Source organism: Amphibalanus amphitrite, unplaced genomic scaffold (assembly GCF_019059575.1).
Source record: "Amphibalanus amphitrite isolate SeventyFive unplaced genomic scaffold, NRLGWU_Aamphi_draft 001270F_arrow, whole genome shotgun sequence".
Taxonomy (NCBI): Eukaryota; Metazoa; Arthropoda; class Thecostraca; order Balanomorpha; family Balanidae; genus Amphibalanus; species Amphibalanus amphitrite.
Window position 1 is genome coordinate 1 of NW_024882763.1, and position 140460 is coordinate 140460.

Genomic DNA, 140460 nt, shown 5'->3' on the forward strand with positions numbered 1-140460 from the left:
TCCGGAGACCTGCACACTCGAATCACTCAAAATACTTAACTATGACAGACTACAACAAACCTGGCATGGCAAACAGCCAATCACAGCAAAAAACACACAATGCGCAGCGCAGACCGACGCCATGTGCGAGCAATCATGTCTTTAGCTTTGTTTCCAGGAAACGCTACATAACGACATTACCTATGCATGCCAAGTATAGAAAAAAGATAAATATCAGACTAAAACGACTTGAGCGACATAAAAATGAGAACGTGTGAATGCATACACGATGGCTAAAATATTATATAAACACAGCCAAAGGTAAACAAAATTGATTATGGCGTGCAGGAAAAGTCAATCACGAGTACACCTCTGCAATGCGACAGAGCTGTGATCAAATGGGTTACATTCACCACAAACAGCATAATCTCAACGTTCGCTTTACAAGAGCATGTCGGAAATATGGAGCGTCCCGCGCGTACTCGTGTATCTATTCTTGCGGCGACGCAGACAGATGCATCTATCTATCATGCATATCTCTCGCAAATTAATTCATATCAGATGCAAATATACGAATACCTGACATTTGATCGAAGATTTTGCCACCAGTGCCCCTTCCAAATAACGTTCAGTAGCTCGGCGCACACTGTCTCCCAGTGATGCGTCACACCGGACCCTAAAGCGGAGCACTTACCGCCCGGTCCCGTCACCGTGGACCATTTCCCGTCCACCGCCGAACGGCCACCGTCCCGGCACTAAGACGGAAATAGCGCACAAACGAGGCGGCTGGCCGGCCACGGGCGCTCAGACCTCAGACCAGAGAAGGTGGAGCCATGACGGCGTCTCGGACAGACCTTGAGCACAGCGGGACACGAGGCTGGCCGCGGTGAGCGGGGTAGACGGAGTGTATCATCGGACACCGCCGGGTAAGCATTGGTTCGGACAAGAGATTCAGTAGCACGGGCACAACACGGTACATTAACGAGCCTGGGTAACGAACATAGAGATTCATATACTTAAAACATCCAGTTAATTGAAGGAATAAATCAACATCGAGTGGACATAGCTTTCACCGCTACCCTCAAATCGACACTAAGGCCAGCGAAGCACATCAAAAACCATCCGGTCGCACACGAAGGGCAACTTCGTAGTATCACAGTAGACAAAGTAACTTCGCGAATCACCAAGGCAGTCAGCACACCCCTATCCACACAATAAAAGGCTCAGCGTCAGTCAAAAGACTGGCTGCGTTAGTGTTCACAAGAGCGCCGCCAGCCACTACTAATGCACAACTAACTAGGCCGCGTTCACAACACCATGGTCTTACGATGCCAGCAGCATCATGGTAAACTTGGGTACCGACTTGCGTAGCTTCAATAAAAACATCACCAGTCAGCATTACGACAGCTGCGTACATCTACGCACAAAGTCCATCACATGCGCTGAATCCTCCGGATAAAATATCCAGAAATGCGGACGTGACATTTCTCGCAAAACCCTGTGCGTTATCCATAGCATAATGGATGCCAAAAACACTCAACAGTACCCAGTAAAGCACAAATGCGTCAGCATCAAATTCACTACATGTGCAAGTCACGCAGATCTCACATTTAATGAGCCCCTTCGTTCACCACACCAAAAGGAAACGATGGACTATATGTAGCCCGAGTAGTTCGCAGCTCCTTCCATCAAAATTCCAGTGCCACCACTGCGCCGGAACGAAAAGCAGCAGCTCTCGAGGCATCCAACAATATAGCACACAGAACAAAACACCAGCATATGGCAGTACGGACAGCTCGACCCCTCAGCGTCAGACACTAGACAGCCTTCTCCCAGGCGGGTATCTACCTCTCCGCCGCTGCCTTCCTTCATCCCCTCAGAAACCTGACTGCTCCCGCTAGTCTCTGTGCTTTTGAGACACCCCAAAAGCACAGAAGCACCTCAAAAGCACCTGACTGTCTCTGTGCTTTCACCTCCTCCAAAGCTGTCGTCGTCTCCGTCTCTAGTACTCGCGCATCAGGGATGCACACTCGTGGACGAGGTCGGAGAAGCAGGGCCGCATGTGCGCCTGCTCGTCCCAGCAGGGCCACATCAGCGACGTGTAGATGCCCAACGGACACCTGGGGAGGCGGAACGGGACGTCAGAAAGATGGACCGCGGGACGGGTCGGGACGGGAGCGGACTGACCCAGGCGGACTGGGCACGGACCGGGATGGCCAACGGATCACGAACGGGGAAATAAGTGCAACAGAGGACAGACCGCCCGGGGCAGCAAATAACAGCCGTCCAGCGATAGTTCAAAATTGATTTACTCTGGTCGTCCAGTGACTGATATTATCTCGAGGATTGCGGAAAGAATTGCAAGCACGTAAAAACTGCTACAGTCGAGCTGATGAACAGTAAACTGCATGGCATCCTCAAAGCAATATCCAACGCACACACACAAACGACGTGCATAAACAAAAATACAAACCCAGCATAATACCACAACTCACTCAACACGTCAAAACAACACTATCTCCTTAGTTCCACACCCATCGGCCATCACCCACCCCTTCCCCATCCCACCCAACTGGCCATCTCCCTACCACTCCCTCTCCCTCTCCCCGCGACTCACTCTGAGGGACAGCAGAGCCGCACGCCGCGGTCCAGCGTCTCCAGCAGCTTCTGGTCGTCACAGTTGGGGATCTGGGGGTCCTCGCCGCCCGAGAACATCTCAAACAGCGTGATACCGTACGACCAGACGTCCGACAGAGACGAGAACTTGCCGTAACGGATACTCTCCGGGGCATACCTGGTGGGGAGGGGAGGCCGGGAGGTCAGAGGGCGGTAATGGGTGGTGGGTACGGGTAGAGAGGGAGAAAGGAGTGGGAGGGAGAGGGAGAGGGAGAGGGAGAGGGAGAGGGAGAGGGAGAGGGAGAGGGAGAGGGAGAGGGAGAGGGAGAGGGAGAGGGAGAGGGAGAGGGAGAGGGAGAGGGAGAGGGAGAGGGAGAGGGAGAGGGAGAGGGAGAGGGAGAGGGAGAGGGAGAGGGAGAGGGAGAGGGAGAGGAGAGAGAGAGGAGAGAGAGAGGAGAGAGAGAGGAGTGAGAGGAGAGAGAGAGAGAGAGAGAGAGAGAGAGAGAGAGAGAGAGAGAGAGAGAGAGGAGAGAGAGAGAGAGAGAGAGAGAGAGAGAGAGAGAAGAGAGAGAGGAGAGGGAGAGAGGGGGGGGGCAGTGCCTGGTGTTTACAGTGTCAGTGTGTCAGAGTGACTGAGAGGCTCACAAATTACCTCCCTGTGTAACACACATTAATGAAGTAGCAGGATAAACTTCCCACTCAAGATGTAGCCGGAAGCTGCACATTTCGCGCTATGTTTGGGGGTCATCAATCACTAGGGTTTCACCCGGCTCTAAGTTAGATAAATTCCCCGTGGATTAATCTGGATGTCAGAGGAGAAGTATTCACTGTTTCAATACGGCGGCCTGGCGACGCGGGCCGTATCGTGTTTCACTCACAGCCGACTTGTAATCTAGCATCGGACGGCCCGCGGCGCCCCCACAGTACGCTCCGATGCAGACAATACTCCCCAAAACGTGACGGGAGCAATGCCCTCCGGTCGCACAGCCGCTTCTGCCGCCCCGGAGCATAAACCAATCACCCCTGTACGCGTGCTCGCAGCGCATGTCCAACACTCCCGGGCGGGATAGAATATAGACCTTCTAAATCTCCCGACCAGGCCCCAGCAGCTGCAGGTTTCATCTAACTTTTCCAGCCGCACCCTGGCAGCGCTTTGCTCACTCTCTAACCCAGAGCCCCTGGTTTCTAACCTCCGCGCCGCGACCCGGCCGCGTGTGTCGACTCACCATCTGAAGGGCAGCTCCCGGTTGGTCTTCAGGTAGTAGTAGGTGTTGGCGCCCGTCACCTGAGCCAACCCAAAGTCGGAGATCTTGACGTGTGTGTCCGACGCCACCAGGATGTTCCGAGCGGCCAGATCTCGATGCACGATCTTCTTTTCACCCAGGTACTCCATACCCTGTCGGGAGAATTCGTGGAGCGTTAGGCCTGCTGTCGATTAGCTAACGTCAATTGCGCCGTACACTTAGCGTATCGATTCAGACATGAACGGTTATGTAACACCCGTTACAGTTTCACTTAAATTTAACAATGTTCCCAAACACATTAAGCCGAGCCTGACGATCCATAAGGGAGTAGACAATGAATGTTAGAAAGTACATAAATGATTCAAGGAAACGGAACAACCAGATCACCTGGAATTCACACTTGTTCAAACTCTAGCTCTACTTCGACTCCCGTTTAAGTCCACTCTCTGCTCAGGGTCGCGAAACTTCCTACCTTGGTTACATCCTTGGCGAACTTGGGTCCCGGAAGTTCCTACCTTGGCCACATCCTTGGCGAACTTGAGTCACGGACCTCCCTACCTTGGCCACATCCTTGGCGAACTTAAGTAGCCGGTGCGTGGTGAGTTTGTCCCAGTACATCTTCAGGTAGGAGCTGAGCGCGCCGGGAGGCAGGTATTCCATGACCAACATCAGCTCCGGCTCGTCCACGATGCCGCGCATCTTGACCACGTTCTCGTGGTCCAGGTCCTGGAGGGGGGGGGGGGGTCAGTCGTACTTGTGGTGAAAGTTGTGGAAATGCAGGGAGAAAGGGATGGAGGGAGTTCCTTACAGCGTGAACAAAATGAATAACTAAGCATCAGTGGCTACGGTATAATACTGACAGCGCTGTCTAGAACGTTCTGCCCGTCTCATTGTCTAGTAGGCTCGTTCTGCACCACAACTCCCCACGTCACACCCACCCTTCATAGGCGTGGGGTAGGACGTGACTGCTGCATGCCCCGGTCAACTGAGAGAGGACGCAGGGTACCGCCCTGAGACGGCCAGCCTCCGGACACAGTCCACGGCTCGGTACAGGTAGCGGCGGCCATTAGCCGTCAAACTTTCCCTCCTACATGATCAATCAGCCGCCAGGCGCCGAGAGTGACGGCCTGAGACCAACTTCGGACGCCCCCGGCCCGGCGGAGTAACCCCAGTGACCACGCGGTGACACCTCCCCGGCCGGACCAGGTTAGGTAGAGCCCGGCCCGGCCGACGGAGACCAGTCAGCGAGTCGGCGCCACAAATGGACCAAGTTAACACAGCGGTCGACCGCTGGGCGGCAGCGAACTTTGGGCCACCACCACCTGATCGGGGTGCAGTTGAAGCCGGTCTCAGTCAGTTGAATGGACAGTGGGTAGTAGGGCATCCCCCGAGTATGAAATAGACTGCATGATATCGCTAAAACGACGTGTAAAACGTTTTTTTTTTTTTTTACTGCGGTAAACAAAATTGGTAAGATGAAAATCTGACCCTACTTTTCACCGGACACATCTAAAATAGTTAAATACCTGCTGCCGTCCGCGTCTGTGGTCCGGTTAGGAACGGTATTTAACCCCTCGGGGCGAGGTTATATGCCGGTTAAGCACCATGATGCATATGTCTCCTGGACGTCAGCTATCCGGAATCTGTATGCCATCCGTCACTATAATCTACTGTTCTGATTCCCCACCCGGATCCAAGAAATAAGCTCAATGAACTGCTCAAAGATGAGCTGCCATCTAATTTTGAGGGAATAAAGCCGGTGGCAGCAACGTCTGTCAATATCTGTAATCCAAACCCTGACAACCACTATTTGATGTAATGGCACTGGATTGTGTGTTGGCAGAAATCAGATAATATATCCGGGGAATAGAACGAATCCGATAAGTTAATGCAGTACATTTATTACGCGTGCAAAAAAAGTTCTTTACTATTCCGTAGCCTTGCCTGAAGGACAGCACCGAACGAGTTCCATTCCTCATAATGATGCTATCTATCACATAAATTAAGCGGCTTATAAAGCCCGATAATTATTAGCTGAATCAATATAAATACTATAAGCCAATATTATCAGGTGACTCATCTCACAAATACAGCCACTCGACTCCCATCCCCGGCACCGCCAGCCGCACGCGTACCTTGAGTATGGCGATCTCGCGCTGCAGGTCCTGCAGCCCGGCCGTGCTGATGGCCTTCTTTTTGAGCCGTTTGGCGGCCACCGTCTCCCAGGTGCCGTCCTGGTGGGTCAGCACCGCCTTGTACACCTCGCCGTAGAAACCCTGCCGGCGACACGGCGGCGGCTGTCAGCGGGCGTGGCGTGACAAGGAAGGGCGAGAAACCCGGCCCGTGAGACACAGGCCCGGCCGCGGGGCGCCGCGCGGGACAGCCACCGACCGACAGTGGGCCGTGGGGCTTCCGACACCGGTTTCAGGCGCAGTTTTACCTGCTCGGGGAGTACAAATAGCTCACAGAGAACTTCGCTAGCAGGTGACTCGACATAATGCGCAGATGATCGACCCTCGTCACAAAACTAAGACAAATGTGCCTTCCATATAGTTGTCGGGATATTTGAACCACTTTCCTATGAATATTCCGACCCTCCGCAATACCTTTACCTTGACACACTAATTCCCCAGCACACCTGACAAATGGGCAGTTTGCACATGCATCATACGGTCAAAGCACGGTCAAAGGCCCGCCACTGCCCCTCCAGGTTTGAGGGCCACTCTGGAATTGAGTACCTCAATGGCAGTAATGAGCTCAGAGGCAGCGCTCACATCTCGGGAACGCTGCCTACTTATCCCGGCGCACGTACGGAAAAAGACCGACAGCACGTCCTGTACAGACGCTGCCAATTTGTCACTAAAGCGCAGGTCGAGCTTCAAACGAACACGACTAAAGGTGAGCTCAAATCCCCGACCTTTTCAGTACAAACGCATTCTGCAACGAATGAAATACGACTATAATATGGATGGGACATAAAGAAACGGCGATGACTAGCGCAGTTAGGAACAGGAATAGCGGAAGCAAGCGGATGTGACAGAGGCGTCCCCAGTCAGCTAGTCAGGGGAGCTTAAAGAACGGCTAGCCAGTGGCGGCTACAGACCCTTACCAGCCAAATTTCCCCAAGTCAAGCTGGGCGCGTCTTCCAGCCTCTCCGAGCTGACAGTCGCCCCAGTCTGACTCACCACTCCGAGTCGATCTCCGGCGGGCAGAGTCGCCACAGTCTGACTCACCACTCCGAGTCGGTCTCCGAGCTGACAGTCACCCCACTGACTCACCACTCCGAGTCGCCTTCCGGCGGGCAGAGTCGCCCCAGTCTGACTCACCACTCCGAGTCGGTCTCCGAGCTGACAGTCGCCCCAGTCTGACTCACCACTCCGAGTCGATCTCCGGCGGACAGAGTCGCCCCAGTCTGACTCACCACTCCGAGTCGCCCTCCGGCGGGCAGAGTCACCCTAGTCTGATACCACTCCCAGTCGCTCTCCGAGCTGACAGTCATCCCAGTCTGACTCACCACTCCCAGTCGATCTCCGGCGGGCAGAGTCGCCCCAGTCTGACTCACCTGACCACTCCGAGTCGCCCCAGTCTGACTCACCACTCCCAGTCGGTCTCCGAGCTGCACCTGCCCCTGGTTGAGCTGCAGCACGCGCGGGAAGCTCGGGCACGCCTCCTCGAACATATCCAGCGGCGAGATGGGGGTGACGGGCTCGGCCGAGTCGCCGCCCAGAGACGTCGGCACGCCGGGGATCAGCAGCTGACGGAGCGGAGCGGGGGCAGTCAGTGAGGAGGAGGGTGATGAAGGGGCGGGCCGTCACAACGCCCCCACCATAACGGTACATTTACACCAGCAACATACCAAGCGAACTGACTTCGATTGATGAATATACGATGGTTGCAATACGTAAAGCAGTAAGATCACGCCGCCATTCAAAAGGTAAATCACTTAATAAAAAACTACTTCACAGAAAATTATTTGTGAAGCGATAAATTTAACAGCGCTATATCCTCCAAAACTCAGCGATCCTAGAATGTAGAAACTACGATCACGCGCTTCGATTCCGCCCAGAACATCTCGAGACGCACGGAGAAGGATCTTCAGTGTCCCATCTGACCACTGACGTTCTCGCCGGGTACTGACCTTGTGCCTGCCGATGCTGACCAGACGGTCTCTGGTGCGTCCCTCGGGGTCGACCGACTCCGGTGACATGACCCGGGCCAGGTCAGCACCGCCCGGGAACGGCTCCGACAGCAGGTCAATCATAGGCGGCGCCACGGACTCTGCAGGGGCGGAGGACGGTGTCAGAACACAGGTCAATCATAGGCGGCGCCACGGACTCTGCAGGGGCGGAGGACGGTGTCAGAACTCACAGCACAGAGGTCAATCATGGAGGGCGCCACAGACTCTGGGGGGGGGGGGGGGGCGGAGGACGGTGTCAGAGCTCGCAGTTCAATCACAAAGGGCGTTAATGACTTTACGGGACAAAGCGGGCGTAACATGAACAGGTCAATCATAGAGAGCGCCATCAAATGTCATAAAATTTCGGCTTACATCCCCATACCCCAATCCAATTCAAGCCACAACCAACCTAGTCCCCAGCCCCCAACCCCTCCGCATACCTCTGTTTGCATTACACCTACTCCCACGAACCACACCGGGCCGCAGTCACATCAATCCCGGACAGTGACACTGACCGACTGGCCCCGGCGGCCAGCGTGGCAGGTCCGGCTGCCCAGTAACGACCCATACACACCGGCCGACGGCCCGGCAACCGAGAGACATTCCAGAGAGTATCAATGGCCGGCGAGTGTGGGCGGCGAACGAGGGGGGACCGAGGGGGTGGAGCAGAGTGGCCAGGTCGCTGACCGCATTGATCACCACAAATAGGGCGAATGGCCGCCGCCCTGGGACCTTTATGTAGATTCGGCAACAGAGAGCAGGTTTAGAAGTGGGATTGGAAAAAACAGCAGGACGAAAAAATAAGAAGAGTAAATTGAACATCCAAAGTAGCTTATAAACCTGAGCGGATGAGTCCCTCCCCCGATGCAAAAAGTGACCTATGGCAACAATGAGCGGAAAACAATAAGCCATTGCGTGGTAAGTACGATGACAACGTTACATAAGCGAAAACATGGAGCCATGTCAACGTCATTCCACACAAAAAAAAAAACACACACACACAGCAAAAAAGGGCATTCCCCGCCCAGGGATATATGCAGGCACTGAATAAAAGTAACACTATCCATGTGTGATGTTAGTGCTCAACCATCTTAGATCAATCGACAACATAGTGGTGTTGACTGTAATATTGTTGGTGCCACCTACCTACAACGGACGCAGTCGTGTTGTCGGTGCCCAGGGTGGTGACTGGTGAGTGGTGATTGGTGACTGTGGTGTTGGTTCACCTACCTATTGCCGACACTGTGGTGTTATCGGTGCCCAGGGTAGTCACTGTGCCGTCCACTGGGGTACCGGCACCCTCGCCGCTGTCCACGGACGCACTGTTGGACAGGGTGGCGTACGCGTGCACCTGTCGCGCGTTGAACACTGCAAAACAAAACAGTACGAGGGCCGTCAGTGGCAGCGGCGCGTCCAGCGATCACACTAAGGGAGGGTCCTGGAACGCAGGCATCCGCGCATCCTATCATATCGAATGTACATCGCAGCATGGACATTTCCTCCCCCGAGCCAGTCTCAAATAGCAGCAGTTCCTCCCCCTTGACAGACCACCTGACGTCGCCCCTGACCGCCCCGTGCCGTTCCTGGAAGCGGGTCAATATACCGGCTGGATTCCTGGAAGTGCCGCCCCAAATCGCGCCCCGAGGGGCGACACTCGGCCAGGTGAGTCACCGCCCGGCGGCCGCGCAGGGTCACGGGCAAACTGAGCGTAAGGCGGCGCCGCACGCGACAGGGACGGCGGGCGGTGAGTCAGATGGTCCGGAGGGACGCAATATACGAAAAATAAGCTGGGTAGAGTGAGCGGGTGCCAGGTATTGTAGTTCGAATAAAATTTCTTCGGAATAGACATCGCGTTCAATCAGCAAAGTCTGAACACAAGCAAAATGTGGTACTAAGAATCCCTGCGAAACGTTATGACTTCACACGGCTATGGGCATGCATCCGCTCTTACAGATACGCAGAAAAATGACATATCGCGGATGTCAAAAGAAATAGGCTAAATCCGGGAGCGGGACAGCAAATTGAGAGGAGATTGATTCCTCGAGATATCTGAGTGATAAAAAATATTGAACTGGGACAAAACAAGAGGCATTGTAAGTGAACATATTTGTTGAATCAACACATATGAAGATATCAAAGGCATTCAGAGCCCTGTTTGTACAGACTAAATGAAAGCTGCGCTGAAAGTACACACTCAGTGAATAGCCCAGCCCCGCCCCACTCCGAGCCATTGTCAACAGGCATTAGCAAGGGCAAAACCTTTGCACTGTAGATCAAAGCAGTACAGACAGTGCTGAGTCCATAATGCGCACGAAAGCACTGACAATTACACACTAATTGATATTTTACATTACAATGATAACAATGCACAGTTGTCTAGAGTGATGTGTGGCAGTGCAGAAAGTGCGAATGTCTACAAATAGTATTTAGCTTCTAGTGTTCCCTTCGTCCACATGAATCTACCACGCCACTGAAACTCTTGAGTCCGTCAACGAATCCTTTCAGCCAAATCACCTAATAAAACTTCCAGTCACTATAATTCATAGCTTTCAGAAAACTTGCAATCCCTTTTCAAAAATACTTCAGTAATTTCCAATATTCCGTCATCATATTCGCCCAATCGCTCCTTCTGGGATACAGGCCATGTTATCTCCCCACGGAGGTATCATCGGACCAAAAATAACACGTGCCGTTGGACAACTTGACGTCAAAGTTACCGCCGCGCTGGCCAGAGGTCAACCAGAACAAGAACACGGGTGGGGCGACAGGGATCATAATGAAATCAGTCTAGGTCCGGTTCATTGTGGGATGACGATCAGCTTTGGCTATTCCTAGCAAAAAGTCTGTCCTGATGTTCATTTTAGAAAAAGGAAAAGGTAGGTACGGCTATTCACATCTATGTATAGCACGGTTTCATTTATAAAATCGTGCTTTAACACAGGTCCGGTACACCGCATGCATAAGTTATATGTAAGCTGTACGGATCAATTGGTGTGGAAACCCGATCGATTTCTGGTTTTCGAACGAAGCTGACTTCGCTTTAACTTAGTTAAAAAAAAAACACGTTTAGAAATTAATAATCCGCCAAATCTTTGACAGTACAAGTCTCCTTCATCGCTAAAGTTCTCAGTAGGAAGTGACAAATTTAATTTCGCTCTATCGTGGCAACAGATGTCCTCTCAGTTCAGAATTACGTGCAAGAGAGCACATTCGTCCTGTAAAAACCTGCGACAACAAAGCCATTTGCGAAGAAATTCCAAACTTATTGGATGGGGAAGTGTGCTAGCAAGAAACTTCTGATTTGTTACAATCAGCAACAGAGTGTCGTAAGATAAGAGTATGCTCTCATGTTGCCAGGGCGTCTGAATCTCATCGCAAACGAAGCGCATATTGCGCAAATCATCACAACCAAGACTCAACTGCGGCATAGCAGCCTCCCATACCACTCTGGTAGAACGGTGAATGTTGCAATCAATACTCGCACTGATCCATTGGGAAACACCAGCAGGTAGTCAGACCAGTGAGTAAATCATTGGTCATAGAAGGAACATAAAACTAAACATAACTTTGGAGACACCTAACGAAAAAGACCAATCGTCCGCAATGATATGACAAAACCCAACGAAATCCGTACTAATATGCAGCAGTCAGACAAATTACGACAGGCGTTCACCAGCCTCGAGGGTGGTCAATTCCGTAACTTATTCATTTACCTACTCAAAGAACCCGTTGCTGCCGCTCACCATCATTGAATCCTAATAAGCACAGCCGGTCGACCCGACCCACCACCCGGTCGGTCGGTCGGGCTCGGTCGACCCAACCAGCCACCGGTCGGTCGGTCGGACTCGGGTTCCACCGAGATCGGGGACCGCTACGGCCCGGCTTTCTGAGTCACTGCGACCAGCATCCGTATAGGGATGTGCGTGACCAGTGGGAGCGACCGGCCAAACTTGGACCGGCCGCGCCAACCAACCAGAACTTCTGCCGCTGGGCACACGGCCACCGCGCCAATGTCAATACGGATCAACGGGAAACGCTCGGCACCGGGGGATTTCAGGACTGGCGGAGATTTAAATTCGGAAATAAACTCGGGTTACGCTAAGTGCTGCGGTAGGGATGCAGCTGAAAGACAAACTTGTGCGGAGAGCGGCATTGTTGCAGACGATCTTAGTGCTGGCCAACGTTACGACCATCGATAGCGTCCGACCCGGTATTACTTTTTTCGATTATTTCAATCTCTCGTCGAGTCGTAAAGATCCGATCACACCAAATTGCCTTCGGGAGATATTAATTTCTAGAGCCCATTAAAACGCTCTCAAGATGGAATCATAATGGGCCGCTTATTGATAGCTGGTGCTTATTTAAACTAGAAAGACGGTAATGCCACGGATCAAAACCAAGGTTCACAATGGCCCCTCCAATGTCTCCATTCCATAAACCACTCTCGGCTCGGCACCCAGCCCCGCGCCGGTCCCCCGGCCCCGTTTGAGTCGCCTCTCTGAGCAGCAGGTCATTACAGCCGCCCAGAGAGCCGCTAATTACGGCCCGCTCCCAATCAGCAGATCAGAGAGCTGCCAGCCTCTGCCGGGACCGATAGGCGACCCGCGCACCGGCCCCGATCCGTCCAGCGTCGCCGGTGACCCCGGGGAGGCCGCCCGGTCTGCGCCGGCCTGATTAAACGGAATACTTCACGATAGCCGGCGGCAGCGGGCACGGAGCGTCCGGCAAACAGAATTCACTGAACGGGAAGCGCCGTCACCGCTGAATGGCGGTACGGCTCAGACGCGAGGGCACGCTATCGGTGATCCGGGCTCCCGGATTTGTAACGCCCAGGTGGAGTCAGAACGGCCAGTTCAACAGCTGGTCGGTAAATGACGTTCTCTCAGAACGTTACCGAATATACTACAATCTAGCTGAATCAGATTTCTCCAACAATCTCGTAGCATCAGCGCAAAATCCTACGAACGCCCCACCGACCACCTGTGAGTACACCACTGCAGACATCGTCTCCCGCACTCGCTCCCTTCTCTCAGACCCACCCGCCGGCCGTACTCACCGTTGTAGAGGATCTGGTTGATGTCACGCATGATGGCCTGTGGCGTTTTTCGGTTGTGCGGCATGTGGTGCCAGCAGTCGCACATGAGTCGGTAGATGTCGCGGGGACAGCCGTTGGGCGGCGGCAGCCGGCCGCCGCGCTGGTATAACTGGGGGTGGGAGGGGAAGCGTCAGTGCATGCAGGAACTGGAGCAGTGAAGGCAAGGTACGGTACGGAAACACATGCCCGAGAGTAACCAGAGACAAGTTAAATGTCGGTGGTCACCTTCGAAGAGATACAAGACGGCCGTCTCTAGCGGTGGGGCGTACTTAATTATCTGAAACTGAAAATCATAAAAAAGAAACAGTGATTAACTTTCCTCAACTTCAACCTCAAATGGTCGTCACATGTTTAGATTACCAGTCCTATCAAACCGCCACCGATATACACCACTCCACAGCCCTCTCTCGCTGTCCTCTGAGGTCCCGCGGCCCACCTGTTTGGCCATGTCGAGGTCCTCTCCCTCTAGCGGCGTCTGTCCGTAGGAGAATATCTCCCACAGCGTGGTGCCATACGACCACACGTCCGCTGCCGAGGAGTAGGCCACCGATTGCAGCTGGTCAAAGTACTCTACAGGTACCCAGTGGAGACTGAAACACAGCGGACAATGGAAGAGTTGACAAGACATGGCGAACACAAACATGGGTTCACAGTCTGACAAATCATAACTTGTTGATATGCATTATGTCACGTAGCTATCTTTTATATATTTCATCAATGCCTCGTAAACAGCAGAGCTAACAAATAAACGCTCAAAATTCATCCCGCACTTTCATTTCTTTACCCCACTGACACATGTCTTCCCAGTTCAACCCCAATCACTGCCCCCTCCCCCCCCCCCCGTGAGCTGTCTCACTCGTTCTGTGTGTAGAGCCGCAGGCCGGGGTCGGCCAGGCGCACGTGGAACTTGTTCTCGGCCCGGGACGACACCAGCACGTTTCGGCAGCGCAGTTTGCCGTGGGTGACGCCCTGTTCGTCGAGGTACCAGAGCGCCTTGGCCAGGTAGGTGCCGGCCTCCACCAGATCAACCTGAAACGGCAGCGGGAGGTGCGGAGGTGAGTATGATGGAATGGGAATGATACCAATCTAGCGATTTGCTTTTTGAGCCACGCACATAACGTTAACTAGAAGTAGACACCTTATCTGTAAAAAATGCCGAGCACATGTATCACCGTGATCATGATTAGAGCAGAGGCAACTAAAATAATTGTCCGTAATGTCCGTAATTCCGTCCAATTCGAAACTCTGTGATTCATTTCTTTCAACAACAAAACTGATGTAACAAACCACGTAGGTAATCAGCTCTCGCCTCTCACCATCAATCTTTCGCACCTCTACACTACACTACACTACACTACACACTATATGTACACTACACCGCACACTATCTACACGAAACTAGTCTCTACAGCGCTGCTCGCTCCGCACTATCTCCATCCGCCCAGCTCACCTCCATGAGTGTGTGTTTGTTCTCTGCCAGGTAGGAGTCGAGCGGACCGAGCGGGTACCAGTCCATGACGAGTGAGACGGCCTGCGTGAGGCACACGCCGCGGAACTGCACCACGGCGTCACAGGTCCACTGCAGCGCTGCGCTCACCGAGTCGATAAAGTCCTGACGACGGCGGCGGTAGGGGGCAGGGGGTTGGGGTGCGAATAGAATGCTTAGCACGAAGAGCATGAATTCAGTAAACCATTGTTCGGGGAGAGGTGGAGGTACTGGATGCAAACATATCTGCAGTATCGTAGTGGCTATGGAAAAAGATATTGGTCTGCTCGCAAAACACTATAATCTTGCGGAAAATGATCGCATTTGCAGAAATTGCGTGCCGAAATATCGACATCCCATCTCACCAATACCTAAGTACGGGTTACATACCGGGTTTAAGCGTTCCATAATGGTCACGTACCGCCCATCTGTCCTCCCTACCTGCAGGTGCTCCTTGGTGAGGTGCTGCTGTAGCCGTTTGACTGCCACCTGGCGGGTAGTGCCCGAACTAGTGTGCCACTGAGCGCGCTGAACCACCGTGTAGCGGCCGTACACCTCGGCGGCCCGGCCTGCAGGCGGACAGGCGAGCCGGAGAGGTCAGTTCCCAGGTTAGTGGTGCAGCCAATTCGGGACCGTAAGGCAGTAGTCATAAAACATGAGGTAGAGGGCTACCGGCTAGAACCATTCGCCATTTATTTTCGCATGACTGATCAGTGATCACATGGTCTATATAAAAGTAAGCCAGCAGCGTTCAGCACTTGATTGAGCTGACAAAAGACCGAAAAACCCAATCCCCTCATTATAAACCCTTTCATCGGGGCGCCCCGTTGTCCAGCGATCCGACACTGACCTGTGTATAGTTTGAGCGAGTTGGCCGGTATGCACAGAGGCTGGTCGTTTCCCATTTTCTGTTTGCTTTTTAGCCTGGCCGCCTCCTCGTCTGAGCTAAGGTCTCGACATAACCGTAGGGGGCTCTCGTCTGAAAAAAAAAATGCACGCCTGATTAAGGGAACAACAACAATAAATAAATAAATAAATAAATAAAATAACATGTTTGAGGCAACCTAATAGCACACTATCAAAGCTTGAGTCTAATTTTACCTCCTCTAATTTTCCTGCCGAAATGTTGCTTCAAATAATGTCAATTATACATCCCCTCGATTATCATTTATCCCCTCGATTATCATTTATTCCTCTGCGACAGAGGCCCATCTGTACCCGTACCGTGTTCTGATGGCGGCAGGCACTCTTTGAACTGGACCAGGTGGTCGGTGGAGAACTGGGCGAGCAGCTCCTGGATGGAGGCGTGCTCCTCCTCCTCGCCAGGACACCGGAACCCGCCGCCAGCGGTCTCGTCGATCGCTATCGTCAGCGGCTGCTCGCTGGGCGACGGAGGGTTCAGGCGGCGGTTAGGGTGCTGGCTCAACGACGATAAAACAGGTGATAAACATCACCCATTCCTACACTATTGCAAAATACATTGCTTCTCTTGTAATCAGGATGAGAGGCAAACGGCCAATAGGGTATATGACTCATCTGGACCAAGTTTAGCTATGAATGTTGAAAAGGAACGGTAAAGTAAAGCTCTCCACTACTGACCAGTTGGGTTGGCACACGTCCACCAGAATGACGTCATACTCCTCAGAGTGTTGCCGCAATAGGTACGTCCCCGGCTCGTTGTTCCGTTTCTCGCGCAGCTTTTGGTGCGCAAACTCCTGGCTGAAGGAGAACAGATGTAGTTAGCTCTTTTAGAAGTCGTTTGCGATGTCGGCACAACATCTTCTATAGCATTCAGGTTTAGGCACGAGCGAACACCTACTCATCCGTTCATAAAACTGAACACACCTTATACAGAATGTAGAATGCCCGCACTTTGCAAGAAAACAGGTAAAATACAAACTTAAGCATTCAAATAGCAAATGTCGCTCAGACAATGGTCATAGAGATCATGCTGAAGGATGCTCGTATGGCATCCTTCAGCACTGCTGATGCAAATAAAATACGATCTATAAAAGCGGCGGCGTTTCGACGCCTCCTCGTCGGCAGTTGCGACTGTCTCGCCGCTGCCCTACCCGACGGGGCCGTGGCAGCGTCGCTGTTTGAGGCGCAGCTGGGATGGCAGCTGCAGGTCCTTGCTCAGGCAGAAGGTCCACTTCTCCATCAGCCGGTAGTACGAGTCCAGCAGGCTGACACACGACGTCATCTCGGCCTGCAGAGGGGTCACACCGGGGTGGGTTGGTGTTCAGGTGTGGTGGGAACCTCTGCAGACGGGACGGAGGTGAGCCTTTACTTTTTTACCGTTCTTTAAATATTCCGATGAGGTTTCCGGCTATCCTCTTCTTAGCGGTGCGTTCGGAGAGCATGGCATATTCACCGTTTCCGGGAATATTCCCCGTGCCGCGTTCGGGGGGGGGGGGGGGGTATCTCTCTGAACGGCCAATCTCCGGGAATATTCCGCATATTCCGCGCGCATGGAATATTCCACGGATTCCGCGTGGAATGTGCCTCTCCGAACGCACCATAGGTATAAGTAGCGCTTCTTTCACTTCTTTTCACCACATCACTTATCTGGTGTGCGTTCATTTCGCCCAGTCTGCTGGATAAGCAATAGTACAAATTATTTGCGAGACGTACCTCTGATGCGAATCGGAAGTACTGCGGTACGCCGTTTTTCCGCGCCAGCTCGACTCTGTTGTCGTTCCTCAGCGAGATGTAGCAGATGTCACTGATGGTGCATATGTGGATGGAGTTCTGAAAACGTGCCAGAGTGAGGTGGGATAAGCGAATTGACGTGTCTGTTGCTAGGTCATTTCCAGCTGGTCACATGATTTCATGCTAAATGCAAAGTAATCAAAGGAGGGCATGAGTGGATATTAATATCCTCGCGGCTTCCGTGACAAAGCAAATAAAGAGCCGAGAAGGACGGCAATGTTCCGATTTAACTGCACACTCTCGATCAAATTCCGCATTCATACATTTTCGCCAATATTCTACAATGCCACCAGTCTAGCGCCCAGGCACCTCTCCGACCCCGGTTTTGCCACCCACCTCGCCGCCGTCGGTCTTCATCCTCAGCCCTGGCTGGGTGGGGTGGAACGGGTCCACCACCAGCTTCCACTGGCGCACCACGCCCGCCTCGTCGCGCTGCACCGTGTACGTCTCGTCTCCGTACGTCGGGCACATCTCCAGCGCCTTCTGCACGTACTTCTCTTTGATATACATGACGTCGTTGATGGGCCCCTGCTCCAGCTTGATGAGGTGCTTACGGATCGGTGATTTGAGGAAGAACGAGTGCATCTTGACGAGGTCGCGCGGGATGAAGGATTTGTAGTCCTTCTCGACGTCCTCTCGTCGGACGTTCATCTCGCGCATCAGCCGGTACATGTCAGTCACCGCCAGACCGAGGGCGTCCTCCTTTTGTCGCAGGATGTTGGAGAACGTGCCCATCACGAACGCCTCGCGCACCTGGTGGAACAGGTAGTCGAACGCGTGCGGGTCGAGCGCGCGCAGACGCACCACGTCCGCCACCTTGAAGCGCATCAGGAAGGTGTACCGGCGCACGGCGCCCCCCACGCGCTGACTGCCGGCCAGGAACAGGCGCGTCTCCTCGTCACACAGACTGAACAGGTGGCGCGCCACGGGCCCGATGCGGCAGTGTCGCGCCACGCGCACCGTCAGCTGCTCGGCGGTCTCGTCACGCGCCACGCCGAGCACCAGCGGCTCGCGGCTGCTGCACAGACGGATGTGTACCTGACACTCGCCTGCCGACGGGCCGTCCACGCTGATGGAGTCCATCGCTGCGTGACCGAGAGGTGCGCAGGACCGGCGGGAGTGTACCTCTCAGGGGAGGGGATGAGCCACCTCTCAGAGGAGGGGTTTAGGTTCTCTCAGTGATCACACCAAGAGCTATCAGACCTGAAAAGATATGTTTTGTTACTAAACTTGGAGTTTGTATGTGGTGGTGTGGTCTACACACTTTGTCTCTTAATTTTATCAACATGTGAATGAAATATGAATGGAAGAGCTAAGGAGAGGCTGAGGATGACACATATAGTGTGGTGCAGGGCACACAGCTTCCTTAAACCAGTGCAGACCTTACACTGTGGTGCAATATTAAGTGACACTCATGATGTTGACTAACTACATATTTAGGTAGCTCAGGAAAGATTAGTGGTCTTCCTCCAGGGTAAATGCAAACACAAGGAGCTTTTCTATCATCTCAGGCTTGGCTCACCATTATATGTGAAACCACTCTTTTCATTTTATATAGATACCCTCCTAGTTTTGGTTTGTTAGGTACTGAACAGAAATTTCAACAAGATATCTTACTAATCTTCTGTTCATGTACTGTCCAAAAATATGATACAACTCAGCATTCTCTGAGCAAGAGCAGCTAGCCACCAACCCAACCCATCCAGCACAATCTTTTATCTTTTGCAAGTGTTCTTAATTCAGAGACTTCCTGAAATTGTGCAGTGTGAAAAATCGACCAGCCTGGCTGCTGCAAAGTTCTAAATGCTCTCCTGGTTTGCTTGACTACTGCATAGGTAGCTCAGGAAATATTAAAAATCTAATTATCCATGGTTAGGGTGGTTCACCATCTCTCTTATCATACTTCACAATCCACCATACTTTGTCCAGGGCAAACAGTGAAGAAAGGGGTCAGACCCTGCCTCCTTTCAGGGGAAGAGGCTGGGACTGGATTGAGTGAGTGTAAATATCACACACCAACACTGTGTTTCAAGCTTGTGCTTAGGTCCGCAAGATCAGTCTGCGAGATAGTCTGAGTAACGTAACAGTCAATATCATTTAGCATATTTGTGTCGGTTGTCACAGTATGAGTCACAGACAACCCTGGCTGACTCCTGCAGGACACAATGGATACCTACCAACCAAAACCAATTCAACCAAGAACGCAGGCCCAGGCCGGCATGCAACACTTGCGTGGTTCCAGGATGAGGAACTAAGTCTCTCAACAAAAGACAACCTCGAATTGCAGCAGATAGCAAAGTATCATGGAAAATAATAATCATCCATGGCATTAACATTAAATGGCTCGATCCGGTGACAAATGACGATCAAGCCTCAATTCACTTCACCAAAGAATGAGAAAGAATCATCCGACGCATCCGACCGGAAATAGGAACCAACAAGGTGCATAAAAGATCACTGCGTTTATCTAAAAATTAATTTTGTATTTACTATGACGTCAAAGTTTTACGCCTCTTTTGTTGTCTTTTGGCTTTTTTCCGTCTCAGTTCCACCTTTTCACCATTTAATTTCGTTCTTTTTTTGACTAATATAGTTGATTTGTCGCTCATTTTCATGCATAGCGAAATAAATGCAACTAAATATATAAAACAAAAAAGCAAAAAGTTACCTTTAAAATTACCTGATAACGTCATCAAATCCTCCTGATAAAAAAGGATTAGAATGTTTTTCTCATTGAGGCGATTAGTGACGCACGTGTTAGCGTCCGGTGAGTCGGTAGTTGGTCGGTAGGTCGAAAATTGTTCGGTCATTTTCTTATTTTATGCTAACTTATTCATTTTCGTACTCTAGCAATATAAACTTGGTGAGTTCATGTGGTTTATGTGATCAAAATTCAGTTCGACACGGTTTGATTATTATATTTGGACCTATTTGCTGCGTCGCATTCGTCTACCTTAACCGGAAGCTTAAGCCTGAGCCCCTTACAGTCGGTGACACACCAGGGAAATAAGCTAAAATTAGAGCGCTCTATTTATTGCTCCCGCTACTTCACCGTCTCCCATAGGGTCCTGTGTTGAGCTGGTGTCGAGGCTCTAAAAATGACGCCGATTTTTGCACCCTTCTCACGAAAACCGCTCGGACCGCCTGGAAACCAATTGTTCCGCTCTAAAAATTTCATGATCGACGGGAAAATGAATGAGGAAAAGATTGGTCCTGAAATAATTCTGAACTCCCTGTAGAACATATCGAAATATGGCTGCAAACTAGGAGCATGTCAAAATCGACAAAACAATACAAATAAACTTACCGGGATTTTTTTATTTTCCATGCATCTGTGTATGAAATCAGTCGGTTTTTCGGAAAGATCATCTTCTGTTTAATAAATAATTCCACAATTGCAATCGAGAAAAAAAAACATTTCCGCTGTGACAGCAGTTTTGGCATTGTGCCAGTATTGTGGCGTGCGCGGTGCTGCGTGGTCGTCGGGACGGAGTTGTGAGTATTTTCGGTGTTTTAAATGGTTGATGGCCATTTGAACCAGCTTCATATTATTTCCTACAAATTTTTGCATCAAATTATTGCTTTGAAAGACCATTGAAACCCCTAATCTCTTCATGAAACACGATCATATTCATCGTCGACGAAAATGGCGCGGGACTCCATGTGCATTCCGATCGAAATAAATCGTAAATTAAATAATATTCGATGATAAGTATCATATTCTAGTGACACATTTTTATAAAATAAGGCATAAACTTTGCAAGGAAGTCAACATTGGATGATTGGATTCTTATTTTGCTCACATATCCTTGTAGTAGTCAAATGGCTCAATTGTTAGATAGATGGAAGTATATGTTTTGGCTTGATGTTTGCTGTGAAACCACCCAGCCACTTGCTGGTTGAGTGGTTTTCTGATAATTACCTGATAATCATTTCTCCTTTTCCTTAAAAGAAACTAAAATTCCTTTCAAAGTAATCCATTTTAAGGAAAGGCGGCTTGCTCATTGGCATTTCATGTTCTTGTTTTGTTATTGCTGGCAGTATTTTGATACAATAATGCAATATGAATTTTTTGCAATAATAAAACCTAAGACAAACTTAGTTAATGCGTCAATCAAACACCCAACAGGAAGATTGTGTGTCCTTGTGACGTGAAGTAGAATATTCTATGAATGTGTTATATAGAATATGCCAAATATTAAATTAATTATTATTTGATACTGATAGCTGAGCAGGTGAATTATGCCACAATATAATTTCATTTTCTGGTTTTGAAATAGCCGGCAGTATCTTACTTCAACAAATGTAATATACATGGAATACATGTTGTTATGTTACCCATGTTAAAAGTTTAATAACAGCCAACAGAAGGAGCTGTTTCAGCAGATAATGTTTGTACCTTATGCATTACCTTTCTTTTCTGCAGGACCATGCTTCCGCTGGGTGGTCGACATTTGCCTCCTGAAGAAGTTGAGCAACATGAAGACCACCAGATGAGGTGTCTGCAGTTCATGTGGAACTCTGCAGACTACAAGTGTTATGCCAACCACAACCAAAGTGCTGTGATCATGGAGGCATGAACCTCATGACAACATTCAGATTTGCAGTTGAACCAAAGTGTGATTCAAACCACCTGTGGCATCTCACTCAATGTGTGAAGCTGTGAACAGTGTGATTATTGTGCAGTGTTCAGCTGCAACTAAGACATTTATTAGTGACTTGTTTTGCAATTAGCCACCAAAAGCATTTTTTGGGCTGGCTGCTGTAATTTGTTGTGCACTGCGCAATAGTGGTAGTGTTTTGTCACTTGTCAAGTTGTCAGTTGTGCATGTTGCATGTTTCTCTTCCCTCGGCCCTCATTATCAGTTAAGTGGTGAATTGGCATCACTCAGTCTCCCCAGATCTCCATTGACTGTCTGTCAACCACCTAACTTGAGATGGTATTTGCTAATAGTGTCAGAAAAGAAGTGATTGTAGACATTTTTAGGAGTATGAGCTCCGTTTCATGCGTGTTCCAGTGGTCATTTTGTCACATGTCCCATAGTGTAATAAATGGAAACTGTTGTTCCCTTTTGAAGGTACTCGCGGATGCAGAAAGCGTTGGGCCTAATTATTAAACGCACCCTCCTATCAGCGACGCACGAAATCGACAAATATCATCCTTTTTAGAACAGGAAGAAACGAAAACTTCTGAACATAGCTGTACCTACAACAGTGCATAAGGAATTGAAATCCTGGGAGTTTTTGAAATTCGGAGAAACTCCAGTTGTCGACAGGTATGCCCCCTTGCACGTCAAAGACCGCCTAAAAAACAAACGTCTACAAATGAAGGCAGTATTCGTATGTTCGTTGTAATTGCAGCAGCCTAGCAACATGTATTGCGGTCCGATGGCGAATTACACTCGTGCTCAAAAACTATGCCGGTAACTGCCAATGCACTTAGGTCATAGGTGAGGAGAGAAAGGGTTATGTCATATATCAACATCATAGAAATGGCTTCATCTGAGCTGTGCCTATTGTACGTAAGTCAACCAATCTATGCATTTCGTTTCTTGCAATCTACTCATGCTTTCACTCCAGCTTCAGAGTAATCATCCCATATTGTACGTCTTAAGATATTGATTTCTATGGCGGTTTGCAATTACTAGCCACGTCTCACCTCAGTTTGGTGGCCCCGCATCGGCCCACTCGGCCGCTCTAAAATTGACTTACGGAGGAGGATGGTGGCTTTTATTTTAGCTTCTCCGCCGACTGCGGGGAGCGCCGTCGCCGAGGTAGGAGCAATAATTAGCTTATGTTTGGGACTAATTTCCACGCTTAATTAACATTTTAATGTTATTTTAATTAATTCATGTTAATCTTTGACGCATTCTCTTTCTATTGATACCATCCACCGGTCTGAGAATTACTGCCTTGCTGCGTAAGGGCCGATAAAAGATCGCGCTTTTAGGGGTATCTCTTCAACATGGGGCAGGAGCAATAAATAGAGCGCTCTAATTTTAGCTTATTTCCCTGGTATGTCACCAACTGCTTATGATTTTGTGTAAATGCAATGATTTATTCTATTATCCTCAGTTTTCATTTTTGTAGGCTGTATCATATGTATCCAATATCATATGTATAGCGTAGGGTACTGGGATTATTGGTTTTAGAAACTTCTGAGAATTTGGTTGGTAGGTACTCTGAGGGCTGTTTCAGTTTGGACTTTGGGTCCTTGCAGTGTAAATCTTTGCTGTGTGCATCATACTTGGGTGACGTCAGCCACCTGGCTCCGCCCACTCTCCGCCGGCATGCTGGAGCTGAGCGGCTGCAGCCTATTCCACGTGCAGCCTGCAGGGATCCGTTGCGCGGGGGGACTGGTGATTGTCATTGAAATAACAGTTAAAATGTGTTCAAATGTGGTTAATAGCAAATAACAATGTGCTACTGAAGAGAGCGATAATGATACCCAAAAAAAAACACCATACAAATCGCTTATATTAAGACATGCTGGATGGTAAACTTAAGTCTGCGCCACTCCTCTCTCCTGCTGTTACTGTTTTCGTGCTGCAGGAAAGAGAAGTATGCTTTAGTAGGTAACATCACACAGGCGATGACACAGTGGTGTCGGTGGGACTAACAGGAGCCATAGCCCTCACTGAGCAATGCGCACGCGTGCTGCAGCATATTTCATTTTGGCTGCGCAGCTGAACAGCCCTCTGGTTTTGAGGCATTGTATGAAGCTTACTGATCCATTAGCTTGGTGTGAGAGATCTGTAGAATCACATCCTAATGAAGACCTAATCTCATCATTTTAACCTTGTCATGGCCAGTAGTATAATTATGCTGCAACTCATGCAATATATGAAATTATAGTGAAAACATCCAGGATAAGAAATATTTTATAAGGGACAATGGCTCAGACTGCTGTACCAATGTACAACTGTGCTTACCTGCCATATAAATAATATTGGCTACTAATAATCACCACATTCAATATTGGCATGGTGTCACTGATTATGGAAATCAGCATACCTACTTCATACCTACCCACCTACCTCCTTCATGAGTGATGCTGTTCAGTAAAAAGTATCTGATCAGATAGGTACATACCTTTAAATGTACCTTCCTAATAAACTTGCCTTAAGCCTAATATAAATACTTAACAATAAATAGTTATGGGTGTGAATAACAATTAACATACAGTTTCACACCTCATTAGAATTATATCAATCAGCTCAATGACCTCTATTGATCTGCATTTTGTAGCATCGATTAATCACAAATAATCGTAAGCGACCTACTTGACATTCTAAGAGCTCAAGAGGTCTGCTGATAACAAGCATGCTCCATTAACGAATAAAACATCAAATCAAATAGTGCATCAAATAGTTGGGAAGAGAAGAAATCAAACATGAAGTTTAGAAGCTTATAACTAAAGGATCTTTTACCAAAACACGTCTGTGCTGTGGAAGTGTACTTTTATGACTTAAGTGCTGGAAAGTTTGAGCTGTTTGTAGCAAACAATGAACAGCTTTGTTGAAATGAAGTTACAAAGCATTTACCACTGGAAGATACCATGGAAAACTAAACTATATGATGGATGCAGACAAGCAAATCATATACACTTTCAGAAGCCCTGGCTTGGAATGCATATTTCAGGCATTATAAGACTAATGCATCTGTGAGTGACATTTACCCTGCAGACACTGAATAATTTGGCTGCAAAATGCAAAGCATCCCAGGACAAAGCACAATTTGAAGAATTGTGAATCTGTGATACACAAGTTAGCAGGACAAAACAGTCACTCTCCAGTAACCAAATTATAGAATCATGCTCGCCCCCTGGCCAGTGAAGATCCTCTTGACTTAGCATCGATCTGCATATAATGAAAGATAATCTCCATTATGCATTCCATTATGCATTAAATTTGAAGATATGATATCTACTAAGGTACACCATGGGCAGTTTGTTGCAATACCATTCAAAACGGGCATGGAAAACCAAAAGCCCAGATAAAACTTCCAAGCAGTCATAAAAGTGGTCAAAGCTCTACCAAGATACCCAAACATGTATCCAGAAGAAATACTTAATCAACCTCCATCATAAGGCATCAAAGGAAGAAATATGACAAATCTATCCAGTATCCATCTATCTACTGACGTTGGAGAGGATAAGAAATTAGGAGAAGTAAAGAGAAAGAGACAGGATGTTCATTGTTCAAGTGCTCATCAATCCAGCTAGAGGATCTCATTTTATGAAGTGATTGCTGCACCATAAGAAGATTCAAGTCATGGACACTGAACTGAGGACTGCAGTTATTTTTGGCTCAGCTGCATGAAGATACTTAGAAAATGGATTTAGATTCAGCAAGCTTATCCCAGCTCTTGTACTTCTCTCTGTTTGACTGCACAGCTGTAATGATATGCAACTATCATTTTTCTCTTGGTCATCAAGCAAGAAATTGACTTTTGTTCCATTGTGAGAAGAATTTTGTGCAAACCATGCGAAACATTAAATTTTACTATTGCTGAAGCTTGAAATCTCCTCTGCAAGAAGCATCGTCTTGGTGTTTGTGATAATTTGGACGCCTTGTTGTCTGCATTTATGGTTTGTCTAGTGTGAGAGGCTGCAGATTCCTGGATGCCTCTCATTGTGTCTCATCTGAGTTTATGTGAGAATCATATATGTGTGCAACTGCCTGTGTGTTAACACCATTACGTGCTCGTGGCGGAGTGGCGCTCCTTCACAACCGTATTGTCATATGCACGTGTTCGCTGTAGTTTCCAGTTCAGGGACAGGTTAAGCCGCCGACACTCGGATCAGAAGTATGGTCGGAGGGCGTCGTCTATCGCCCCCGGGCCGGGACATGAGGCCCATGCCCCCGATGAGGGCCGACCACTACCCGCCGGCGTACCCGGACCGTGAGCGGATCAAGAGAGAGTACCGCAAACCGTCGCCCGAAATGCACCGCAGAAGGTAGGTGGAAAGCGGCGTCACCTGCGATTTACGGTTTATTACTTTACATCTCTGTTCTGTCGATTTTTCTTGTTTTTGGTAATATAAAGTCATCATGAAAACAGTCATCATAAAGTCGCATGCGCCGCGGTGTGACCTGTCCCTCCACCCCGGCAGCCGCTCGATGACGCCGCCGATGAAGAGGCGTCATCCGCCGTCGCCCGGCGGGTACCGCGCCGCCAGCCCGGGCATGCGGCGCCGGCGCAGCCTCACCCCGCCGCCGCCACCGTCCCTGCGCCGCTCGCGCTCACGCTCACCGCCTCGCAAACCGAGGTGAGCGGGACTTGAATGGTGGAAATCCGATTGTGATATTGATAGGGTGCTAACATATCAGAAGACGCTTCAGATACGTGCTTCTTAGGATGGTGATGTTAATGTGGCACACGATGAAATGCCTAGCTGAGGAAGGAAGAAATGCGACTTTGCTAAATGAGTTGTTGGTGTTTTCCAGAGCGCCCAGTCCTCCATCTCGCGGATCGCATCGTATGGGAAGTGACTCGAGAGATTCGCGCAGGAGCGTTGAAAGGTAAGAAATGCTGTGTGATGAGTTGTGTTGCAGGAACTTTGTTGACTATCGTGTAATATGACCTATGGGAGTCCAGGCGGTTCTTCGATAAGTTCTATCTTTTATATCCTGACAACTGGTTCAGCATTTAATTGATGTGGCATTTCCTATTTCAGGCACCCCGGTGACTTTTACGGCCCATGGGGAACCAAGATCGCCATTCACGACCTGAAGAAAATTACTGTGGACATCAAGAGAAACCTACCCAAGGGCAAACGAAGCACCTCGCCAATCATCAGACGGATCATTAACGCGGACGATATCACACTTTATCGCAGAAACGGTTCGGATCGCTTATATTTATAGCTCAGCACGAATTTATGTCGCATTCCGCACATTCTGTTTTGACGATGTTTTGTATGTGTTCGGTGAAGCTCAGCGGCTGGCGGCTGACGTTACTCTACCCCACGCCAGGCGAGGGAGCCCGTCCGCTTCTGGAGCGGCCCGAGCTGCGCGCGGCCGTCAATCGGCGTTTCGATGACGCGCCGCCGCCGCCGCCGCCGGCGCCGGCTCCCAACGAGCCGCGCGTGGTGGCCATCATCCGCGAGCCGGGACAAGCCGGCCCCACCGGTGGGTGCCGCCATATGGCTGAGATGGCGCACTGGGGGGACGAATGAAGCTGATGCTATTTATACACTCACGATTTAAGCGGCCATAGTAACTGCTATGCTCCATGTTACAATGCGTTTATTCAGTGCTTTGGCGATAACTCGCCAGACAGTTTCAGTTGACGGTCGTCTTTTCTTCCCCGTGTTGCAGTTGATCGCCACGCTGACCGCGCGTTCGAGCATCACCGGTCCCGTTCGCGCGACCCCAACTACGCGCCGCCGGTGGAGCGGCAGATGCCTGTCGGCGACCGCATTGACAGGGACCGTGCCGAGCGCACCCAGCGGCAAGTAGAGAAACTCGAGCAGATGGAGGTGGCCATTGACCGCAAACTCGAACAGATCCAGCGCTACGAGAGAAAGTATGAGGAGACCATGCGCGATGAGAAGTATGGGTGAGTGGCGGCGGCCGCGCAGCCGGCGGGCGTCTCTCTGTGGAGTCTATCGAGTAGGTATGTCCCAGAAGAATGTACGAAGCCGGAGCCCTGCGTAAGTTGTCGTAAGCAAAAAGGAGGAACACGAGCCAGAAATAGTGGCTCGTCACTTCTACTTCCCAACATTTCGCGGCGGTATCAAATAAAGCAGCTGTAAGGGACCTATAATGCGTTCGGGTAATTTAATGTGCGCCCTAGCAATGAAAAATTTAGAAGTACCAACTTTGATGTTGTCCAAATGTTCATCTGCCATCGCCGACCAGAGCATCCACGTTCCAGACATCGATACGCTCACCGGTCTTCTGACTCACGATACTTCTGGGAAGTCCAACGAAGAATGCACAAGCACCTATTATGATTATTTCTTAGTAATCGTTTTCATTCCAGGAGGCCTACCAATGCGACTCGCTGGCGCAGGGTCACGCTGTACAAGAAGTTTCTTCAACAAATGTATTTCTTCTTTGTCTGACTGGTCGGTGGCGCACGATTCCTATTGGCCGCCGTTCTTCATCCAGTGCACGGTGGATGTCAAACCGAGACTTCGTATTTTATTTTGGTGTTTATGCGCGACCTCCAGACTTTCGACGACTTCGACGTCCCTCCTGATTCGTATTATCCTGAGCCAAGGGGTAATGAAATGGTAGCCCAGGGTTGTAACTGTTGACACATCAGCATCGCCGGGCCATTATTCTCGCTTAGCGTTGCAAAGAATATTTCAGGAATGAATCAGGAATTTTACTGGATTTGTCACATGAAGATCACTCAACGAAAGGAAAAGCTCTTAAATTGACCAGTGTATGCTCTCAGTGATGCTTGAAGGACGCCAGCACTTTACAAGAAGCGTTTGTGAAGCTTTGATACGTGAAACAGGTTTTGCTTACGGCGGATAATTGAGAGCTCACCAATGGAAGTCTGCAATCTGCAAAGCGTCGGAAGAAGCGTATCTTCTCAGTATTCAGACATTGGATTCGAATGGAAGCATTCATCCTTATTTACGCATATTTTAAACCCAAAACACCATCGATCGATGGACCTTTTTTGCTATCATAACGAAGCTTCGAACCAGCTCTTACTGTTACGCCCTATCAACTATTCAGCACGGTGAAAATCGACCAGAGAATTCGTCAAAACGGAATATTCTGTGAATGGTCTCAGGCGTCTCAGCAGGAAGTGTACCGTCAACCGAACGGAGAACACACTCAGCAGCCAAGAAGTCAGAAATACGCCATTTGAGGCAGAGGCCAGTGTCCCGAGGAACGTCCTGAAATACTCAGCTGACGCCTGTTCACCATCAGATGAAAATCTCGGGAGATTTTTTTCACTTGCAATCGATGGAGTACAGCGAGGTCGAAAATCTAAGCAGCTAGTGTAAGTTACGCTGTAGGAAAAGACAACACCGACTGCACTAAATAATTGCCATCGCAAATGTGCTTCGAACAAAATGTGATCATGGTGGAGTGACTCCGGATTTCAGGAACCAACGGAATCTGATCAGACTCGCAGACTTCATTAATCATAGAAATCTGCCTGATTGTTCATCGCCATAAATATGGCGAAGGCAAGCTGCATAATCTTTTATCGATTTCGGTTCTTCCATGCACCGCAACTTTTCATAGAAAGGTGCCTCGTCTACTTATGTTCAAGTATATTTCTTCTAAGAATCAAGTTGAGGACGTTGATGAGCTTAGCAGTGCACATTATGAACACCGCAGGGCCCATCGCAGAACCCTCTGTGGAACACGGCTCTTTTCTGATGAGACAAGGCTCGGCAGGCGTCTTAAACGAATGAAAACTGTGAATCCGAACTTCGCACTCGATGTCTTTTTTATTATTGATGTTGTAAGCACGTAACCAGGACTCTCGTCAAAGAAGGAATGGAGTGAAGAAGAATTCGAACAGAATAATCGGATCCCAGCGACAGATGGACAACGAAAAGACAGCAGCTTGAAGATAAAGAAGCAGAAGAAGCATCTATGCACCAGAAGCATTACTCAAGCCTCGATCATTGACCAAGTCGTTTACCCAGATGCAGGTGTCTCAAACTCGGACTGAAGATGGGCTGGTATCAATCGTCGGAGCCCGTACTAAAACAGTGCCTTCGCCCTTCTCAGCATTCTACGGCAGGGTTTTGTGTGCAGAAGCCACACAAAAGACTACGGCCGTGAAAGTGACGCTGCCGACATTGGTCGCTGTCTTGGCAAGTAACTCTTCGTCCATCAAAATCACATGAAACTTTGTGTTTCGTGTGCCGTGCGTAGTCTACAGGGCGTCTACCTCTTCAGGCAAGGGTGTACCTTGATATGTGATTGTTGTGAACAGGTGTTTCTCCGGGACCTGCTTTTTTACACCGAGGACGCCAAATCCGGATTTCGAACTCGTTTTTTGCTTCCATCTGTGTGTGCCACAAATGGTACTCCGAGCAGTGAATGAGAAACAAGAAGTAGTGATCGAGCGTGTTTCATTTGTACCAAGGTGCCTACTGCTTATGCAAGTTCTTTTTGTAAAGAACTGACCGATTTATGGATACATAACGCCTCAAGGATTGACGCCTGGAGAAAGGACATTAAAAAAAAAAAAATTAGTTCGAATGTTTGAATGGACGGATTGACAGAGCCGAGGCCCACGCTAAGCAGAGCTTGTTGCGTAGACGTCGACTCCTACCGCGGGAGAATTTAGATGCCAAAGTTTAACGTGCCCTTCAAAGCCGGACGCGGCCTGTCCCACTCAACTGACCAACTGGCTGCGGATGCCCCCACCAACCGCAGACCATCCCCGTCAGGAGTCTCAAATATCGAGCGCCGGTGCGAATCGAACCCGGGCTCTCACTACCGGCAGTCCGGTGCTCTACCAGCTGAGCTACGGGACAGGAAATGCTCTCTCTTATACGATTCTGACCATCATCCACAAGAGGAACGAATGTCTCCTAACTCTGCCCTCGAAGAATATCAACCTGATGATGAATGACAGTGTATGGAACTTTGAAATGGAGCATGACACATGGAGGCAAACTAGTGGAACTGATCGCTTATTATTTACGCACTTCCAGCGTCTGCCCGAAATGCTTTTTAGTGGGAAATGGATATTGCCTGCTAGGACGGGATGGTGCGTAGTCCTCGATTCCCTAACTACGCGCCGATGCAAGTGCAGAACACCTTATGTCACTCGAACTACAAAATTCCCGCCACGTCGAGGAACAAGACGCGAAGAACATCGCATTGGGAATAACGCCTCTGAAAACTGACTTCTTACCACTTATGGTAGTCATGGCCATCGCCATCTCATTCCTGTATTGATGAGAGTTGTATTGTCCTGTAGGACCGATCTCGCCGAACCCATTCAGCTTAAAATTATACTCAGCCGGCTAAATGGCACCATACAGACTGTTCTTAAAGACGTTAATAGATGTTGAATGTACGACACCTGCTGGAAGCCCGTTTCAATCGCCTACACACCACACATTAATTCCTTCTTGTCCGATAATATGCCCAGCTTGCGAAGCTTCAATGTATGACGCTGGATGCGACTATCAGGGTCGATAGTCTCTGAAGCATCGGCGTCAACATGACCGTGCAACATCTTGAAGACCATGTGTCTACGCCGATAGTGCGGCGACCCAAGTTTTAGTCTTCAGCGCTTCAGGATATAGACGGTGGAGGATGCTCGACAATAGGTGGGCGTCTCTTCTTTGAGACCGCTGGACTGTTTTCTAATCCGCTCAATGGAGGAGAGCCCAAACAAGACTGCTGTACTACAGGCGTTGCTGTACGAGAGAGTTTACACAAGACCTGTGGATTATCGCAAGAACCTTGAACGTTTTGAAGACATTAGTCGACGCCTGCCGTCAAAACTGTGGGATCGAGTCAATCTGCACACCCAGGTCTCCTGAGTGACTAACTACACCGTAGTTTGTTTGGCTGACTGACCCCATCTGAAATAAAGGGGTGATGCTTGGCTGCACCGACGTGAAGCACCTTCCATTTAGGTATATTCATTACATGTCACAGGCAACTGCTGGGTCCTAGACCATTCGACGAAGAAGAACAGGTCTGCCTGCGATGTCCGTGAAGAATTGCATGACGTTTCGTGGATGTGTGAGTCAAATTACTTGTAGCTATTTAACCGACCCACCGCCGAGTGAATGGTCATCAGAACCCGAGGCCGTGGGGACAAACGAGATGGCAATAGCGCCAAGAGTACTGTGATCGTGGAGATGGCACGGTGACCGGGCATGTATGCTGCGTGCTTTGATGCCTTTTGAAGAATGGACGGAAGTACTTCGCAGGCTTACTTCAACGAGCCTAGGACTACCTACTTCGACTAAGAAATTCTTCGAAAGTAATTAGAAAGTACGTCAACGCTGCTGGTGTCTCCTGGGCCCTCACTTCATAACTCATCCGTGTCGCTTGAACCCCTTCTGATCTTCATCACAAACGCGCATTCAGTTCTACGCACTTCTCAGACTACCTTCAGTAGCAACGTTTCGTAACAGCCGGTCACAGTCTGTGCTCTTTCAACTCGACATTCTCACTTCTCCGAGGTGAGCTGCCTCCACTCTCCTGCCAGCTATTCGGGTCTGCCGTGGTATCTGAAGTATCAACTAAACTTCGCCAAAACATGCCAAGCGGAGTCCGCGAATGCCAAGTGGGCAGCGTAGTGCGGTCTGCCGCGTTACCTTGCGGTTCACACGTACATGCATTGACCGTCTACGAAAGTTTTTGGAATCGATGTTGAGTACCCTCGCCACCCTGAATAAGGAAAAGCAATCGTGACTTTAAAAAGGCCGTAGATCATGTATTTGTGATTTGAGAAATGTTGCGTGATTCGTTAGTTTTGTGCTACATGCTGCCGTATTGCATTGCCTCGATCTCATTACACATCTGTTTTAAACTGCTCTATCAGTCATGCGACGTCTAAACGTCTCACACATGTATGCCTTTCAGATTTCGCCATATTTTGTTTCAGGTAACTAACTAATGTGTGTTTTGTGACGTCTGCTAACCATGCTTTTACCCCCTAAAGCCCCAATAAACACACAACCCGTGCCTTAACCTCCCCTCCCCCAGTGTCGTGTGTTTTCTACCATCCCCTGTTTATAACCCGTTCGAACCCGCTTTGGCCCGTTACTGAGCCGCGGTGAGAGCTCCGTGGGTAATCGTGTCCTGAGCACACCCTACCCTGCACAACATCCACTGAACTGAACGTGGCCACTCTTCAGGGACATCAAAGATGAGCGCAAGCTGGTCGACCGTAACATCAGGGACCGACTCGGACCGAAACGCAGCAGGGATGGTAAGAGCGCCCAGACGGGGATTATGACCGGGTGGTCGAACGTGCTAACGTGGAGGTCTGGTGTCCTTTAATATCGTCTGTTATGTGTCGTTTAACACAACAATAAAAGGATGCTTATGTGTGATGAATAAAACGTTTTTGTTTACGTGTCTAGTCTGACCACAGTTTGGCATCACGCAAATTTTACCTTCATGGTCAGTTTTGCAATCTAAACCGGTCCATGACTTGGTTGCGAGCCTGCGATGGAAGTCCGGCAAATCAATGTCAACTCGGCGCTGTTAGGACATGTCGCGTGCTCCCTGCTAGTGCTGCCTGCCGCACGCGTCGTCTGAAGCCCTGCTCTCTCCCCTGGCAGAGTTTGAGCCTGAGGAGGATCACCAGCCGCGCCTGCCCGACTTCTCCCAGCGGCCCAACAAGCCGCCCATCTGGGAGGGGGACAACATGAGGAGGGACTACTACTCGGTCAGTTAGCCGCCCAACAAGCCGCCCATCTGGGAGGGGGACAACATGAGGCGGGACTACTACTCGGTCAGTTAGCGGCCCAACAAGCCGCCCATCTGGGAGGGGGACAACATGAGGAGGGACTACTACTCGGTCAGTTAGCGGCCCAACAAGCCGCCCATCTGGGAGGGGGACAACATGAGGAGGGACTACTACTCGGTCAGTTAGCGGCCCAACAAGCCGCCCATCTGGGAGGGGGACAACATGAGGAGGGACTACTACTCGGTCAGTTGGTGGCCCAACAAGCCGCCCATCTGGGAGGGGGACAACGGAGGGACTACTACTCGGTCAGTTAGCGGCCCAACAAGCCGCCCATCTGGGAGGGGGACAACATGAGGAGGGACTACTACTCGGTCAGTTAGCGGCCCAACAAGCCGCCCATCTGGGAGGGGGACAACATGAGGCGGGACTACTACTCGGTCAGTTAGCGGCCCAACAAGCCGCCCATCTGGGAGGGGGACAACATGAGGAGGGACTACTACTCGGTCAGTTAGCGGCCCAACAAGCCGCCCATCTGGGAGGGGACATAGACTCACACTCGGTCAGCCTCTGCCTACAGAACTCCTCTCAGTCAAGGGGACGTAACATCAGACTGGCGCGGGCTGAGGAGTGATCCTCAGGACTTTGTACCCCGGCGTAATCTGTAAAACATTCGGTCATATTTTGTCGGATACCCTGATTAGCCACTTAGCCAGTTGTGTGACGACCCTCTGTGTTTCAGCATGAGCACCGGGACGGCTTCCGCAGCCGGGGGCGTGGCTTCGTTCGGGGGCGTGGCCGCGCCAGGGGGCGTGGTGAGTACGACTTCTAAACGGACCAACGACGGTACGAGCCAAGCAACCTGTGTTTGGGGTTGGTGAGTTTAGCTAATGAAATGTGAGCCGCTAAAATTGTGAGAAAATCGTAAATCACTTCCTTTATTGTTAATTACGTAATTATGTATTAATATAGTCAGGGGAAGGAGGCCCAATTTTGGGCCGAATAACGCAAAATTGGGTAGAGCTTAGCAAAGGGTGGTTTCTGGGACAAAAATGACCGCTGAATCCGAATCTGACCGGTGCGCACCTCTAACTAATGTTGCACCACTTCCAGAGCACGTGCAACTGCGTGGTTCATCTTTTTTGGAGAATGGTACCTTTTTAATGAATTGCAGTGTAACGTCGTTGATATTTGAGATATTGTTTTGAGATTTTGTCCCTGTGCTACAAACACATGGCGTAATTGAAAGCTGAAGTTTTGCAATGTTTGGGCAGCCGATGACGTCACCGTGACGTCATTTACCTATAAATGGGTTGAAAAAGTCGTCTTGTCCTTAAAGCATTTAACTTTATTCCCGTCGTATGCAAATCAGGGAAGGGAAAATAATCAAACATGATCTATGAACATTTCTGAGTCGGATCATGCTAAAATCGTTTTTGCAGAGGTACATGAGAGTCACATTGAGAACGTGACAGTCCAAGTCACCACCTGACAGATTTGGTCAAACTGGATGAAGTAGTACAGCAGATTGATGAATCACGTGAAATAGGATATTTTTGTATCATTTTTACCGTGTTCTGGCGCTGCGACGGCATTTAAATCCAAATACTGTTCGCGTTGAATTGACTAAATATCGTTCCTTTGGTCTTATTTTTAGTTCAAATTGTATAATTTTTATTTATTTCAAGTAAATATCCATTCTTATGAATAACGGAAAGTCAGCGTGGGTTCAGCTTAGTCGTTACGTGCGTTTGGCTAGCGATAAAAAAAATGATCCAGAATTGTGCTTGTCATGAAGACTGGGAAAGAAAATAAGAAGCTGTGGTTTATCAAAAAGGGCAAAAATCACCTTTGTAAGAAAGTGAAATATCTTAGATATTTGAGGCAAACAATCCAAGATCGAAGCGAGACCACACGATTGACGATGCAGGAACAAAACAGTACCTACAAAAATGATCTAGAACCGAATGCCTCCTCATAAACCTGTTTTGTGTGAAGTGCATTTTCTTGGGACTACATTGCAACTTGCAAGTGAAAATTCATTTGTATCAAAGGAGCATGGATTAGTGATTGCCCTATAAAGTTGAAGCTTGGTGACACCTTCAACATGCATGCGGCTCGACACCATCAGATGCTCTTGGAACACACATGGAACCGTTTTAGACAAAGCTGCAGAATGCAGATTGATGATGACGGTCGCGACGAGCTGAATATGGAGCTCTCCCAACTCGCCCGTCTGAGTCCAAAAGAGATTGAATAGTACCAGCATGCGGCTGCTGGAGAAGGGAGAGCTGGAGCTGGCAGTACGGGCCAAGGAGCTGGCAGGCCGGGAGTATGGACGCCTGATGCGACTCCCTCCGGACGATCCCGCTCGGAAGCTCATTGATAAGACACCGCCACTTAGACTACATTACAGAGGCCACCTCCATTGGATGCGGAAGAAACAGGAAGCCCAGGAGGTGGGAGTGCCGGCGCCGTCGCCGCCAGATGAGGACGTTGCTGGCCTCCAGCATCGACCCTGTTTCCGACGAGTGGGGAAGTGGGTGTGCGAGGAAGCTGGACTGGGTGGAGTGCCCGTAGCCTCACTAACACTGCACCAGGGAGAACCGCCGTGGAAGCAGTACAGCACCAACGTCCACTTCGGCTTACAGCTTCCGAAACCTATCAAGAGGACTGACCCACCAGAATTACGGAAGACTGCAACCCTGGAGGCCCTGGCCGCCTACCCAAATCAAGGTCTCACAATCTGGTCTGATGGCTCTGCCCTAGACGGTACCAAGAAAGGCGGTGGAGGAGCCCTCCTCGAACTGCACCGTGAGGGACGCAAGATCAAATGTACCATACCGGCAGAAGTCGTATGCAGCAGCATGCAGGCGGAGCTGGTGGCGATGTCGGAGGCGTTAAAATGTTTCCTGGGACTGCACCCTCGCTGCCATTCGGTCTGTCCTGCTCTGCTCGGACTCCCTGTCTGGCCTCCAACTGATCAGCCGAGGCCCAGCAGCGCAGGGATCGGCCCTGACACAGGGCATCTGGGCTCTCCTGCACTCTGCCGCGGCCGGGGGCAGAGCTATCAGTCTCCAGTGGATCCCGGGCCACGCGGGGGTCGAGGGTAATAAAGAAGCGGACCGCCTAGCAAACATCGCGGCAACATCAGGCGACCAGCGTCGGATCCCAGTTGACCTGGCCTGTGCGCGCATCGCCATCAGACACTGGGCCGGCCGGCTCACCCTCGATCGCTCCAAGCATCACCCACATCTGGAGAACACCCCTGGCCACGACGACCTCGACCGATGGGGACAGACCACTGTCTCGCAGATCCGCAGCGGCTGCTCACCCCTGGTCCGGGCCACACTCTTCAGGATTGGCCTGGCCACCAGCTCTCTCTGCGGACAGTGCAGCGAAGAGGACACGGTCGTGCACCTGCTATGCGAGTGCCTGGCCGCGCAAGAACGCGAACCTGGCTCTGGGGGCCGCTCCCCACCCTCTAGGATGTGCTCTCGGGGCCGGCTAAATACGTCACGGAGTTCCTCGACCGAGTGGGGCGGATCACGCCACCTGTGGACCAGCCCCGGTCTGCCGCGCCCTAGGGCACGGCCGGCAGTGCGCGGAAGAAGAAGAAGGGAGAGCCGGCTGACGCACCGGAACAGGTGCATCTATCCGAGTCCTGCGTCAGAACGACCAGTCGCTCTGCTCCGTCGACCTGGCCGGCGACTTCACGTACCGGCTGGTTGGCGTCGTACAACTTAACGGCGGTGCCAAGCACTCGGGATACTACCTATGTGCGTATGCCGCGTGGCGTGTACTGTACAGAATGGGACGGAACATATTGTATCATCACGACCAGACGCGTCCGCTGGATGGACGAGGCAGACGTCCTGGGCGAAGGCCACCGCCCAGGGTGCACAGAGTCACCGTGCCGGCGGCCGGCAGCCGAACGCCTCCTGATAGTAGCCGTGCTACATTATGTGTGTTCGCCTGTGCATGTGTGTGTATACCTATGTATTTACCAAAAGAGATAAATACAGCCAACCAGAATAAAATTCTCTTCGGTTAGTTGTTACGTGTTCTTCAATGCTCGGGTATGTGACGTCTAAGAACATGAATAACCACAAGACATTGATAAGAACTTGGGACATAACACATGTGAAACCCTCTGTGACGAAATTTACGCCCAGCTTATTAGGTACGTATGCCAACGTAATAAACTAAAACTACGCCTGTAAAGAACACATCTAATTCTAAAATCTCGCAAGCATGCAATGCCTTACGAATGCTTTGCGGCGCCAACACATATATGTATGAACGACTTCTATACCTTACTTTGAATTTCGTCATGTGGCGTCCTGAAAACGTCATCAGCAATTTTTCAGCTATAGCTTTTGATCAAACCACATAAGAACAATGAAAGCATTTTCCATGCGATTATCTTGATAATCGGCCAAAGCGATTGGTAAACTACATGACCATTTCCAGTCAGGTCATAACCTTTACTAGCGTGATAATCGACCTGAGCCCATGAACTGCGGTAACATATAATATTAACCAATCAAACCCAATTTGCATACTATTCGATGCGTCTCGGTGAGAGAATCACAACGATGGTAAAATGGACGACATGCAAGCATTGTATCAAAAGTTATTGCACAAAAACTATTCGGGGTAAAAACGCACGCTCCGCGGATTTCGCCCCCTGTAGGCCAAAATGGTACCTCCATCCTGACGATTTTTACTTTTTGCAACGGGGAGATATTTTCTGAGCATGCTCAATGCATTTTAAACCCGCCAATGAGCGTATCCTGTGAATAAAGTTAAATGTTTTGTTGTCACATCTCATTTTCTCGTCAATTTACGAATAAATGACGTCACAGTGACGTCATAGATTGTCTGCGATATGCGTTAACTAAAATTTTCATTTATGCAATGAATTTTGACTATAATATTAAAGTTTTGGAATACAACACAACTACACGACAAGTTTTATTTTAAAATATATAAAAAGGGTACCATTCTTCAAAAAAGAAGAACTGCGCAGTTGCACGTGCTCTGGAAGTGGTGCAACATTAGTTAGAGGTGCGCACCGGTCAGATTCGGGTTCAGCGGTCATTTTTGTCCCAGAAACCACCCTTTGCTAAGCTCTACCCGATTTTGCGTTATTCGGCCCAAAATTGGGCCTCCTTCCCCTGACTAATAGTAAAATTATGCCCTCACAAATTCACGTACCTATGTCTTTGAAAATATAAAATGTGTAGTACGTCGCAGTATTCGTGTACTGTATTAGTATTACATAGTAGTCGCAGTATTTTTACCAGAGAATACGAATGCTTGTTTCCTCTCTCATTGACCCGAAAATCTTTATAGGGACGAAGCATCGCTCCGCACATTGCCTGTAAGTGGCGTTTGACCGCCTCCATATATCAATCACGTAGAAAACATGTCCTAAATGGTATTGGGCTTTAGTCACTGCCCGTCAGGTTCTATTCCGAATTACGTGCGGGTGTGGCGAGTGTATGTCCGCCACGAGTGTAGCCTCACGCCCAGTCTGTCGGCAGGTGGTCGGATGTCGCCCACATCGTGGGAGCACGACAAGTACGAGGCGTACTGAGAGCTCGACCCGCCACCGGACCACCCGTGCAGCGGTACATCCCCTCCCGGCCGGCCACCGGGCGTTCAGCGGGCTGCGCCACTCACCGTGAGCCGACAGCGGTGTGTTCGGCGCCCGGGGAACCCAGAGAGGACGGCAGGGCGGCGGTCAGACAAACCGCGTCACCGCCACCGAGCGTCGCGTTTCGTCATCGGCAGTTTCATTTCACAGACTAGCCGCTCATGTATCGTGTTCGCCGTTGTTCACAAAATACAGCCATTATAACGTGCTGGTAACCATGTATTTTGCGCGCGGCTGGCGGCGTACAGAAGTGTCACCGAGGGGGTGCGTCTGCGCGAGGCGCACCGGGCTCACTCGGTGGCCATATCGTCGTCCTTTTTCTTGTCCTGCTGCTGCTGCAGGGCGCGCACGAAGGCGCCAAGGTCGCCGGCGGCGGCGGCGGTGACGGCGGCCTCGCCCAGGTCGAACTGGCTGATCACTGGCGCCAGCTGCCCCGACTGCAGCGCCGACGAGAACAGAGATAATGCCTGCCGTGAGAGACGGTGAAAACGCGGTCAGACGGGCTTTGAATGCACTATGAACGCAGGATGTGGTAACAAAGTGCTGCTGACGACTCTGCATTAAAAAGGCACGGATCAAGCTGGCAGGTCTGCACGAACGGTAATTTGGGGTGATACGTCCGTTTTTAATGGGTCCGAGCGAGAGAAACTTCCGATAAGGACAAAATCAGAAACTAGCAACTTTTCGAGCCTCGGAGACACATTTAGGTTCCACTTTCTGAACACGGACCACATCGAATCGACGTCCACAGTTCGCAGCTCTAATTCCCCCTGATCGGCAGGTCATTCATCTGCTGGAACCGGGGACTCTGTACAGTCTGCAGTGTAGTCCCTCCTGTCCCGGTGGCCCGCTCACCTGCTGGAACTGGGGGCCCTGCGGGGTGTGCCCTCCTGCCACGGTCGGTGGCCCGCTCACCTGCTGGAACTGGGGGCTCTGCAGGGTACCGCGCAGGTTGTGCGCTGGCGGCAGCTGCTCGTTGTTGCCGATCGACGGCAGGAACTGCTGCAGCCGCTCCAGGAAGGCCGGGTTGGACAGCACCGGCTGCAGCGCCTCGGCCGTCATCGCCGCCGACAGGTCCACCTCGGCGCCGCCGCCCGCGCCGCCCGCTGGCTGCGGCACGTTCATGTTGGAGAGGATGCTGCGCAGGTCGCTCAGCTGGACGGCCGGGGTGGCTGGGGTGGCTGGGGTGGCCGGGGTCTCGGCTGCCGCCGGTGCGGGGGTGGCCGCCGGGGCAGACGTGGGCGTCTCGGTCGCACTGGCGGCGGCGGCGGCGGCCGCGCGGCTCCTGTGACCACCGGGCAGCGGTTACGGGGAGAGCGGTGGATGTGGGGTCGTTAGGAGGCCGCTGTGCTCGGACAAGTTATGCAAGGGGAAGTGATACGAGTTGCTGATTCCCAGTCAAGGTTACTGCGTAAAACGGGATTATACACAATGCACAATCCATTTTATTTTTGTGCTAGCAAAAAGCTATCCTACAATAGATAAAATAACTTTTTAAACATATTAGCCCAATGAACCCACAACACCGTCCTAGCGACGGAAGGTGGCGACCACGAAAGTGCGGGAAGAAAGTCGCGAATAAGAAGACGATTGTAGCGAAGCAAGAAGAAAACTGAACGAACCTTGTTGATGCGCCTCTACGGTTACTGAAAACAAACAAAATACGGCATTGAAAGCAGTTCATGGGGAGGGCAGGTGTCGCAATAGTTGTGCTGCTTTACGGTACCAGCTAAAACACGAGCGATCAACATGTCTTTGTGAAGAGAAAAATACGAGCAAACGCGCTTAGGGCTACGCACGCATCGCAATGCATCTGGCGTACTGTATGTGAAAACAAAACAACTGGCAGTTGAGCAAACATGCCAAATTCACAAGCTAGAAGCGTGCTGATGGCTGCATGATCAATGGACGTCAACGGCCGTCGATAAATACGGTTAGGGTTAGATCGTTTGGCCTGGATTTGGCCGCCTGTTCCAACAAGTGACAGCTGGGCGGGCAATATCTAGCTTGTGTATCTAAGTGTCCGTCGGGGTGGTCAAGCCATTTGACCTAACAGCTATACGCGGAACTGCGGTTTAGTGAAGTGAAATAACCCTCGTATTTGACAGGGAAAGCCGGAACAAAGTTTGGGAAGATGGTGATCAGCAGCCACAGTTGTGTGCTGTGTATCGAGTAATTGATGAGACATTTGTTTCGTTTTCGGAAAACGTCTTGCAATATCCCATTACGAAGACAGAAAACCGATGGAAACCCAAGGTGATGCTAACTTATCGAAGATATAATTAACAAGGCGTCCAGACAGAGCCCGAACGAATGATTCGCTGTTCCCCACGGGAGTCCCGGCGCAGTTCGGTGTGATAATGTGTCCGTGTGTCTGTGTGACCCGCTCACCCGAGGAGGCCGGTGAGCCCGCTGTGTCAGTGTGGTAAGCTCTGAGTCTGTATCGCCAGCTCACCCGAGGAGGCCGGTGAGCCCGCTGTGTCAGTGTGGTAAACTTTCTGTGAGTCTGTATCACCCGCTCACCCGAGGAGGCCGGTGAGCCCGCTGCCGCCGACGCTGCCGCCGCTCAGCAGACTGATGAGCTGCTGCTGGCTCATGCCGCTCAGCAGGTTCTGCAGGTCCGTCTCACCAGACACTGCCGGGACAGACGCGCGCTCAGTCCGGGACCACGTCGGGATACTACTGCACGTTCCGCACTACACGGGGCTCATGTGCATTGTGTACTCTCTCTTTGAAGTGTCGCTACTAGAAAGTACCGCTATCGCCTCCCTGGTTTGAGAAATTTAGAGCCCTGGCTTTGAAGTTGAGAGGGTTGGCCCTTGAAACCGTGAAAACGGTACGGGCCGGCCAGGCGGCCAACCCTCAAAAACTAGGAGCTCTCAAACCAGGGAGCGACAGCGATACTACCAGTAACCATACTTTCAAGAGAGACTATACCGTGCATTCGCAGTACCTTGATAATTTTTGCCTGGGGTCGAGAGGAATCTGACCACAAAGGACAACCACAAAGCGACTTTGGCGTCGTCCATTGTCCACAATTTGTTAATTATTCTACGATAAGTAACTATGTTATCAATGTCGTGACAAAGTGCCCATTATCTACCCAACGAACTATAATTTAGTCTAAACGGCCGGTCGACACCGAAATGACGCGTACGACCGATGACGTTCTTCCTCACGCCAATTACACACGTCTGAGGCTCTCCGACTGGCGTGCGCCGTACCTACCGAGATTGGACAGCTCCGACGGCAGGTTGGCCGGCGTGGAGACATTGGACCGGGAGCTGCCTGGCGTCGGCGGGTTGTTCAGGCTGTCGTTGATCTTGGTGCAGTACTCCTCATCCTTGTCAGTCTTGGGCTCCTGAAATCAACACACATTCGGAACACTGTCAGCCAGCTCCAGTGAGGTCTCAAGATCGGAGATTGTCCGATCGAGGCCGTAGTACGACAAGTAGGAAGATGCCGATAAAAATCGATATTTTAAGTACCTGCATCCAGAAGAAGAATTTCCTCGACGACGACTTGAATTTCAAAATGTACACTCTTCCGGTAGTGCACTGAGGAACCCTCTTGTATTCGACATCGTCAGGGAAAATAATGAGATCCTGGAAGAGTACAATAATGTCAGAACACGTGAATCGATAACAGCAGCAAGAATAATTGCAAATAGCATACAACGTAACATACAGGGTGACACAAAAAAAGCGGTCATCACCAAAATTCGAATAACTTCGGAAGTTTTATTCAGATCATCACCAAACTTCGGCCACTTTAGGTCACACCTATGTAGCTGACATCCACCAAGTTTCAAGTCTTCACTACGAATACTTTTAGTACAGTGTGTGTTTTACGGACGCTCCACAATGTGCTCCGGGTGAGCGCCCCGGCGCTGCAGGGCGTAGGCACACCTGCATCCGGCGGGCAAAGTTGCCGATAACCCGATAAGAATAACGTTTCAGGGGTAGCACACCTCTGAGCACTGTCTCCAGAGGCCATTGCACTCTGTAAAGTGCACAGCCATCGGGTTATCGACAACTTTGCCCGTCGGATGCAAGTGTGCCTACGCCCTGCAGCGCCGTGGCGCTCACCTGGAGCACATTGTGGAGCGTCAGTAAAACACACACTGTACTAAAAGTATTCGTAGTGAAGACTTGAAACTTGGTGGATGTATGCTACATAGGTGTGACCTTAAGTGACCGAAGTTTGGTGCTGATCTGAATAAAACTTCCGAAGTTATTCGAAATTTGGTGATGACCGTTTTTTTTTTGTGTCACCCTGTATAACACATCCACAATTTGTATATAATTGTATATATAACACAATTGTATTGTACACACAAATTGTTTATATAGCACATCGACATTGATCAACAACCTGACTCATTGGATATAAGTGCCAAACAATATTAAAACATTTATTTTGTAGGCGATCTTACATCTTCCACCACACCCGACTTTCGGTCCTTCCAGCAAAAATGCATGAGGCCATCCTCTGACTGGTAAACGTAAACAGAGCCCTTCCTGGTGTCGGGCGTCACCCGCTTGTCGGCAATGGTCATCTTGCCCGCCCGAAACTCGACCAGGTTTTTACTGGTGGCTCGGGTTGCAGTGCCGAAAAGTGCAGACATCTGAAAGCAAAAAATTGTGATTTGATTGGTGTTGCTAATCAATGCTTATACAAATTCTAGATAGACCTTAAGGATAAACACCACAGCTAAAATAAATGTGGATATTTAGGCTGTTTGAAGCAGAAACTGGGCTCAGTGGAACCAAGGCCCTATACACCAGTGGAACTATAAAGTATGTAAGTAGCTTCATGTTGAGAAGTCCATGTAATGCTGGAAACAGTTCTACTAAATTCAGCATTCAGCAACTGACCTTGTTAATGAAAATATGAGGAGGGGCAGTAAATCTTCGCTCTTGAATCTTGTCTCAGAGATGTTTTGATCACAAATCTGAAAACAAATGTAAAACAATAACAACATTAACACACAATACAGTAGTGAGCCCACATAAAATATTTCAATTTAGGTATTTCAAGGCTAAATATGAAGCTGAATTTCGACATTTATTACATCAGCCCCTTCCGACGGGCGACAGGCCAGGCTGGAAAACATCCATACACTACGCCGGACGCCCGTGAGACCCTCTTGCGCCGAAATTCGGCGCAAGCGATTCTGCGCTGAAATTTCTGTGTGATTTGCGCCAAAAGTTAGGTGCCCATTTGTGCGAAAATTAAGCCCTTTTTATATAAACACATGTGCACATCTACTGATCAAGGCTATATGAACCAGACAGAGTGTTCCGGGGCCTTGTACGCTCTCCCGTGTTTGAGCGTCCGAACGAGTTTTTTATTTTTACGGAAACCCAATACCTCAATAGTCTTAGCGCACTCTAGCTTCATGCCGTGAAACAAAGCTGGAGCCGTGAGTTCCGGGGCCACAAATTTGTGCCGATGTTAATATCGGCGGAGCAGTGTGTTCGAGGCTGGCGGGAGTCAGCGAGGGCTGGGCAGCGGAACAGCATGTGCTCTAGCACATCACCCTCTTCTCGGCACACGGCGCAGAGTGCCGCGGGGCACCGCTTGTCTGGGCACTGCTGGCACGCCGCGGAGTGGAGAAAGCCGATTCGGTGCCGTATTGAAGCGAGCGGCCCCAGTGGCCCGCCCTCATCTGGTGCACCGAAACGGCATCCTCTCGGTCCTCCCCGGGGATAGGGAGCGGCGGCGTGCTCCCGAGGAGTGGCTTGAATAGTGATTCTGAGCAGTTGTCGCGCTCTGCGCCGCACCGTGCGATGCGAAGCCGCACAGTGAACCGCCCTGGTCAGCGAGTGGGCGTTTGAGGGCAGGGTGGCCGCCTGTTTTGCCAGCCGTCCGCGCTCTCATTTCCCTCGATAACGCAGTGGGCAGGAACCCACTGCGGTATTGCTTAACAACGCTTGGCGATGTTCAACAAGGTCTTCTTTACCTATCTTCACGCCGAGGGTTGAGGCCTCACCTGGGCGGGGGCCGCCCTCCGCTGAGTTTGAGCGGCTCACTAGTTCGAGCACGCAACGACCGGGACGGGGACGTTTCGTCCCGCAACCTCTCCAGAGCCGCCCGCGGGGCAAATCTGTGGCTAGATTGACCAGCGTACCGCATAAATTCGGTGATCGTATTTTGCCAAAAAATTATGCAACTACCCTGCGCTGAAAAATTTGTCCGCCGCCATGCGCTGAATTCGGCGCATGCGAAGTTACGCCGGACGTGCGCCGAAATTTTCGGCGTAATCCCGCCACTAGCCGGACATATTCAGCATTAAGTGTATTTTCAAGTCCGGGCGACAGGTTTATCAGTCCCCTTGGGTCTTTTGATAGGTGACCTATCAGCCCCCTTTAAATAGGTGACTTATCAGTCTCCCCTTTACTAATATTTACTTTAGGTCCGCAATATTTTTTTAACGAGAAAAAATGCACATTCTTACACTATTTGATGTCCTGAATTCAGATATGATGCTTAAATGCATCAAAAATGTAAAATAAGATACTAAAACCCCAGCACATTTCACAGCACTGCTGCACAATACACACTGAAGAGCAAGGCCGTGTAAGTTACTGAAGAGAAAGCACGCTTCCGCGACGAAAACGAAACATACAACGTTGCCCTATAAAAGAAAAAATGATGCGGATATTCATTAGCTTTCGACGTTATGAAAATGACGTCAAAATACCAAAGCACAAGAAAAACGGTGAATAAAAAAGAGGAAATATTTAGCAAAGGTAATAGGGCATGAGAAAATGATCAGAACATAACCTAACCTTACCTAACCTGACCTACTGATGTTTGCCTACTGGGAGAAAAGGAAAAAGTGGCTTGCATGAATAGATTGCAAGCAATGGTAAGTCAAATATTTTTAGGTTAAGTGGTTATGCATCAGGCTTCAGGCCTTCGGCCTGAAGCCAGATACACAACCACTTAACCTAAAAATATTTGACTTACCATTGCCTGTAATCTCTCCTAAGGCATTGCCTTCGGCACTGCACCGCTCCGCCACGATTATTTTGACGTCACTTTCCTTACAATTTATTATCATCTGTAATTTCGCTCAACCTTGGTTGGATCATTTGTAGCGGGTGTGCCGCGCAGACGGTCTTTTGACGCGTGCAGTTCCGGTCGGAGGTGGGGCCGTTGGTGGTGATACTGGTGATGTTAGTGTACTGGTGCTTTTAAATTGGTTTCTAGAAGGAATAAGTATCAGAAATGAAATCAAGAGGTCTTAGAATATTGTGTGAATGACTTTTATTTACCCCTCTGTTTTGCGGACCTAAAGTAAATAAATACCCCCCTTTTGACGCTGACTTAGGTATCAGTCTGAGTCCTCCTAATTGATGGGTGACTAATCAGGAAAAAAGCCCTCCATTTCAATTTGAACTTCAGTTTCGTAAGATGCAGGAGATTCGGGCCAACCACAACCACAAGCTTATACGGCCTAGACCACAAGCACCACAAGTAACGAACAAAAGGTCAGCAATATGAAGCGCAAGTCCCGCAAGTCACAACACATAAATATCTTTGCAGTACAAAACTGGACGTAGCTGATTGAGAACTGGAGTAAATTTGATATATTTCCCGGAAAAAGTGAATTATGCGAATATTCCTTTTTTGTCAGAAACTAAAAGGGCAAATGAAATGTAGTGTAACGGAAAGTTGCGAATCCACCAAGTCTTGAATCATACTTACAATCCACTTTTTTGTTTTCATTCCCTGAAATACATTCCTCCTTGAAGTACCCAAGGTCCAAGGAAGTACTTACGAAGTTCTTGGTGATACTTTTCTCGGGATTGGGAATTGTCGCTATTTCGAGTAGTTTGCTCTTGGTTTGCTCTACATTAAAAATTATTTTATTTCTGTGACGACAGCTCTGACGCGACACAGACATTCAACGCTGCCTTCTTATTATTTTTAACGTCATGCTTTTTAGGAAAACGACACGGAGACTAGGGAAAAATTTTATATACTCTCCGCTTACAGTCTTCGATCATCTGGTCATTTTTAACTTTCCATGTTTTAAATTAATTTTTTTAGCACTGATTCTACCAATTAATTTATGATTGATGACAGGTTATCAATTAAATTTGCGTTGTAGTTCGCCTTTTCTGGCCTTTTCTGAAGCTTTATTGAAAAAGTCACAAGCTCTAGCATAATTTTTTATATTTTCTCTAGGACGACCGAAGGCTTCATCGATTCCATCTGTGATTTGAATGAAGACAAATGGAAGACACGGGTTGTTGACGTCAACGCAGAGTCACCGTTTTGTGGTGGACCGTGGACCGTTTTATTTGAGATAGTTATTGTAATGAGAGTGGAGTGTCGTGGAGCTGTTAGGAAAACACCTATTATTCTGCACATTCCCAGGCAATATTGCTAGATGTTCTCGTTTCTTATCGTGTGAGATATTCTGACCCAGATCAAGATTAGGGTCATCTTGATCTGTTTCCTTATCATCTAGCAATTCATTGGTAGTTTCGGCCAAGGAAGATAAGTTTCTGCCTTCAGGATGGCTGGTCAAAAGTTTGAATATGATGAAAGTGGCTCAACATTTTACTATTTTCTTCTTTGCTTCCTTGGACTTGTATTGGGTCCAGCTTCATATTACTATTTCATCAAGGATGATAAAAAAGGTAAGTGAAAGGTGTGTGATGTTTCCTTTAAGGGTGTGTTTCAGTTTGGCATCTGGATAATCAGGGATAATTTCAATTTTACGAGATCACCGGGATCATTTGATGTTAATGGCTGACACCATGCACAATGGACGTGACAACAGGGTAAAAGAGCCGCATTGAGTGAAGCAAAATCAATCTAAAAATGTGACTAATTGTATCAATGGTCCATGCAATGCCAAATTATTACTGATGATCCTAGATAATTATCCCTCGGCTCATTTTCCTGATGCCAATCGCAAGTAATTGTACCACAACTTTGTTTTTAAGTGGTGATAATGTTGATTTTATGTTAATATACAGGGACATGCATGTGCTTAGATCATGAGATGCCTTATCATGAGATGCCTTACTGGCTGTACTCCTGTATGAAGTTAAAGCTGATGACATTATGGTGCCTCTGGCCTGAGGTTCCTAATCACCACTGACCCATTGTAATTGTTATTGCCTTTGCACAGCACTATTAGTGCTGTACAGACCAATTGGTAGCTACCAACTGATCTGTACAGCACACCAGCTAACCATTGTAGACATTGGCAGTGGTGGAGAGATTGCCCATGTTTACGTCACTACTCACTTGGTTGTTCAATGTTCAATGTAATGGACTTAATGGGAAGATGCTATGGTTGATGGGAGTAGCTAGCTGATGTCAATGTGGGTGAGTGAGACAGACTGAGACCAGCTTTAATCGGCATGCTTTACCTTCAGATCCTCTTGATAACATACCCTCCTACTTTTTTTACTTCAGGTATCACTACTGAAAAGGAAAGGATGAAGGAAGGCTTTTATAGCATCAGCTCAATAGCCCTGAGTGCTGTTCACGGGCACCTGCGGTAGCTGCGGTAGCTGCGGCTCGGCGGTCAGCCGGGTAATGACGTCACAGAAAGTGGGGATGGGGCCGGTGGTGTGACGTCATACGGCTGCGGCCGGCTGCGGTCGCCTGCGTCTCCTGCGGTCGAAACGATCCGACCGCAGCGGCCGCAGGAACCATTTGTCATGCAAAGTGGCGCGGCAGTTGAGCATTCGTGTAACTTGGGCGGAAAATTGACGCAGCCGCCTCAGACAAACGCGTGATGACGTACGGACAAGTGGGCGGGACTTACGGCCTGCGATCTACCGCAGCTACCGCAGTTACCGCAGGTGTCCGTGAACAGCACTCTGGTAATTTTGCGAGCTCTGATTAACTTGGGTCCAGACACTTCATGACTCTTTTTAACTGTTTTGCCTATACATTTCAACAGCTGAATGTATGCTGAGTTCAGCTTACTTAAAGCTTATTGGCTAATTGAGCTGTTGTTCACTCTTACAGATGATTCATCCCAACCCAAGGATGGCAGCGTCTGCCAGTGCAGCGGCTGTGTGAGGAAACGGCACCTGCTCAAGTCAAAAGAACCTTCTAAAAAATGGAAAAGAAGAACTATGTAAGTATGCAAAGAAGATATTCCATGTGCCTGCAAAGTCATGTGGCCTACAGACTGTAGGTCTAGCCAATGATAAGAATAGCTGATGGAAAGCAGAATTTGTTGCCCTTTGTGTGTTACATTGTCCCTCTTAGTGACCGCTATTTTATACTTCTTTATATTTGGAAGATGTGTGCTTTCAAATGTCTTCAGTTCATTTTCATTTGTGTTAGTAGTTGGACCTATCAGATGAAGGTGTTAACTCTTGCTGTCACTGTGTGTAGTGTAACATACAATAACCTGTGACCTGTGTCATTTCCTTTTCCCTTTGCAGCTCATCAGCTCCACTTGGAAAAGGCTCATTACACTATCCTTTGCACCGTAGATGTACGCCACCGTCTCTTCAGCTTATGAGTTATGAGCATTTCACAATTCTATTTGAGCTCACCTTCCTCGTCCCTGTGGCAGACACGCTAGCCCCAGCATCTTTTCCCATTGTACGTTTCTCCTTCCTGACCTCACTGTGTCCTGTACTGATGTGTGGCTATGAAACAGCTGCTGTGAGTAGCTCTCCCCTCGCTGCCCTGCTCTAACTGACACATGGCTGTTGTTTGGCAGACAAATAGTGTTGATCCTGGGCTGGATCGCGGTGGCAATCCTCGTCCAGCGGGTGCGCGAGTTCGACTACGAGTACGCCAACTTCGACCCGTACGATATTCTGGGCGTGTCACCAGTGAGTTTTGAGCACCCAGAGATTTTCTTTTATCATACACATGGTTCTTTCAGAAGTTTTGTTTACATATTGTATTTGTATTGTATGTACACGTATATGCGAATTTCCGAGACTGGAAAGCACTAAGCAGAGTTTGTCGTGCACGTCGCAACCGTTATCGTCTTATCAAGAAATTTCGAATACATACCAGACATAAGAATAATATTCGACATGTCCACTTGCACAGGTCATAGACCATCACTGTTGAGGGTAAAATAGGGTTAGGTGTGCTTGGTTGGGACGAAAAATGCAACACTGTCGTAACCGCCGTGCGGAAATTTCCAGGGAGCTCGTAAGGCGGACATTAAGAAGGCCTACAAAATGCTGTCACTTACCGAGCATCCGGACAAGGGAGGAGATGAAAAGAAGTTCGTCAAAATCAACAAAGGTTCGTATCTATGCTGAGCAGCTGCTTCGATGAGTTAATGGCATGTTGCACGTTATGTTGACAATGACATCTCCAATTTGGTCACTCAGTGGAAGCAATAGGCAGAGTTTAAATTGTGGTATTAAACTTTTAGATAGTTAAAGGGCAAGCAGGATAAGAGACGTAATTTAGTTTGTAGCTGAGGATCGCAAATGGCGGCTGTAACGACATGGATTCACAGTTCCTGCGCCGGCCCTCCGTCCAGTACCTCTGACCCGCTGCGTCCGACCGGCAGCCTACCAGGCACTCACGGACGACATCGCGCGCCGCAACTGGGAGCTCTATGGCAACCCGGACGGCCCGGGCGTCATGAACTTCGGCATCGCGCTGCCCTCGTGGATCGTGCAGAAGGAGAACTCGATCTGGGTGCTGGGCGTCTACACGTTGGTGTTTATGATTGCGCTGCCCACTGTGGTCGGCATCTGGTGGTACAACTCCATCAAGTTCTCCGGAGATCAGGTGCGCCGATCGGTGCCCAGTGTTCGCCACAACGCTGGGACTTATCTAGTCATTCTGCTAAATATATCGCTTTAATGTTGGATAGCTGCCGCTGCCGCTGTGTTCTTCTAATTGCTGTTATGTAGACCTGCTTCGAATGACTTTGTCTGGTACTCTTTACTGCTCACTCATATTATTTGTGCTGCAAGACGTAATACGGAAAGCCAGTAAGCTTGCCTGTATTTTCGCTGCCTCGGTACTGCAGCAGTACTGCTGCTGTTGCTGCCTCATTTTCTCGCGCTCCCTCGCCGGTCTCACCACTTCTCTGCTGCTCCCCAGGTCCTGCTGGACACCACGCAGCTGTACTTCTACTTCTTCCACAAGACGCCGCACATGATGCTGCGCCGGGTGCTGATGGTGCTGAGCGCCTCCCTCGAGTTCGAGCGCGGCCACAACTCCGAGGTGCAGATGCGCGAGAGCGACAACTTCGAGGTGCCGCTGCTGATCAAACGGCTGCCCAATCTGGGCGAGAACAACAAGGAGCGTCCGCTGTGCTTCGAGTACTCAGTGAAGGCGCGGTGCCTGCTGCACGCGCACCTCACGCGGCTGCCGCTGCCGCCGGCTACACTCGAGATCGACAGGTGGGTGGCGGTGGGCAGAGATAAAATATGGGGGTATGCGGGATGAGACGAGGGTGTGAGTAGAGCGGTAGGGGTGATTGGATTTTGCAAGTGGCTATGAGTGCGAGAAGGGGTTGGGATGAAAGAACAGCCTTTCTCTGAACGCACGGCAATCATTTGCACACCCGTTCTACAACTATCCACTGGGACCACCGACCTTCGCATTCACAGACGGTACGTGGTACGCCACTGCCCGTCAAACTCCGCTGACCCCCCCCCCCCCCCCCCCGTCTCCCCTGCAGGCAGTTGGTGGTGCGCAAGTGTCCCTACCTGATACAGGAGATGGTGACCTGCATCAGTCAGCTGGTGATGCTGGCGCACGCCGGACGCATCGCCCGCCTGCCCAGTCTGGAGACGATCGACAACACGATGAAGCTGTGCCCCATGGTGGTGCAGGCGCTCTGGGACTCCAAGTCGGTGCTGCTCCAGCTGCCGCACGTCGATGAGGCCATGCTCAGACACTTTGTGGATAAAAAGGTGGGCGGATGGACTCAGGGAACCAGGTGGTGATGGAATCTGGCGAGGAGGGAAGGTTACCTACTGCGCTATTTTTTAGACGGTAGAAAGATGCTAACTATGAATTAGTGCTCAGACGTCTTCTGCTTACTGACTTGCTGCCTCTTTCTATGCATTCACACTTTATGAGCGCCCATTATGTTGCTCGTTTACAGTAAGCTGAATAATTGGTCTTCATGGCAAGTATATCCCATCGAATCAGACGCTCGATGTGCTGCACAGACTCCCGACAAACTGCGCATGCCTCCCCACCGCCTAGTCTCCCCTCACCCCACGCCTGCCCCCATTTAATTAGTCCTCCTTTCCGCCGCCAGCGTAAGATCAATGTGAAGACGCTGCAGCAGTTGGCCGAGCTGGACGCCCTCGATCGGCGCCACGTGCTGCGTAACCTCTCCGACGAGGAGGCGCACAACGTCGAGAACGTGCTGATGAGGATGCCGCACGTCACCATGGACGTCACGTCCGAAGGTCAGTCGGGGGGATGGGGACGTGACGTGAGTCTGAGAGGGGAGTATTCGGGTATAAGAATGTATTGGAGAAGTACCGGATATTCAAATCTACCGCTTAGTTGTCGAATAGCCGCACCTAGTTCTCAGAACTCCCCTCACCATTACCAAGATAGTCAGCCAGAACTCTCTTGGTGTGGTATTGATCCATCTGTGTTGACTGTTATGTGATCGCATTATGTAAGGTGGCCGAGGTCCGCAATGAACACGTGGGACGGCCTGCTATGTTTAAAGGGACCCTCCCACCTTCAAAAAAGTTTATGAATTGGCATGAAAGTGATGTCGCTCGGTTCAGAAAGAGCGAAAACGAATATCTACCAAATTTCACCGAAAAATATTCACCGGTTTTCAAGATATTAGACTTTTACTTTTGTTTACTTTTTGGGATCTCCGCTGTTTCTAGCGACTTTATTTTAGAAGTGCGGCGTTTGCGGCAGATGTTGCGCGCAAATAGCATATACCACCGCGTGCTACAAAACGTTTTAGTCAAACTTAATGACGGACGTTCGAAAGCCTGATGACGTCATCAGATTCCCGTAATGGTTAAGAGATAGGGACCAAGCTGGTCCCACCCTGCAAGTAAAGGGAAGAAATTTCTTGAATACCATAAAGCTGCGGGGGTTGCGACCAGGATAAATGGTGGTTTCTGAGCCTGGCCGCAAACTTGGCTATCTCAACTCAAAACTAATGTTAAGGTGGGAGGGTCCCTTTAAGTTTTTATTACCCGCTGATCATTTCCCAGCGTCCTGTCATGCAACTGACTAGTGTTTCGGCTATATTTTCAACGTTTCGTTTTTGTGTTTTTGCTTTAATTTGTCAGATGCTGGATACATTTCATAATCACATGCATCGCTATCATAGCTTCCTTAGTGCGGAGTCGTATTTCATTTTCGCACACCACCCGTTGTTACGCCACCGACCCAATTAGTCTCTGTCGGGCCGGCCGAGCTCGGCCCGTCACCGGTGCCCTTTGGTGGCCCCCAGTGACCCGCGAGCGAGCCCGCCGCCCCCCGCCGCCCCCCGCCGGGGTGACGGCCCGGTGACGGGTGACATTTGACAGAGGCGGGTCACGCTCAGTGCGAGGGGGTGGATGAGAGATCGAGTGGATGTGGGTGAGATGACGATACCAGGATGATCAGAGAGCACCTACTGGGTAGGGATGGGGTGTTGGTTTTCTGAGGTCGTCAGCCTCCGTTGCTGATTGCTGAGCTGACATGCTGATGGCTGACCTCAGCGGTGGTGACGCTGCGGCTTTAGCTCTGTCAGCTGCGGTGCGATGCAGCGTGCCTGTCACGAGCGGCTGGTGAGTGATTTAAACGCGTACAGGAGCCGGATAAGCAATACGATCGGGGCATTAGGGAGTTGATTTAACGTGTCCAATATAAAATATGGGGCAGGGCTGACACCTGAGGTCGGAGTGGGCGAGTTTCCGAAAATGATTGTGCGTGTTGGTTTAGTTGAGCTACGGCTGTCGTGATAGCGCATTTGTGTGATGACATGGCTGTTGATATGCCATTCATAGCTTAGAAGCGGGAATAGGATAAGACGTACTTTGCTGTTTGCTGAAGGTATGCGTCACGAAATGTGTGAGTTGATCAACATTTTGTCCCACGCAATTCTTAATGTGCTCAGCAGTCAGGAATGCTCTTGTTATTCGATTGCTAATGATCGGTCGTTTGACCGTACCTACATCATTTATTAACCGTATCTTGCGCACGGTGCGGGAGGTGTATTAGGTAAGGCTGTTGGCTCGCATGGCGCCTGCTCACCACACCGTGAACCGTTTGAGCAACAGACTGAAACTGCCAGTGTTCCACGTGCATGCGTTACGTACCAGTTTGCTGAAGTTCTAACCGCTGATCACATTTATCGAATCGTCAAATATTGCAGCCTACTAATGACATTCACAACAGAGTGCCGGTATTTATGACTATATGGGCATATATCCCCTGTAGTGCCTTGCCCGCCCGTCCTGTCCGGCTATGCTTGCTCTTCCGTTTGCCGCCTCGGCAGACGGACAGTTTTGTTGTAGCCGACCTTGTCCAACCGGCGTCCGGCGTGCGACCCTTTCCTCCGTTCCCGCCCGGAAACCCATTGTTCGTGTGCTGTAAAATCGGCCGAAACATGACATTGTGTGGCGCTGGTGGGTCGAGGCGGCAGACTGCGGCAGTGAGGGTTCGTGGAGTCCGTCAAAAGTGATGAGTCAACAGGCCGGGTGGTTAGTTGTAAAAACGGGACATTGGTGTTTTGGGCCAATCGTTGACGTGTAATGAAAATGCTTGTCGACGGAGTATTGTACTCAAACAGGTGGGCTACGGAAATCACATCCAGAGCTATGATTATGCTCAGATATGCTGTGTTTTCAGATAAGTCTGCTGTGTAAATAGTTCAGCGATGTGTCTCACATGAAATGCATCTACAGCATCGTTTGTCACGCACGAGACGCAGGCATTTTAGCCGTAATATGCATAAGGCTCACCATTTCTCGCAGATCCTCGCTGCGACATTTATGCAATCTCCTTGTGTCATCTGACAGACTAGCAATGTTAGGGAATGTCTGAGTAATGTTCAATGCATACACGCAAGGTTGCGTGTTTGGCTATTTCAGAACCGTTGTCCTACCTTGTCAGATGGTCAGTTCAGTTTAGTACGAAACTGAATGTACCGGTTCTGAGTCGTGACCATTATCATGCTGGAATGTGGGCTAGGGCTTCATTTTTACTGTGAGGACGAAACCACTGGTCACTGATTGATCATATCCTAAGCCATGCTCATGTCGAAAACGTGAGCTGCTTGTCCGCTACAATAAATCGAATAGAAAAAAGCGAATCAGTCTGATTCCAGTAAGGTAGCTAGTTGCACCATGTCCGTAATTCAGGAATGAAAAATGTAGCTGCTGCAGCTGATGCATTCTCCTCGCTGTCGAGTTACATAAGTTGGAGGATGTTTCATTCAGTTCCGTACTGAACTGTGACAGCCACTCTACTCATCACATTCGATCAAACAAATGTGCATCGGGCATCGTTATATCCAACGCCGCGGTTGTATCTGCAGGTGGACACTGGACATCGGTCACCCCTTCAATGTCACGATTCCCGGCCCATTTTCATTCACCCTCCGCCGTGTTTCACAGTGCTGGATGACGAGAACTCTGGTGAGTTCACGGCCGGCGCCATCACGACCGTGACCGTGAAGCTGACTCGCCGTGACCTGGGCGAGGCCAGCGGGCCGCAGACGGAACGCGCCGCCGCGCCCGCCGACGACGACCCCGACGGCGCCGGCGACGAGGTCAAGGCGGAGGTGCGAGAGGGAGGGGGTGTGGGCCGGTGGGGCGCGGTGGCTGGTAGTGGTGGTTCCTGGTTAGATGACGGGACACTAGGGATTTGGGTTACCGTTGGAGGGACCACGAGGGGTATGGGAAGACGCATCGATTTTGTGTTTGCTAAAAGTAGGTGTTGTATTGTTTATTTTCACATTGATTGACATCTGGCATGCATGTGCTCTGTCTGTGTCTACTTTCAAAACATTGTGAATGTTTAGTTCGCCGCTGTAACTCAATCGGTCGGTCTCTGTCAGAGCAAGGAGAAGACGACGCCTGTATGGAAGTCGTCGAGTAAAAAGAAGGCGAAAACGGGGAAGAAGTCTTCTAAGAAGACGAAGTTGAAGCAGGCGACGAAGCCTGATGAGTCTCCCAAGCCTTCCAGTGAGGTAAGACAGCCGCTTTACCGTAGGCATAACATCCATCCTTTGAAGCCTAATTGTGATTGGAATCTATTCATTTGTTTGCTTACGAATCAATTTTCATTTCCAGATTTACTATGTTTAACCTGTATCTACCGTTTTTAGCGTTGTGCGTTCGGCTGCCACTGTGTCACCACCTTGTTACTGAACCACTGGACCTTTTGACCCGTCATACCCTGCGTGTGCAACTGTCGCTGTGTCACCTCTGACCCTGTGTCGCTGACTCCGTGTGACCTGGCTGTCCGTTCAGCGGTCCGAGGGTCACGGCTCGGGCAGTGACGAGGCCGGCAGTCCGGGACGACCAGTGTATGTGTTGTGTCTCTGACCTGTGTTTGACCTGTGCAGCGGTCCGAGGGCCACGGCTCGGGCAGTGACGAGGCCGGTAGTCCGGGACGACCCGTGTATGTGCCGTGTCTCTGACCTGTGTTTGACCTGTGCAGCGGTCCGAGGGCCACGGCTCGGGCAGTGACGAGGCCGGTAGTCCGGGACGACCCGTGTATGTGCCGTGTCTCTGACCTGTGTTTGACCTGTGCAGCGGTCCGAGGGCCACGGCTCGGGCAGTGACGAGGCCGGTAGTCCGGGACGACCCGTGTATGTGCCGTGTCTCTGACCTGTGTTTGACCTGTCCAGCGGTCCGAGGGCCACGGCTCTGGCAGTGACGAGGCCGGCTCCGGGGACGAGTCCGACCACTCTGACGGCGGCTCGGACAGCGACGGCTCGGCGGCCGCCTCCCGGCCCGGCCGCACCGCCGACGAGCGCGAGACAGACGACGAGGAGTGGGAGCGCTTCCAGAGCCGCATCAACAAGCGCGGCAAGGCGCTGGAGACCAAGTCGCGCGTCTCGCACCCCGTGCACGCGCCGCACTTCCCCGACGAGAAGCAGGAGTACTGGTGGGTGTACGTGTGCGACCGTAAGAACAAGGGCCTGGTGACGGCGCCGTTCCAGGTGACGGACCTGGTCACAGAGGCCGAAGTCGAGCTCAAGTTCACGGCGCCCAAGAAGCCAGGCCTGTACACGTTCACCGTGGTGCTGAGGTCGGACTCCTACCTGGGCTTCGACCAGACCAGGGACATCAAGGTGAGATCATTTTTATACGAGTAGTCGTGTGAATTAGGCGGTGTTTCTGTGTGATAATGCATATTTTTTAACATTCCGTCCGTGTTTAATCGCATAACCGGTAAGGGTATTTTGCAATTACCTCCGCTGCTCGTTTGGGATGAAGAACAGAGTTGGCATTTTGCATGATTCTACGCCTGTTTCGCGATAAATCGTATTTTGTTACTTTGTTTATCATTGCTTCTCCCAAACGCTGTATTTTTTCTTGCTTCCTGCTATCATTATTCGTTTCCAAATGATCCTTCGAGTATCAACTAGCCTTATCTCTCGACGAACTTCCAACTATTGGCTCCACCCGTCCCCCTCCTGATCAGAAGCCCGCTTACCCTGGGCCCTATGTCTGACACCACCCCCACCCCTGGCAGCTGGACGTGAAGCAGGCCTACGAGATCCCGGTGGAGCACCCGCAGTGGGACATCTCCGACGAGGAGGAAAAGTCCGACGACGAGAGTGACGTCGACGAGTTCGCCACCGACGACGAGTTCGACGCGTCGGATATGGACGACTAGGGCGGCGGCCACGGCAGAACCGGCGGCAAAGCGGCCGCCGGCGGAGGCAGGGCGACCCGCCGGGAGGGACGCCAGGACGGCCGCACGAGCCGGCGGCACTCGGCGACGGCTGCCGGCCGTGACCCCGACGATGGCTGACGGAGGAGAACGGCGGAATCGATTGGAAGGTTGTTGGAAACTGACCGGAGTCTGTTGGGCGAATCCCACGCCTCGTGCTGAGAAAGGACCAATAGGTTACCGTTCAGACGATAATGGACATATTTCGGACATTTCTCGTGGACACTTGTTGAACTTTGGTGGACGGAGAGCTGGCCCCCGAGAAGACTTCGGCTGATGATAGTGCCTCCGGTGAGAACAACTGACTGACTGACGGACTGTGAAGTGAGCGTACTGGCTCGAGTGGCCTGTCGAGCGGACCAAACTGAGAGAAAGGGAGAGCTGCGGGTCGGCGAGACGATATTCTGTTGGATCTGTGCGCTAAAAACGGATAATCGGGCGGCCTTTCGTCGCCGGATAAAGAGGCTAAAATGCACACGCCACTTGTGTCCTTTGGGACATGATATATGCGGCGGGGTCACCGTAGACTACTGGACAATAGTTACTAGGTCTTTGTGAATGGCGACCGTCACGGGTGCACTCTCCAGCCGATACCGCGAGTTGTCGTTAGCAACCTGTGAACAACACAGTGCACAAGTCGCCGAACACTGTCGGTGCGCGTCCGCCGTCACCTGTTCCGCGATCGGAGACGCTACTTAGAGAGGTCGGTGTTGTCAGGCGGCTGGGACCGGCGCGAGTGGAGGAGAGTGGTATTTTTTTAGGCCGTGCTCGGTGTGCTGAGGCGGGTGGTGTGGGTCTGTCTGTGTGGGAGATGAGCTGTTTCCGTTACTGGTGGTTCCATGGTCAGTCGCTCGGGAAATCGACTGAGGGCAGGGAGAGGGTAGCGCCGCGCGCCGTTCGGTTCTGGTGGTGGGATTTCGTTTGTTCTAAACTTGTGTTCCGAAATTCTTCCTGTTATAACTTTTGGGGCATTTGTTAAGTATTTTATTAAATACACCTTAATGGAGTACCTTGGTGTTTGGCTTGGCCTTGGGCGCGAAGGGAGCAATTGTTATTAGAAATGACACGCTCATGGTAGCACATGGATAGAAAATAAATCGTTCGGGTGAGCTACCCGGCCCTTCCGAAACGCCATGCCGCAACTGGCAGCCAAACCACTAGCGACTACCGGCTATCCCGTTACTCAAGAAGTTCAGGGCCCTGCTCCACCGCTGCTAGCAGCATGCTGCCAGCGCATTTCGTGAGCTGACGTCACAGACTGTGGTTATGTTGGAGATACGAGTTTTTTGATGTCCCCATGGAAACCCAATTTGACACGTGCGCTGGCAGCACGCTAGCAGCCAAGATACTTATTAGAAACCTAGCGGCGGCCGTGAAACATGTAACGGAAGTTGGCACAGATTCAGCACAGATTCAGCACAGCACAGATTCGGTAGGGGGAAAAAAGGCCCTGGTAGAGGGAAACCTTTATGACCCGTTTTCCCCTAGAAATGACGTCACAAAGAGGTAAAAATGTGTATCAATCGAAAGCTCTCGTTTACCCAGACACAGTCCTGCAGGAAAATTCCATTTTTCCCCATAGGAAAGTTTTTACGGGAAAATCAAAATTTTGGGTCAATGGGGGGTCCCCCCCGATTTCGTTCAAAATCGGCACACAGGTGACCCACCACCAGCCGAGAAACTTTCCCCAAAACGGTCCCCGTTGCATTGACGTTTAAGGCCCGTAAAGCCCCCTAGACTCGTAAAATATCCGTAAAATCGCCTTTGTACGGACAAAAAAAGTGGTGCTATGGTGAAAATGGGTATCAAACGAAAGCTCTCGTTTACCCAGACACAGTCCTGCAGGAAAATTCCACTTTTTCCCCATAGGAAAGTTTTTACGGGAAAATCAAAATTTTGGGTCAATGGGGGGTCCCCCCCGATTTCGTTCAAAATCGGCAAACAGGTGCCCCACCACCAGCCGAGAAACTTTCCCCAAAACGGTCCCCGTTGCATTGACGTTTAAGGCCCGTAAAGCCCCCTAGACTCGTAAAATATCCGTAAAATCGCCTTTGTACGGACAAAAAAGTGGTGCTATGGTAAAAATGGGTATCAATCGAAAGCTCTCGTTTACCCAGACACAGTCCTGCAGGAATATTCCACTTTTTCCCCATAGGAAAGTTTTTACGGGAAAATCAAAATTTTGGGTCAATGGGGGGGTCCCCCCGATTTCGTTCAAAATCGGCACACAGGTGACCCACCACCAGCCGAGAAACTTTCCCCAAAACGGTCCCCGTTGCATTGACGTTTAAGGCCCGTAAAGCCCCCTAGACTCGTAAAATATCCGTAAAATCGCCTTTGTACGGACAAAAAAGTGGTGTTATGGTAAAAATGGGTATCAAACGAAAGCTCTCGTTTACCCAGACACAGTCCTGCAGGAAAATTCCATTTTTTCCCCATAGGAAAGTTTTTACGGGAAAATCAAAATTTTGGGTCAATGGGGGGTCCCCCCCGATTTCGTTCAAAATCGGCACACAGGTGCCCCACCACCAGCCGAGAAACTTTCCCCAAACCGGTCCCCGTTGCATTGACGTTTAAGGCCCGTAAAGCCCCCTAGACTCGTAAAATATCCGTAAAATCGCCTTTGTACGGACAAAAAAGTGGTGCTATGGTGAAAATGGGTATCAAACGAAAGCTCTCGTTTACCCAGACACAGTCCTGCAGGAAAATTCCATTTTTTCCCCATAGGAAAGTTTTTACGGGAAAATCAAAATTTTGGGTCAATGGGGGTCCCCCCCGATTTCGTTCAAAATCGGCACACAGGTGCCCCACCACCAGCCGAGAAACTTTCCACAAAACGGTCCCCGTTGCATTGACGTTTAAGGCCCGTAAAGCCCCCTAGACTCGTAAAATATCCGTAAAATCGCCTTTGTACGGACAAAAAAGTGGTGCTATGGTAAAAATGGGTATCAATCGAAAGCTCTCGTTTACCCAGACACAGTCCTGTAGGAAAATTCCACTTTTTCCCCATAGGAAAGTTTTAACGGGAAAATCAAAATTTTGGGTCAATGGGGGGTCCCCCCCGATTTCGTTCAAAATCGGCACACAGGTGCCCCACCACCAGCCGAGAAACTTTCCCCAAAACGGTCCCCGTTGCATTGACGTTTAAGGCCCGTAAAGTCCCCTAGACTCGTAAAATATCCGTAAAATCGCCTTTGTACGGACAAAAAAAGTGGTGCTATGGTAAAAATGGGTATCAAACGAAAGCTCTCGTTTACCCAGACACAGTCCTGCAGGAAAATTCCACTAAACGTAAACGAGAGCTTTCGATTGATACCCATTTTTACCATAGCACCACTTTTTTGTCCGTACAAAGGCGATTTTACGGATATTTTACGAGTCTAGGGGGCTTTACGGGCCTTAAACGTCAATGCAACGGGGACCGTTTTGGGGAAAGTTTCTCGGCTGGTGGTGGGGCACCTGTGTGCCGATTTTGAACGAAATCGGGGGGGACCCCCCATTGACCCAAAATTTTGATTTTCCCGTAAAAACTTTCCCATGGGGAAAAAGTGGAATTTTCCTGCAGGAATGTGTCTGGGTAAACGAGAGCTTTCGTTTGATACTCATTTTTACCATAGCACCACTTTTTTGTCCGTACAAAGGCGATTTTACGGATATTTTACGAGTCTAGGGGGCTTTACGGGCCTTAAACGTCAATGCAACGGGGACCGTTTTGGGGAAAGTTTCTCGGCTGGTGGTGGGGCACCTGTGTGCCGATTTTGAACGAAATCGGGGGGGGGGCCCCCCATTGACCCAAAATTTTGATTTTCCCGTAAAAACTTTCCTATGGGGAAAAAGTGGAATTTTCCTGCAGGACTGTGTCTGGGTAAACGAGAGCTTTCGATTGATACACATTTTTACCATAGCACCACTTTTTTGTCCGTACAAAGGCGATTTTACGGATATTTTACGAGTCTAGGGGGCTTTACGGGCCTTAAACGTCAATGCAACGGGGACCGTTTTGGGGAAAGTTTCTCGGCTGGTGGTGGGGCACCTGTGTGCCGATTTTGAACGAAATCGGGGGGGGGGGACCCCCCATTGACCCAAAATTTAGATTTTCCCGTAAAAACTTTCCTATGGGGAAAAAAATGGAATTTTCCTGCAGGACTGTGTCTGGGTAAACGAGAGCTTTCGATTGATACCCATTTTTACCATAGCACCACTTTTTTGTCCGTACAAAAGGCGATTTTACGGATATTTTACGAGTCTAGGGGGCTTTACGGGCCTTAAACGTCAATGCAACGGGGACCGTTTTGGGGAAAGTTTCTCGGCTGGTGGTGGGGCACCTGTGTGCCGATTTTGAACGAAATCGGGGGGACCCCCCATTGACCCAAAATTTTGATTTTCCCGTAAAAACTTTCCTATGGGGAAAAAGTGGAATTTTCCTGCAGGACTGTGTCTGGGTAAACGAGAGCTTTCGTTTGATACCCATTTTTACCATAGCACCACTTTTTTGTCCGTACAAAGGCGATTTTACGGATATTTTACGAGTCTAGGGGGCTTTACGGGCCTTAAACGTCAATGCAACGGGGACCGTTTTGGGGAAAGTTTCTTGGCTGGTGGTGGGGCATCTGTGTGCCGATTTTGAACGAAATCGGGGGGACCCCCCATTGACCCAAAATTTTGATTTTCCCGTAAAAACTTTCCTATGGGGAAAAAGTGGAATTTTCCTGCAGGACTGTGTCTGGGTAAACGAGAACTTTCGATTGATACCCATTTTTACCATAGCACCACTTTTTTGTCCGTACAAAGGCGATTTTACGGATATTTTACGAGTCTAGGGGGCTTTACGGGCCTTAAACGTCAATGCAACGGGGACCGTTTTGGGGAAAGTTTCTCGGCTGGTGGTGGGGCACCTGTGTGCCGATTTTGAACGAAATCGGGGGGGACCCCCCATTGACCCAAAATTTTGATTTTCCCGTAAAAACTTTCCTATGGGGAAAAAGTGGAATTTTCCTGCAGGACTGTGTCTGGGTAAACAAGAGCTTTCGATTGATACCCATTTTTACCATAGCACCACTTTTTTGTCCGTACAAAGGCGATTTTACGGATATTTTACGAGTCTAGGGGGCTTTACGGGCCTTAAACGTCAATGCAACGGGGACCGTTTTGGGGAAAGTTTCTCGGCTGGTGGTGGGGCACCTGTGTGCCGATTTTGAACGAAATCGGGGGGGGACCCCCCATTGACCCAAAATTTTGATTTTCCTGTAAAAACTTTCCTATGGGGAAAAAGTGGAATTTTCCTGCAGGACTGTGTCTGGGTAAACGAGAGCTTTCGATTGATACCCATTTTTACCATAGCACCACTTTTTTGTCCGTACAAAGGCGATTTTACGGATATTTTACGAGTCTAGGGGGCTTTACGGGCCTTAAACGTCAGTGCAACGGGACCGTTTTGGGGAAAGTTTCTCGGCTGGTGGTGGGGCACCTGTGTGCCGATTTTGAACGAAATCGGGGGGACCCCCCCATTGACCCAAAATTTTGATTTTCCCGTACAAACTTTCCTATGGGGAAAAAGTGGAATTTTCCTGCAGGACTGTGTCTGGGTAAACGAGAGCTTTCGATTGATACCCATTTTTACCATAGCACCACTTTTTTGTCCGTACAAAGGCGATTTTACGGATATTTTACGAGTCTAGGGGGCTTTACGGGCCTTAAACGTCAATGCAACGGGGACCGTTTTGGGGAAAGTTTCTCGGCTGGTGGTGGGGCACCTGTGTGCCGATTTTGAACGAAATCGGGGGGGACCCCCCATTGACCCAAAATTTTGATTTTCCTGTAAAAACTTTCCTATGGGGAAAAAGTGGAATTTTTCTGCAGGACTGTGTCTGGGTAAACGAGAGCTTTCGATTGATACCCATTTTTACCATAGCACCACTTTTTTGTCCGTACAATGGCGATTTTACGGATATTTTACGAGTCTAGGGGGCTTTACGGGCCTTAAACGTCAATGCAACGGGGACCGTTTTGGGGAAAGTTTCTCGGCTGATGGTGGGGCACCTGTGTGCCGATTTTGAACGAAATCGGGGGGGACCCCCCATTGACCCAAAATTTTGATTTTCCTGTAAAAACTTTCCTATGGGGAAAAAGTGGAATTTTTCTGCAGGACTGTGTCTGGGTAAACGAGAGCTTTCGATTGATACCCATTTTTACCATAGCACCACTTTTTTGTCCGTACAATGGCGATTTTACGGATATTTTACGAGTCTAGGGGGCTTTACGGGCCTTAAACGTCAATGCAACGGGGACCGTTTTGGGGAAAGTTTCTCGGCTGATGGTGGGGCACCTGTGTGCCGATTTTGAACGAAATCGGGGGGGACCCCCCATTGACCCAAAATTTTGATTTTCCCGTACAAACTTTCCTATGGGGAAAAAGTGAAATTTTCCTGCAGGACTGTGTCTGGGTAAACGAGAGCTTTCGATTGATACCCATTTTTACCTCTTTGTGACGTCATTTCTAGGGGAAAACGGGTCATAAAGGTTTCCCTCTACCGGGGCCTTTTTTCCCCCAACCGAATCTGTGCTGTGCTGAATCTGTGCTGAATCTGTGCCAACTTCCGTTACATTAATATTAAGCACAAATTGTAATGAAGTCTGCAGCTTGTCTCTATATCGACCTATGCTATCGACGCGTACTCATCATAAGCAGTAGAAAGTGAACACTTTCTGCAAATAAACACTGATTTTGTGTGCAGCCGGTGCAGCCTTCTGCGTTGTGGGGGGTTACTGACCAAGTTACTGACCAACTCTCAAACTCCTCGTGTGTGCAGTCGTGTGACTGATCACATTTTGATTTAAACGGTCACTAGGCCCTAAAGGCTCTGATTTTTTATTACAATTTTTGTATCAGTCAAGACGACAAAACATATGAAAATCAATGATGGCAACAAGTGAAGATGCTTGTTCGGATGATTTGAATTTTGTTCCTGCTGGTGAAAGTGGGACAATATCAGGCACAGAACCTGAACCTGCAAGTAAGGTTGAGGTGAGGTTGAGATGCAATTTTTAGCTTAGTCAAGAGGTAGGTAACATGCAACCACTTGCGAACCATTTCATCTTGAAGATACCGTCTATATTATTTACCTTTGTAATACTTGAGTAAGGACTCACATTTTAACACAAAACAAACTCACCAAGATAATAGCTGATGCAAAAATGATGGCTGAAATGGGTCAATAGAAATTTCACATCAAACTTCCCACATACACACACATAGGCGTCGCCAGAGATTTTCGGTTGGGGGGGGCAAAATCAACTTTTGTGTTAAATCTTGCCTTCCTCCAGTCGTTACTCATTCATTTTACATATCATTCAACGCGCAATGGTGCGAGGAATACGATGGTGACAAGGTTTTCCTTGTAGCTATGACTTGCCATTTTTTACAGAAAATTTAATTTTTTAAATTTTTGAACAAAAAACGACCGGTAGAATCACAATGGCTGCGCTTGCCGACACACTCTGGAGAGCCCCTGTGCAGACGCTCGTCGCTCATGATCATAAAAAGGTTAAACGCTCAGCTTAAGCGAATCACCTTGCTGAAACTTTCATTCACGCATGCATGCAGAGGTTCTACGTAAAATGCATAGGGCTTACCTATCCCAGCCGCCGATTGAAGCTAAGTAGGGCTTTCAGCGGAGAGTGAATGTCGGAAGTGTGAATCGGAAGTAATTCATCTTTGCTCCAGTGAGAGGAGGTGTAGTGTGAACAAAAAGTTTCTCGTTTTTCGTGTGTAGGGAAGCGCTGCAAACGCGAAGAAAAGACGTTTAACGGAACCAAAATTTCGCACGGCATAGCGGCAAGGGATCCTTTAGCGATAGGCTTGAGACTTCCAGGCCATTTTAGGCCACTCAGGGTCAGTGTGGGCTCTCAGAAGCCTGCTTAGGATCCTGAAAATCGGCGCTGGTCACCCCAAATAGTTACGTGTACATATGTGGTGCTTTAGGGCTTTCCGAGCCCAAGGTGGGACCCTCAGAAGCCAGTGTGGGCGGCGCCGGCGGCGGGCGCTAAGAGACCAGGCCCAGGGTGAGCAGGGAGCCCTCAAATAGCAGTGTGAACCCTGGAGGTCTGTGTCGAATCCCTAAGGACCCTACATAGGGACATAAGAAACATGTGCTGGGACCCTCAGAGGCACACCCGAGTCGTGCCCCCTAAACTGCAGGCTTAGGCTCAGCAAAATCTGTCGCCTCAAAAGCTCGGCTGAGCTATCAGAGGCCTAAGATTCTCAGAAATATTTGAAAGTATCCTCAAAGATCCGTGTGGCCCTTCAGAGGTCTACGCATGTGTAAGGTCCTCAAAGATTCCTGTATGGGCCCTCAGAGAATATGAACACCAGTGGGACTCTCAGAGGCCGGTTTGGGCCCTCTGAAGGCTTCTTAGAGCTCAGTGGAGCTCCTTCGGAGCCTGTGTGAAAAGCAAGCAGTCATGAGCCCTGTGGCACTTGAACGGTACTTGAGGCTGTCGCAGACATTTGACGAGAGTTGAGAAAGGCCCGAAGATTCAGTGTCACGCTTTGAACGCAAATTTTGTATCAGCACTTCAAAACTTATGAAAATCAGCTATAAAATGTAATAAAAAACCAACGAGGAACATGAAATGAATCACAGTATTGACACTTCCGAGTCTGGAGTCGGTGTTTTGACGATGTTGGCGACTGCGACTCCGACTCTGGCTTGAACGAGTCTGACCTCACAGGCATTCTCAGAAAGGTACCCCCATTTTTTCCCGACTCCAAAATCTCATCGGATCTGTATCGATCTCAGGGGGTGCCCGGTCCGAGGTTGGGGGGGGGGGGGCAAGCTGCCCCGCTTGCCCCCCCCCGTGGCGACGCTAATGTTAACACACATACTGTGAAAACAGCATCTATATTTTTGCACCATTCAGATTTCAGACCTAACTTTCTAGGAAGTGGACTTAGGAGCAAAATTGAACATATCTGATCATTTCAATATGCTCTTATGCAATCTCTGAGAAGGTTTGCTGTAGGTAGTAAATCAGTGATGATCTGAAGCTTAAGCTGCTCTGAAAAATCTTTTAATCCTTTTGTGTCATTGCGTCTGACATTTTTGCTTTTTTCCAGAACTCATCTTGTGTGCTATGTGGAACCACTATACCTGTATCAGACCAGGATGGATGTGAACCTGGAAGAGTGGACATATTTGGAAGGTTATCACCTGCCTATGACATCATTGTTATTAATAAGGTAGGTAGGGAGGCTACCTAGTAATTCTGTTCTTTTTTAATGTCGACAACTTGAACCACTTCATGACATAGGTACCCTAAACTTAATTAAGTATTCTAGCTCATAACAATAATATTTTTCCAGTGTCAACCCCAAAATTGCCATCCATTTCCCAAGACAGTATGCATTCTGAGGTGGCTTTTCTGTTGCAGATGGCTGCTGTGACAGGCTGCAGTGCTGCAGACCTGCACAGCCGCGGTAATCACATCTGCACCAGCTGCCACGACCGCCTCCTGAAGCTGCACTCCATGGAGATGACAGTGAGTGGGCTGAACTGAAAGAAGCTTTTCAGATGCTCAGATCCTCCTCAAAGAGACTGACTTGAGAAAGACTCGGGAAACTAAGAGGCCCAGAGACCATGTCCTGTTTGTCCTCCAGGTTGACTGGGGGAGGGTACTGCTCACACTTTCTGCCATCTCCTCCATCCCTCAGGTGAGTGGGCGCTGCTCACTTTGTGTGCTGCATCCCTCCCCCGGGTGGACTAGGGTGGGCACTGCTGAGTGCTGACCCCTCTGCCCTCTCCACTTCCCCAGGTGGACTCAGGGTGGGCGCTGCTGACCCCTCTGCCCTCTCCACTTCCCCAGGTGGACTCAGGGTGGGCGCTGCTGACCCCTCTGCCCTCTCCACTTCCCCAGGTGGACTCAGGGTGGGCGCTGCTGACCCCTGCCCTCTCTACTTCCCCAGGTGGACTCAGGGCGGGCGCTGCTGACCCCTGCCCTCTCCACTTCCCCAGGTGGACCGGAAGCGGGCCGGAGGGGGCGCTGCTGACCCCTCGGCCCCCTCGGTCCCCCAGTTTGACCGGGAGCGGGCGCTACTGACAGCTGCCCTCCGTCCTCAGGTGGACCGGGAGCGGGCACCGCTGACCCCTCTGCCCTCCGTCCCCAGTTTGACCGGGAGCGGGCACTGCTGACCCCTCGGCCCCCTCCGTCCTCAGGTGGACCGGGAGCGGGCGCTGCTGACCGCTCTGCCCTCCGTCCCCAGTTTGACCGGGAGCGGGCGCTGCTGATCTCTCTGCCCTCTCCCTATCTCAGGACGTGGACCGGGAGCGGGCGCTGCTGACCGCTCTGCCCTCCGTCCCCAGTTTGACCGGGAGCGGGCGCTGCTGACCCCTCGGCCCCCTCCGTCCTCAGGTGGACCGGGAGCGGGCGCTGCTCTCTGAGCTGTACCGCCGCCGGTGCGCGCCCGCCACTGACCGGCCGGCTCCGCAGTCCGGCGCCAGTCTGCTGCTCGTGGACGACATGGAGGTGCGGCTGCAGGACGACCAGGTGACGGCCGTGCCGCTCACCACCACCCGGCGCCGGCAGCTGCTGCGGCAGGCGCGCAGCGCAGAGCGCCGCTTCGAGTGCAAGGTGGGTCGCCGGGGAGGGGGTGGGAGGGAATCAGCGAGGGAATGAGGGAGGAGTGGGACTGGAGGATGTGGCAAAGATGATCACAGTGGTAGGAGGAAGGTATAGGCGAGCATGAGGGATCTGCGCCCTATTCAGCGTTTTATCGAGCGACCGTAAGGCGTTTCGCCAGCCGCGTTCAAGTCCTTGAACTCATAATTCAGATAAAGTTATATGTGGACGTGGCTGCAATGTATCCAGCATCCACGCACCGTATACCCGTCTACTCCTGATCCCGTGGCCGGCCGGTGTGGCCCGCTGACGGTGGCCGAGCAGGAGACGTTAGCGTCGGCTCAGGACCCGTAGCCGCGGGGCTCAACGGTTACCGGAGACATTCGTCCCTTCCCTCCCCCCCCCCCATTCGTCTCCGCGTGCCATCTCGGTTCCTGGATCACGTACTGTAGACTGAACTCCATTTTCCACTGCATGTGTATCAAACTTCTTCAAGGAAATTTCGCCTCCAGCACTGTGCACCGTATTAGCTGCGGTACATCCACCCGCCTCCTACCAACTCCGCACTGGTTTTCGATATTTTCCTCGCTCCATTCCGCTCTCGTTTGCTCTTGGTATTCGGTCCAACTTAAGCATCCTTGCCAACGTTTTCCACCTTTTCATACGACGGACGCAATTATTTTATTTTCACGGCAAATAACTCCACGCCTGTCCTCTGTAGGTATGTGGGAAACGTTTCCGAGCCTTCAGTCACCGCGTGGAACACATGCTCATCCACGTGAACGAGACGCCCTGGGCGTGCGAGTTGTGTCCGAAGACCTTCCGCACCAAGTCGGCGCGCACGGCTCACCAGCGGGTGCACGCGCCGGCCGCCGCCCGTTTCAGCTGCTCCGTCTGCGATCGACAGCTCTCCGACGCGGCGTCGCTGCGCGCACACGCACGTACCCACGAGCAGGACAAGCCGTACACGTGTGACACGTGCCAGCACAAGTTCGCGCGCCGCAAGGACTACGCCGTGCACGTGCGCCAGCACACGGGCGAGCGGCCGCACGCGTGTCCCGACTGCCCGCAGACGTTCGTGGCTCGCTCGCGGCTGAACCGACACCTGCTGCTGCACCGGGAGAAGCAGTTCGCCTGCGCGTGCGGCCGCGCGTTCCGGCGCCGGTACGAGCTGCAGAAGCACGCGCAGAGCTGCGGTCAGCCGGGTACAGGTGGGGAGGCGGCGCCGGCTGACCCGGCCCCTGTGACCCAGCCGGACGGCCAGCCGGCGGCGCTCACCTACCTGCCGGTGGTGCTGCGCGAGCCGCCGGCCGTCTACTACCAGGTGGTGACGCCGGTGACAGTGGAGGGCGCAGACGGGGCCGGACAGACCCCGGCGCACCAGGCCGTCCCGCAGGGTCAGGAGCAGGCGATCCAGCTGCCGGTGGTGACGTACTGAACCAGGAGTGAGAATCTCAGTGGCTGCTCTGTGAGGGTGCGACAATTCACAAGGCTGCTGATGAATTCAAATGATCGAGCTTATCTCCGCAGGAAGTTATTTTTAAGCTCCGTTTACATGACAGCTTCAGCCTAGTCGTGTTATTATTTATTTTGTTATTTAAATGGTGTAACGATTTTGCTGAGAGGCATGGAAGTTCGTTCCGTTTTTTTTTTTTTGCACTTTCATAATCGCAAAATTTTGTTTCCTTGCGTTTGAATCAAAATATTGATATCAACTTTTTCATTCACTCAAATTACATTGATCAAGATGCTTTGATGAATTTCCCCAACATTGTTTGTTTACCCACATGACTTGTTATGTGGGTTGTGCTACTTGCTACTTGTTATGTGATTATGCTACTTATTTATCGTGTTATGATGTAACGTATAGCGTTTGTTTTATACAAACAACCCAGTCGTGAAATGACGAGATGGAATGAAAATAACGGTAAATTAAATGTAATTATTTTTCAATCATTAGCCAATCATGCCTTATTCTGTCGTCAATGTGAACATCTTGACATGCCAACAGCAAATGCTGTTTTCTCTTGAAATGGGGGAAAACATGTAAAACCAGTGGATTTTGACAGCCAAAGTTTGACCCCAACGGTCGGCATGGGCCATGCAGCCCGTTTACATAATATTTATCGCATTCCACCTTCATTCCACGGTATGTGAATACATTCCGGATTAGCATACCCGAGTTCATGTTTTTGTCACAGGCCTTACGATTTAAGTTTTCGATTGTCGACACCTACAATGACTGACTAGGGCTCCTATGAGTAGTCGGCGTTTATGCCATGCGGTAATTTGTCGAATTATCACGGATAGAGATAGAATGGCAAGGACAGCTTTGATAATCATGTACCTTGTAGCAAGGTAGTGATCTGAGACTTAGCATATCTTGTGCTAACGTGGCAGCGATAATAAAGTCTTCCGATATTTTTGTATCAACTGTAACTATTCAGCATCATGTGTGATCCTGATTGCTCTTGACGATGTATATTTTTGTATATCTGTATTGTAGAGTCATATCTGCCCTGAACTACATTCTTTGGGCCGCTGTCACTAGCAAACAACTTCACATGGATACCGCTTGTCCTAGGTGCTCGCACTTTGATCCGTCAATAGGCTGTTTGGTTTATGGCTTGCCATTCGGTTTACAGCAGGTGTGACGCGCTCTGAGTTGTAAAATGCGCGCTACCGAGCGACTCGCGCTCCTGTTACAGCGGCCTTCCCCAGCCAAAGTCCGACGGAACGGGTCTCACTCTGACACATCATATTTGGCTCGCGTGCTCCATTCCCGCTCGATGCATTCATTCTGATACATTGCAAATATACGGCATTACTTGCATATCACTGTGTTTCTATGCTCTTCGGCTCTCTGGTCAAAACAAGTTTTGTTCCAGAGGAGAGAGTTCCACGTCCCCCTTGCTCCTGTTTCCACTACTTACAGATTCTTAGGAGTAGCAATATGAGCACGTGACTCATAAGTCATGCGTGAGTGTGTTACTCACACAATTACGTTTTCCTTCGATTGGTGACACAGGAATCATCAAGTCGTTTGACATCCACCCTCATCCGTTCACAATGGTCACAGGTTTCTCGGGCGCTGCGAACAAATTGCGGTAGAAATCGATGAGGGACTTCCTGAGCCGTTTGTTGAAGAACAGGTAGAAGAGGTAGTTGGCGCTGAAGTTGGCGATCTCGAGCAGGTTGGCCAGGGCGGTGGCCACGTCCAGCGCCCGGCTGGGCCGTTCGGCGTACAGCAGGCAGCAGCTGGTGACGGCCGCCGGCGTCATGCCCAGCACCAGGCCCACCATGATGGCCGCCACCAGCCAGATGAGCTGGCGCTCCTCAGAGACGGCGCGCTCCTCCATGGCAGCCATGCTGGGCATGCTGGCCACGCTGACGCCGCGCTGCTGGCCGGGCCCCGGCGGCCGGCGACCCTCGGCGCGAGCCACCATCTCCCGGAAGCCGAGCGCGATCCGCCAGTTGAGCAGCAGGCCGGCCACCATGGGCGCCAGGCGCGTCACCACCTCGCTGAAGATGATGTAGCCCTTCCAGCCGCCGGTGCGGTGGTGGTCGACCGCCCAGCCGCCGGCCACCTCCTTGGTGGAGCTGTTGAAGAGGCACGGCAGACTGACGACCACGGACACCACTCCCACGGCCACCAGGCGCCGCCGTGCCTGCTCCCGGCGCTGGGTGCGCTGGAACTCGACGTAGCGGCAGACGGAGGTGTAGCGGTCCACGGTGAGGACCAGCACCACGCCCACCGAGGCACACATGGTGGTGGTGAGCAGCCACTGCTCCACGTGCGCCGCGTACGTGGCCAGCGGCTCTGTGTCGATGGTCTCTGTCGGCGCCGCCAGACGCACCAGCGTCGGAATCAGGCCGGCCATGATGCTCATGTCGACCGAGGAGAGCACCACCAGGAAGAGGCGCGTGACGCCCCAGCGCTGCGGCGCCACCAGACACGGCAGGAACACCAGGTTGCCGACGATCCCGGACGTGACGAGCAGAGGCGCCACCACGCCGTACGTCACGTGGTGAAGTCGTCGCGTGAACTCGGCGTCACTGACGTTCAGGTACGGGTGGTCCATCTGTGGGGAGACGCGCTGGTAAGGTCAGGTCATCTACCCTGGGTGAGGTCGGGCGGAGCGATGTGAGGTCAGACGAAGGTGACTGTTTGATAGCAGGGTGGAAGGCCTAGATGAATGTTTGTGGACACGAATAGCACAGGATGATCCTGTGTGGCCACCTACCGATAGCCAGCATGTGAATGATTGACATGCCTTTTAAAAGGAACCAAGTACTTTTGGGTGCCTGCTGGATTCAAGCATACTACTGTTTTCTTTCGATTCATGGTTGATTGTTTGCATGCAAATTTTTATTCAATCCCAGAGAGGAAGTGCCCAGCTCGATAAATGACCGACTGATGACAGACTGAAAACCAGACTGAAAACGACGATGTTTCAATCTGAAGCGCTTCAGCTTCTTTAGTCTCGTGCACTGACTCATTTTCTGAGCTTCGCATCTTGCTTCGTATCATGCACGATTGCGACTTTTGGACGTTTCGGTAGAAAGATAAAGGTAATATTTAAATATAGCATGCATAATAGCTCATCATTTACCGCATTTTAATGTTGTGCAGATAAGGTACGAATGTAATTTATGCAGGCTTGGATTCTGCTTCACTCTGTAAACTTGCCTTGATATACGGGTGAAATGACGTGGGTACAAAGTTGACGGCAGTTATTAAACGGCGCATGTCCCAAAATGTCTAGCCTTTTCTTCAAGCGGAGGCTTTCAGGAAGGGACTACCGTATCAAAGTGTTTCGTTTCGCAAAAAGGTGTCAAGTGACCATTCAAGACATTATTACTTCAGCCACTTGGAAAGGGAGCTTCGACCAAGCGTGCATTGAAACGATGACGCGCAAGACTGGTCGCTTCGTTCCCTTTGAAATGTTCCTGTCGCTGCTTTTGACGAGTCTACGGAACGGCATGTACGAATCGCAACTCGGTTTGATGACGTTCAGGGACTTGCAAAATTTATTCAAGGAAGAAGTCAGCCCGGCAATCGCGAAGCAGATGGACGAAGAGAACCGACGTTATCTTATCCTCACCGTCAACCAGCCAATGATGTAAGTGCGTCTTGAGTCTGACATGGACAGATCCCACTTTTGACCGCGCCATCATTTGATCTGCTCGATTGTCACGATATCGGATTGATTTATTTAATGCTTACACGTGTCAGGGGGATCTAAACCAACTTTGCAACGATATTGCACGCTCTTGACTTGCATCATGACACTGCACACACCATAATTTAGTTTGCCACCGGCTTACGCCGCACTAACACGGTTTCGCCGGTAATCCATCCCTTGTTTGTCGTCATTCTATCGCCCAGTGTTTTATTAAGCCAGTCAGCTTATTATTGCCCTGATTAAGATTTATAGTGCTGGGGTTATTTTGGCACGTGTTAAACATATCCAGTTTACTTTGCAGGCTATATATAGTAGAGATAGACAAGCTGGGGTCATTAAGCGCTTTCTGATATGATAGGGTGCGAGTCATCTGAGCCCGTAGGGCTCTCTGGGTTTTAGCACCGTGTTTAGAGGCCGTTCCGTTGTTTATTTTGTTTCAGAACACACTATCCACTTCCTCTGCTGTACACTCAGTGTCCGGATCCTGAGCTGATGAGTATGACCAAGCTGGAGCTGCAGAGCAGCATGGCTGCCAGCGCAGGCGACTGTCCTGGCGCCGTATCTCAACAGCCTTGTCATCCACATCAGACTAGTCCCTCGTTGAAACGACCAGTGAGAAAGAAAGAACGCTCTTCGGAGTCGGTTCGGCCGCGCTCTCGTAAGATCTCCTTCGGCAAGGGCGACTTCCTCCAGCGGGTGATGGGTGAGCAGATCGAGAGAGCACTGAATGACAGCTTCGGCCAAGCTGCCGGCGGGGAAACAGTCGAGTCTCTGCGCCTCGAGCTGCGAGAACAGGCCAGGGATTTCAAACACGAGCTGGCGCGTCTCCGTCGAGAAAACGAGCGGCTGCGTCGGCGCGTCGAGGAGATGAAGATCCGTGAGATGGAGCTCGCCTCTGAGCTGGTGCGGGTGACTGAGAGGCAGCGACTGAACCTGCCGCCGGCCTCGGAGCGGACGGCCACGCCGCGGTGCCGGTCGTCTTCCCCGGGCCGGTACGGACGGCGGCGCGGCCACGGCTCGGGCAGCACCGGCAGCCTGGCGTCGCAGACCCCGCGCGCCGCCCGATCACTCTTCAACTTTTTCGACACGGACGAGGCGTGGTCGGGCCGGAGAGCGTCGCTGGAGCGGCGCCGCTCCTCGCCGGCGCTGCGCGACGAGCCGGCAGAGCGCAGCCGCCGCCTGCGCGCCAACATGCGCTCCAAGAGCCTGGACGACACGCGCGCCCACGCCGCCCTCGAGCGGTACCTGTGCTCGCCGGGCCGGCGCTGCTACCGCCGAGCCGAGTCGAGCGACCGGCGCCACCGCTGGGAGGAGCCCGAGCGCGCCCGACCGCGCGGCTGGACCGCCTTCGACCCGGGACAGTATGTCCGCGAGCGGCGGGAGGCGCCGCCGCGGCAGCGCAGCTCGGACCGGGAGCCGGCGGCCCGGCGGCCGGCGGCTCCGGCAGCCTGTGCTCCGGCTCCCAGCTGCGCTCCGGTGCCGGCCCCTCGGTCCCGCTCCCGGCCGCGGCCGCGGAGGAAGGGGGTGGCGCGGGTGGCGGCGGCGGCGCCCAACCAGCCGCCGCCGCCGCCGGAGCGCTGGGAGGATGTGGGAGACTCGGCCGTGGCCGGGATGCGCCAGCTGGAGACCAGACTGAGAAACCTGCAGCGGATGCTGGCCGAAAAACTGACCTGACAGTGAGCTGGGGAGGATCTACTCTTCATTGGTGTCAGAGGTGGAAGTTCATTGCAACGTGAGGAGCCGCCAGCGCTCAGCAAGATTACGGCAGAGTCTAATTTTGGTTAGCTGAACTTCGTATTTTAACGGCTCATTGACCGTACTACAGCGGGTATGTATATTGAAGCACCAGATTGCGAGTGCTGGTAGCTGATCAATGATCCTATGCTATTTTTACGAACTATTTTCGTATAATTGTTGATCATGTTCTGAGCTCACAATAAACCACGGCATTTTAATGCAAACGGCTCGACGTTTAACCATTTACCAGGTCAACGGCGGATCGCTTGCGGATTTCGCCATGTTTGCTTCAATTTAATTTCAGTTTTAATTTCATTTCATTTTTTCACGGCATAGCCAACCATCTCGCGATGACTCAGGGTGCTGAGTGTTTTACAACAGAGTGCCTTTTGACCTTATCGTTTTAATTGGCCGAGCTTGATTTATGGTCGTCTAGTTTGGGTCATGGGTGTGTTTGCCAAGCCATCGCGGGGCCATGGTTGAGATCCTTTATTTTTTCTTTTAAATAAAATATGCATGAGACTTAGTTCAAACCAGCAATTGGTTACAAACACCCGAACGATCAGGTGATTCGTGACTTCATATTTGACCTCGTATTTGTCCACAACGGAGGTAAAAATTAACCTACAAAGCACTACTTGTTGAGCCCTTTGTATTTCGTCAGTTTTTATTCATGCTCGAAAAACGAGTTGTCGCATTCTTCGCCTAGCTTTTCCACCCTTCCTGGCGCAAAAAAAAATCCTTCTCGCAAATACCTATCCTATACCACATGGTATAAGAAGGGCCACATGAGAACCGTGAATAGAAGCTTGCAAGAAGCGTGGATCACCAGAAATTCGAGAAGGTACCTACCTTTTTCGTTGGCCTGTGAAGGCCTGTGGCTCTTCAGTGTCGTTTCAGTCACCGCTTCCTTCTGCTGCTGTTGTACCTCCTGCTGCTGCTGCTTCTGGTAGTTGTGCTCGTAGTCAGCCTCGCAGCGTCTCCCCGTCTGACCATTCCCTCCCTTCCTCCTCCTCTCCTCCCGGCGCCGGCACCCTCCCTCTCCCTCCACCGCCGGCTGAGCAGTGGCGCTCCCAGAGGGGCGCTCTCTGCTTCCACACCTCGTGGCCGGCAGCTCCTATACGATTAGATACTCGGCTCAGATAGGCTGATCCGTCCCCGGTCCTGCCGCCCGATCACAGCGCCTGTCAGACCGTGTGCGTTGGTTATCTCCGACATATTCCGGCGCTGTGGTGACGGGCCGTGCTCAAACACAAAAGGCCACCTGCGTGGGGCCCCATGACTAAGAGGATTAACGAGCCAGCACCTGTGACGTGCGTGAGTGGTTATGTGTCAGCGGTATGAGAGAATCGAAGAAACTGAGCCCAAGGGAGGTTACAGCGATGTAGGTACAGTAGTTAGTTCGCTACCGTGATGAGCCAAAATATTGCTGCTCATGAATAGCATGAAGCGCGGGAGAGGGGTGCATTCTCTTTTCTACGGTGTTACTTGTGCCGCTTCCTTTCATGGGCTTCCGTTTTGGCGGACGCATCAGCACACAAGCTTTGCGCACCCAGTACCCACCCATCATTCCAATGTACCTACTTTCAAATATAGGCCGTTACGTCGCATGCTAATTAATCATTCCAAAGGAAATTAAAACGCTTGAACGGTAGTCACTTGACACATACCCAGCCTTCATTGGACGATATTGACTGGACGCTCTCAAACCGACGCCGGGAAATTTCCCCCTTGCTCAGTCACTAGATGGCACTGGTGGTTTTAACTGGGTGGTAGGCTGTCCCGCAGGGCATCATGTTAGTGGATATTCGTGCCGCTAGATGGCACTGGGAGTGTGCGCCTGCATATATCCTGTACCGCATAGCCCCAAACCGCGAGTTCCGGTGCTAAGGGCTGATTGATAACTCATGTTGCGTCGGTGATCGTATTGAACCTTGCCAAATCTAAAGATTTCCTTATGCTTCTTGATAGTCTTTATTTCGGCCATGAAATGTGTAGTGAGGCTTGGGTGGTCCGTGCCATATGCATTCGCCGTTTCGCGACAGCTATAATTTCACGGATAGTGACACCTGTTCGTCGCCAGGGATAGATGAAAGACTTCCACCGTAGCAAAAAAAAAAAAGAAATAATAAGCCGACTGGCTTTACTTTGAATTCTACAGTATGTATTGTCAATATGTGGTGAATGAGCACCGGCATTCTTCGTCGTTTTTGTTGGCGCTCTTTGCGTGGATTACGTGTAGCAGAGATGCTGGTTGCGAGAAGGGGCGTGTGTCTTGTCATAGTGCCATGTTGCTTTGCTAAAAAAGCACGCATTTAGGGCTAGACTATGCTTGTCCGTCGTGTATTTGGTCAGTGCTCTAATCGGACCTCCGACAGCGCTTATGCTCCAACAATAACCTGCGATACCCACTGCGAATCTCACGCGAGAACAGTATGTTCAGGAACGGGTTCGCTGCTAGCGTGAACAGCTCCAGGTTGTTGCCAACTGCTCGCCACACTTGGTAACTCGTGTAGCCTTTGGTCAGCTTCATCTTGCCCTGGGCCGCCCACACGAACAGCAGCGCAGAGAACACGTTCGAGATGATGCTCAGAGCCGAGATGGCCGGCAGCATGTAGGCGGCCCGTAGCCGGTGACCGCTGGCGCGCCGCCTCTGCCTCGGCGAGCTACCGACACTCGCTCCAGTGCCGTACACGCTCGACTCGACCAGCTCGATCACCGGCGGTGGCGCCACCTGTGTGGTCGGTCTGCTGCAGCAGCACCGCCGCCAGGCGGCCGGAGCGGGAAACACCTGCCCGCCGGCCCTCGCCGCCAGGCCGCGCACCACCAGTACGTTGTTGATTAGGATTCCGGCGGCGGGCAGCAGCCGCACGACGACCTGCAGTAGCCACTGGTAGACCATCCAGGCTGTGGTATAGGTGAACCCCTCCTGACGCAGCACGTACCCTCCAATCTCCTCATCCAGCTCTACCTGAGACTGGAACACCATCGGCATGAACAGCGTCATGGACACGGCCAGGGTGCAGGCGATCCTGAGGAAGGCCACGTCGCCCGTCTCCTCGGCGAGATACGAGGTGGGCCGCGTCACCGCTACTCGCCTGTTAGCAGACAGCCAGAAGGTGATCCACACCCCCGACGCCAGGCACGTGTTCGTTAGAGGTTTGTTCAGATGGGCGGCGTAGAAGGCGAGTGCCAGCGGCGCGCCGGTGCAGGGGTGCGCCGACTCCTGCGACAGCAGATAGGCGAACACGGAGCAGAAGCAGAGTCCGATCAGGTCGGCCACGGACAGCCACAGCAGGTAGGTGTAGACGGTGAGCGCGCGCAGCGGCGGCCGGCGCAGCACCAGCAGGTTGGCCAGGTTGGCCACCACTCCCACGGCGCAGATGGCCTGCGAGCACCAGCCGTAGGCCGCGTGCGCCAGCCGCTCCAGCCGCGCGTCAGAGGCCGGGCACGGCTCCATGGGCGCCGGCGGTCACCAGGGGACGGGATGTGCGGAGAGCGAAACTTCCAACGGGAGCCGCCAGCTAGTGAGATCCGAGCTTGCTCGACGTCCAAATGATGTCCAATGTCCATTAATTCAGTGGGTAAGCTGATATCGCCATTCTTTTAGCAGAGATATGGAGTTTTGTTCCTTGGTTAGAAAGTTCTCCTATTTTCACACGGTATTTTGTGCTATCGTCTCATTGCCATTCATAACTTCTCTCTCACGGAAATCATAAAAGCACTACTGGTCGTGGTCTGTTCAACAAGCTAAGACACTGAGCTAACGCTTTGCCTCATTTTCAGTCGTCGCCTATCACTTCTTTACACCAGAAGTCCACTCCACATTGCATATCAACACAGGCGCAGATCACTAACGAGCACAGCACACGGTCCTCCGCCGTCCCCCCGGGTCGGTCCCACACTGACTGACATATGGCCCTCTGCGACCCTGGGCTGGCCCGTCGGCCATCGCCAACCGATCGCCGATTATTGTTGACCTCGGGTCGGCCCGGTACATAACGCCTCGGGCAGTCCCGCCCCAGGCTATCCGCCGCGCCGTGTCATTCCCGCCGTCATCTGGGGTCATATACGCGTGTCGCGTGGGTGTGTACCGTCTGCGCACTGCACACAGGAGATATGCGGTAATGACCAATCATACGACGGTTATCGGGCGAGCATATCGTCCGTTGGCTGACATTCGATGGAGCATCTTCCAGGCAAGCCGCAAGGTCATATGTAGTCACGTTGGTTGTATTCTTTGTTTCCAGGCAATGCTCGATTCGAGCTGGCTGGTTAATTGTGTCGCTGTAGTTTCTTCTCGTGAAGGACCTGTTGTCTTGCTGTTGTCTTGCAAAGTTGCATGTTTGGTCATCCAATAGGCGGATCCAGAAAGACGGTCTGAGGTCTCGGACGTTGCGGGGAACATAGGTACCTTCGAAGAAGTTTCTCTGAATTCAAAAAAATCGTCGGGTTTCGTTTCCTCACACACTGCTGTGGAGTTGGAAGCAAACTTTTCCCGATGAAAGTTATCAAGCTTCCTTCTTATTAGAAAAACGACAAAGTTTCACTGATATTAGATTTTCTTTTGGGCGCTGCGAGGGGGACATTTGCTGGCTCCTAAGAAACACCCCCTTGATCCGCAAGTGGGTGATCAACCATCACATGTGACATACACATGCATTGTCCGTGTAAAACAAATTCATGTCCCTTTCCTTTCCTTTGATAATCCCATGATGAATTCCTTTCCTTTGATAATCCTTTGATAATTTGATAAGTCCCAACTCGTTGCATGTAAAATGCACATGTAATCGAAAATCTAAGCGTAACTATAACGCCTATAACCTCCGCCATGCCCCCTCAAAAATTGATTTCATGTGTGCATAACTATTTTGGAGTAGGTAGGTAAGGGGTAAGCCAAATGCCAATGTATATTAAAAGCAATGTTTGCAATCGATGTTTGTGTAGCTCGATGCGTTTTATTTTGAGTCTGCTATGCATTGTATTCCAGGGCCTATTTTAAGACAATTGGACTGGGGTGGCCAGGCAGTGGTGGCGCCCCTGTCTCTTGTGTGGGCGCCTCCCCCCCCCCCCCACCGAAATACTGCTGTGCGCAGCATTTCGATGGGGGGGGGGGCGTCGCAATCGAGTCTCAGAATCTTTTCTTTGTGACGGTAGTACGTAAGGGCTAACGTTTCGGGAAAGTGTCTGGAGGCCTTTGTTGGCATAGTTTTTTTTCTAACATAGCCCTTTCGGGCGATGCATGGAAAGAATTAAGCCAAAAGTCGGCTGTGCATGGTGCAACCCCCTTTCGTCAGAGAACTTTTACTGCTTATGCCGATGGCCCTCAAATCCCCCCCCCCCCCCGATCCGTCCATGATAAACACCTTCCCATACCAAGAAGCCGGCGTCACTCGAGGTCACTTTATCTTGAAATTTCGATATCGATGACCTAAGGTCAGGTCAATTTTTTGACCTCTCCATTAGGTATAAGTCAATGGGAGAAAATTGAAAAGCGCCTGTTTTAGACGAACGCCATTCTAAACATTTTCAAACACTAAATTACGAGTTAACATGACACGCTGAACCAGAAAATGGCACCCGTGACCCCTCGTTATGCCCCCGAGGTCATATCAGGTCACGAATGGTATCTAACAGTTTTTCGCTAATAACTTCTGATAGAGGCAAGCTAGAGCGATGAAAACGCCTCAGATGTGTTTGGCTCGACGATACGGATCGACTGATATCCAACATGACCATTTCCGGTCAGGTCATTACCTTGACCTGTAGTCAAATTTTCAAGTTGACCTTTCAAGGTCAAATTATAGTTCATTCGACGCGTCTAGACGAGAGGAACACCATGCTGGCAAAAATACTGTCGTGTCTCTCTTGAGTCAAAAGTTATTGAAGAAAACGAAGTTTTTGCACTCTGGAGGCTAAACCGTTGACCTGAGGTCAAACCTGAGAACATTATTCAGAAAGCCCTGTAAAAGAGCTATCGATTGCGCTTTTCCGCGGCGCTGCACACTGGTCGGAAACGCCCTCACGAGAGGCCACGGGCGATTCCGGAGTTTCGGATTATTTTTTATATAGATCGATTTGAAATTGATCAAATTATTATACTTAGGCCAAAAAACTAATCCGGGTGACCAAAAATAACTGTAATCAACCCCCGAAGATGGGGTATCCCAGAACTCGGAAACTGACGCGGAGCAAGAGGTTTCTTGAGCCGGATATTCAGAGTCTTATTGCTGATAAACACCAAATTGAAATCCCACATATTATGCATCAAAATGTTCGTTATGAAGTTGCCGACTGGTCAGTGCAAATTTTTTGGTATATTTTTTACCTAACTAAGATATACTGTAGCTTTTTTATGAAGGCTCTCCTACAGTGATTCTGGAATATAACTGCAAAGTTTAGGTAAGGAAACAACAGGTAGTCCCATCTAGTCCCACTCTGATTTTTTGTGAGCTGAAGCAGGATTTAAATTTACACCAGGGCAACATAAAAGCTAACTGCGCATATTTGCGCAAAATTTGCAGGAGCCGCTCTTCCTACCCAAGTACCGCCCGCCCCGCCCCAGTTTCGGCTCGGCCGCCGCGCCCGGCTTACGCTGACCTATGTGGCCTGCACGCATCCATGCGTAGTTGACTGGTCATTAAAAACAGATGCGCTTGAGTTTATGAATTTTGTGAAAAGCGCGTTTTATGTATGCATTTATGTATGCATTGACATCAAAAGCCTTCCACATATTGCGTGGCGATTACGGCTTGCATTTAGAGAGCCTTGCTATTGACAGCCATCACTCGGCTGAAGAAAGTGGAAATTGAAACCTTCGTGAATATAAGACGCCGCAAATATAGGACACCTGTCACTGACGTCGGGTTACCTTGGGCCGTCTTTTTATATTAGATCACAATTCCGGTATTTAACCCTGGCCGGACCGATTGGTTTTCTATATTGACCGGGAAGGGTTGGTACAACTCCCTCGCCGTTTCGCCTCTAATTGAGCTAGAGCCTCGCGGAAAAAAAACGAGCTTGTGTGCCGTTATAAGACGCAACAATTAGGTACTACCCGATTTTAAGGTCTTAGGTCAGCCAGTGGCCTCTTAGGTCAGGTAAGTGCCACAAGGCACGGGCTCGGTTTTAGGTTAATTACTTTGCCAAAAATGGTCGCACTGCCGCGATTTTGGCATCATCGTGTTTGTCTAGCTCAGGCGCGTTGAATGCTATACTTGGTGTTCGGGTGAAGTCAACTTAAGGTGTTAACCTCGGGTCAGGGTCAGGTCGGGGCCCCTTAGGTCACGAAAATGGTTGAAGGAGGTCATATCGCATATCATTCGATTCGGCAGGTCTTCCTGAGTCCAATGGTGGCTTTCCCGACTCTCTAGCTCCATCTGATCAGGAGTTATTGACAAAAAACTTATATGGCCTTAGTGACGTCATAAATGACGTCACGCAAAGTCAACAACGCTAAAGTGAAGCACTGGACCTTGCAAGGAGCGCATGAAACCATTCCCGGTGCCCGAATAGCAGCTCCCAATTTCCCTTGTTGACTTAAAGTGGTGCTAGATCCTGTATTATACTCAATTATGACGTCATAACTTAACAGATTCACGCCATATATTTAGTGCTTGACATCCAAATGATAGCTTACATATGACAGAGAAGGTATGCAAAGTTTTATGAAGTTTGCTTCACTAGTTGTGGAATAACAAGCAAAAAACTTTTGCGGAAAGGCCGCTGGCCTCTCGCTGGAGCGTTTCCGACCAGTGTGCGCTGTAGCTCTATTGGTTCCCGAGTTGTCCGTCGGCAGTTTCGAAAAATGTTGAAATAACAAAATTTGAACTTTGATGACCTTTGGTGACCTGACCTTTGACCTGACCTAAAAAATAACAAGTGGGTATTTTCGTCATGGTTTTTGACGTTCTTTCGGATGCCGCTTACCGCGTGTCGCTACTTGGCCCAGGAGCCGACTTAGAAGGGGGGTGTTCAAATCCCCGCCCCCCCCCCCCCCAGCAGGGCGTGGAAATCCAGGACCCCCAGCGGGGCGCGGGTTAAACCGCCGCTCGCCAGATTTTTCTCTTGGAAATACCCTCGTCAGAAGCAATGCGTGCACGTGCGTTTGAAAATCCATTGTTGATCACACGGCCTGTCTCATAGCCACATGACAAATTTAATTTTGCGGCCGATACTGATAGGGCTCCCAAAGGTGCAGTTGGCGCCCCAGTAGTGGTGTGGCGCCCCAATCGTGTCTGGGCGCCCGAATGTTGATAGGGCTCTTCAGTCGTGGTAGGCGCCCAAGTGCTGGTAGGGCGCCCCATTGCCGGTAGTGTGTCCCAATCGAATTAGAGAGTCCCATAGCTCAGTTGGTAGAGCACCGGACTCCCGGTAGTGAGAGCCCGGGTTCGAGTCGCTCCGGTGCTCGATATTTGAGACTCCTGACGGGGATGGTCTGCGGTTGGTGGGAGCAGCCGCAGCCAGTTGAAGTCAGTTGAGTGGGACAGGTTGTGTCCGGCTTTGAAGGGCACGTTAAACTTAGGCATCTAAATTATTCCGTTACCCGGAATTGCGCGATCGGACGGTAGGGGTCGGGGTCTACGCAACAAGCTCTGCTTAGCGTGGGCTCCGACTCTGTCAATCCGTCCATTCAAACATTCAAGCTAAATTTATAAAAAAGTAGGGCGCCACAGTTGCGGCAGGGCGCCCCCAGTAGTGAGAGGGCATCCCATTGGTGGTGGTGGCGCCTCAGTGAGCCCTTTTCCCCCTGTCAAGCTGAGTTCGCCCCAAGAATGTGTCGCCTCCGTGATTGTCGGCAGCCAATATCTGTGGGCAGACTTTTGGGCTGTTTTGCACTGGGGTGGCAAAGCAAGACGACTGGGGTGGAAAACCGCACCACTGGGGTGGGTTTTGCCACCCCAGTTAACATGTTAAAATAGGCCCTGTTGTATTCTCTCGACCAAGAGTCAGGCCAATGCCCCTAATAGTAAAGTAATCTTGAATCCCCCCCCCCCCCTGGCCGCCGCGCTGAGCTGAGAGCTGAGCGTCACGGGACACGACACGCCCACTTTCCCGACACGCCCACTTCGGAGGTGACCTTGAGCGGCGTATGTACTCAAAAGCAACTCAAAAGGAAGAAGGAATGTACTGGGCGGGGAATCGGGATGCTGCGCTCAGCTGAGCGCCTCCGGGCTAAACATCAGCCCGTCCCTATATACGGCCCGGCCTTGAGCCCGTCTGATGGTCACGTGGTCGACCTTCAGACGGCACGGCGCCGAAAGTATTGATCTTTGCCGAGAGAATATGGGCTGAACTTGAACTGAGTGCAACCATGATGCGTCGAAAATCCTTTTCTCTAAAATATTTATTTCGCCCCCTCCTCCAAAAAACCTGTTTGTCATATTTCCCGAAATGTTCAAATCAACGGAAAAACAGTATTTTCAGCATCGGTCGTTTATTTACACCAATCACAAAGCAAGGCTCAAAAACAAAACTAGAAAGGCGTCCGCCCGCAGTCACAATCAGAGAAAAAATCAGCAAAAGGCTAGCCTTTAGCCGGGCAAAGTGTACTCCCCTAATACAGACATCGATCGAGCATTGGTAGGGAAACAATCTTGATCTACAAATGTCCCGGCAAGATTACATAGACGGGCAAACCACACTTCCCAGCTCACAGCACGAGTACTCACGGCTTTCGCCAAACGCTCCACCGACCTCCAGACACTGGCCGACCCGTCACGGGGCTAGATAAACGCCTCACACAGCACAGTCGCCGCCAGGCAATGTTCTGGTTCCCACAGTCGGTGCGAGACAGTCCTGCGACCACCCCTACCTACTTCTTGCAGTCTCCGTTTGCAGCGTTGCCGACAGAGTCGTAGGTGATTCGCAGCGGCGGCCCGTCCTTCTTCTCCTCCCGAGGTCCTTCGATCTCGATCGGGATCGTCCTAGCAGTGCTGCGGCGCTCCTGGGCCAGCGGCGCCTCCAGCTTCAGGTGACCCGACGGGGTCAGCTGGGAGGTCAGCTTGTCGATGCAGGCGTCCTCGGGCGCTGTGAACTGTCGCACTGTCCGGCTGAACGAGTAGCCGTCCGGGTGTTTCTCCTCGTGCTCAGCTCGTACCGTGATGGTTCCGTCGGCGACTTTGACGACCACCTCGTCCGGCTTGTAGTGACCCAGGTGCATCGAGACCTGGAACTTGTCGGGCTTCTCGGGCTTTTCGACGGCGCGCGGCTCGGCCAGCTCGGCGAGAAGAGGGAATCCCATCCACGGGCCCAGCCAGAAAGACATGTTGTCGGCCATAGCGTGCTTCACGAACGGCGAAAATTCACGTGTCGGCAGTTGCGCACAGCGTGAGCGTCCCATCGTCTCGTGATGTCCGATTTTCGACTGATGTCCGACCGCACGGAGCTCTCAAATATAAACTTTCAACCCGTCCGGACGAGGCTTCTGGTACCGTGTGGAATGATCTTTTTCTCGAACCGACTCGGTTTCTGCCGGGCGGCGCGGCGCTGCTCATTGGCTGAGCGGCTATGACGTCATCAAGAGCGAGGCGCTGATTGGCGGTTATGTGACGTCAGATGCTAAAACTGCATCGATCCAACTAGAAATGCCGATAGGTTACCGGAGCGGTCCCGAGTGTTGGGGGCTACTGGGGATGTGTTGTTTTCATCCCCATCCGGTTTCCGCTTTGCATTGCGCCGGTTCGACGACGGCCGGCGGCCGGCGCGGCGGCGCGGCGGCGGTGGACGGTGGCTAAAGCTTAGCGGGCAGCGGCTATGGACCCGACATAGTATAGTATGCAGTACGGACTCTGTCTTATTCCTGAATTCTGCCAGCGAGGGGGTGGAGGTCGGTCGTCGCATTACATCAGAGACCGCAGTTATGTAACAGCTGCATTTCGTCGGTTGCAGACGGACTGATGACGCTGCAACACGTCGGTGTTAACTGCTAAACCATGTGAAATGGTGATGGTGCAATGCACGACTGAACTTGGGAGGTGGTTGGTCTGACCATCACCTTGTCGAACTTCAGTCCATAGCTATATGATGTTTATTATCGAAAATGTGAAACAAACGCATTTAATGTGCACATTAAACATCTTGCTGCTCCATGCTTTGCTGCTCAATCACTAGCTTTTTTGTGGGGATAGGGCAGCATTGGGTGCCCGTGCTCCCCTCGCAGTGAAACAAGAATCCTCTCGGACCAGAAACGCACCGAACGCCTTTTTACCGAATCCATTGATACGACTGACTAGCTAAATCATGGCGCTACTTGCTAAGTCTATTCATATACCTTTCAACCTTTGTATTCATATACCTATAAAAAATATGACACCGTTCTCCTGAAGGAGAGGTTTGAGGCTCCCTTATTTGGGCTCGACTAAATTTATAAGGTTATTGACTGTAAATGACTCTTCCTCATCGAAGCTAATTATATTATGTTCGGGATGTAGTCGAATATGCTCATGAATTCTACCACGTTCGATGTTGCATAACAGTCAGCATTGCACCGGACGCGGTATCATGAGTCAGAGTGCACCGTGACAACTCTCCCGGGCTCTATCGATATGATGACTGACGTCAACTCAGGGTCGATAGTGTGAAGGTAATAGAAAAGGAGTGTTCGAATCGTTTTGAAGACTGCGGTAGTTACTAGTTTTGATTATACTTTTCTGAATATTTAAAGTATAAGGTCGCTCAAGGTCGCTTAAACACAAGGTCGCTCCCTACGCATAGGCGGCGGAGTGGAACGGGGAGGGCACCGAGGCACCGTGCCCCCCTTTGATTTTGGCATTTTAACATTAGCCCTATCGGCGTTGCATGGAAAGAATGGGACCAAAATTAGTCGGCAGTGCTCCCTTTAATTGAAGGTGTTCTGCCGCTACTGTCCCCACGAATGTATCTGTCGCTATATAACGACGTCAATATTGACGATAACGCTTGCTTGCATCATTGCCCGGCTTCAGAGGCAATCAGAGCAATCACCCGATCGATATCGGAGATAAAAAATCAATCAACTTTCTCTAGCTGTTTGTTTGGAAAAAAAAAAATGAATGGAAGGAGACATTTTAATTTTATGGATACCTATGCAAATATTTAGCGTCATTACGATTCGGCCTGAATCGCCAGCATTGAAAATCAATAGCCTGAAAATTATGTGGTGACATTTTTGTAGCGATTGCGATTTGCTATTCACAAACAGTTTCCATACAGCTTCCCATTAACACACGCCCCACGGGGGGCTAAATTCATAGCCCCCCTCCCGTTTTTCTGCAATAACTTCTAAACTGCTTGACGTATTGCCGCCATACTCTCATTACCTTCGGCTGCATCAATTTGACACCTTGTGTCAAAATTTGAACTTCGTATCTATCATAGGTCGGCCGGAAATGACGTCAGAGTGACGTCATGTTCGGCCGATTTCGACGCAAAACATTGAGCCACGGGAATCGCTCCCAAGAGCTCAGTTTTTTAGCTAGATCCAATTTCTTTGCATGAGAGGACTCAGAATGGACTGCGCTATGAAACTGATTCTCGGATTTTTAAAATTTTGAGAAGTTTGAAAATTATATATATTAAAAGGCAAAATTTGTATTTTTATCTTTTTTCAAAAACTTTTGACTTTTCGAGAAAAAAAAAACGGAAAATTTATGATAGAACACATGCTTATAACTTACCCTAGCAAGTTTTAGCCAGATATCTTCAAAAATGGCCAAGTTATACGCATTATAGCTAAAATTTCACAATTTTTGATTTTTTAAAACAATTTTTCTGTACGTATTTGACATCGTACACCAATATAAATAGCACCATCGTGTTCCTGAGCTCAAACTGCATCCGATAGACATGTTTTTTGTTAAAAAATTTCAACTTTGAAATTAGACCTTTTTTGACCTGAAAGTGACCTGACCTCAACTATATTCAGATGAAAATGACCTCAAATGACACAGGCGACACCGAATTCGAAATCTATGGCCTAAATGGACCATAAAACATGTGTCACGTGACCGATTTATGGCATAAGATTTCCGTGACCTATGATGACCTGACCCTGACCTGAAAATCAAAATACAAATTTCGTACCCTCAGGGTATCTAAAGCATCTGTTCACGAGTAGGTATACCAAAAATCAGCTTGATCTGACTTGTGAGACGGCAGCCAGAGCCCAAAAAGTGAACAAGCCAAATATCGATAATTTTTACTTTGACCTGTGACGTCATCATTGACCTCGAGGTCAATGAAATTAGGTTTCGATCGACAGTTTTTCCGGGGCTATCAGATGCCGTTTGAATCTTGGCGATCGGCCCAGTACTAGTTTCGGAGTTACGAGGGGGCTTCCCCCCCCCCCCCCAGCGGGGCGTGTTATACACAGACCCCAGTGGGGCGCGGGTTAAGCTCGGTTGGTGGAAATTGAAAGCATTGATCGAGTTTGGCCATTTAGTGGCATTGTAACTAATCTCGACAGCTAGTAATACCTGCAATTAAGACCTTGTATATAGTGACTACACCCCTGTCCCCGTTTTAAAAGTTTCTGCAAAACACCTGAATGGAAATTTGTGGGGGGGGGCGAGTTGAGGGGACGCCCGCTAATCAAGGGTTGGCCTAATTCGGCGAAGCCCTTAAATTTTGTGGGACATCCGTCTCTTGATCTACTTGTAAATGAACGCCCAGGCCCACCTCAGATAATTTAAAACAAGCCAACTTCAAGTTCATAAAGGAAGTTCCTGATATCGCCAGCTGTAGCTAAAAAAAAAAAAATCATGGAGCACATTTTGGTTAGGACATTAGCTTAATTGTCTCGTTCAATAATATTGTCGTAGCTGCTACTGCTACACCGTAAGTAGCTCAGCTGCATGCACAATTTAGACAAAATGTACAAAACTACATAGTTAGGGTAAGGTGCCTAATTAGCGATCCGCTTAATTTGAACCGTCATTGCTCTATGGATGCCACTGTATTTTATTGGCTTGATTTTCGGAGAGATCGTTCATTTTTCTATTAAAATCTAGTCATTCTCTATTATTCTCTATTATTAAAATCATTTTCTGCCCCAATATCTACTTACTTATTTGTAGTGAGCATTTTGACAAACCATTGCAAAAAAAAAAAACGCTTATAGGGAACTCGTCCCGATTAGCGACCGGGGAGGGTCACTAATAAGTCTATGGGTTTTCCCATATTAAAAATGGCAAAAAATGTGACGCCTGAAAAGATGAAATATGATCCCAAAAAGGGTAAGCTAAGCGCAAAGCACTCAATCACTCGAACAGGAACGTTTATCCATCACGCTTACGTAAGTACAAGCTGATCACGTGATGCACCAAAGGTGAAAAGAAGGCGAAAACCCAAATTTTGCGGGCTATCTCGTATGATATTCGAGGCCCGCGCTGGATTCGGCAACCCTGCATTCGGTAACGACATTTGGCATCCCCGCCACACATTGCAAACTTCAGCAACACCTCATTTTCATTTCTCTCTTTTTCCCTGTCTTTCCCTTTTTGAGCTATTTGCGACCATGTCGGGCGCAAATAGGAAATATGAGTTGTGACACATTTTTAACCACCATGCCGTGCACAGTTAAGCGATTCACTATGGGAAAACGGCAATCAATTGAAAAAGGATTGTCGATTCAGAATAAAAAAGGTGCATCATCATAATGTGCATCGCTTTTCATCAGAGAGGGCCCAATTACACACATTTTGGATAAGAAACTTGTCATTTTTATTTAAACTCACCTGAAATGTCCAGAAACACCGACAACCGGAAAAGGATTTAGTTTGATAACCAAAGTATGGCTCACCTTTTGACAATGTTTTTACCCCGATTTCTCCTGTGAGTTTTTCTGTATGGAGGTAGGTCGCAAATAGGAAAGGGTCGCGAATTAGGCACCTTACCCTACATACTAATTTTGAAAGCCTTTCATAAGTCACACAGTGATTGAACTCAGGGTCATCTCAGATGATTACAGGCCAACATTCGCACCCTGAGTGGAAAGCTGGACAACGTGATCGGCCTTCATGTGCAGCCGAACACTGACCGTCAGGACTCCTTTACGGTAATGCACCTGATCATCCGGCACCCTCGTCCCGTCTACGATCACAGAGACGGGTTTCGGCGCACCGTGGAACACAAGACGCTCAATGATCGGCGTCCTCAGCCACCGGGTCTGCGCGCTGTCCACCAGCGTCTTCAGCACGCCGTCGGCGAAGTGGAAGAAGCAGTGGTAGAACCTGCCGCTGGTGACTGTGTCTCTGGTCTCGCCGTCATCCCAGAACAGCTCGCCGCGGGCGCGACGTCCGAACACCAGCAGCGTGAAGGCGCCCTGGCGACTGACTGCCGTCGAGGAGGCATTCGGCTGCAGGGGAAGAATGGCTCCACCGCGGGCGAATATCGGGATCATGCTGGTCAGCGGCACGTGGCACTGCACTGCCACCGTGATGTTGCCTGAATGCGCCAGGGAGCCGTTCCGTAAGTCGTACCATTCACCGGGAGGGAAGGTCACATCAACCAGTGTTGGATTGTCTTTGCTCAGCACAGGAGCCACCATCACGTCACTCCCGAGTAGAAACTGTGTGTCGATGTCCCGCAGCTCCGCTCTAGTGGGGAACTGGAAGGCCAGCGAGCGCACCACGGTGGCGCCGAACGCAGCAGCGCGGTAGAAGAGGGTGTACAGGTACGGCAGGAGTCGGTATCGGAGGCCGAGCGCCTCACGAGCGGCCGCGGCGACAGACGGCCAACGGGCCGGGTCCTGAGCGGCGGCGCCCCAGGCGTTGTGGTTCCGGCAGAACGGGTAGAAGGCGCCGAGCTGCGTCCAGCGCAGACACAGGGTCTCGGTTGTGTTGTCCTTGAAACCACAGATGTCTGCGCCGACGTGCGGGATGCCAAACATGTTGAACTCGAGAATGCCGACGATGGATCGCTTCATGTCCTTCCAGCGTGCGGTGTTGTCGCCGGTCCAGTGGGCGCCCCAGTGACCCGAGCCGACAAAGGTGGAGCGACTGAGCAGGAGGCCCCGTCGTCCTCCCAGCACGGAGTTCATGGCGCGGCGAGTGGCGAGCATTTGGGCCCAGCCGTACAGGCTGTGGACGTCGTAGTGTAACAGCTCTCGGTGATTATGTTCAGAGGACAGTGAGGAGTACAACATTTTCTGCTGAGCTGCTAGAAGATCGCTGTCATTAAAGCGTTTGTGCTGATGCAATGGAACTGGCGCGGGGAATACATCGTTGATGTGTTTGCTGGTCATGCAGATGGTTCTGTCAGAAAGCCTTCCGCTCTTGTTGCTCGTGTCTCGCACGTGTGCTGTCGGATACGGCGGGTCGTCGAGCCTGTTTACAGGGCATTTGAGACTCCATGCGGGCAAGCTGCTCGGCCAGTTGAATGGCTTTTCCAAGTTGGTACCGAAGTTTGTCGGCTCATTCATATCAATCCAAAATCCTTCTGGGCCTCCTGCCGACTTCGAGAATCGTCGCATCTCATCCGTCCACCAGTGTGTGGCTGCTTCCTGGAAGAAGTCAACAAGCAACGTCTTGTTTCTCGTCCACAGATATCCTGCAACGTAATGGCGACAGCCGGCGCACTGGTCCTCCGGTATGAGGCTGTCGTTCCACCAGCGCACGAACACGTCCCTCGCCACACCACGCTCCAGTGGAGGGTACCGTCCGAAATCCGTCGCTAGCGAGGGATCATACAGTAGCGAGGCGTGTATATCCAGCTTACGAAGATCAGCGACGAGTCTGGAGAGGTCTCCGAACTTGTCCTTCCCTACGGTGAAGTCCCGCCTTCCGTCCATGTAGTCAACATCCACGTACTGCACGTCCAGCGGGATGCCCGCGGCACGGGTGCGCGCCACGGTGCGCCGCACCTCGTCTACGCTGCGGTAGCCGAAGCGCGAGAGCTGGAAGCCCAGCGCCCAGTAGGAGGGGAGCTCCGGGAGCCCGATGGTCAGGTGGTACTGGCGCAGAACCTCCAGAGGGGAGCGGCCGAAGAAGAGGCACAGATCCAGCACGCCTCCCGTGGTACGGAACGTCACCGCGGCAGAGCCGTTCAGTCGGAACACCTTGTACTCCATCGCGTTACTGTTCAGGAACAACACCCCCAGGCTCTTCCCGGAAGTGTTCTCGATCGCCAAGAGGAACGGATGCACGCCATAGAGCGCCTCGTGGCCGTCCCCGGGCGGCCGTCCACGAGCGAAGATGGGCCACGTGGCAGCTGCGTCCAGGTCGTGCCTGAAGCGGTCGTGGTTGTTCTCGCCCATGCCGTAGAGGTGCTCTCCGGCCAGCAGGAGGGTGGTCTCGATGAACTGGTCGCTGTAGCTGAGCTGGGGCAGCAGTCGGAGCGCCGTCTGACGGCCGTGCTGCACCGACAGGGAGAACGGTGGGCCGGAGACGTCAGGTCCCAGCTCGGCGGGGGCTGACGGAAGGTGGACCCGGTACTCTGCACGCTGGCGACGGTGGCGCGGTGGCGGCAGGTTCAGACGCAGAGGCACCTCGAACCGCTGGCGGTCCGCGTCTCGAAACTGAAACAACAACACAAACACATGGAGAACTGGTTAATATTCGGAGCTGCTTCTACGGTTATAACTTATAATAAATTATAAATTGTCTGTGTTCTTCCAAGTTCCAACATAAAGTGTTGCAAATTGTAAATCAAGTTACCTAATTGATATAACTTATCTAATTCAACGTATGCATTTTCTATACCTATATGGTGCTTGGTGTTTTTTTTTCATTCTCCATGAATGTGTTAATAACTATGTCAGCCAACACCAGTGACGATCACTTCTAGTGAACAGTCACAACTGCTGTCACTTCTACAGAACATATCCACCTCCATGCTCCCAATACTCACCACGATCCTGACTCGCTGCCGGTCGTGTTCGGTCACCGTCACCATCAGCCGCTGCACGTCCTCACCGAACAGCGTCACATCCGAGCTCTTGGTGAGCAGCAGCTGCCGTCTGCTCACGGCGCGCTGAACACGGTAGCCTACCCTGTCGGTGAGGCGACACCCGTCCCCGTCTGTCCACACACAGGCCGTGAACTGGCCGCAGACGGTCGGGGTCGCCGAGCGCGCACCGCCCGGCAGCGGACACTCGAGCTCGGTGGGCGCCGCCCGCGCCTGTCCGCCGCGCGCTGCTGGGAGCAGAGGTGTGAGATACAGTGCAAGACGCAGATAGAACTGCGGGGGTGACATTTTCAGGATATGTGAATATGGTGACTCACAAGGATTTAGAAAAGGACATCGGCTGTTTACTCGTAGGAATCTTGTCGACCATACGGCTGTGCAGTTCAATTCTTGGTACTTGTACTAGACGGCCAAAATGCACATATCGAGTTATTTACTCGAGTCTGAGGGTCAGCAGTTGGGATCGCACGATTCCTTACTAGCTCTATTCCACAGCACACATACCGCGCTAGCTAATCCATGGCGGGCTGCCGCCTCACTGCGGGTGGTGTGTGTCCCTCAGCTGAGCTTTGCTGGAGAGCTATCGATCAGATAAACAAACGGGCCTCCGGGGGGCCACTAGCGGTAACACGCTAACCACGGAGAGCGCTGAAAAGGAACCCTGTTGGAAGTTTGACGAGTGAAACTCGAAAACCCTACATTCTGCCGTCACCGAATACAAAGTTCAATAACCTACGCCCAGTTCCTATATCATTGTCAACTAGTGAACGTTTGATATGCCGCTGTCTGCCACTGCTCTCAGTATTTTTGTGTGCGACTGACCGGCCGCGGTGCGTCTGTGCATTGCGGCACAGTCTATATGCTGCGTCTGTGCATTGCGGCGCTGTCTGCGCCAGATACCTACCTCAGAGGCTGACAGGTGGGGTGGGACGGGATGAGTCCGGCTGTGGCTTTGTGCCGACTATATTGTCTGCTGACTGCTGCGTACCTAGTCGGGCTGGGTTTTTGTTATGCTGAACGATAATGAATTGAACACTGACTTGTATTCAGGCTTTTTTAGTCGGCAAATGAACTCTATTACCACGTACTACCGTGTTCGTGGCCACAACTTAAGGAGATTGTAACTATCGGAGACACTTCTTCATGTATTGAATCAATTGCTATGAAAATGTATCTTATCTGGGTTGCCAAGCATGCATGGTCAAACAAATTTTAACCACCCATGTCAACCATTCTTACTCGAAATTAGACGCATCAGCGTGGACCGTCACTCCCCAATGCGATGAGCTGACCCAATCGGAGCTGAACTGTCCGGCGGCCGGATTGGTGGCCGGCCGCCGACCTCGCCTGGGGCACGGGCCGGTCACGTGACCCGCGCCGGGCCGGGGCAGAGCGGGACTCGCGGCGGCGGCCGCCCGGCAGAGCCGGACGGACTCGGTGGCGGGTCGGTCGTGTGAGGTCACTGCGGCTGCCGACTGTTCCATTTGGCTGTTGGTCGATTCCATTTTGAAGGGGTTCCATTAGGCGTTTGCAGTCTTATAGTTACCTATATAAAGGTTTATTTGGAGAAGCTTGTCCTTCCGTCCGTGTAACAGCAGCAAGATGCCGCGCCAGGCGGCCGTTCGTCCGTTCTCCTCCCGCTATGGCGCTGTGAGGGCTACTTCCTCTGTCTGTTAGCCAGGTCGCAGCAGCACTGCCCAGTCACGTTCCCGGCTGCTTGGCGCAGCAGTGGCGGACGTTGTCCTCCCGCCCCGCCCCGTCCCGCCCCGTCCACACCTCTGTCAGGGCGCCGCTGCTCTCGCATTATCTGACACTAGCCTCGCTGTCTGACGACTTTTCCAGTGCTTTACGATTTGCCGTTAGGGTCCAAGGACAATACAAGCGGGGACATTGGGGTTCTGTCGGCAAAGAAGAAATATTCAAGTTCATTTTAAAAGTCTACCGCGCAATATAGCATTCTTTTGCTCCGTTGCAAGTGGCGCTACTCTGGCGGCGAATCTGGGAACTACTAACTGTACTCGGGCCATGTGACCTTGACCGGCTCCTGAGATTGGGGTCACGTGACGCTCGGCCCGCCGGCGGCCGGTCCCACGAGAAAATTCAAGTTTGCAGTGCAATTTTGCATTGACAGACATCATTGACATATGATTCTAGACTAGCATTCGATACAGCGTTTGATTTTACACAGAATGACACTAAATTCAAGAGATTATCCGCCATCACTTCATCGCACTTTTTGTGTAACAGAAAGAATGTCCAGCCGACATTGCATGCTATAGCATAGTCACCGTGGTTATCCCGCGCCCGGCTGGGGGTCCTGGATTTCCACGCCCTGCTGGGGGGGGGGTGTTTGAACACCCCCCTTCTAACTCGGCTCCTGGGCCACGTAGCGATACGCGGAAGGCGGTGTTCGAAAGAGCGTCAAAAATAATGAGGAAATCACTTCGGTCAATTTTTTGGTCAGGTCAAAGGTCAGGTCACCAGAGGTCATTGAAGGCAAAATTTCGCCGATTTCCAGGTCGAATGTCGACAATTTTCAAGAAGCCAACGCATAACTCGGGAACCAATAGAGCTACAGCGCCGCGGAAAAGCGCATTCGATAGTCCTATTAACGCCCTTTCTGAATAATTTTCTCAGATTTGACCTAACGTCAACGGTTTTGCCTGCAGAGGGCAAAAACTGCAAAAATAGCCGATTTTTTCGGAAACAGTCTTTCTGCAATAACTTTTGACCCAAGCCTTGTACGAGCTTACTTTTACCGGCATCGTGTTCCTCTCGTCAAGACGCATCGAATGAACTATAACTTGACCTTGAAAGGTCAACTTGAAAATTTGAGCTCAGGTCAAGGTCATGACCTGACCGGAAAGTTCATGTTGCATATCAGTCGATCCGTATCGTCAAGCTGAACACATTTAAGGCGTTTTCATCGCTCTAGCATGACTATCAAAAGTTATTTGCGAAAAACTGTTAGATACCATTCGTGACCTAAGATGACCTCAGGGCATAAACAGGGGTCACGGACACCATTTTCATGTTCAGTGTGTCTAAACCACTTGTAATTCAGTGTTTGGGAGTGTTTATAATGTCTTTCGTCCAAAAGAGGCGCATTTCAATTTTCTCCCATTGACTTATAATGGGGAGGTCGCAAAATTGACCTGACCTTAGGTCATCGATATCAAAATTCTGAGATATACATTTTGTACATGCTATTGCTCTTAGCAATCGCTGAAAGTTTCAAAGCGATCGGTCACTCGGTGTAGCTATGACAGACATTGAAACTTTTTATGAGGTGAGGTCACTTCAAGTGACCTTGTGACCTGACCTTGAATGACCGTGGTCTGAAATTTTCACAACATGTGTAGAATTGATGTATAATAAGGTGTACCAAAAAACGGCGGCGCTCCGCGCCGCCGTTTTTGAGATATTCGCGAAAAACCACAAGGGGGGGTGTTCAAACACCCCCCCAGCAGGGCGCGGGTTAAGCAATGGGAGCGTACACTGTGGCCTATGATGTGTGCAGACTTATTGATTTTGCCAAGAAGCAGAGCAATATTAATTTGAATCTGGAATCGTGTCCGGTACTAAATTTAACGGGCCATGCGCTGGCACCTACTTATTAGGTATTCGAAACATCAAAATAACATCTCGTCACAGATTTCAATTTCCTTACTCGTTCATAGCTCAGTGTTCACGGCTCATTCTGCATTGCTGGGCCTGATAACAATAAACTTCGAGTTACCTATGTCAAGTTTCATGTTGACACGCACAATGCAACGAACGATTCTAGATCAAGAAAGGTGTCCGATACCTAGTGTTCAATTCTTCACAGTATGGCGCTATTAATAGGGAAAATCTGCTATGATCACTTCACGGCGCTAATTGTGGAACAAAGTCATGCTGCATATTTCCCCGATGAGAGCGGGGCGTGGCCGTGAACGCAGAACGACGTGAACCCCATGATAGATTGTTTTTTGCCAACAACCAACGGAAGAATATATTGGTTTTAAAATCACATCCGGGAAAAGATTTTACGGGCTATTCAATGATAATAATTATTCGAAGAATGAGGATTGAGGATACCTCGTCGCAGATTTCATTTTCCCCACTATCTTTACTTGGAGGTCGATTAGCATCGCTAGCCAGATCTACGTTTATGTTAATTTTGTTATCGACATGCACGATAAAATGTCGATTTTTGACAAGCTGTTGATAAAGCGTTCAATTCTGCACAAAATGACACTAAAAATAAGGGATAATCCCACATAGTTTAATCGCACGTTTTGTGGAACAGAAGGGCCGTCATTGCATATTAACGCAATGAATGGGAGCCTTTCAGAGCGGCGTGTACTGTGTGCAGATTTGTTGCTTTTGCCAAGAAGAAAGGGAACGATAAATTGAATCTAGAATCATGCATGATACTAAATTTGTTGAACTATCTAATGCTATTTATTATTCGAAGAACAAGAACGCTGTTTTGTTGCAGCCTTCAACTTTCTTGTTCATAGTTCGCGGCTCATTCGGGATTGCTGGGCCTGACAACAATGAACTTTGAGTTTCAGTATCAAGTTTTCCTATTGACGTGCCAAATAAAATGTCGATTCTAGACAGCTGGTCGATAAAGCACTAATTTCTACGCAGTATAATGTTATTAAAAAGGAAAAATATGATGGAACTCTTCCGCACTTCTGTGAAACAATAAGATGTCGCATATTTTCGTGACGGGAGCCTGGCGGGTCCCGCGTGCGAATATATGCCGACTGATGTTTCTTGCCAACAAGCATAACAATAATTGGTATGTAGAATTGTGTCCTGGAATAAATTTTGCTAGCTATTCAATGATGCTAATTATTACAAGAATGAGAATGGTATCTGGTCGCAGGCTTCATTTTCTTTTTGTCTTTATTTGGAGATTCATGGTGCTTTGTTGGCCAGGCTTTGTATTTGCAGGTCTGTCAAGTAATGCTCTATGAGCGTTCGAATTCCGATAGGTATGTAGGGAAAATAAAATCTTCAACGGTATACCAGTATAGCGCCTTTTGGGGCGACTAACGGAGCGAGCGAGGGGGTGAGTCTTGCACGTGCGAAATTTCGAGGGGGTACCTCCAACTGACTTGTGCACGGCACCCTACTGACCGGTTTCTAGCGATGTGCCAAATTTGAGCACAATCGGCCCAGCCGTTCTCGAGATCTGGGAGCGGCACCCTGCACGTGCGCACGTGCAAAATGGGTCCCAACTGACTTGTGCACGGCACCCTAATAACTGGTCCCTAACCGTGTACCAAATTTGACCGCCATCGGTCCAGCCGTTCTCGAGATCTGGAAACGACCCCTGCACGTGCGCACGTGCAGCAGCACCCCAACTCTGGCACATGGATATGTAGTGTCTAGTGGGTGCCTACCTACATGCCAACTTTCAGCGCAATCGGCCAAGTAGTTACCGAGATATTGCAACAATTACAAAAGTGACACCTCTTCGTTTTGCACGTGGCACGTGCATAAGGGGTCACCCACATGCATCGGGAATAGTCCAGTACTTGGTAGAAGGAATGAAGCTACCCTACAAAAATTACCGCATGTAAATCGGTCAAGTGGTTGCTGAGATATAAGCCTCGCAAAAGCGTCCGCACGGCCGGCCGGCCGCTCATACTCAGAAATTTCCGTTAATCTAAGGAAAGACTACGCTCGCTTCGCTCGCTCCGTAATCATTTTTGTTCTTCGAATAACTAATATCATTTGATACCCCGTAGAACATAATCTAGGAAGTGATTCCATATGTAGAACCAGGATACTTTTCCCCTGTTTATTAGCAGCAAACAATCGAACGGCATACATCGTTCGTGGCGGGGCCCCATTCCCCTCGCGAAACTATATAACATCCTTTTGTTCAACAAATACTGCGGTGAAGTGATAGCCGATTTATCCTTTTCAACAGTGCCATACTGTGTAGAATTGAATGCTTTATTGCACAGCCATCTAGAAAAGACATTTCATTTTCCGCATCGATATGAAAACTTGGTGCGAACTCGAAGACTATTGTTGTCAGGCCAGCAATGCCGAATGGGTAACCTGAGAAATATTAACGAATAAGCAAATTGAAATCTGCGACGAGATGTTATTTTCATTCTTCGATTGATTAGTAGCATTGAATAGCCGGTTAAATTTAGTACCAAACATGATTCTAGATTGAATTTACTATTGCCTTGCTTGTTGGCAAAAGCAACAAATATGCACACATCGCACGCCGCCCTGGACGCACCCATTGTATTAAAATGCGACGTCGGCTCGACACTCCTTCTGTTCCACAAAAAGCGCGATGAAGTGATGGCGGATAATCCCTCGAATCTGGTGTCATTCTGTGTAGAATTGAACGCTGTATCTAATGCTTGTCTAGAATGGACATTTTATCGTGCACGTCCATAAGAAATTGATAGAAGAATTGAAGAATGTATAGCCAGCAGTGCCCAATGGGCCTCTAAATAAAGACAAGTAGGACACATGAAATCTGCGACGAGATATCATGCTCATTCTTCGAATAATCAGTATTATTGAATGGCCCGTAAAATGTGTTCCCAGATGCGATTCTAGAACCAATGTACCATCCCCTTATTTATTGGCACCAAACAATTAATTGGCATGCATATTTCCCGGCGGCGCCCCGCTCCCATCGCAAAATGTGCAATATCCTTTTGTTGCACAAATAGTGCGGAGAAGTGATAGCCGATTTATCCTTTTCGGTAGTGCCATGTTGTGTGTAGAATTGAGCATTTTATTGAACAGCCATCTAGAATCTACATTTCATTGTGCGCATCAATATGAAAACTTGGTGCGAACTCGAAGATTGTTGTTGCCAGGCCAGCAATGCCGAATAGGTAACCTGGGAAATATTAACGAATAAGAAAATTGAAATCTGCGACGAGATGTTATTTTCATTCTTCGATTGATTAGAAGCATTGAATAGCCCGTTAAATTTAGTACCAAACATGATTCTAGATTGAATTTACTATTGCCTTGCTTGTTGGCAAAAGCAATAAATATGCACACATCGCGCGCCGCCCTGGACGCACCCTATATTAAAATGCGACGTCGGCTCGACACTCCTTCTGTTCCACAAAAAGTGCGATGAAGTGATGGCGGATAATCCCTCGAATCTGATGTCATTCTGTGTAGAATTGAACGCTGTATCTAATGCTTGTCTAGAATCGACATTTTATCGTGCACGCCAATAAGAAATTGATAGAAGAATTGAAGAATGTATAGCCAGCAGTGCCCAATGGGCCTCGAAATAAAGACAAGTAGGACACATGAAATCTGCGATGAGATATCATGCTCATTCTTCAAATAATCAGTATTATTGAATAGCCCGTAAAATGTGTTCCCAGATGCGATTCTAGAACCAATGCACTATCCCATTATTTATTGGCACCAAACAATTAATTGGCATGCATATTTCCCGGCGGCGCCCCGCTCCCATCGCAAAATGTGCAATATCCTTTTGTTGCACAAATAGTGCGGAGAAGTGATAGCCGATTTATCCTTTTCGGTAGTGCCATGCTGTGTAGAATTGAGCATTTTATTGAACAGCCATCTAGAATCTACATTTCATTGTGCGCATCAATATGAAAACTTGGTGCGAACTCGAAGATTGTTGTTGCCAGGCCAGCAATGCCGAATAGGTAACCTGGGAAATATTAACGAATAAGAAAATTGAAATCTGCGACGAGATGTTATTTTCATTCTTCGATTGATTAGTAGCATTGAATAGCCCGTTAAATTTAGTACCCAACATATTCTAGATTGAATTTACTATTGCCTTGCTTGTTGGCAAAAGCAATAAATATGCACACATCGCGCGCCGCCCTGGACGCACCCATTGTATTAAAATGCGACGTCGGCTCGATGCACTCCTTCTGTTCCCCAAAAAGTGCGATGAAGTGATGGCGGATAATTCCTCGAATCTGGTGTCATTCTGTGTAGAATTGAACGCTGTATCTAATGCTTGTCTAGAATCGACATTTTATCGTGCACGTCCATAAGAAATTGATAGAAGAATTGAAGAATGTATAGCCAGCAGTGCCCAATGGGCCTCTAAATAAAGACAAGTAGGACACATGAAATCTGCGACGAGATATCATGCTCATTCTTCGAATAATCAGTATTATTGAATAGCCCGTAAAATGTGTTCCCAGATGCGATTCTAGAACCAATGCACTATCCCATTATTTATTGGCACCAAACAATTAATTGGCATGCATATTTCCCGGCGGCGCCCCGCTCCCATCGCAAAATGTGCAATATCCTTTTGTTGCACAAATATTGCGGAGAAGTGATAGCCGATTTATCCTTTTCGGTAGTGCCATGCTGTGTAGAATTGAGCATTTTATTGAACAGCCATCTAGAATCTACATTTCATTGTGCGCATCAATATGAAAACTTGGTGCGAACTCGAAGATTATTGTTGCCAGGCCAGCAATGCCGAAAAGGTAACCTGGGAAATATTAACGAATAAGCAAATTGAAAATTGCGACGAGATGTTATTTTCATTCTTCGATTGATTAGTAGCATTGAATAGCCCGTTAAATTTAGTACCAAACATGATTCTAGATTGAATTTACTATTGCCTTGCTTGTTGGCAAAAGCAATAAATATGCACACATCGCACGCCGCCCTGGACGCACCCATTGTATTAAAATGCGACGTCGGCTCGACACTCCTTCTGTTCCACAAAAAGTGCGATGAAGTGATGGCGGATAATCCCTCGAATCTGGTGTCATTCTGTGTAGAATTGAACGCTGTATCGAATGCTTGTCTAGAATCGACATTTTATCGTGCACGCCAATAAAAATTGATAAAAGCTTGGTATGGCCAGCAGTGCTCATGGTTCTCCAAATGACAAGTAGGAAAAATAAAATCTGCGACGAGTTATCATTCGCATTCCTCGAATGGCCGGTATCATTAACCCTCGCTCGCACATGCCATTTTCCCATCCTAGAACGCACATTGGGGGGGGGGGGTTGCCAACCCCGCGCCATTTCGTTCCTGTTGGAGATAGAGCTTAGCGGTAAAGACCAAAAAGATTCTTTGGGAAGAGACGAATCCAATGATACCCAGTTTTACCTTCTCAGGTCAGTCATTGACCTTCCAGGTCAGGTCAAACTATAAAATGTTGCTGTTTTGGGTCACCATTGGATATCAAGTGCGCTGCTTATCAAATACCGATGACGATGCTGTTTTCTGGTGCCAAGCCAGCTAGAACCTCTTTGTCACACTACCCGACCAGAATTTTGCTGCTGAGGTCATTTCAGGTCAAGTTAGGTCAAGGTCAATTATATGTGTTTGTATGTCTGTGTGTGTCTGTGTGTATACTGATGTGTGCACCGATTGTTTTTGGGTCCATATTACATGAAATCATGATCTGAGAAGCTTTTTCCAAAAATGCAGTCAAAAAACTTCACAAAAAGTAAATTCAGCTTGCCTAAAACGCAATTATCTTAGATGACCTAGGTTGACCTTGACCCTGACCTTGACCCCTGTACATCGTCGAACAACATGTTTCATGATAGGTGGGAGGTAAGACTGGCAAAAAAGGCCGAAATCAGGGTGTCAAAAGCTCACAAGGCCCATGGCAAACGCAAGATATTGAGAATTGGCCATTTGGGTCATGACATGACCTGAAAAACAAGGTCATATCTCCGAAACCAAAAATCACAGAAACTTGAAATTTTCAGTGGACATCAAGAAAGGATAGACGAGCAGCTTTACGAAAAATCAGCCTTCTAGCTCTAAAAATGTTGAGTGCAGAGCAGAAAGACTACCTGGGGCGGGGGGGTGGCAACCACCCCCCCCCCCATGTGCGGGCGAGGGTTAAAAAGCCCGTACAATGTATTCCCGGACCGGAGACGATTATCGAACCAACGTATTATTCCTTTGTTTATTGGCAACAAACAATCGAGTAGCATACATCGTTCGTGGCGGGGTCCCACTCCTCTCGCGAAACGATGAAACATCCTTCTATTTCACAAATAGTGCTGTGAAGTGATAGCAGAATTATCCTTTTCAGCAGTGCCATATTGTGTAGAATTGATTGCTTTATCAAACAGCTATCTAGAATCTGCACATAATTTTGCGCATCAATATGAAAACTTGGTGCGAACCTCGAAGGTATTGGTTGTTGGGCGAGCAATGCCGAATAGGTAAGCCGGGAAATATTAACGAGTAAGGAAATTGAAAGCTGCGACGAGATGTTACTTTAATTCTTCAAATAATTAGCAGCATTGAATATTCCGTTGAATTTAGAACCCAACATGATTCTAGATTGAATTCACCATTGCCTTGCTTGTTGGCAAAAACAATAAATATGCACACATCGCACGCCGCCCTGGACGCACCCATTGCATTAAAATGCAACGTCGGCTCGACACTCCTTCTGTTCCACATGAAAAAGTGCGGTGAAGTGATGGCGGATAATCCCTCGAATTTGGTGTCATTCTGTGTAGAATTGAACGTTGTATCGAATGCTTGTCTAGAATCGACATTTTATCGTGCATGCCAATACAAATTGATAAAAGCTTATGTATGGCCAGCAGTGCTCCATGGGCCTCCAAATAAAGACAAGTAGGAAAAATAAAATCTGCGACGAGATATCATTCTCATTCCTCAAATACCCGGTATCATTAGAAAGCCCGTAAAAAGTGTTCCCGGACAATATTCTGGAACCAACGTATTATTCCTTTGTTTATTGGCAACAATCAATTAGCATGCATCGTTCGCGGCGGCGTCCCGCTCCCATCGCAAATATATGCAATATCCTTTTGTTCCACTAATAGTGCGGCGAAGGGATTGCAGATTTATCCTTTTCAATAGTGCCATATTGTGTAGAATTGAGCACTTTATTGAAAAGCCATCTAGAATCGACATTTCATTGTACGTATCAACATGAAAACTTGATGCAAACTCGAAGGTTAATGTCAGACGAGCAATGCCGACCTAACCTGGGAAATATTAACGAGTAAGCAAATTGAAATCCGCGACGAGATGTTATTTTAATTCTTCGAATAATTAGTAGCATTGAATAGCCCGTTAAATTTAGTACCAAATGTCATTCTAGATTCAATTTATTATTGCCTCGCTTGTTGGCAAAAGCAATAAATCTGTACATATCGCACGCCGCCCTGCTACGCTCCCATTGCGTTAGTATGCAACGTCGCCTCGACATTCTTTCTGTTCCACAAAAAGTGCGATGAAGTGATGGCAGATAATCTCTTAAATTTAGTGTCATTCTGTGTAGAATTAAACGCTGTATCGAATGCTAATCTAGAATCATATGTCATTGGTGTCCGTCTATGCAAAGTTCCACTGCAAACTTGAATTTTCGCCTCGGAGCGGTCGCCCACGGGCCGAGTGTCACGTGATCCCAATCTCAGGAGCCGGTCAAGGTGGTTCTGCGACACCTGAGCGAGCGTCATTTCAGCGAACGACATTTGAGCGAAGCCTTTTCAGCGATTATCAATTTAAGCGATTGACTTTTTCAGCGATTGTCAAGTCGGCGAATTCATCCACAGCGATTATCAACTTAAGCGAGGACCAGAATTAGCGAAACCAGATTGAGCGAATATATGGAGGTCAATGGGGGACCTATTGAGCGAACACAGTTACAGCGAAACCGAACGCGACGGAAGTCAATCACTTGCTACTTTTCGGAAATTCTTGCCCTTGGAATACCCGCTTGGTATGTGTCATGCTTCAAGCTGCGCGCGGCAAATTTAAAATTTGCTTTTAAGCTTGGAAACCACAAAAATATCTGGCCTCATTCTGCAACCTTGATCTTGCCTTGATCTGGCAATGTGGAACGTGAGAGATAGGACGATGGAAGGAATGCCAAGGACCAATAATAAACTCGAGGGATGGCACAGGAGGATCTAGTCTATGTTTCAGGGACCTCACCCAAATATCTGGAAATTCGTACGTTGCTTGGGGCAAGAACAAATTTTACAGCACGGGAAACTGATCCAAATTCAAGCGGGGGAATTTCGCGAAAATCAGCACAAGCAATATGAATCTCTGAACAAACGTTTGGTCATCATTATTGGCAAACAGCAGGGGGGGGGGGGTTGAAATCGAACCGCTGGAATTTTTTTAGAAATGTGGCATTAAATTTGGAGCTTAATGTCTGAACATTGAACGTGACATCCGCCATCCAGTTCCGGATAATCATGAAAAGTTCCGGAAACATTCGTTGTACGTACACTCGCAAAAAAAAAAATACACCGTTAGGGACGATGAAGTGTTTCGCTGAAACGACAGTCGCTCAAACTGTAGTCGACGAAAAAGATGTCGCTGAAACATAGCTTTCGCTTAAATTGATAATCGCTATAATTGCTAATCGCTCAATTTGATATTCGCTAAGTTGCCAGTCGCTGAAAATGGTTCGCTCAAATGACGCTCGCTCAAATGACACTCGCTAAAGTCGCTCGCACCGGGTCAAGGTCACATGACCAGAGATCGGTCAGTAGTTCTCAGATTTACCGCTAGAGTAGCGCCACTTGTATCGATGTCCGCCCTTGGACCGTAACGCTATTACACGAGTCCGATGGTAACCCAAGTTATCTCGCATTGTACAGCGCACTAGTTGGCCTGCATCGCGGCCAATCACTCGCTCATCGTTGCTGTCGGAATCCTGCGTCTCAACAGGCAAAGAGAAAAATTACTAACAACATATATTTGCTGCATAAAGCGCTGTTCTTTCGCACAATGTCGTAGCAATCGGGCACTTTATCTATGAAATTAATCAGACTAGACATTGAAGCACTGTGGACGAGAAAATGGTTTCATTACACATTACTTAACTGGAAGAATTCTAGCTACGTTGTATTAAACGGCGTTTCAAATGCTTTGCCATTTAATAATATAAATCATCAGTCACCAACTTTGATATGCGACAGCCCCTTACACATAATCACTTGTTTAGGGGAAAATCGACTAGATTCATATAATCACTCGCATGCAAAATTTATCACCAAAGCACAAGCTCATTTGCACAGCTCATCCGTGACGAGCCTCCCCCCGCCTTCCCACAGAAAGCGTTCCGAGCGCCGCGTGCCTAGAAGTCTTCTTTGAATACTTTTTTCCTAGTCTTAAGTTTGACTTCCTAGCCAATAAATAAATATCTTTTACGCATTCAAATGCAGCAGTATCCATCTGCTGCAGTTTTACTTTATGCATGCACTTGTCCATGTCGCTGAATTGGTTGACAAACTTCACACATTTTCAAAATATAGACTTCTGTCTCTAGCTAAGCCCTGCCGACTAGCTATATAAATCCATCAGCACTCGCTCGAAATCGCACACAGACATTCACGGTCACACGTGAGGCAGTGGAAAAAGACTGCTTCACATTGGTCACCAAGCAGTTCACTTAAAACCCTCGCGGGGCGCTAAATTATCGCTCGAGCCGGCGGGGTTTATCGCTCGCGCTCGCGGGGAACACTGGCCGTGACTTGGTATCTGTCCTCGGACGCTCTTACAGGGGCTTGGGCACGTTCTTTGTGAAATCACCGATGAAGTTGCCAGCCGGATCTGAAACGATAGGAAAGGGTCACTTTAATATTTGTCTCGACGTTGGCAGCGATTGCATTTATAAATGATTGAAGCATTCAGTCAGTTGTAAGATAATTGAACTAAATAGCATGTTTGATACAAGAAGCGCTGTAATTACCGTAGTTGGCGACCACCATGATCTTGCCGCTCTTGGAGCGGGCTTTGCCGACCCCCAGCTCCTTGGACTCCTTCCAGACTACCTGAGAGAAGTGGCCTGAAAACAACAACATTGAGCGCAGTCGGTTATCGGGCGGGCCATCATTAAGATGATCATGCCTATACAGTATATACTTCAACACAGTGTCTTTGTCATATCGAAGAGAGTTAACTACAGCTTGTCTGCATACCGTCCACGTCTTTCATATAAACTATTTTGCTTCACGTCTACATACTGCATTTATATTAATTTTGTTCTGTTGACACCGGATCGTTTCACTCGACTCCCTGCGGCCACTCACCCGACTTCATGACTCCCGCCTTCGGCTCGACGTCGAACTTGTGATCCTTAATCTCGCTGTACCAGCTCTCGACGGCCTCGCGGCCGTTCACCTTGAACTTGGGGTCGTCGCTCCACACGCAGAAGATGTTCTCGCCGTACTTTTTGTCCTGCCGGTGCTCCATCTTGTCCTTCTCGGCGATTGTGTCGGCCCACTGCTGGCTGTACTTGCACATCTGGGGACACGGCCGATCACAATGCGTGAATACTGTGGAATGTGCTGCACCTTTAGAAGGCTATCCCGTTAAGCGCGGCAAAAGAAGAACAGCAATTAGTTAAGTGGAAAAAGTTAACTAGTATTCCAATAGGGTTTCTGAATATTGGGCACATTTATTTCTGAACCCGCCAGAGCCAGCTGATTTCCAGGCAACTGTAAGAAGTCTTCACGCAAGCACTTCTTTTCAAATCAAACCGAGCTCGTGGCCGCCGTCGGTCACATTGCGTCGCGTGTTAGCAAAATAACAAAAAAAAATAATGTTGCTGCTTTAATGCATCCGTGTTAACATGCCACGGTGGGAGCCATACCTTTTTGTTCAGCTTCAGCGACGGGACCCCGTGCTTCTTCCGGTACTCGTTGTGCGCCTTCAGGCATTCCTCGGCAAAGTCCTCTTCGTCGCTGCTGCTGCTGCTACTGCTGCTGCTGCTTCGGCGCTTGCTCTTGCTCTTCTTCTTTTCTACCCGCGGGGCGTCACGTTTAGGCTTGAAGCCAGCCGGGAATCCGCTGCGATGGAAGAGAAAATCAGTTGATTATAAACTCACCAGCGATTTAGTATAGACTGCGGCATCGATACCTCTTTTCACCGCAAGAGGATGACTGGTTTGATCTAGTAATAAACCGCGCTCACAATCAACATATTCTCCCATCCACGTTTAACCAACGTTTCATATTTTGACCCAGGCCGGCACTCCTCCCTATCGAGAGTTCTGTGCCACGTCCCCAAGTCGAGCTCTGCACCCACGGGCGGTACACTGTCGCAGTGTTCTCCCCAGAAACCCCTCTCACCCACGGGCGGTACCCTGTCGCAGGGTTCTCCCCAGAAACCCCTCTCACCCGACGGGCGGCACGTTGTCGCAGTAGTCGCCCAGGAAGTTTCCGGCGGGACTGTAGTTGGCCACCACGTAGACCCGGCCCGACTTGGAGCGCGCCCTGCCTACGCCGACCTGGCGGGTGCTCAGCCACACCACCTGAGAGAAGTGGCCTGTCGACAGAGCGGACAACGATCGAGCTTCAGAGCAGGTCACATGGGTCGCGCGCCTTGTGTGAGTTAACTTCGTTGAAAGCACCTTTCTTCGAAAACAAAGAGCCAGAGCTGACCTCCCAGTGACGATATTGAACGACCGGCGCTTGATATTATTTTGCATATGGTGCATCAGTACATAGAAACTGCCCAAGCTGTTTTTTTTTTCTGACTATACGGCTAATATGTGGCTATTGTATAGACTGCAACAGGAAGACCAAGGCGATATTCTTCAAGCTTACGGGGTATAATTTTGTTATAAGTGCAGGATAATCCTATAGGATTCTTGTTAGGCAGATATTAACATGCGCAAGAAAGAACAGACACCATTACGTGAAGTGATATTTCATGCTCGGCATGCAGGCAACCGGTCACCAATAGAATATACTCATAAGCTACCATAATGCAATTCATGTGATATGCTTATTTCGGCAAATAAGGATTGTGAATCATCCAAGTAATTTACGATTATCTTTTAACTCAATGAAAAGTCAACAATGGAATGTGAACGCAGAGCGGCCACATTGCAATCGAATGCCTGCAAAGTTGACAGTGGATTCAGCCGTAAATGTGCCTCACCGCTCTTGAGCACTCCAGGAGAGGGCTCCTTGGAGAAGTCATGGTCCTTGATTTCGGCATACCACGAGTCGACTGCCTCGCTGCCCTTCACCTTGTGTTTGGGGTTGCTGGACCACTGCGCGGGGCACACAGCGGTGGGTTAGAGCGCGGCAACGGACCGTTAGAGGTGGCACACAGAGGGCGCTACTGCAGTCGAGTTAGGGCACCAGTCGGTGGGAATATACCGAGTGAGTGGATCAAACGGCGAGGATCGAGGAGCACAGAGGGAAAGTGTTACTGGTGAGCTGCTTGGAAACTGGCCAGTCTCAAGACACTGGATGTAATGAACCGAGGGGAAAGGAATAGTGACAACCGTTTAGACGGTTAATGTGCAAGATCAGCGGATGAATAGGAATGATAGTGACTATCCTCCAATTAATTTTTATAGCGATTATTGTTTTCGACCAGTCAAGTTGTCAGCGATCGGAGAAAAACTAGTTTAGGTGGGCGTTGGCTGGTAGAAGCGGATGTCATTTATGTTTACCCTGACTAGAATGCTGAGAAGGTAAGAGCGACTGGTGATTTATGAATCGACGAACCGATGGAAAAGGAAAACATTGGTCCTAGTCCAAGATTAGCGTGGAAGGTGTTAGCATGTCACAGGACCACTTTCTAGGGTTGGTTTGGAACGCCCTTGCCCCTTGGCCATTCGTATGAGTATAGGTATATATGTTAGGACACACGAAAAAAAATCACACTTTAGAACGTTAATTCCACTGGTTAGAGGGTGGTTAGAGTGAATTGGCGGGTCGTTGGATTGGGGAACCTTTTTCCCTACCTTGCAGTAGATGTTTTCGCCTTCCGAGTTGTCCTTCCGGTGCGACATTTTGTCGTCATTTGCTATCTGCTTGGCCCACTCCTTTGCCATCTTCGTGAGCTGGAAGAGGGACAATAAATTAGTATCCTGTAATTCAAATGAAAGCATGGTGAATTCTCTACTACATGTGAAAATATTAGTATTCTAAGAAATGTGAAGCTTACCAGCATGAGTTCGAATCTTTTACCCGTTATGATATTTAATATTCAATTGGAGGACCATCGGTATCCAGCTAATCCCCATGCACTGGGTGAGTGGAAAGATGTTTGACACCCCACGACTTGCGGCACCCGCACCTTTTTGCTGCGCTCGAGCGGCGGCGCGCCGTGCTTCTTGCGGTAGTCGTTGTGGGCGTTGATGCAGTCCTGCTCGAAGCTGTCCTCGTCATCACTGGAACTGTTACTGCTGCTGCTGCGGTGGCGGCTCTTCGATTTGGACTGAAACGACAGAAAAGAGAGGTTAAAATAGATCACTTTAGGGTTTGCATTGCCTGGAAAGTGCGGTGCTCAGGCCTTTCACACTAAAAATGAGCCACCTGGGTCGAACGGGAAGTACCCTGCTGCTTTTGCGCCATCAGCGTAGGAAAAAAAATGGTAGCCCAGTATGTTATTTTAGAACCGTAAAATCGGAGACACCAGCTGACAGAGACAGCTCCCCGAGTTGAGGTAGCCGCCACAGATGCCTGACTATGTACCGCCTGAATGCCTTCTGAGCGACTAGGTACTTTTCGATCTGAGGTCACCCGCACGGGCATCGGCGTCTGTTCGGAGGACCTGGACTTTTCAGCGCAGGTAATTACCGTTGACTGTCTTTCGAATTTCAGGGGAAATGGGACGTGAAAAGACCAGAATGACTGCGTAGAGGTGTAGCAAGAACTGCCGCTCATCTGCACGGCCTAATGTGACGGCCCAAAAATCTAATACGCTTGCTAAGGGTCTTCGGTGATGTTCCATTAGAGCCTGCCCGTATTGATTGTTTTCAGGTGAATAACGCATTCATATAGATTGTCATTTATCATCATTTATCATTTATCATAGCTTGATTTATCATCAACATTGTATACGTTTATTGCAAGTTTATTAGGACTTCATCTGATGTCGTGAAGAATAGATTTCGGTAAAAACGTCTCGTCTGCATTTTTTTAACATGCTCGCTGTTTTTATTTTATTTTGCGCTGGTGCAGTGGTGCAGTGGTCGTTACATCTCATTGCAACAGTGCGTCACCATTCGGAGAGGTACACAGACGACCAGAAGTGGATAAAGTGGCTTGTCTGAATATATCCTTCCTGTGCCGTAGCATTATCTGCGACATATGCGGCTCAGCATGGGATGAAGACAATGGTCGTTTTAACCCGTTTGAAAATAATCCCAGTGTTGTGTAAACACATTTCCGAAGTTTTAGGCTCTTATTGTTATACAAACAGTTGATCAGTTATGCTCAAAAAGCAAAGCGATGTTTTCGAAACAAGTTGCAGTTGAGTCATGGCATCCGTCAAACTCAGTAGTCGGACCACAAGTCGTCATCGGCGGCCTCCTCCTCGAGCCACTGTTGGATCCAGGTGCTGTCCGCCGGCCTCCTGATCTCCGCGCCGGGTCGGCCGGACGTCTGCTGCGACTGGACTCGGCTGGGCTCGGTATTATTGGCCGCCTTCTGTCCCCTGCCTGCCGACGAGCTACGGACCGTCCCCAGAGTGGGATTCGAACGGCGCTGGCGAGGCTGCGAGCGTGAAAACGGCTGTGTGATGATATTCTCTGGATTCAAGAGTCTCTCGATCAAAGTCATATTGTCACGCTTCTTGAGATATATATGCCCGGGCGGCCTTGGTTTGCTTTGTAGCTTATGAGTTGGTTCCCTTGAATGCTTTGCACCTCCGCTGATTCTTGTGTGGGCGTAACTTGTTGGGGAGTTGGAGGTTTCTTGCGGATCGGCAATGTTTCGCCTTATCTTTTGTTTTAGTTTAAGGGTGCGATTTTCTTCTAACAAACTTTTGATGAATACACGCTGGTCTTCGATTGTTCGCTCCAAATGTACGATGTATTCCTCGATTTGTTCCACGATTTCCTCAGTACCGATTTGTGTCACCGACTTTCTCCTTTTTAACCCTATTGGTTTGGGCCTTTTCGGCCATTTTTCTACGCTTTTAACATGAGGTTTAGCCGGGCGCTCTATTGAAAGGCTGCGCAGCATTTATCATAGCATTTAGCAGAGTAGTTTTTAAGATGACCATGAATAGTAAGACAGTACAATCATGGTACTCACGGGTCCACTTTCATCATTCATGCTGGTTGACTTCATGCTGTAAACTTTATTTCATTCTTCGCGCTTTCTCTGTGGGTGGTTTCTTTGCTTCATTATTTAGCTGCCTCTGGACGTCACATTTTTGGTGTGGATATTTGAACAAAACGCTGATAAGAAATAAAGGAAAGATTTTAAAAGGGAAGAGCCTAAATAAAGTTGTGTTAGTATAGAGTTTTTTTTTGTTGGTGCTACAATTTAGATACCTATAATTAAGACTTTTTGCATACCTATATAGGCATATAACGTTTTCTTCCTATGTTATTACCCAAAATTTCCGCGGCTCAAAGCAGGTAGTTCATTTTTAACGAAAAGGAACATTATATTGCATGCATGTGCTTCTGTCTTTGCTGCACCACTCACGAAGAAGGCTTCAAAGCGGTAAAGTGTGGACAAGGGATAAGGCTCACTGCAAGTTGGAAGAGGCGAACTTTTAATTTCGCAACCAAAACAGATTTATTCCCTCTGCTTTACTACGTGTCTAGTGTCTACAGTGAAGTTGTATAGGTCTTGTAGTTAGGATGGGTGACCTACCTCCTTGTCTTTCTTGGACTTCGACGCCTTGGGACTCGGGCTGCGCGACTTGGGTGTCTTATCCCTCTTAAACTTGGAGAGTAGTCCTCCCTTCTTCTTCTCAGGGCTGGAGCTGCGATTACGTCGACCGTGATGTTTGCCTCCATCGGACGATGACGAAGACGACCGGCGTCGGTTACCGTCTGCAGATGTGAGACAAAAATATGTGACGGTGAGAGAGACGAATAAGATGCTATTGAATAAAGAAATGAAGACGCGAAGAATAGACTACACGAATTTCATAATTCACATCCAGTTTTGCGTTTTCTTTTTAAATTTGGTGTCCAGTATCCATGCGTATTCGACTATTCACGCTACAAAACTGCATTTTACATTAAGCTTATTTACGAGGCGTTTTTTTCTGAATATCCGTCGAGAAAATGTCGTATTGGTGTGACAGTGAACCAACATTGTTTAAAGGGACCCTCCCACCTTAACATTAGTTTTGAGTTGAGATAGCCAAGTTTGCGGCCAGGCTCAGAAACCACCATTTATCCTGGTCGCAACCCCCGCAGCTTTATGGTGTTCAAGAAATTTCTTCCCTTTACTTGCAGGGTGGGACCAGCGTGGTCCCTATCTCTTAACCATTACGGGAATCTGATGACGTCATCAGGCTTTCGAACGTCCGTTAAATGTTTGACTAAAACATTTTGTAGCGCGCGGTGGTATATGCTGCTTTGCGCGCAACAAATGCCGCACTTTCAAATAAAGTCGCTAGGAGCAGCGTAGATCCCAAAAAGTAAACAAAAGTAAAAGTATAATATCTTGAAAACCGGTGAATATTTTTCGATGAAATTTGGTAGATATTCGTTTTTGCTCTTTCTGAACTGAGCGACATCACTTTCATGCCAATTCATTAACTTTTTTGAAGGTGGGAGGGTCCCTTTAAGTCATGCAAAGTTTCTGGAGGAGGAGAAACATTAAATGTGCAAAAAGTCAGTGCACACGCAGTGTAGCACACACCGTGTAGCACACACAGTGTAGCTCAGTGGACACTATCTGACAATTCGAGCACCTGCTGATAGCAGCTTGTCACCGATTGGCCTCTATCGCGCCCGGAGCTTCCGAGGGCTCATGACATTTCCGTTTATCCGTGTGCGAGCGATATGGCGTCTTTAATCGGTGTTTGTTCGGCATTTTACCCGGGACCGTGGCAATCAGTACTCAGCCTGTCATATGCAGCATTAGCTCTCTTAATTAATGCTAACTGTTCCGTTACCCTAGCATTGACCAAGTCTTCCCTATCCGACGATGACAATATTGGTCGAGTGTCTATCGCAGTTGTCATCTCGCTGTTTTTGTACGGATACAGGCTTACGAAATCGCGAGGTGCATCGTTAAGCCGGCATCGTTTGACGTAGGCATTTTGATAGGCACATACCAGGTGTGAAAGTAACGTGCAATTGCTGCATCCCGGTGCATGGTAGCCTCGTACATCACGAGCCGAGTATTACACGCTGTTTCGTCTCGCCAGAAAGCTCCTCGCCACCGCCGCGCCACCGTGCCCCGGCGACTCACGTTTGCTGTCCTCCAGCGCCTGGCGCGTCTCCTTGTGGAAGGTGTCCAGCCCGGGCCCCTTCTTCACCGTCTTGATGGTGGTCGTGCTCGAGCCGTCGTCCAGCGTCTCGATGGTCTCCGTCGTGATTATCTCAATCTCCGGGTGCTGAAACACGTCCATACATTAGTTTAAAGTTGAGCTTTGATAGAGGAAGAATTCTGGTAAATTGAGTGGTTTGATGGCATTTAATGCTCATTTGCCAGCGACTGTTGAGCTAGGGCACTTACAAGAGCGTATCTAAATCCCGTTTCAGACTTGCACGATGTATAAATCTACAGGTATTTTAGTTACATCATTTTCGTCTCGGTGTGCTATCGGCTATCTCTTAGAAAGACCGGCCGACGGTTCATCGTGATAGTGTCACACTGGGTGTCCCTTTTTTATTCCGTGCCAAACGAGTTACTTAACATAGTATATCTCAAGGGCCCTCTCAGATGCATGCCACTGATAATCTCTAAATCACAGATACATACAAGTTCCGTAGACTGTACCTGCTTTGAGGCCGTAAGTGGTTGATAAATACCGATAGGGAACCAGACGCGAGTAAAAATACGGTATCTGCGGTGCAAGTGCTGTCTCGGTGCAATGGGATTCAAAGGCTGAGCCAAACAGGCGGTCTCGGACGCTGCGGAGGGGGGGGGGGCAGACCCCCGAACAAATCGCCGACTTTGGAAAACTCGGATATCGATTCCTTTTGCACGGCTGTGCAGTTTAAAGCAAACTTTTTTATGAATAGTGTGTGGTCTTCTTTCCTTTCTAGAAAAACGACAAATTTTCATCGGTTTCGGCCGCTGCGAGGTGGGCGTTTGCCCCAAATGTTAGATCCGCCAGTGATGGGATTTAGTGACCTCAGTTATCAGTTACCACATCACTCGTTTGCTCCAGCCGCCTGTGAGGCCGCCTGTGTGACTGCGTGCTGTAAATACCGACCGATATTGGCCAATTGCTGGCCCTATAGGCATACTGCACCCGAAAGAGCCCTGGACCTTTCAGAAGCTGATACCCGAGTAGCACCTATCAAAGCTCGGTTCATATGACTCAATGCTTCGGTGTGCTATCGCCAAGGTCGGACTTTGTAAAGCCTTGTGTATGTAAGGCAAGGCACGTCAACACGCAGGTTTACCTTCTCCGCGTCAGTATACATTGCTAACCTTGCGTTCAGTCGATAACGCAAATATGTAGGTGAGCTGGTGTCGCTACCACTTGCCGAAGGCTGCCGGAGTTTGCACAGCTAACCGATGCAGGCGCCGCGCTTTCAACGATATGCGTGAGCAGAGGATGTTAAATCTGCAGGTTCATTACTGGAATGTGTTTTTCGTCAGTTTATGCCTGTTCGGTTCCCAGGCCCATCTAACGGGCGTTGACACTTGAAGTGCAAATATTCGGCCGAAACGCGTGTTAGTCAGACGTCTTACGGCTTATCGCTCCGACTATCTCGGTACGGGTACCGAGATATTCCTGCTAGCGAAGCCCAAGCCAGCAGCGCCGAGGGGCCGTGGTGCTGCACAGAGCTCACAGAGAGGTGGGTGTGGCCGAGGCAGAGCAGGGAGCGGCGGGTAGAGTGAAAGGGGAGGAGGCGGCGCTTTCTGATCGCAAACTGGTGGGCGGGCCGCTGTCCCGTAAAACAAGCAGTGAATCCGGCTGGGGCATTGTTCGGTGTGTGCTGAACTGTACTGCACCGAGCAGTACAGTTCTCGACAACCACCATACCCGTTGGAGCTTTCAGCCTAACAACTACATACCTACTGCTTGACGAATGAACGGTCGGGAGTGAGCAGAGTTTGGGTGAGCTAGAGTGAGCTCAGGAAGGCTGATGTGAGTTGTGGGAGCTGGGGTAAAATGAGCTAATCAGAGTTAAACCGGCGGTGCTGAGGTTTCGGACGATTGACGGCTGCCTTTGGTGATTGTTGGTGAGGTCATGGGGCAGCGGTTGGTTACCCGCAGGTCAGCAGAGGTCACTGAGGTCAGGAGAGGTCGCCGGGGTCAGCGGGGTGAGGTGTCAGTCGGCTGTGGGTCGCTCTTGTGAGTGCTGAGCGCCGGTGAGGTGCGCGCTACAGCCGGGCTGAGGCGGGTCCAAGTGCGCAGAACTCCGCAGTCGTATGACCGCGCCAGGACTCAATTGAGGCAAGTGTGGAGCCGAGCGGCGACTGCCGACGGTTTCCCAAGGCAACAACTCTTCCATTCTCCTCCTCTATCCCTCACCCCCGTTCTCCACTCTCCAGTGACCCCAAATGTCAAACTACCGAAGCAGTGAGGTCGCTGTAATGATGTAAGTAGACGGTGGGACACAACGCGTGGTCTTGCTGGATCATCAAACCCACCGCGTCGCTCAGTGGCGTCAGAGCTCTCAGAGACCACGGTAGCGTGCGCAGACGGCATGTGCAAACTGTGCATAGACGAGTACAGGCAGCCAGAGCGCCCCAGACAACACACAGCTCCTCCGTACCCAGACCTATATCAGCGAGCACGGCGGGGTAATGTGACCGGCTGGTGGTCGCAGCGTGCGCCTCGTTAACTCAATATCGCCCTGTATTTGACCGCGCTCGGTTAGAAGTTCACATATAGTGAGAGTTTGATGCGACATGATCGTGAGAAGACACGGATGTGAGCATGAACTTACGCTGCATGACTTTGAAGTCGGAGCTAACTGAAATACGATATAAGGTTATCACGCCGCCCGCAGCTGGATTTCCACGTTAGGGTCTACTTCGTAAATTTAAATTATGCATATTCATGCATATGAAAGCAAGTTTACAGACCAGTATAAATCCTCAGTGACCGAACAGAACTTCTTTAGTTTATGAAATGAAACTTCTCTATAACCTTAGGCGTAGACTTTTCCAGCTGCGTATCCGTTTCCTTGAAGCCGACTCGTCTCCACGCCAACTGAACCGTGCTCAGTTGCAGGGTATGCAGGTCCTTCTGCTAAACACGTGCAGATGGCAATATACACAGAACCCAAGCACCCCGAAAACCTAGCCTCGTGACCGGGACTCTGGTCTCGGCGTGACGTGAGCGGGAGCTCTGCAAGAGCCGCTCCTGGAGCGCGGCGCAGATGGTCCGCCCACGCCCTCCCCTCCCCTCCCCTCCCGTCCCCTCCCCTCCCCTCGCCTCCATGACTTCCTCTCGTCCTGATGTGGTCCGAAATAGGTCGGCAAGGCGCTGTACGAACACACCAGCTAGTTGCACTGTCGACTGTCGTGTATGCGCGTCTGTCTGTGCGTTGACTGTGAGAAGTCACTGATCTGGCGTCACGGTGCACGGCCTTGTGCACCGGCTCACGGTGAGAGCCGCGCGTGCAGCGATCACTACAGCTGGCGGCCCGCGGCTCGCGTGATGATGAGCCGCGAGCACGGGATGGGCCGGCGTCCCGACCACCCGCCGTGTTTGGTAAACAGCGTCAACGTGCCTGTGAACCTGACAGGCGTGTGTGGCGTGTACGGTAACGGAACCTGATCGGCGGGAATACCTGGATGTATGTAGATGAGGTTTTTGCGGGTTATGGATTGAGGATAGTAACAGGTAATAGTGTGCGTTGTGTATCCCTCTGCTAAATGACCTGACTTGGTACGGAAAATATGTCAGCTCCGTGCACGGGTATGAATGCAGAACGATTCATAGGAAAGCTTGCTAAACCGGCGTTAACCCGCGAGTTGCTGGGGGGGGGCGTTAAACGCCCCCACTTTTTTCGCCGGGCCATAGCATAAAAACGGCGCGCCGCAGGCGCGCCAAATTTTGGGTACCTGTAGGGAATTGATTGAAGTTTATTGTGACAAAGTTTCAAAAACATCGGTCGGAAAATTTTTGAGATATCGAGGTTTTAGTGACGTCATGATTTCTGAGTTTTCGACCAAAAAAGGCATATGTTCAAAAAATCATATAAAATCACAGAATAGACATACAGACATGCCGTAAACGCCATTAGACTGCCAATACCATGATCAATCAAATGGCTATCTTCGATTATTGATTATCGTTCCGCATTTTCCAAAATCTTGAACTGAATCTTGGCAATTTTTCGTGACTTCTTCACGACCATGATACATGAATTTCTTAAATTGAACTTTTTGAGCCAAACACGTACACATATGATAAAATGAATGTCACCATCGTGTTCTACGCCCCAAATTACCTATAAAACATGTGTCACAGGCTGCGAATATCAGTTTTGATTTTCGGGGATATGTGCTTACCTGGTTGACCTGACCTTGACCCTGACCTATGCTTGACTGACCCCTATATGGAGCTGACACTCTTGTAGGCCTTATAAGATGGATTGTGCACCGTTTTGACAGAGTTTATGGCGAGAGGCGCCCATTGCGAAGTCCTGAAGTCCATGCTCCTGAAAGGCCGATTTCAGGTATTTGACCTGACCTTGACCCGACCTGTGACCTCAAAATTCAACTTTAAAGTACTCATCTGAAGCGTCTCGTCGCGCTCTTTCGTTTGCCGCCCCGTGCGTTTCGCTGCGCCTATTGGTTCTCGAGTTATCGGCTGGGGGCGTTTAACGCCCCCCCCCCCAGCAAACGGTGGGTGGCGAAATACCCCAGCAACTGCCGGGTTAACTCGCCAGTCACATCATTGAACGGTCCAGGCGCCCGCAGGAACCCAACATGTTTCCTAGCGTAAACCATGCGCAAAACATTGCCCCGGAATGTTGTGCAACTGTGCATCCAGATTCAGTACATGATATTCATTTCATCTAAACAGTGACCTCAGTTTATCGTTTGCCAAACTACCAACGATAAGACCCACGATGGTGGTCCGCATTTGTCCAGATACCCCTAAAACCTCGCTCGGCAACAGACCCTAAAACCGCGCAATTAACTTTCATCTGAATACGGCAAGGAAGCGTGCTATCTCAAGAGTCTCTCACGCTGTGTATATGCACTCGTCGAGTGATTTAACTCTCACGGTCACGGGTCAGGATATAAACATGAACTCCCTGTCGGCTGTGTGGGAGTGTTTTGGAAGGCAGCACTCAAATCTGGGGCCCGTTCTGCGAGTGCTCTGTGTGTCCCGTTTGTGAGAGGCGCAGGACACAACACTGGAAGAGACACGGAACGACATTCTTCTCCTGTGGAAGATACGCGGGGCGGCACTCCCCGCTGGAGGGGACACGGAGTCGGGAGTGACACTTTGGGTCCCGTTTTAAGGGACGCGGGAAAGGACGATAGCACTCACTCACCGGTGGGTCCTGTTTGTGGAGTCAGGGCGCCACTCGCTCTGAAAGGGATACAGGTTGGCACTTGCCTCAGGAAGAGACAAGGGCGACACTCACTCACCTCTTTGCTCCGTTTGGACTTTGCCTTTGAAGGGACACGGGGCGGCACACCCGCCGTCTGGTGGAACCAGTGGCACTCACCTGGGGTCTTGTTTTGGCGGCCTAGGGAGCTACACTCACCTGGGGGTCCCGTTTGGTGGAGGTCTTCACCTCCTTCTTCACCACGGACGGCATGGTGCTGCTCCGAAAATCCAACCACCTGGGGGAGGCGGCATCGAGCGTCAGCGTGCCGCCCGAGCCGCTCACATGGAGCTGGCGGTGCACTCGGGAGACGGCCGACATGGTGACGGCGGCGGCGCGATGGCTCGCTCTCTGCAGCCGCCGACACCGGACTGACTGCCGCCGCGTACTGCACTGCTCTCTGCACAGCCCGCCGCCCGACCGCCGCGCGAGGTCGCCGCACGCTCCAGTGCCTCCTAAACACCCCGGAAGGCGGGCCGACCGCGCCGACCGCACTGACACCCAGAGGAAGCGCAGCCGCGGAAATGGCCGCCACGCCGAATTCAGGACACGCTAATGTAAATGGTGTGACGGGACTGACGTAAAACGTATATGTGTGAGACCAAGCTAATACTCGGACATGTACCGCTGTTTTTATTGAATTATAATTAGAGCATTCGGTGGACCATGCAGTGGCCATGCCGTTCTACCAAATCATCTCTCTTGCAGTTGGTCAGGAATTGGGCAATTGATCCAGATAAGCTATTTCTGGCAGACGTATCCTGAGTCTCTGCTGATACTATTGGGTTAGCGTGTTGTATTTAGTGGCTGACCCGAGCGGCAGCCGACGATGGACAAGTAAAGCGGCGGTCAGCAGTGTGATGGGCGGCTGGTGGAAAACCGAGCCGCGGGGCGTTCCACAACATGCAGCCGCCGGCCGCTGTTTGGTTTGTTTGCTTGCAACGGAACAGTGGATGGAGGAGGGCAGTGGTTGGTTGTTATCTCATTTTCTTTCCTAGTTGTGGACAGAGGTTCACGGATTGTGATTGTTGCAAGTACAATTGATAAGGAATTCAAACGTTTTCTCAGTAAATAGAAGGAAAAAATAAATTTATTCCGTGATCTTCTGGGATGCATTTTAAACTTCAGGATGGCAGCGAAAGGGACCAGGCTGATTTTTCGAAACTTTGACGATTATCTGGCTGTTTTCTGTCATCCCAGGACAAGTTATGTCATGCACTCACGGCAAACAAAGGTTTCTTGTCGTGCCGGCTGCCTCAAGCCGTTCATTGTCTAACTAGTTTCCAGACGACGTCACTTCTCCGGCACATTGCTGCGGTCACGCGGCTCGAACCCGAGCTGGTGGGCGGCCGCAGTGCAGTCACATGTTCCTGATTCACCGTCTCGTCCCCAGCTAGGAAACGGAACTCCTCCAGTCCGCCCCTCTCCGCTTACCCCCACCTCTCCACAACCTGCCATCCCATCTGCTTCGCCCATAGAGTTCTAAAATCAGAGCACACAACCCTATCCCAAACCGTCACCTGATGAGTGAATTAACCCCGGTCAGTGGGCGGCTGTCATGAACAGTTCGCGATAGCTGCAAACAAACTTTGTCCGGGCGGCACTCCCGTGCGGCGGAATGCAATCTCAATCGCTACCGTGCAGCCTCCTCATAAGCACGAGATTGGCCTATTTAGATAAGTGTGGCTCAAATTGCGGCCGCCCTGCCCACTAACGGTGGGCCGATTGCAGAGGCACCGCCCGGCAGTGCGGCTTCCGCCCCTTGCTCCCCGCCAGCCGCCTGACTTACGCTGACCTCGTGTTTCCTCTCATTCTCCACCGCTGTTTTTATATCGAGTAATTACTCAGATAAAAACAGCATGATGCATGGACCGATTGACGTTCAGCGCGACTTCTGGGTGGGCTTATCACACGCGGATATTTGTCATCAGCTAATTGGGTTGATGGCCGCCGCCCACCGGCCAGTGCACAGTCGTGCTCCGTTTATGGCCCAGAGCTTCTGAGCGTGGCGGGACAGCTAATGGACTTCTTATGTAGAACGTCTTGCAGCTTGGGCACCGTAGGCATGCATACAATGAACGTGAGCTGCCTAAAGTGTGCGACTTTCCTGTTTCATTTAGCGCTGCATGGTGATGTCTATCTATGTATAATTATATTCGTTCGTCATCAATACTTTCTGTATCTGACAACATTTCATTGTAAACGCGATTAAGTTATTTGAAGTTTCTTCCCTTCAGTGAGATTCCTGCGACAATGCAAGGGTGGTGAGTTGGCATCACATTGGCACGGCTAGTGTGCTATGGGACTAAAAATAAAGTCGAACATACAGAACCAAGTAACAACACCGACCATTTGTAGATAAAGCACGCGTTGCACGGTCCTTCCGAGTTAGAGTTTGCAAGGTACTGTCATCGGCTTCTCGAGGGTCGGTTGTGCAATATCTGATGCTGCCCTACCCTGTCACCGCCCTCATTCCTAATGGTCGGTCCTCACGTCCGTGAATATCTTCATCACGAGCATTTCCCGAGGGGCGGCGAAGCAGGGGAGACACGCCCGGCCCGGAGGACTGGCCTATCATATCGACTGTCACGCACAGCCGCCGACCGATGCACGCACCACCCGACAAACAACAGGGCCAAGGCGATATATCGAGAGCCAGACGCTAATATTGAGGGCCGGCAGACCGAGCGGGATCGCCAGATCACCGCTACAGCCGACACACTAATCCAATCAACCGGTGTAAAAAGGCGGATCTCGCTGACAAAATATGTGACGTCCATGCGTTTTTGACAGAAGCCTGCCCTCTAGCTGGACAGGCGCGTAACCACCACTGGGGACACTGGGGACCTGTCCCCAGTAGCTTTTGGGTTACTGGGGACCGTCCCCAGTAAACCCGACGACTTCCTCAATTTGCTTAAATAGCGAATTATTGTCTCTAAATCGACGTGAAGAGTAATATGTAGTCAACGACTCAACGGAGGACAAAACCATGGATGTTTTGTTTAGCCAGCGCCCGGGTGGGCATCGCAGCCAACTTCGCCATGGTGGGGGGGGGGGGGGGGGGGGTTGCCACACCATATTATCTCGGAAAGTAAGCAAGCTAGAAAGACGCGGTAAAAAGCAACAGATAGCTCGCTACAGTCTCTTTCAGAATTACCTACGCCATTTTCGATCAGGTCATCGCTGAGGTCACTGGAGGTCACCAAATGTAAAATTTTCACGAACTTGTGTTCCAGATTTTGACAACTTTTCACAAATCGGCTCATAAGTCAGAAACCAATAGAGCTGCAGTGTTGCGGGAAAGCGCATTCGATAGCTCTTTTTCAAAGGCCTTTCTGAATAATTTTCTCAGATTTGACCTAGGGTCAACGGTTTAGCTTTCAGGCTGGCGTTTTTGCGGAAAAGGTTTTGGTATCATAACTTTGGGACTCCAAACTTGTATGACGCTGATTTTACCGGCATCGTGTTTGTCTCGTCGAGACGCATCGAACGAACTATAAGTTGACCTGAAAAGGTCAACTTGAAACTTTGACTCCTTGTCCAGGTCACGGAAAAGGTCATGTTGCATGTCATTTGATTGGTTTGTTGAGCTGAACACGTTCATGGTGTTATCAGCGCTCTAGCATGTTTCTATCTAAAGTTGTGGCAAAAAAAAAACTGTTGGAGATGTTTCATGCCCTGAGATGAGCTCAGGGGCATAGAAGGGGTCACAGGTGCAATTTTCCGGTGTGTCATGTTTACCTGTGTCACGACTCACGGTGTTTGAATGTGTTCTCGGCCAAAAGAAGAGCATTTTAATTTTCTCCCAATGACTTATAATTGAGAGGCCGTAAAATTGACCTGACATTAGATCACCGATGTGAAAACTTTGAGATATACGAATTGTTCATACTGATTTATTTCCTCATGCAAAAGGTCGAGTTTCAAATTTCTGGGATTTAAACTGTAGGAATGATAGAGTCACAAAGTTTTTGAGAGGCATGGTTACTTTACTGACCTGGTGATCTGACCTTGGTGACTTGGGGTCAAAATTTTCAAACACGATGCGAAATTGAGGTATCATATAAGCCATACCAAGTTTCGCAGCGGTGTGCGCCGAGGTTTTCCTTATCACGCGCAACAAATAACTGGCAGGTGTGGTCAAAAACGCCTCTCTCCTCTCTCTCCCCCCCCCCCCATTCGGGCGAAGGCTGATCCGGAAAAAAATATTCGTGGCCTACCATGTGGTCCCCAGTAACTTCATACTCGTGGTTACGCGCCTGTAGCTGGACCGTATACGGAACAGGGCGCCTGTGGATAAAACAGCGCAGACACCAGCTGCGGAGGCGTGCAATGCAGAGGGCAAAAATAAATGCTACAGTGCCGAGATAAGTGCTTCAGGAAGCCGACACAGACATAAGAGATGAACGAGGCCACGGACCGCTAGACGGAGTAGCGTCATTCGCCCGTGAACTTATACGCAGCAGATGTGATGGAGCACCATTTTAGCTGCCGCCCTGCAGACTCTAAAAAGCTCCGTTCAGAGCTGCTCTCGAGCTGTCTCGTCAGGCACATCATACAATTGACGGTCAGCTGGTCGAGAGTCCGGCTCACAGGCCGTTTGTGGGCCGGTGTGGAGTCCAGAGCTGGCCTCTGTGACCGTCTGCACAGCTCCGGCTTTGTCGCACCGTGCTCCATGTGGAATTTCAGGGATTGGTTCACGGTACTTCAGCCGTGTCTCATTCCCACGGAATGTTTCTTGTTCCACTAGCATTTGTTCTTCATGCGTCATTTCATGGCGTCGTAAAATTCTTGTTCAAGTGTGAGCCACAATGAACACACATCGCATTCCGATCTCGTTACAAAAGGAATGAACCAGATAATGCGCTTAGAGCTGATGACTAGCGAACACATGCAGTCCACATTTCAGTCTGACCAGTCTGCTGATGCTGACAGCACTCTTGTTTGCAGTCTGGGACTGGGGCTCCTCATCACAGTCTGCCGATTGCTGACTAGTGACTACGCTGTTTAGTTCTGTCTGTGACTGGAGCCACAGTCTGCCGACTGCACTGACCCAAATTCTGCAGCTGATCCGACCATTCTCCGCTGACCATCTGTGCGGCGTCTACCCCACTGCCCAACTGCGCTGATAGCCCTGACGCAGCTGCCGCCAGGCCGGACCCGGTCCGGCTCGGACCCCGCTCGCCCACCGCCCGTCCCCGCCTCACTGGGGTTCCGGACGAAAAGTCAAATGGTAAAAGGTAAAAGGATGATTAGTCAACAGACATTACGTCAAAAGCAAGAAGTCAAAAATCTTAAAAGTCAACAGGTAAAAGGTCAACAAAGAGGAAAGTCAAAAGGCAAAAAGTCAAAAAGGATCAAACGTCAAAAGATAAAAAGTGAAATTGCCAAAAAGTCAATGAACAAAAAGTCAACTAGCATAGAAGTCAAAAGACAAAAAGTCAAATGGACATTAGGTCAAAACACAAAAAGTAAAAACGGCAAAAAGTCAAATTGCCAAAAAGTAAAAAGGACAAAAGTCGAAAGACAAAAAGTGAACAGGACATAAAGTCAAAATAAAAAACAAAAGGACAGAAAGTCAAAAGGACAAAAAGTCAAAAAACAACAAGTCAACCGGGCATGAAGTCAAAATAAAAAGTCAAAAGGTCAAAAAGTCAAAAAGACATAAAGTCAAAGTCCAAAAAGTCAAAAGGACAAAAAATCAAAGGGACAAAAAAAACTCAAAAGGACAAAAAGTGAAGAGGACAAAGGTCAAAAGACGAAAAGTCAACAGGACATAAAGTCAAACTACGAAAAAATCCAAAGAAAAAAAGCCAAAATCCAAAAACTCAAAAGGACAAGTCAAAGAGACAAAGTCAATGACACCTGGATCATCAGTCATTACATACATGAGATAACATTTACAAACAGCTGTACGTACACAATTAAGCAGGATGCTGCACAATATAACCTGCATCATTGGACATTGAAGCGAGACTGCCTCCATTGCGCGACTGATGGGGATTCCCATGGCCCGCAACCGCGACTCAGCTGGTCACACAGGCATGCTTGGCTGAAATCTGACACACATCCGTTGACACTTACGTGCTAGGTGGGAGCTCGCTCGCATCGTAAGGTTGTCATGAGGCAGCGTTACATGATCCTTCGAGATAACTGGCTGTTCCAGGCGCAGTTTACTGGAATTATTTCAACAAATATAGTTTAGGCCCCCGTTGCCCGCGCCACTATCACCAAGCGTTCGCCTCAGTTGGCTGTCAGCGGCCGAAACCACTCGCGTCGGCTCGTTTGTAGGGTAGGACGGCCCCTAAAAAACGCACCGACGGAGTGATAACGACGAGGTATATGGTCGGGATTAAGGATATGCAGGTTTGACGAATCTCGAAGTCGCATCTATTAAATAGGTGAGGGTGGGTGGGAAACTTCTCGCCCACTCTCTGCTCCACTCGCCGTCCGTCGCAGTCGACGACTGCCGTTCGCGCCTCTCGGCTCTCCTGCCAGCGGCGCGCCCGTTCCTACACTCCCCTTCGCACCACCCCTAGTCAGGGTCTGCCCCGCGTCTGTCGGCGGGGTGATTTATCTATCTCCGACCCCCGTCTCCCTTTGCTCCGGTCACGTTCAGTGGCGCCCGGGCAGGGTCCTAACCTTCCATAGCCGCGTCGCCGCTATGAGTTGATTAGGCCCCCGTTGCCCGCGCCACTATCACCAAGCGTTCGCCTCAGTTGGCTGTCAGCGGCCGAAACCACTCGCGTCGGCTCGTTTGTAGGGTAGGACGGCCCCTAAAAAACGCCAAATACACCCAATGGAATGAAAAAGTCTTAGGCTAAGCGTCCGCTGCCCACACCTTTCTCGATCTCTGCTGAGCAGTTAATGGTTTGACCACGAATCCGGGCACATGCCGCATGCGGAAGGTTCCCAGTGTGTTCCGCTGGCGATGCCCGGTCTGTTATTGCGGCATGGCTCTTGGTGGTGAGTTTGGGTCGAACCAGTTAGTGTGAACCGGGGCGGCGAGGGACTCCCTCCACCCCAAGGTCGGCTCCCGTCCTGAGTCAGCTGTGACTGGACCCCATACTCCCCGCACAGTGACGCCAGTGACTCACTGTCGACCGGCGTGGGGGCGCCGCGACCCACTAATGGAACGTGACCGTGTTCGGGGTGTTCGTTAGTCGTCTGCCTCTCGTGGCCGCCGGGGGACCAGCGGGGGAGCCGGGTCGTGCGGCGTCGGCTGGTATCAGGTTGCGGCGGGCGGCCCGTCCCGCCGCTGTCGCCCGGTTTGAGGACCGTGGCGGCCCCACTGTGAGCCTCTGTGGCCCCGCGGACAGTACCGGCAGGCGGGCCCGCGGCTGCCCCGGCGTTGACTGTCTCATCAGCCGGTCCGGTGTCATGGCGGTGCCGGGGCTGTGACAGCGGCCGGCGGCCGGCTCTGGCTCCGCCGATGGCTGTCTTTTCTGACTGGCGGTCGGCGCGGTCGGCCTTGGGGGAGGGGGTGGGGGGGGGGAGGGGCGACTGTGGTTCCCGGCGGCCCTGCCGTGTCGTTCGCTGATATTCCGGTGTGTGTGAAGCCATGCCTGGACACACTGCGGTGAGAGGGGGGGGGTCCGATCCGATGGTTTTGTCCTCGTGTCGGTCTTGGACCCCCGTGTTCACGGCCTCGGGGTTGTGATGTTTAGCCCGGCACGCTTCCCGGCGCCTAAACCGACGTCATCGGTGCTGGCTAAAATGGAATGCCGCGAATCTGGGATCAGTGGCCTGGTTTCGTCTTTGATATCGTGCTGCAGATTATCTAGTCGTCTGCAGCGGTCCCGTAGACCTATGTTGCGCGCAACTTAGCCGCGGCGTCGGCGGCGGACCCGGTTTACGTGCTCATACGACCGCACATACATAAATGGGGTTTGTATGGCCATGTGGCCGTGAATGACTGGTAGAAAAGGTTGTGCATAGATTCCGGTGCTGTGATGGCACCGCACGCAAAGCACAGTGCCTCACGGAAAGTAGGAACGGTGCATTGTTAGGGTACTTTAAACGCACCTACCCCTACCTAAGAATCACGTGCTGTTCATGAGGCCTGTGAGCACGGGCGCCGATGACTTTTCTGCCGCTCCGTTCTGGCCTGCGGGATGACAACTTTGCATTGCCAGCGCATATGGGGACTCACATTTGGCAGCTGCTCGCACGGGTTACCGTGGGTGGGCAGGGTTCGCGAAAGTGTCGGCTGCCAGCTTGCCGCAGATTGCAGTGTCGCGACGCTTACTCGGAGTCTCGAGAGTGGGGAGCCGGCAGGCAGCGGCGTAGTCGGTGTAGTTGTGTCCGGGCATGATCTTGCATGCATTTTGTCTGTGCTTGCTCGATTCCTGCACTCAGAATACACTTTGAGAGCAGTTTGAATATAAAGACTCAATTGAGCGCTGAAAACCAGCCTCAAATGTGTCTGATTTTAAAACGGTTTCAGTAAGGCTTCCTAAGGGCTCATGTACCCGAATACTAGATTCAAGCGATACCGAAACTGGGGTTCGGACTGGAAACTGGTTTCATAGTAAGACTAATTTTTAAAAGCTTGACACCGAAAATAGGTACCGACTGAGCTCTGTTTCTGCGATCAATGGCGTTGCTCAGAAAATATTCTCAAAATGTGTGATCTGTTTTGAATCGGGGACATTAGCCCGAAACTGATCTCTGAGACCGAAAAAGGAGAAACTGTTTTCTCAGTGTGTGCGGATTGTTCGTTCGGTCTCGTCTGCCACCGTTGAGCCCAGTATTTCAGACATTGGACGAAAGAAGTTCATAGTCTGTCGATAGCTAGATGCCTGTCGAGTTGCAGAGCAGCCGATGCATGACGCAGACCGGGTGTGTATGTGTGTGTGTGTGGGGGGGGGGGTGCGTGTGTGTGTGTGTGTGTGTGTGTGTGCGTATGTGTTAAGCGCAAAGTGGCCGAGGCGTCGGCAGCGGACCAGGTGTGTAGTGTAGACAGAGTGGCCGAGGCGTCGGCAGCGGACCAGGTGTGTAGTGTAGACAGAGTAGCCGAGGCGTCGGCAGCGGACCAGGTGTGTAGTGTAGACAGAGTGGTCGAGGCGTCGGCGCCGGACCGGATGTATGCGTATGCCGATTTGCAGAAATACGGAGGCGGCCACTTAGAAAATACTTTGAGACCTTTTCACAAAGAGACTCCTTGAGTGCTAAACCGAGCCTCCAAGGTGACTGGCTGAGATGTGTTTCTGCGGCAGCGTATGTCCATCAGGTTGCGTTCGGAAGCGCTTCTCGAAATGCGTGGTCTGTTTTGACAAGGGGCCTTATCCCATCTAACCAACCCCGCCACGTTGCCTCGTCAACAAGTGCTGCTTTATCTCGCTATTGAAGCGGCTCCCAGGCAGGTTCGTGTCAGGTTTCGTGGCAAGATGTTATATGCGATGACAATAGCGTGTCTGAACTACGCCTGCCAGACTCCGATCGAATCGCCGGCGTGACTAAATGGTCTGCGTTCCGTGTTGTACGGTACGGCGGTGAACACCTCCACGAGTGACCAGGTCGCCGGCGATCGACTCAGGCTCTGATGTCACTAAAATGCGCTTTAGTAAGCTAAGTGCCTACCGTGTTGCAAAGGGCCGAGGTGACGGCGGCGCACCTGGCGCCTGTAAGTTGCAGAGTAGCCGAGGCGTCGGCGGCAGGCCTGATGCGTGTGCATGGGTTGCAGATTAGCCGAGGCGCCGGTGGCGGACCCGATGTGTGCAGGGGTTACAGTGCAGCCCAGGCGTCGGCGGCGGGCCCGATGTATGTGCATGAGTTGCAGAGTAGCTGAGGCGTCGGCGGCGGTCCTGATGTAGGTACTTACGTGCAAGGGGTGTAGCGTAGCCGAGGCGTCAGTGGCGGACCTGATGCGTGTGCGTGAGTTGCAGAGTAGCCGAAGCGTCGGCGGCGGACCTGATGTATGTGCCGTTGCAGAGTAACCGAGGCGTCGGCGGCGGACCTGATGCATGTGTGTGAGTTGCAGAGTAGCCGAGGCGTCGGCGGCGGACCTCATGTACGTGCGAACATGGGTGGAGAATTGTTTTCAAAGTTGGTATGGCGCCAGTTGCTCGAAACAATACTATCGTGTTTTATTCTTATCAAACTGAAATCCTTAAATTTCGTAGCTGTTACCCTGAAAAGTTGGTATGGCATTGCCATACCATCTTTTAAGTTGGTGTGGCGCGTGCCATGCCTGCCATACCATATTCTCGACCCATGCCGGTGCAGATTTTACGGGGTGGCTGAGGCTATACGACGGCGGGCCTGATGTGTGTGCATGAGTAGCAGAGGGGCCGAGGCGTCGGCGGCGGACCTGATGCATGTGCATGAGTTGCAGAGTAGCCGAGGCGTCGGCGGCGGACCTGATGTATGTGCGTGATTTGCGGAGTGGCCGGGGCGTTGTCGGCGAACCTGATGTGTGTGCGTGGGTTGCAGAGTAGCCGAGGCGTCGGTGGCGGACCTGTTGTATGTGCAGTGCAGTGTATTGATGTCAACTACGGAAAAACGGAATACCGATACCAAACCAAGTACCAGCCTATGGTTCATTATACCATCAAAATACCGAACACATTAGGAATCAAATACCAAGTACCGAGTTGGTATCAGTATGGTATCGGTATACCGAAAAGTTGTATCCGAGGACATCTCTACTGCAGAGTAGCCGAGGCGTCGGCGGCGGACCTGATGCGTGTGCGTGCCGAGGCGTCGGCGGCGGACCTGATGTATGTGCGGTGCAGAGTAGGACGTCGACTACGGAAAATCGGAATACCGATACCAAACCAAGTACCAACCTAGGGTGCATTATACCAACAAAATACCGAACACATTAGGAATCAAATACCAAGTACCGAGTTGGTATCAGTATGGTATCGGTATACCGAAAGTTGTATCCGAGGACATCTCTACAGCAGAGTAGCCGAGGCGTCGGCGGCGGACCTGATGCGTGTGGGTGCCGAGGCGTCGGCGGCGGACCTGATGCATGTGCGGTGCAGAGTAGGACGTCGACTACGGAAAATCGGAATACCGATACCAAACCAAGTACCAACCTAGGGTGCATTATACCAACAAAATACCGAACACATTAGGAATCAATTAGCAAGTACCGAGTTGGTATCAGTATGGTATCGGTATACCGAAAAGTTATATCCGAGGACATCTCTACTGCAGAGTAGCCGAGGCGTCGGCGGCGGACCTGATGCCTGTGCGTGCCGAGGCGTCGGCGGCGGACCTGATGTATGTGCAGTGCCGAGTAGGACGTCGACTACGGAAAATCGGAATACCGATACCAAACCAAGTACCAACCTAGGGTGCATTATACCAACAAAATACCGAACACATTAGGAATCAAATACCAAGTACCGAGTTGGTATCAGTATGGTATCGGTATACCGAAAGTTGTATCCGAGGACATCTCTACAGCAGCGTAGCCGAGGCGTCGGCGGCGGACCTGATGCGTGTGGGTGCCGAGGCGTCGGCGGCGGACCTGATGCGTGTGGGTGCCGAGGCGTCGGCGGCGGACCTGATGTATGTGCGGCGCAGAGTAGGACGTCGACTACGGAAAGTCGGAATACCGATACCAAACCAAGTACCAACCTAGGGTGCATTATACCAACAAAATACCGAACACATTAGGAATCAATTAGCAAGTACCGAGTTGGTATCAGTATGGTATCGGTATACCGAAAAGTTATATCCGAGGACATCTCTACTGCAGAGTAGCCGAGGCGTCGGCGGCGGACCTGATGCATGTGCGTGCCGAGGCGTCGGCGGCGGACCTGAAGTATGTGCGTGCCGAGGCGTCGGCGGCGGACCTGATGCATGTGCATGAGTATGTATGTGCGTGAGTTGCAGAGTAGCCGAGGCGTCGGCAGCGGGCCTGATGTATTTGCAGTGCGGAGTTGCCGGGGCGTCGGACGCATTGCAGTTGCAGAGTAGCCGAGGGGTCGGCGGCGGACCTGATGTGTGTGCATGAGTTGTAGGGTGGCCGGAACCAGGTGTTTTGTGTGTATCGCGTCGCAGGTTGGGGTGCCGCGTTGCACGACCCTTCAAAGCGTGCCTACCAGGCTCCCCGGTTTCCTTTACGATTGCGTGTGCGCTTAATATGCCTCTGAATAGATGCGCGTCAGTCGCCGGGGAAACCATCCTCATGGTGGCGCCGCGTCAGTCGCCGGGCGACCATCCTCGTGGTGTCGCCGCCAAGGAACCGCACTCCGCTGTACGTACCCCCGAGCCGTGCTCGATACGCCTCACCTGCCGTGCCGGCGTTAGTATGCCTGACCATAGAATCCTTGTAGCCGTTGGTACTCCCCACAGCTTCCCTGCCTTCTCGCTCGCTCTCCGCTCCACTCGCCGGCGGCCATGTCGGCGTTAAGGAGTGCGTGATCGGATAATCCTCGTAGCCGTTGGCACTCCGCACGGATTCCTTAGCTCACTTCTCGCCCACTCTCTGCTCCACTCGCCGTCCGTCGCAGTCGACGACTGCCGTTCGCGCCTCTCGGCTCTCCTGCCAGCGGCGCGCCCGTTCCTACACTCCCCTTCGCACCACCCCTAGTCAGGGTCTGCCCCGCGTCTGTCGGCGGGGTGATTTATCTATCTCCGACCCCCGTCTCCCTTTGCTCCGGTCACGTTCAGTGGCGCCCGGGCAGGGTCCTAACCTTCCATAGCCGCGTCGCCGCTATGAGTTGAAACCCGGAATGTTATCGATACGAAAAGTTTGCTTGTTCAAATTTCCTATATTGTGTAGGGAGACGTTTCTCATCAATTGATTCCGTCACGGGTTCTATTGGCGATTTCACACTTTTATTATAGTTCAAGCGTATTGTATGGTAGAATTGGTACAATAGTAAAGCGCGTCATTTCTTTTAGATAGGTGGAAGTTGGAACGAGAGGCAATTGTGTGATTGTCGGATTGTCCTGCCTTGAAAGGAACGCTCATATCAGCATCAACAGACAACAACCTGTTAATATTCACGGACTGCATACAATAAACCAGCGCCCCGTAGGGGGTTGGGCCGAAACGGCCCCCCCCCCTGTCCTTTTCGGTCGATATCTCCTAAACGGCTGGAGATATCGCCACCAAACTTTCAGGACTCCTCCGGGCATCAATTTTACACATTGTGACCAAAAGTTTATCCAGAGGTTATGATAGGTTGGCCACAAATGACGTCAGAATGACGTCATGTTCTGTCATTTTTGACCGAAAAAAGACCTTCGCGATAGGACCTGTCAGGCCTACAGCTTTGAAGACACAGAAAAATGATCAGACATAAAAGGTGTAGAATTAACAGGGCTACAAAACTGCTATCTCGGAATTTTGAAATTTTTGAGTTTTGACCCCCAAAAATCAAAAAAACATTTTTTTATATATATTAGCCAAAATATCCAAAAAGCTTTTTTTGAGTTTCGAAAAAACGGAATATATGTGATAGTGCCTACCGTCTTCTATCTACATACCAAATTTCAGATCGATACCTTGTTTTTTGGCTAAGTTATAGCGAAAAAACTGTTCAAAAATGATGACGTCAAATTTTCAAACTCAATTTTTGGCACTTCTAGACCTCGTAGAGCAAAACAAAGACCACCATTAGACTCCCCGTGACGAGCTGCATCGAATCGATACCCATTTTATGCAAAATATCAACTTTGAAATTTGACCTAATTTGACCTGACCTTGACCTGACTTTCACCAAAACGTGACCTAGGCTGGCCCCAAAGGCTGCCTAACCCACATAATCGCATTTGCCATGTAAAATGGACCATAAAACATTATCACACGACACTTTCATATTGTGACCCCGGTGACCTGACCTCGCTGTGACCTGACCTGGTATCAGTGACCTCAGATAGCAAAGTATGTGTTTGACGAACAATGTACTATCGATAGTTTTCAATAAATTACCAATCTACTCGATTTCACAACACATTTCTTGAAATGCCTTTGAACGGTGAAAATCTGACCTTTGACCTGACCTGTGACGTCATCGGTTTGACCTAGGTCAGTGAAATTTGGTCCCAAGGTAGTTCCCGGGTGGGGCTATCGAACGCCGTTTGGATTTTGAAAATCGGCCGGTAACTTTCCGAGATCTTAGGGAGGGGGACGAAACGGCCCCCCCCCCTACGGGTGGTAGGGTCCGCCGGTAGCCCTACGGGGCGCGGGTTAAGGTGACCAATTTTCATCGAAAGGTACGGACTGCATCCAATTAAGGTGACCAATTTTCATCGAAATGTATGCATACTGTATAGGTCAATTAACCCTCGCCCGCACATGGGGGGGGGGGGGGGGGGGTTGCCACCCCCCAGGTAGTCTTTCTGCTCTGCACTCAACATTTTTAGAGCTAGAAGGCTGATTTTTCGTATAGCTGCTCCTCTATCCTTTCTTGATGTCCACTGAAAATGTCAAGTTTCTGTGATTTTTGGTTTCGGAGATATGACCTTGTTTTTCAGGTCATGTCATGACCCAAATGGCCAATTCTCAACATCTTGCGTTTGCCATTGGCCTTGTGAGCTTTTGACACCCTGATTTCGGCCTTTTTTGCCAGTCTTACCTCTCACTTATCATGGAACATGTTGTTCGACGATGTATAGGGGTCAAGGTCAGGGTCAAGGTCAACCTAGGTCATCTAAGATAATTGCGTTTTAGGCAAGCCGAATTTACTTTTTGTGAAGTTTTTTTACTGCATTTTTGGTAAAAGCTTCTCAAATCATGATTTCATGTAATATGGACCCAAAAACAATCGGTACACACATCAGTATACACACAGACACACACAGACATACAAACACATGTACATAATTGACCTTGACCTAACTTGACCTGAAATGACCTCAGCAGCAAAATTCTGGTCGGGTAGTGTGACAAAGAGGTTCTAGCTGGCTTGGCACCAGAAAACGGCATCGTCATCGGTACAGCGCTTGATATCCAACGGTGACCCAAAACAGCAACATTTTTTAGTTTGACCTGACCTGGAAAGTCAATGACTGACCTGAGAAGGTAAAACTGGGTATCATTGGATTCGTCTCTTCCCAAAGAATCTTTTTGGTCGTTACCGCTAAGCTCTATCTCCAACAGGAACGAAATGGCGCGGGGGGGGGGGTGTGGCAACCACCCCCCCCCCCCACCATGTGCGTTCTAGGATGGGAAAATGGCATGTGCGGGCGAGGGGTTATCGAGATGCGATTGCTAAAAACACAATCATTTAGGACCTTGGAGCTGTGACGTCCAAAGAGAGGTGACAAGTATAGCGCATTGTGGCCACCAGTTACTGTCCCCTCTCCTTCATCTTCGCCTCCGCCCTACCTACGTCTCCTTATCGGAACTGCCCCCCCCCCCCCGCCACTAGCAGGCACAGTACGCCAACTTTATATATATAAGTTCACATTCCCAATATACTTTTTAAAGCAAAGTAAAAATAGGTAGGAGAGTTCTTATCGGTAGTGTCGGGGCACGCACAGGGACGCGCCGAGACGCGCTATGCGGTGCAGCCGGCGCCCAGCGGGCGGCGGCCGGGGATCATGTGGCCCGGCGCGTGTCAGTCGCCGACCGGAGACGCGGGCTGCGGCGTACTTGTACCGACTTAGTTAACGACTGCTAGGGCTGTTCACGACGTCGGTTTATGTGGTTTACATAAACTGCCCTCGGGGCACGTCCCCGGCTGTGACGTCACACGGCGTTTACGTTTACGAAACACAAGTGTTTACTTAAACAGTGACAACTAATAAGCAGTTGAGACGATACTGTAAAAGGTGCAAAGAAAAGATAATTTGATGGGAATATGTCTCATATCATGACATATTGCAAGAATAAGGACAGTTTTCACCACAAAATACCCACGACGCTGGACGCTGGTTATCAGAGAACGATGCTCAAAATAGGTCTTAATTACAATGAAATTACAATGAAACAAACCTGCCATTCCAGGTCCTCTGCAACCCATGCAGGGTTATTTTGAAACTCATGTATTCACCTACCAGCCCCTGAACTGTCCGAATTCAGATTTCCACTCACAACTCGCCTCACAAGTTCGCCGCACATCGCCATCATTGTCACATAAACGCGTTTACGCGCCATGTTGATGCTTTGAGGCATCAACCGCATAAACGGTTTACGGCGGAGGTCTGACGTCATTGACGAGATGTGACGTCAGGATCAGGTCGACGCTGATTGGTCGTTCAAAAAATAAACATGTTTACGGTTTATTAAACGGGATAAACCGACGTCGTGAACAGCCCTGCTGTTAAAGACTACTTTTTGCTGTTAACTACATTTTGCGCATCAACTTTTCGCGCACCTATTAACTATTTGCTTGTTGACTTTTAGCGTGTTGACTTTTGAGCATGTTGACTTTTAGCGTGTTGACTTTTAGCATGTTGACCTTTCGCGTGTTGACTTTTAGGCGTGTTGACTTTTAGCGTCTTGACTTTTTGCGTGTTGACTTTTAGCGTGTTGACTTTTAGCGCGTTGACTTTTAGCGCGTTGACTTTTTGACATGTCGGCTTTTTGTCTATTTGACATTATGTCATTTGACTTCTTGCGTGTTGACTTTTAGCTTGTTGACTTCTGGCGTGTTGACTTTTTGGCAGGTTGACTTTTTGTTCATTTGACATTTTGTCCTTTGACTTCTTGCGATGTTGACTTTCTGTCTGTTGACTTAATGTCCTTTGACTTTTTATCCGTTTACTTTTAACGTTTTGACTTTTCATCCGGGAATCGCCTCACTGCTACAGCTGAGAGCCGGCCTCCGGGCACCCCAGCGGTACGGAGATGCTCGGACCGCCAGCGACTGCGACAGTGGCGACAGGGGCGACAATTGCGACAAAGTGCCGCCGGCAGCGTGCACCGTCTGATGTCTGAGGGGTCAGAAGGTCAACCGGAGAGGGCGCACGTGCTGATGAGTTCACGGGGCGACGAGTGTGAAATGTTACCGTTGCGTCACGACAGACGATTGTGACTCAGATAATCCGCGTGATGCGTGATCCGCGTCGTCGCAGTAGGAAATGCGTATCAATAATTGGGATAATGACCCAGATGTGCTACTGAACTGTGAACGCTTACGTCGGTTGCAATTTGCAACGGATGCAGAGCTCGGGCAACAATGACAGGCAAATGACGTGGCCTGCAGTCCGCATACCTTTCTAACCTGAATACAATGGCGGCTAACTCGCTGCAGAGAATAACAAACAGCCGAGTCATCGAGCTGATGTGAGATACAATAGACAATGTTCTGACAAAGCGTTGACTAGAGATGTAGGTATTTGTTTCGCAGGCGATTGCTCAGGATTGGCTCGGCCATGACCAGACCCAACATAGATATTGAGCTGGGCATGAGCTGAAGCACGAGAGTACGCGTCGGTATGGACATTGCGAAAGAGAAATGACGGCACCGGAAATCATACTTCCGCTTAACATACAAGACGGAATGTCGTAGTCTGAGCTTTATTTGATAATAACTGTTGAGGTTATAAGTTCATTTAAGTTGCCGCGACACGGTGAAATTTAAGTCTCTCCGATTCCGTTATCATCTATCAAGTGGGCCCCGTTTTAGCAACGTCCCAACGGCTTATCGGAAGTGGTCTGATACCAGTGGTATGTCCGTCCAGTGTCCCATAAAATGTCAGCTGGTGTCATTCAGTGTCAAAAAGGTGTCAGTCTGTGCACACACTTTCCGATCCATTCGTGTCACTTGTGTCATGTGTCGTCTGATGTGTCTGTGCATACCACATATGTAGTACTAGAGTGTCATGTGGTGTCATTCGTCAGCAGGCACGGGATTTGGTGTCAATCTGTGTCAGTCACTGTGAGGTGGTGTCATGTGTCAGCTCGGTGTCAGTCGGAGTCGGTATGTGTCAGTCTCAGGCGCCAGACGATGCCATGTGTCAGAGCTCGGTGTCATTGTCAGGTATTTGTCAGAGTTCAGTGACAAAGTTCGATGCCGTGTGTCGGAACTCGGTGTCAGTGTCAGGCATTTGTCCGAGCTCGGTGTCAGTCGGGGTCGTCCCGGACTGGCACGTTTCACGGCCACCGGCGATCAATACGGCACAGACACGGCGAGAGCTAACGACCCTCTCTCCCTCCCTCTGCCGAGTCGGGCAGCTCGGCCGACTCCCGACTCAGCCCGGACAGTCCAGGCGAATAAACGGCCAAATTGACTCCCCGTGGTCCCCGACCGGGAGGCCGGCAAACACTGCTAACCCAACGCTCGTGAAACGCCCGGCCGTTTCGATGAAATCGCCTTTTATGGAGCCATGAGTTCCTGAGAATTGTTGCGACCATCGGACGTGCTTTAATTTAACAAACCTTCATTGATAATGAAGTGGAATGTGCCGTGGAATGGTCTTTTATCGTGCAGCCCTCACCTGTGCATCGACTCCTTACAGCCAGCCTCGGCGCCCGTTTCTCGACCGCTGTAGCTATGCAGCTCTGAGCGGCGGTCGGCGCGGCGGCGCGGTCCGACCTCAGGCGTCCCCCGCGGCACTGCCGGGGCTCTCCCGGACGGCGGGGCACAGAGCGTGGCGCGCGCAGCACGCGTTCCTCTGCCCCGACCTGACAGAGGTCACCCGGGCCCACCGGACAAGACTTGGGGAGGGTAAGGGACAGACTAGTCGCAGCAGCCCTCCTCGATCGACTGTTCATGTTTTGCAAGCAGTCCTTCGATTTCGTGGCGTCGGCTTACTTTGTGACGTCAGTATCTAAATCATAAACATTATACTCAATGCGCATGTGGATCGTTTGCGGCGCATAAAACACCAGGCAAATAACGGCAAAAACGGTAGGGTACGCGTCTGTTTAGAATCGCGTATCGCTGGTGCTTTCAGTGACAACAGGCCGAGGTGGAACAAAAAGCGCCACTGTTCCACGGCAATCCGTGAAAAACTGCCCTGACCTGATTAAGATTGACGTGAAATGAGGCGAATTTCCGAAACTAGCCACAATTCAGGGGCGGGATCAGGCCGTGGGAGTAAAAACTGACCTTACACGTCCGCAGGAATGTTGCAAGGAAGTGGTCGCGTGATCGGACGCCTGGCCAACAGACGGGGAGGCCAAATAATGACCTCGACTTTTACGATCCTGTCCACTTGTTGGCTGACCACGAGAGACGCGACGCGAGATGGTTAGAATCACATGCAGATAGTTACTTGTCTAAACTGCATACACGAGCTAGCCGGTCGCATTTAGGGCAGCTATTAGCAGTGAACCGTTATATACCTGGTAGACGACCATTTCCGTGACGTCATAGGGAGAATTCGTGCTGCCTGACCAGTGTCCATTACAATTACCTATCGTCAGAGGCAGTTGCGCTGCAGATGGCTATTGCCTATCGTTGAGATAAGGCCAATGGTTAGCGATGCTGTTTAGATTAGGTATTGCTACTCCTAGAGCTAAACGCTAAGAGGCTGCCCTTGCCTAGGGGCATCTTGATGTCATAATTACATGATTTGCCAAACAAATGGACAGCAAATTGTCACCTTCAGACGTTGGTTTACCAATGTGAATTGCAGGCTAGTCCTCCACTGTGAATAAATCGTTTAAACGTCATCATCTGAGGAGAAGGCGAAAACCATTTTAACATCTGCCGATGTTTGCCGTAGGCTCAAAAATTTATCTCTATGGCCAGCGTACCTACACACGTATTTCACAAAATTGATGTAACAACGTTAACTGAGCTAGGGCTATAATTCACCGTTGTGTAACAAATGTAGGACGATTGACGTTAAGTGAACGGCAAAAAGCCGTCCGGAACCAACATGTCGGGACGAACGCAGCTCACGCCGGGCGGACTGCGGCCGTTTTTCTGACCCACTTCAGTCCTTCACAGTAAGTGGAGCTTGTTTGACCTGAGAGAAAAACTCTGAAAGCTGGTGCAAAACGTGAATGGTAAACCAGTATAACGCCTTTTGGGGCGACTAACGGAGCGAGCGAGAGGGTGGGCCTTGCACGTGCGAAATTGCGAGGGGGTACCTCCAACTGACTTGTGCACGGCACCCTACTAACTGGTCTCTAGCGATGTGCCAAATTTGGGCACAATCGGCCTAGCCGTTCTCGAGATCTGGAAGCGGCACCCTGCACGTGCGCACGTGCAAAATGGGTCCCAACTGACTTGTGCACGGCACCCTACTAACCGGTCCCTAACCGTGTACCAAATTTGAGCGCAATCGGTCCAGCCGTTCCCGAGATCTGGAAACGACCCCTGGCCCTGCACGTGCGCACGTGCAGCAGCACCCCAACTCTGGCACATGTATATGCAGTGCCTAGTGGGTGCCTACCTACATGCCAACTTTCAGCGCAATCGGCCAAGTAGTTACCGAGATATTGCAACAATTACAAAACTGACACCTCTTCGTATTGCACGTGGCACGTGCATAAGGGGTCACCCACATGCATCAGGAATAGTTCAATACTTGGTAGAAGGA

The 140460-nt window shown here is 50.1% G+C and overlaps 11 protein-coding genes across 56 annotated transcripts in view; 4 read left to right on the top strand and 7 right to left on the bottom strand.

Annotated features, from left to right (window-relative positions):
• Window positions 1-18813, bottom strand: LOC122371710 (tyrosine-protein kinase hopscotch-like). Its single transcript, XM_043348274.1, has 19 exons — window positions 17646-18813; window positions 17232-17348; window positions 16670-16806; window positions 16197-16316; window positions 15822-15979; window positions 15448-15576; window positions 15039-15166; window positions 14562-14723; window positions 13968-14140; window positions 13548-13701; window positions 13073-13220; window positions 9247-9384; window positions 7978-8117; window positions 7435-7593; window positions 5975-6115; window positions 4398-4565; window positions 3822-3991; window positions 2597-2773; window positions 1-2099 (listed from the first exon to the last, which is right to left on the bottom strand). The coding sequence occupies exons 1-19, from the start codon at window positions 18390-18392 to the stop codon at window positions 1982-1984; spliced, it is 3384 nt and encodes a 1127-aa protein (XP_043204209.1). The 5' UTR covers window positions 18393-18813; the 3' UTR covers window positions 1-1981.
• A 1184-nt stretch (window positions 18814-19997) lies between these two features.
• Window positions 19998-39557, top strand: LOC122371696 (serine/arginine repetitive matrix protein 1-like). Of its 33 annotated transcripts, none has more exons than XM_043348222.1 (11): window positions 19998-20076; window positions 26073-26268; window positions 26425-26580; window positions 26759-26833; window positions 26989-27155; window positions 27287-27442; window positions 27632-27872; window positions 33127-33200; window positions 33556-33662; window positions 34423-34526; window positions 39230-39557. In XM_043348222.1, the coding sequence occupies exons 2-10, from the start codon at window positions 26120-26122 to the stop codon at window positions 34510-34512; spliced, it is 1215 nt and encodes a 404-aa protein (XP_043204157.1). In that variant the 5' UTR covers window positions 19998-20076; window positions 26073-26119; the 3' UTR covers window positions 34513-34526; window positions 39230-39557. The 33 variants fall into 33 exon arrangements, with proteins under 33 accessions (XP_043204157.1, XP_043204147.1, XP_043204174.1 ...); XM_043348212.1 differs by having other exon boundaries at window positions 20033-20076; window positions 34423-34495; XM_043348239.1 differs by having other exon boundaries at window positions 20033-20076; window positions 27632-27764.
• LOC122371698 (proteasomal ubiquitin receptor ADRM1-like) lies at window positions 39544-47268 on the bottom strand. Of its 12 annotated transcripts, none has more exons than XM_043348248.1 (9): window positions 47132-47246; window positions 44220-44296; window positions 43778-43969; window positions 42831-42947; window positions 42571-42703; window positions 41866-41977; window positions 40965-40988; window positions 40258-40627; window positions 39544-39809 (listed from the first exon to the last, which is right to left on the bottom strand). In XM_043348248.1, exons 3-9 carry the CDS (start codon window positions 43967-43969, stop codon window positions 39633-39635), a joined length of 1125 nt encoding a protein of 374 aa, XP_043204183.1. In that variant the 5' UTR covers window positions 44220-44296; window positions 47132-47246; the 3' UTR covers window positions 39544-39632. The 12 variants fall into 12 exon arrangements, with proteins under 12 accessions (XP_043204183.1, XP_043204182.1, XP_043204185.1 ...); XM_043348247.1 differs by lacking the exon at window positions 47132-47246 and adding an exon at window positions 46837-46870; XM_043348250.1 differs by lacking the exon at window positions 47132-47246 and adding an exon at window positions 46823-46844.
• A 104-nt stretch (window positions 47269-47372) lies between these two features.
• Window positions 47373-59209, top strand: LOC122371695 (translocation protein SEC63 homolog). The gene is made up of 12 exons (XM_043348209.1): window positions 47373-47999; window positions 49348-49459; window positions 50057-50171; window positions 50496-50598; window positions 50873-51096; window positions 51415-51716; window positions 51998-52232; window positions 52586-52739; window positions 55911-56077; window positions 56354-56485; window positions 57149-57595; window positions 58000-59209. Exons 1-12 carry the CDS (start codon window positions 47876-47878, stop codon window positions 58141-58143), a joined length of 2259 nt encoding a protein of 752 aa, XP_043204144.1. The 5' UTR covers window positions 47373-47875; the 3' UTR covers window positions 58144-59209.
• A 5598-nt stretch (window positions 59210-64807) lies between these two features.
• On the top strand, window positions 64808-71323 carry LOC122371701 (zinc finger protein 32-like). Of its 2 annotated transcripts, none has more exons than XM_043348261.1 (5): window positions 64808-65224; window positions 67316-67438; window positions 67630-67737; window positions 68608-68826; window positions 69536-71323. In XM_043348261.1, exons 1-5 carry the CDS (start codon window positions 65117-65119, stop codon window positions 70250-70252), a joined length of 1275 nt encoding a protein of 424 aa, XP_043204196.1. In that variant the 5' UTR covers window positions 64808-65116; the 3' UTR covers window positions 70253-71323. The 2 variants fall into 2 exon arrangements, with proteins under 2 accessions (XP_043204196.1, XP_043204197.1); XM_043348262.1 differs by having other exon boundaries at window positions 64826-65213.
• Window positions 71324-71551: 228 nt separating this feature from the next.
• Window positions 71552-76808, bottom strand: LOC122371702 (probable G-protein coupled receptor AH9.1). The gene is made up of 2 exons (XM_043348263.1): window positions 76590-76808; window positions 71552-72896 (listed from the first exon to the last, which is right to left on the bottom strand). Exon 2 carries the CDS (start codon window positions 72894-72896, stop codon window positions 71871-71873), a length of 1026 nt encoding a protein of 341 aa, XP_043204198.1. The 5' UTR covers window positions 76590-76808; the 3' UTR covers window positions 71552-71870.
• LOC122371700 (centrosomal protein CCDC61-like) lies at window positions 73359-75955 on the top strand. The gene is made up of 2 exons (XM_043348260.1): window positions 73359-73937; window positions 74441-75955. The coding sequence occupies exons 1-2, from the start codon at window positions 73573-73575 to the stop codon at window positions 75672-75674; spliced, it is 1599 nt and encodes a 532-aa protein (XP_043204195.1). The 5' UTR covers window positions 73359-73572; the 3' UTR covers window positions 75675-75955.
• Window positions 76809-78066: 1258 nt separating the features above from the next.
• Window positions 78067-79531, bottom strand: LOC122371703 (probable G-protein coupled receptor B0563.6). Its single transcript, XM_043348264.1, has one exon. It carries the CDS (start codon window positions 79195-79197, stop codon window positions 78097-78099), a length of 1101 nt encoding a protein of 366 aa, XP_043204199.1. The 5' UTR covers window positions 79198-79531; the 3' UTR covers window positions 78067-78096.
• A 5625-nt stretch (window positions 79532-85156) lies between these two features.
• On the bottom strand, window positions 85157-86960 carry LOC122371704 (heat shock protein beta-1-like). Its single transcript, XM_043348266.1, has one exon. The coding sequence runs from the start codon at window positions 86077-86079 to the stop codon at window positions 85552-85554; it is 528 nt and encodes a 175-aa protein (XP_043204201.1). The 5' UTR covers window positions 86080-86960; the 3' UTR covers window positions 85157-85551.
• Window positions 86961-90413: 3453 nt separating this feature from the next.
• On the bottom strand, window positions 90414-94171 carry LOC122371705 (sucrase-isomaltase, intestinal-like). Its single transcript, XM_043348267.1, has 2 exons — window positions 93564-94171; window positions 90414-93231 (listed from the first exon to the last, which is right to left on the bottom strand). Exons 1-2 carry the CDS (start codon window positions 93906-93908, stop codon window positions 90679-90681), a joined length of 2898 nt encoding a protein of 965 aa, XP_043204202.1. The 5' UTR covers window positions 93909-94171; the 3' UTR covers window positions 90414-90678.
• Window positions 94172-106320: 12149 nt separating this feature from the next.
• The window catches only part of LOC122371706 (protein PRY1-like), a 35527-nt gene continuing 1387 nt past the window's right edge, over window positions 106321-140460 (bottom strand). The window contains exons 2-12 of one of the 2 annotated variants that reach the window (XM_043348269.1): window positions 120214-120292; window positions 114770-114914; window positions 113213-113394; window positions 110679-110819; window positions 110344-110442; window positions 109527-109641; window positions 108761-108908; window positions 108235-108430; window positions 107672-107885; window positions 107332-107427; window positions 106321-107192 (exon numbers count right to left, since the gene is read on the bottom strand). In XM_043348269.1, coding sequence (XP_043204204.1) covers window positions 107137-107192; window positions 107332-107427; window positions 107672-107885; window positions 108235-108430; window positions 108761-108908; window positions 109527-109641; window positions 110344-110442; window positions 110679-110819; window positions 113213-113394; window positions 114770-114914; window positions 120214-120267 — 1446 coding nt within the window. In that variant the 5' untranslated portion in view covers window positions 120268-120292 and the 3' untranslated portion in view covers window positions 106321-107136. Of the gene's footprint in view, window positions 107193-107331; window positions 107428-107671; window positions 107886-108234; window positions 108431-108760; window positions 108909-109526; window positions 109642-110343; window positions 110443-110678; window positions 110820-113212; window positions 113395-114769; window positions 114915-120213; window positions 122042-140460 lie in introns of those variants that run through there. The other variant, XM_043348268.1, reaches the window with a different exon arrangement.

Coding starts and splice junctions, on each gene's coding strand:
- LOC122371710 (XM_043348274.1), bottom strand. CDS start 18,392: ATGGACTCCATCAGCGTGGACGGCCCGTCGGCAGGCGAGTGTCAGGTA. Junction 17,349..17,645: donor TGAAGACCGACGGCGGCGAG/GTGGGTGGCAAA, acceptor GCACGTTTTCAG/AACTCCATCCACATATGCAC. Junction 2,774..3,821: donor CGGGAGCTGCCCTTCAGATG/GTGAGTCGACAC, acceptor CCTCCCCACCAG/GTATGCCCCGGAGAGTATCC.
- LOC122371696 (XM_043348212.1), top strand. CDS start 26,120: ATGGTCGGAGGGCGTCGTCTATCGCCCCCGGGCCGGGACATGAGGCCC. Junction 26,581..26,758: donor TCACCGCCTCGCAAACCGAG/GTGAGCGGGACT, acceptor GGTGTTTTCCAG/AGCGCCCAGTCCTCCATCTC. Junction 33,663..34,422: donor TGAGGAGGGACTACTACTCG/GTCAGTTAGCCG, acceptor TCTGTGTTTCAG/CATGAGCACCGGGACGGCTT.
- LOC122371698 (XM_043348248.1), bottom strand. CDS start 43,969: ATGTCTGCACTTTTCGGCACTGCAACCCGAGCCACCAGTAAAAACCTG. Junction 40,989..41,865: donor GGGCTCACCGGCCTCCTCGG/GTGAGCGGGTGA, acceptor GTTTGTTTTCAG/TAACCGTAGAGGCGCATCAA. Junction 40,628..40,964: donor CGTAGAGGCGCATCAACAAG/GTTCGTTCAGTT, acceptor CGGTGGTCACAG/GAGCCGCGCGGCCGCCGCCG.
- LOC122371695 (XM_043348209.1), top strand. CDS start 47,876: ATGGCTGGTCAAAAGTTTGAATATGATGAAAGTGGCTCAACATTTTAC. Junction 50,172..50,495: donor ATATTCTGGGCGTGTCACCA/GTGAGTTTTGAG, acceptor GGAAATTTCCAG/GGAGCTCGTAAGGCGGACAT. Junction 52,740..55,910: donor CATGGACGTCACGTCCGAAG/GTCAGTCGGGGG, acceptor CGTGTTTCACAG/TGCTGGATGACGAGAACTCT.
- LOC122371701 (XM_043348261.1), top strand. CDS start 65,117: ATGATGGCAACAAGTGAAGATGCTTGTTCGGATGATTTGAATTTTGTT. Junction 67,738..68,607: donor TGCACTCCATGGAGATGACA/GTGAGTGGGCTG, acceptor CTCCGTCCTCAG/GTGGACCGGGAGCGGGCGCT. Junction 68,827..69,535: donor AGCGCCGCTTCGAGTGCAAG/GTGGGTCGCCGG, acceptor TGTCCTCTGTAG/GTATGTGGGAAACGTTTCCG.
- LOC122371702 (XM_043348263.1), bottom strand. CDS start 72,896: ATGGACCACCCGTACCTGAACGTCAGTGACGCCGAGTTCACGCGACGA.
- LOC122371700 (XM_043348260.1), top strand. CDS start 73,573: ATGTCTAGCCTTTTCTTCAAGCGGAGGCTTTCAGGAAGGGACTACCGT. Junction 73,938..74,440: donor ACCGTCAACCAGCCAATGAT/GTAAGTGCGTCT, acceptor ATTTTGTTTCAG/AACACACTATCCACTTCCTC.
- LOC122371703 (XM_043348264.1), bottom strand. CDS start 79,197: ATGGAGCCGTGCCCGGCCTCTGACGCGCGGCTGGAGCGGCTGGCGCAC.
- LOC122371704 (XM_043348266.1), bottom strand. CDS start 86,079: ATGGGACGCTCACGCTGTGCGCAACTGCCGACACGTGAATTTTCGCCG.
- LOC122371705 (XM_043348267.1), bottom strand. CDS start 93,908: ATGTCACCCCCGCAGTTCTATCTGCGTCTTGCACTGTATCTCACACCT. Junction 93,232..93,563: donor GGCAGCGAGTCAGGATCGTG/GTGAGTATTGGG, acceptor TTGTTGTTTCAG/TTTCGAGACGCGGACCGCCA.